The sequence below is a fragment of the Aquarana catesbeiana genome, linkage group LG12 (assembly GCF_042186555.1).
Source record: "Aquarana catesbeiana isolate 2022-GZ linkage group LG12, ASM4218655v1, whole genome shotgun sequence".
NCBI classification, from domain to species: Eukaryota; Metazoa; Chordata; class Amphibia; order Anura; family Ranidae; genus Aquarana; species Aquarana catesbeiana.
In genome coordinates this window covers 54,008,187-54,152,365 of record NC_133335.1, presented here as the reverse complement: position 1 = coordinate 54,152,365, position 144,179 = coordinate 54,008,187, and the positions used below count along the sequence as shown (strand labels likewise).

General features: G+C 44.6%; 2 protein-coding genes across 2 annotated transcripts in view; both read right to left on the bottom strand.

The window, feature by feature from the left end:
* Positions 1–23,467: 23,467 nt before the first annotated feature.
* On the bottom strand, positions 23,468–118,982 carry ZNF652 (zinc finger protein 652). The gene is made up of 6 exons (XM_073607814.1): positions 118,758–118,982; positions 89,307–90,374; positions 52,796–52,943; positions 46,756–46,871; positions 44,969–45,113; positions 23,468–30,587 (listed from the first exon to the last, which is right to left on the bottom strand). The coding sequence occupies exons 2-6, from the start codon at positions 90,240–90,242 to the stop codon at positions 30,076–30,078; spliced, it is 1,857 nt and encodes a 618-aa protein (XP_073463915.1). The 5' UTR covers positions 90,243–90,374; positions 118,758–118,982; the 3' UTR covers positions 23,468–30,075.
* A 9,569-nt stretch (positions 118,983–128,551) lies between these two features.
* Positions 128,552–144,179, bottom strand: part of PHB1 (prohibitin 1) — a 22,056-nt gene continuing 6,428 nt past the window's right edge. Inside the window, exons 2-7 of the mRNA XM_073607812.1 lie at positions 144,070–144,172; positions 138,557–138,718; positions 138,324–138,466; positions 137,071–137,187; positions 134,854–134,949; positions 128,552–129,667 (exon numbers count right to left, since the gene is read on the bottom strand). Of these exons, the coding sequence (XP_073463913.1) occupies positions 129,455–129,667; positions 134,854–134,949; positions 137,071–137,187; positions 138,324–138,466; positions 138,557–138,718; positions 144,070–144,157 (819 nt within the window). The 5' untranslated portion in view covers positions 144,158–144,172 and the 3' untranslated portion in view covers positions 128,552–129,454. The remainder of the gene's footprint in view (positions 129,668–134,853; positions 134,950–137,070; positions 137,188–138,323; positions 138,467–138,556; positions 138,719–144,069; positions 144,173–144,179) is intronic.

Here is a 144,179-nt window from a genome sequence, read left to right as displayed (position 1 = left end):
TATATAAAGAAAACCGCTGCCAAATGGATCATATGGTGCTTGTTTGAGGAAGGGGGATAAAAATAGTGCACCATGTGCTTTCCACATAGATTTTTTTTGTTAGAAGTCCAGATGGGGGACTAGGAGAGAACGCCCTATGCAATATTTGAGCTTTTCAAGTCTATTCTGGTTCAGTTTAAAAAAAGAAATTTAATGGCACTGATTTAGCAAAACGGGAATGAATTTTCCACCTTATATGAATAAGTTCATTGTGGCACTGAGTTTCAAATACTGAAATGCAAAAAAGCAGCTGCCCATATTATGCAACAGAGGTTCCCTTGCTCTTTTAACCCCACCTTATTGGCGTGCTATGAATTTACAAGTAATTAAGAGTGAGCCCAGAGTTGTTCAAAGTCCCCAGAACTTGGTCGGCGGACATCAGGTTACAAGGCCAAGTGCTGAGGTTGAATAGGGGCCTCCCCCGTTGTCCAGCACTAGCCCAGTAACTTTGTGGGCTCTGCATTGGAGAAATGAGTATCGCCAGGCTGCAGCCTCCTTTTTTCTGGGGTTTACTGCAGATCACTTAGGCCCCTTTTACATGGGCTTTCCAATCAGGAACGCCTGTCAGTTTTTCAGAAGGACCTGATCGGAACCTCCATTCACTTCTATGGAGTGGCAGATGTCATCAGTGACATGTCCGCTGACACCCGCTGCTATCTGATCCTGTCCATGAAATGCAGATGGATGGTGACCCTATTTTCCATTCGTCTGGTGGATCTGATCGGATGGTACAGGCGGTCCTTTTTCATCCGATCTTCCCATAGAGAAGAGCGGGGCTCTGACAGGTCTAGCTCAGCACAGTGAGCGGAGACAGACCTGTCATCCGCCTGTGCTGCGGGGATAAGCGGATCGATCCCCCCGCTGAGCAAGCAGACAAGCCCCTGTGAAAGGACCCTTAGGCCTGATTCACACCTATGCATTTTTAGTGCGTATTGCATTTTGCAGATTTGCACTACAGAACGTGTTCCATAGGAAACCATGCTAAATGGACTGTAGTGCTAATCTGCAAAATGCTCTAAAAATGCATAGGTGTGAATCAGGCCTAAATCTAGTACAGTGGGGTAGATTTACTAAAACTGGAGAGTGCAGCATCTGGTGCAGCTGTGCATGGTAGCTTCTAACTTCAGCTCCTTAAATTAGGCTCGGTTCACACTGGAACCGGCTGTGGATCGCACAGAAACGATGTGTGTCCCCATTCTCCAGTTCAGGAATTAATCAGGGCCGAATCTGTGCCTGAATTCGGCCCTGAAACTGAGTCAAAGACGCACGTGCAGTGTGCTTCTCAGCCGCGACGGAGATATGTGAACTGGCTCCATAGAGAGCCGGTCACATTTTCCTGCTATGCGAATTGGATGCGTGGGGGAAACCCGCATCCGATTCGCATAGGTGTGAACCCATCCTCAAGGTCTGACAAAAAACCCCAGAAGATGGTTGGTTTCTATGCAGAGTTGCACCAGATTTTGCACTCTCCAGTTTTAGTAAATCAACCCCAGTGGCTCCCAGCTACCATAAGTGCCCCAAGACCCCCTACGAGCCCTCAGACTACACAGTGCCCACCCTGCCTGCAGCAGAACCTCCAGGCCTCCATATTACCTTCCAACAGTGTCCTAAAGTGCCGTCCAGAAACGTCATGCCCTTTACTAGGGTTGCCACCTCATTCCTTTAAACCCGAACACACATGAATTACACAGGTTCTGAGGGTAATTTAATGCAGATAAGGCACTAAGGAAGTTTAATTACCACCTTAATCAGCAATAGAACTTTAATACGTGTTTGGGTTTAAAGGGATGGGATGGCAACCCAACCTGTACCAAATCTGTTGAAGTCCCCGAACCCACTTCACAACCCCTACCCCAATGACACTCAGCCCCCAGAGTCTTCGAACATTTCAATACAAGTTTTGCATTCCCATACTGTTGACCTCCAGAAGATTTACCTCCCTTCATGACCAGGCCATTTTTTGCTTTTTGGCACTGCGTTACTTTGACAATTGCACGGCCATTCAATGCTGTAGACAAAAGAAATGTATGTCATTTTTTCCCACAACTAGAGCTTTCTTTTGTTGGGATTTGATCATCTATTTTTTGCACTATAAAGGAAAAGAGACCAAAGATTTTGAAAAAAAAAAATGACCACTTACACTTACCGGAAACAGTGTTTCTGGGAAGTCTTCCAGGACGGCACCCTGAGAGATGACTGGTCCACCTGACAGGAAACACAATCAAAAAGGTTAAAACCCCCACCCCACCCTGTGCTCCTCAGTTGTGAAAAGTATTGACCCACACCAGTGCGCGAGAGTAAAAACAAACACCACCAAACTCTATACATTATGAATAAACCTAAAAAGAGCAGGTGGGAAGTAGGCCTGCTGTCCTGGACACTTCCTAGAAACACCATTGCCGGTAAGTTTAACTGGTCATTTTCTCAAGTCGTCTTCCAGGACGGCACCCTGAGAGAGAAGCAAGTAGCTCAGACCTACCTTAGGGCGGGACAACAGCTTGTAGGACCTTCTTACCAAACGCCAGATCCTGAGGAGACAGCAACTCCACTCTATAATGCCTCAGGAAGGTGTTCTGGCTTGTCCATGTAGCGGCTTTACATATTTGCTCCACTGATGCTCGGCCCTTTCTGCCCAAGAGGTCACCAGAGATTGGGTGGAATGTGCCTTAAGGTCCCTCGGGACTGCCGTACCAGAGTGCTCATAGGCTAAGGAAATAGTATGTTTAATCCACCTTGCTATGGATGCTCTAGATGCTTGGTCGCCCTTCTTCTGGCCAAAAAAAAAAAAAACTAATAAATGGCTGGACCTTCTAAACTCTTTAACTTTTTCTAAATAAATTAACAGACAACGTCTGACATCTAGACAATGAAAAGAAATTTCCCTCTCATTCTGGGGATTGTTGCAAAAGGAAGGAAGCACAATCTCTTGAGTTCTATGGAACTTCGAGGATACCTTCAGGAGGTACAGGGGATCTGCCTAAGCACAACCCAGTCCTCAAGTAAACGAAAAAATGGTTCTTTTATTGAAAAGGCCTGAATGTCGCTTATCCTCCTGGCTGATGTAATCGCCAGTAGGAAGGCCAACTTAAAAGTGAGGAATTTGAGGGGAATCTGATCTAACGGCTCAAATGGAGCTTTGGTTAGCCCCTCTAAAACCAAAGTAAGGTCCCATGGCGGAAAGCTAGACATATGAACTGGGGACAACCTGTCTCTGACTGACAAGAACCTCTTGATCAGGGGGTCTAGAGCCAATCTCTTGTCCAAAAAACAGGACAAGGCTGCAACCTGTACTCTAAGTGTCTTGGTTGCCAATCCCTGATCTGCGCCATCCTGGGGAAAATGCAGGATGGCAGGGATCTCTTGTTGAGAAGTCCCTCTCGCCTGACATCAGCGTGAAAACACCCCCCAGGTCTTAGCGTAAATACGCCTTGTAACTGGCTTCCTACTTAGTAGAAGAGTATCAATTACTCTGTCAGAAAGGCCCTTCTCCCGCAGGTTCTGCCTTTCAAGAGCCAGGCCGTCATCCTGAAGAAGCTGGGATCTGGGTGGCAGATTAGACCCTGAAGGAGAAGGTCCTGCCGAACAGGAAGATGCTGAGGCGGGGCTATAGACCAACTCCACAGGGTTGGAAACCAAGCTCTCTGCCACCATGGAGATCAGACAGAGATACAACTTCTGTAGTACTCTCGGGATTAGAGTCAAGGGGGAAAGGCATAGGCCAATCGGAAGTTCCAAACTTGGACCAATGCATCTATCCCCTCCGAACACCCTTTGTGGGAGAGAGAGAAGAATCTCTTTACCCCTCTGTTCTTCCTGCGAGTGAAGAGAACGATCTCTGGTTCGCCTAAATGTCGGCACACCAGGGAGAACACTTCATGATTCAACTCCCATTCCCCCTGGAGAATCGGCTGTTGAGTGAGATAGTCTGCTTCGATGTTTAATGTTCCCCTATTATATGCACTGCAGATATAGAGAGGATCTGATGCTCTGCCCATCCAAGGATCTCTAGTGCCAAGGTCAGAAGAGTGTAAGATCTGGTGCCTCCCTGATGATTTAGGAATGCCACAGTTGTAGCATTGTCTGAAAGAATCTGGACCTCTCGGCCCCTGATCCTTCCCTTGAAAGCCCTTAGAGCCTCCCCGACGGCCAAGAGTTTTTGAAAATTGGAGTAGGCGCTTCTCTGACTCGGGCCCCAAGAACCCTGGGCACGCAGTTCCTCTAGGTGGGCCCCCCAACCCCAGGAACTCGCATCTGTCATTATCCTGAGAGGCTGAAGTTGGCCCCAAAGGAGATCCCCCTGAAGCCTGAGGACAAAGCCACCACCGTAGAGATTTCCTTACCACGCCTGGAATGGGAACTTTGTTGTCCAGCGTTCCTCTCTCCCCGTCCCAGGAGGATAGGAGGAAGTGCTGGAGAGTCCTGGAATGTAGCTGAGCCTACGGTACTGCTGGGATACAGGATGTCATTAGACCCAGAACCCTCATGATCCCTCTGTGAGAGATCCTTTCTGCCTCTAGCAGGGATGAAACTGCTGCAATGAGGCCCTCTACCTTGTCCTGGGGTAGGACTAGTTTCTGTTCTGAGAAATCCACCAGGAATCCCAGATAGACCATTGTCTGGGAAGGTGTCAGCGAGGATTTTTCCTTGCTGATAATCCACCCCAGAAATTTCAAGGTACTCTCTACTCTGACTAGGTCTGAAAGCAGGTGATCTCGACTCTGATTGTAAATCAGAATGTCATCAAGGTAAGGGATCACTGCCACTCCCTGGAAATGCAGGAAGGCAACCACCTCAACCAGAACCTTCGTAAACACCCTTGGGCTGGATGCCAGCCCGAAAGGCAGGGCCGCAAACTGCCAGTGCTGTATTTCTTGCGCTGAGGTAATTGCGAACCTCAGGAAAACCTGATGTTCTGGAAAGATCGGGATGTGGACATAGGCATCTTTCAAATCTATTGTTATCATAAACATGTCCTTCAGAAGGTGTTTTCTGAGAGCATATATGCTCTCCATGAGGAACTTCTTGTACCTCAGAAAACATTCAGACTCCTCAGATTTATAATGAGGCGATACTTCCCTGAGGGCTTTGGAACAACGAAGATGTAAGAGTAGAAACCCTGTCCCCGCTGACCCTCTGGGACTGGCACTATGACGCCCTGTTCTGCTAGTTCTTTGACATTCTGCAGAATACCTGTTGTTATGAGGAGGTCTCTGGGCAAGTGAGTTAAGTGAAACTTGGGGGGAGAAGGTGAGAGAAACTCCAGCCTGTAGCCCTCTCTTATAATCTGGAGAATATGGGGGCTCTGCGTAATCCCTTCCCACTGAGAAAGTGGGAAAGCCTTCCCCCTACTCTTATGTCACTTAGGGAATTTGTCGGCCGACTTTTGGCTGGAAAAGAGAATATTCACCTTCTGTTTTTCTCTACCATCCCCCCAACGTCTATTAATGTAGCCCTTCTTATCTGGGAAATGGTTTTTCGCCTGGGGGCCTTGAAAAAAATTTCCTTTTGTCCTTCTTAGGCTTAGTAGGAAACGTTTTCCCTTTTTCGGTAGATCTAGCAAGAGCCTGATCTAAGCTAGTACCGAAAAGGAGGAAATCCTCAAATGGGAAACCACACAAATGGGCTTTAGATGAATTATCTCTATCCCAAGTCTTGACCCACAGGGCTCTCCTTGCTGAGTTTAATAGAGCACCAGATTTGGCGGTTGTACGCACTGTCTCAACCGCTGCATCTGCTAAGTAGGCAACCACACTACCTATCACTTCTAACAAATCCAGGACCTCCTTAGATTTGGAGGTCCGGGATACGTGATCCATTAACTTGGAGATCCACATATCTATGTTTCTCACTACTCAAGCTGAAGCTAATGCGGGGCTCATAGCCGCAGCATTAGCTTCCCAAGCACTGCGCAAAATAGTCTCAGCTCACTGATCCATCTGATCTTTGATGTTGCCAGCATCTTCAAAAGAAAGATCGGACTGCTTGGATACTTGTGCCAAGGAAGCGTCTTTAAAAAAAAAAAAAAAAAAAAAAAAAAACACTTTTCCTCATCTTCCTCTTTAAAAGGGCACCTACGGTTCCAAGTCTTGTATTTTAAGAGCTTCCTTTCAGGTTCCTTCTATTCCCTTAGGGTAATATCTTTAAGGGCAGAATGCACTGGAAGAACTCTGGACTGGGGCTTAACTAAGCCTCTATACATCTTGTCTTGAGCAGATACTTGAGACGTAGGCTCCTGTATCTCTTCCAACACGTAAATAGCTCTAAGAAGGCCCTCCATGTCGTCGGCTGAAAAAAATATGTCTGCCAGACCTGCAGTCCTCTCCTTTCTCATCTTGGCTGTCTACTAGACCCTCATCAGAAAAACCCTGATCAGGGACCTCGGATTCTTCCTCCTCCTCAGAATCCTGGGAAAGGAGAGATCTTGGAGGTTCTGGCCGCCTCTTAGACCCCCTGGATGAGGCAGACCCTCCTGGGAGGAGGAACCTTCCTTACTAGACTGAGGTTCTGGGTCCCTAGACTTGAGAGAGGTCTGAAAAGCCTTGAGTGTAGACAGCATCTCAGTTTGGACCGTAAGAAAGTCTCTCATAACCTGAGATGTTCCTTTCCCTGTTAGCTTCTGAATACATTTAAAGCAAAAGGGTTTTGAATGGTCCAGGGGTAATTTATCATTGCAATTCCCGCATCTTCTAGAACGAGTAGAAGATTTAACAGGACAGCTGGTAACCCCTAGGGCAGTGGCATCCTCCCCTGAAATAAAAGGATACACAGGCACAAGATGAAAACAGCACTGTGTCACACAAAGGAAAGAGTCGGGGTAACCTCCCCCATCGAATCCTCTGGCGGCCGGTCTGACTCACCCCCTGTAGTCTCCTCCATGGCCGTGGACCCTGTGGGCCACTCCTCGTGCTCCATGCTGCTGATGTCAGTATACAGCTTTCTCCTCAGTAGATAGCCTCTGACAGTTACACATGTGCACAAGGGAAGTGGGCGTCTGCTGCTCCTCCTGGTCTGTGCCTTTTATTTGTATGAAGACCGTGTCCTCCTCGTCCTCCACAAATGCCACTGCCATTTTGGTGGAGACCGGAAACGGGAATGACGCGGGGCGCGCTGAGATCACTTCCGGCGCTGGGGAGGAAACAATGTCATTCCTCCCCCAGATGCCAGGAAGATGGCGCAGAGTGCCCTCAGTTTGCACAAACAGTGCCATCCTAAGCCGACAGCCCGCGCGAGACTGAAGATAGAGGGGAAGCACCAATACTTCTCTGAGGGCTTAGCACACTGCTCATTAGCCCTGATAAGGACACAAGCTGCACAGAAAAAATTAAACACCAGGTCTCCTTTTTTGCACGGCACCCGCACAGGTAAGGAGGGGAGACAGGAAAAATGGCCCCTGAAGTTCTGGGTACACCACTGTACCCAGGGTCCTTCAGTCCTTAGGGGGGCTCTTTCCAATGCTGCCCCCCCCCCCCCAAGGAATTTTAGATGGGGAAAGCCCCCCGGCTTCCAGGGGGAGACCACCAGCCCCAGGTTTCAGGTCCTATAGAAAAAAATGGATTTTTAAAACAGCTTACCTGTAAAATCCTTTTCTTGGAGTACATCACGGGACACAGAGCACCATAATAATGACTATGTGGGTTATACGCTTACCTTTAGGTGACTGAACACTGGCAACCAATAGTAAGAGGGTTCCTCCCATATAACCCCTCCTATACAGAAAGTGCCTCAGTTTTGTAGCAAGCAATGACGATCCCAGAAAAAGAGGGGAGGGACCTCTGTGTCCCGTGATGTACTCCAAGAAAAGGATTTTACAGGTAAGCTCTTTTAAAAATCCATTTTTCTTTATCGTACATCACGGGACACAGAGCACCATAATAATGACTATGTGGGATGTCCTAAAGCAATGCCTCTGGGGGGGGGGGGGACACACACACGATCCCTAGACCCAATGGATCTGAGATTATAAAGCAGCCTGCAACACGCTGTGGCCAAAACCAGTCTCTTTTTGAGACCTCACATCCACCTGGTAAAACCTGGTGAACGTATGAACTGAAGACCAAATGGCTGCTTTGTAAACCTGAGCCATAGACACCTGCTGGCGTAATCCCCATGATGCACTAACTCCTCTAGTGGAATGTGCTCTTAAATCGCGGGGTGGAACCCTACGCTTTAATCCAAACGCCTGGACATTAGTCTGCCGAATCCACCTGGATATAGAAGAACTTGTTGCCGGCTGTCCCTTCCTAGGACCCTCAGGCAAGACAAAAAAGCAGTCAGTCTTCCTAAAAGGAGCTGACATTTCCAAGTAAACTTTTATTGCTCTCCCCACATCCAGTGAGTGAAGCGACCTTTCCTCCCTAGTTTTAGGGTTTGGAAAAAAGGAAGAAATGATATCCTGATTCAAATGAAATTTGGAAACCACTTTTGGTAGAAAATCCGGACGAGGTCGCATGACCACTTTGAAGAGCCATAAAAGGTTCTTTGAACGAAAGGGCGGCCAATTCTGACACCCTTCTAGCCGATGTTATAGCCATTAGGAAAACTAATTTCCTGGTCAATAGGACCAAAGGGATATACCTAATAGGTTCAAAGGGCTGACTCTGTAAGGCTGACAGTACCAAATTTAGGTCCCAAGGACACAAAGGTGGTTTAAGAGGTGGCCTCAGGTGTGTTACTCCCTTGACAAAGGTTCGCACCAAAGAATGGGATGCAATTGGTCTTTGGAAAAAAAACGTTAAGGCCGAAATCTGTCCCTTGATTGTCCCTAAAGCAAGCTACATGTCTACTCCTGTTTGGAGAAAGGCGAGCACCCTTCCAATCGTATACCTACGAGGGTTCCATTTGCTTTTCTCACACCAAGAAATGTATGACTTCCAGACTCTATAATAGATAGCTCTAGAAACTGACTTTCTAGCGTTTATCAAAGTAGACAAGACTGAACCCATAATACCACGGTCTTTCAGTAGTCTGGTCTCAATAGCCAGGCCATCAAATTCAGCAACCGTAAAGAAGGATGGAACATGGGCCCTTGAGACAACAGGTCTGGGCGGCAAGGAAGAACCAACGGATCTCCTACTGCCAACTTCACAATCTCCGAGTACCATGAACTCCTGGGCCACGCTGGGGCCACTAAGATCACCTGCTTCCGTTCCTCCCGTATTCTGCGTAGTAAGTGCGGCAGAATTTGGATCGGAGGGAAGGCATATATCAGAGAATACTGATCCCAAGGAATTACTAGCACGTCTATCCCGACAGCAAGTGGATCCTTGGTCCTGGACACAAACCTGTCCAGTTTGGCATTGAATCTGGATGCCAGCAGATCCACATCTGGGATCCCCCAGTATTGGCAGATCTGTAGAAAAACCTTGGGATGCAGGGACCATTCCCCTGGTAACAATTTCTGGCGACTCAGGAAATCCGCCTGCAGATTGTCCACCCCCGGGATAAACACTGCCGACAGAAACGGCACATGATCTTCTGCCCAGGTTAGTATATGATTTACTTCTCTTTGGGCTGCCCGACTCCTGGTACCCCCCTCGTGGTTGATATACGCCACTACTGTGGAGTTGTCGGACTGAACTCTGACCGGAAAACCCCGCAATCTGGATGTCCAGAATTGCAGGGCCAGACGAGCTGCCCGAATTTCCAGTAGATTGATGGGCAGAGTCTTTTCTGTCTGGGACCATATTCCCTGGACAGACGCTTCCTCTAGGACTGCTCCCCAGCCAAGAAGACTGGCGTCCGTGGTCACCACTTTCCAGACTACTGGTGGGAAAGATTTCCCTCTTTGTAAGTTGCTGGTTCTTAACCACCAAGAGAGGTTCCATAGAACCTGTGGAGATAGAACCATTGGTTGATCCAAGGTTCGAACAGACTTGCCCCAGGCTTTCAGGATACTGTTCTGGAACACTCTGGAGTGGAACTGCGCATATGGCACTGCACTGAAAGATGACACCATCTTGCCCAATAACCTCATGCACAGCCGGACAGAAGGTGTTGGTTCTTTTTTCACCTTCTGTACAAGTTCCACTATGGAGGCGACCTTTAAGGGCGGAAGAAACACCTTTTCTTGGGTGGTGTCCAAGACCAGACCCAGATACACCAAGGTTTGGGTTGGACAAAGAGCTGACTTGTCCAGATTTAGTACCCAACCTAGGCGTTGTAAGACACTGTACTTGACATGTTTAGCACTAGTGTAGGGCGAGAGCAATCCCTTAGAAGTAGATCGTCCAGGTATCCTATTATGGAGATTCCTTGAGATCTTAGGGAAGCCAGTACTGGGGCCAGAACCTTTGTGAAGACCCTGGGGGCCGTGGCTAGACCGAAAGGCAGTGCCACAAACTGGAAATGACTGCCCTCTACAGCGAAACGTAAGAAATTTTGATGTGGACCGAAAATCGGCACATGAAGGTAAGCATCCTTGATGTCTATGGATGCCAAAAAGTCTCCCTTTCTCAGGGACCTTACTACTGAGCGAACCGACTCCATGCGGAAAGATCGGACGTCTACAAAGAAGTTGAGAGCCTTGAGGTCCAAAATGTGCCTTACTTCGACATTTGGTTTCGGCACGATAAACAGGTTTGAGTAAAACCCCTTGAATCTTTCTTTGTGCGGGACCTTTACAATTACCCCCTGCATCAGCAGATGGTGTAAAGCTAGGAGTAGGCAACTTCTTTTCTCCGGATCCGCCAGGACCCTTGAGTGTAGAAAGCGGTTCAGGGGAACCTCCCGAAACTCTATTCTGTAACCGTTCTTTACAGTGGAAATGACCCATCTGTCTTGAACCAGTTCCTCCCAGGCCTCCCCAAACAGCCGAAGCCTGCCCCCCACCCGTGAGAGCGGGGGCGCCCCTTCACAAGGTAGACTTGGAGTTAGGCTTGGGTGGCTTTTGGGTCCAGGGTTTTTTCTGACCCTGTGGTCTTTTAAACCCAGACGGCTGAGGCCGTCGTACCGTTTAGGGGAAGAGGCACCAGGCCCTGGGGGATTAGGAATTTTATAAGAGGGCTGCTTCCCCTTCTTTTTAATAGGAAGCAGAGCGCTCTTACCTCCAGAGATCTTTTGGATATACTTATCCAGATCATCACCAAACAGATGTTCTCCATGAAATGGAAAGGCAGCAAGTAGCCTTTTACATGGTGTCTCAGCGGACCAGTTCTTTAGCCACAATACTCGGCGCATATGAACTGATAACGCAAAACGAGACATCTGTTGAATTGAGTCCTTTAAAGCGTCTACCGCAAAACACAAGGCATGAGGGATCTCTGATAGATCTTCAGCAGATTCCCCTTGGCAAGGAATGCTCTTTACTATCCTCTTAAAGCGATCCTTTAGGGATTGACAAATCCCAATAGCTGCAATAGCAGGCTGAACTGCTGCACTGGCAACCGAGAAGGAGGCCTTCAATAAGGACTCTAGCTTTTTATCAGCCGGATCCTTGAACACCTGGGCATTATCCACTGGACAGGTTAAGTTTTTATTCATGGAAGATATGGATACGTCTACCAAAGGTGTGCTCCATTTCTTCCTAAACTTCTCCTCCATAGGGTACAAAACAGAAAACCTTTTGTGAGGTAAGTACATCCTGTCAGGATGCTCCCAGTCCGCATAAATCACCTGCTCCAGTAACGGATGCAAGGCAAAGGCTTGGGAAATTTGCTTATGTCGCAAAGATCCCAGAGTGGAACAAGCGAGTGCAGACTCCTGAACCGGGGGTAACTTAAACCCAATGTGTACCATCTCCATTAGAGATTGGATAAACAATTGCTGGCAATGGGAGGCTGAAATTGGCTCCTCAGAGTCAGAATTCTCTGCCGAGGAATCTTCAGCTTCTCCTACCTCCTGGTCTTTCATGACCACCTCCTCTGGAACCTCTGCCCATTCTGGTTCCAGGTTACCTGGACCCATATGGCTATAAGAATCCTGGGGCTCTAGTGACTCACCACTTGGCCCGGGCCCGGGGGAGGGAGATCTATTACGCTTCCTTCCCCCCTGTGTTACAGAGGCAATCATGCCAGCTATCTTGCCTTCAAGACCTGCTAAGGCAGATGCCAAATCATCCTTTGTAACATAAGCCGAGGCAGGTATATTGGTAGTGGCTACTCTGCCTGACAAGTGCAATGGCTCAGCCAGGTCAGAAGCCGCAGGTCCTTCAGAAGAAACTGAGGCTGCATCAGCATAGGGTTGGTCTCCTGTTATTTGTGCAGGGACTCTTACCCCTGTGCTTGCCTTGTTCCCTGCTCCTCGTTTTTTGGAACACATTGCTTACACACGAGGAAACTAAACAGGAGTACTCCCCACAAACTATAACTAGTTAAAACCTGTCACCACTGTGTCCAAGACCACCAGGCTCACATGCCCAGCATTCGCTCTGCTTCCTTCATGCGCACGCCAGAGCTCCCTGCTTTAAAAACACTAGAATGAGAGCGAGTGCGCTCATCAGTGATTGGCGACGCGCCTACTGCATGTGCCGTCCTGACGTCGCACCTGTGATGTGAATAGCGGTGGCGCACTCGTACTCCGGTGGCGCGCACACGGTGTGCACGTGGCGTGCATGCGCACTCGCACGCAAAAAATTTTAAAAATTCGCGCCAAAAGGCCTCTGTAATCCTAGCACAGGCTCAAGGTTACTCTAGCAGTTTTACAAGGGGAAATACATATATTCACATGTATATACAAAAAAGCCCCAAAGGGAGTACTCACCATCCCAAGCAGCAGGGCCTGCCTTGCCAGGCCCAATCTTCCCCCATCACGGCGGATATCGTCTCTAGGGACCTTCAGGGACCGGGTCCCCCATATTCGTGTCCACACCCCTGGACCTGTAAAGCACCCTTTATGGTTCCCTTGGGCAAGATTGACCAGGAATACCAATTTTAACAAGGGTTCAGCGCCTAAAAAGGACACATTACAAGCAACACCTCGTTCTTGAGCCGAGGTTCGGGTACCATCCACTTAGCTTAGTAAGCCATCCGAATGGATCCGATTATAACATCCTCAATGGGACATTACTTTGAAGAAACTGAAGAGCTTCAACGCCATGACCATCACCTTCAAGACACTGGCGAAACAACTGAGGCACTTCCTGTATAGGAGGGGAGGAAACGTCTTACTATTGGTTGCCAGTGTCCAATCACCTAAAGGTAAGCGTATAAACCACATAGTCATTATTATGGTGCTCTGTGTCCCGTGACGTACGATAAAGAAAAACGGTTTTCGCTGTGGGGAAACACAATCAAAAACTGAGGAGCACAGGGAGGGGCGAGGGTTTTAACCTCTTTGATTGTGTTTCCTGTCAAGTGGACCAGTCATCTCTCAGGGTGCCATCCTGGAAGAAGACTTGAGAAAAACTTATTTTTTTACTTTCTGCTGTAAAACATATATATATATATATATATACACACACACACATACACACATATACATATATATATAATAAAAACAATAATCAATTTCTTCATAAATTTAGGCCAATATGCATTCTGCTACATATTTTTGGTACAAAAAATACCAATAAGTGTATATTGATTGGTCTACGGGAGCCTTAGTGTCTACAAACGATGGTATATATTACAATGGGGACAGAAAGTATTCAGACCCCCTTAAATTTTTCACTCTTTATTATATTGCAGCCATTTGCTAAAATCATTTCAGTTCATTTTGTTTCCTCATTAATGTACACACAGCACCCCATATTGACAGAAAAACACAGAATTGTTGACATTTTTGCAGATTTATTAAAAAAAAAAAAAAAACTGAAATATCACATGGTCCTAAGTATTCAGACCCTTTGCTGTGACACTCATATATTTAACTCAGGTGCTGTCCATTTCTTCTGATCATCCTTGAGATGGTTCTACACCTTCATTTGAGTCCAGCTGTGTTTGATTATACTGATTGGACTTGATTAGGAAAGATACACACCTGTCTATATAAGACCTTACAGCTTACAGTGCATGTCAGAGCAAATGAGAGTCATGAGGTCAAAGGAACTGCCTGAAGAGCTCAGAGACAGAATTGTGGCAAGGCACAGATCTGGCCAAGATCGGGCAGTCTGACAGTGACCGACACTAATACAGTCATCAGTGCAAAAAATATGCACTGACACAAGCTGGGAAGGGGGTTAACATCTAGAGCGGTCAAAGGATTAAATGTATGCCTAAAGCTGGCCATACATTATACAATTTTCTTTAGATTTACCTTCAACTATGTAGTGCAAGGGCCTGCCTGATTCAATTTGCATGCAAAGTGTTTAGGTTTGACCTCATATTATATGGTTTTGGTAAATCTAAAGGAAAATTGTGCAAGAAAATTGTATAATGTATGGCCAGCCTAACAGTGCTTTGTGTGTTTACTATGAGGTGTGTTTACTAAGTGTTGTGCTGGTATTTTGAAAACCAGGACATCCCTGCTGACAGGAGAGAGCTCTGTATTGTTTTTCATACACAAAGCTGTCAGGTCTACCTCTTCACCGATCAGCAGGCGCTGGCAGTCATGCATTGGCTGGCACCCACTGATTGGCTTGTGCTTTGTCTAATCACAGCACAGCAGGCGCATCCCCTACCTGGAAGTGCTTGGATCACATACTAGGCACATGATGTAGCACAGGAGAGCCACTCTGACACCCTACTCATATGAGAGATGGTCGGCAAATGGTTATGCTCTGAATACAAACTATTTTTTACTTTTGGGGTATGGAAGGTTTTGGAAAATTTTACCAAGACCCTGGTCTCAAAATGTGGAGAACCATTGCTTGAAAGGGGTGTTGCTAGAATCCCAAAAGGACACATTTCAACAAGCAGCATCTTAAAAAAGTAGAGGCCGACCTTAACCACTTCCCGCCTGGCCTATAGCAAAATGACGGCCGGGCGGTGGTTCAGTTATCCTGACTGGGCGTCATATGACGTCCTTCAGGATAACAGCCGCAGCGCGCCCGTGGGGGTGCGCATTGCGGTGATCGGTGGAGCAGTGTGTCAGTCTGACACACCGCTACACTGATCTCGGTAAAGAGACTCCGGCGGAGGCTCTTTACCACGTGATCAACCATGTCCAATCACGGCTGATCACGATGTAAATAGGAAGAGCCGTTGATCGGCTTTTCCTCACTCGTGTCTGACAGACGAGAGTAGAGGAGAGCTGATCGGCGGCTCTCCTGACGAGGGGGGGGTCAGCGCTGATTGTTTATCAGCACAGACCCCCCTCAGATGAGCACACTGGACCACCAGGGACACCACTAGGACCACCAGGGAAGGGGGCAACATGTGGATAGCCAGTTATGTACCCCATGGCCATCCACATGTTCAAATGAATGCCCAATCTGTGCCAATCAGTGCCCAAAAATGGGCACAAGTATGTACAAACACATCAGTGATGCCCAGCAATGCCACCCATCAGTATCATCAGTGCCACCCATCAGTGACATCAGTGCAACCCATCAGTGCCACCTGTCAGTGCCCATCAGTGCCCACCTATCAGTGCCACCTATAAGTACCCATCAGTGCCACCCATAAGTGCCCATCAGTGCCGCCTATGAGTGCCCATCAGTGAGTGCCCATCAGTGCCGCATACCAGTGCCACCTATTAGTGCCCATCAGAGCCACCTATCAGTGCCACCTCACCGGTGCCCACCAGTGCTGCCTTATCAGTGCCCGTCAGTGCAGCCATATCAGTGCCCATCATTGAAGAAGAAAACGTACTTATTTACAAACATTTTTAACAGAAACAAAGAAAAACTTGTTTTTTTCCAAAATTTTCGGTCTTTTTTTATTTGTTGTGCAAAAAATAAAAATCCCAGAGGTGATCAAATACCACCAAAAGAAAGCTCTATTTGTGGGAACAAAATGATAAAAAATTTGTTTGGGTACAGTGTAGCATGACCGCACAATTGTCATTCAAATTGCGACAGCGCTGAAAGGTGAAAATTGGCCTGGGCAGGAAGGTGTCTAAGTGCCTGGTATTGAAGTGGTTAAAAAAAGACACATTCACTGAGCCGAGCCTTGTGCATCCATTGACACACACTGTGCAGCTCAGCCCCACCCCTCGCTCTTTGCTCACTGGATTTTACCGACAGTGGCAGGATCAATGGCTCCTGCTGCTCTCAGCCAAGTCTGAGAGGAGAGAAGGGCTGCAGACGAGCACAGCGATGCATCAATACAGGACTCAGACAAGTATTTATGTATGGGTCATGGGGGACAGAAACAGCGACTGAACTTTTTTTTTTTTTTTTTTTTACATTAATGCATTATGGTAAAAAAACGATTTGACTTTAGAACCACTTTAACCACTCCCCGCCTGCCATATAGCAGAATGACAGCCGGCAAGTGGTTTAGTTATCCTGATTGGATGTCATATGTCATCCTACAGGATAAGCCACGGGGGGCATGCAGCGCAGCGATCACTGGTGTGATGTGTCAGTCTGACACACTGCATTTGCGATCGCGGTAAAGAGCCTCTGACATAGGCTCTTTACCATGTGATCAGCTGTGTCCAATCACAGCTGATCACAGTGTAAACAGGAAGAGCAGTTTATCTACTTTTCCTCCACTCGCACTGACAGACACGAGTAGAGGGGAGAGCCAATCGGCTGCTCTCCTGACAGGGGGGTCTGCGCAGATTATCAGTGCAGACCCACCGAGGATGTCCACCTGTGCCCACCCATGACCACCAGGGATGCCAATCAGTGCCCCTTATAGAGGCCAGTGCCGCCTATGAGTGCCACCCATCAGTGCTGCATATTAGTGCCTCATCATCAGTAGTGCCTTATCAGTGCCCATCAGTGAAGGAGAAAAAGTATTTATTTGCAAAATTTTTATAATAGAAAAACTTTTTGTTTTCAAAGTTTTCTGTCTTTTTTTCTATCTGTTTAGCAAAAAATAAATACCCCAGTGGTAATCAAATACCACCAAAAGAAAGCGCTATTTGTTGGAACAAAATGATAAAAATTTTGTTTGGGTACAGTGTTGCATGACTGCTCAATTGTCATTTAAAATGTGACAGCGCTGAAAGCTGGCCTGGGCAGGTGGGGGGGGGGGGTGCCCTGTATTGAAGTGGTTAAAGTAGCACATTTACCTTGCCCCATGGAGGGCAATATGACAGCGTTTGCACAAAGGACTCCTTTATACTAATCTACCATGCCTCTCCTTCCTCTGTCACAGCTGGAAGCGCTATCCAGGTATAGAGAAGCACGCAAGCTTCTCTAGTGTGATATTTCTTGGGCCTAGCAGCCAAAGGCTAGGCCCAAGCAGTCTCACACGACAATAAAAGTAACATGCCTTGCGAGCAGCTGATTTCAGCACCTGCGCCAATGCAGCGCAGGCAAGGGGAGTATAAAAAGCCTGAGGGGAGGGCCTTTGAGCAGCCACTGTTGCATTGCCCAACATGAGCAGGGCGTGGCAATATGAGACAACCATGCTATAAGTAAAGCTGGGTACACACACAACCAGTAGGTTGAATGAGAAAAAAAAAACACAGATTCCTGAATCCACACAAGCGATGTGGAGGCAGGGATCTCCCCCGCTGCACTATTGTATTCTGAGAGCGGGGGCTCTACTCAGTCAAAATTCACTGAACCGCGCTTGCAACTTTTGGCTGCAAGTGCTGATCGAATGCTGGTTTTACAGCACGACTGTTTGACAGAAGCTAGTCAGATTGGCTTCTGCTGAACAGACAGCATCACATTAGAAATTCAGCCAGTACCTGCTGAACCGGTCGATTTTTGGTGTGTGTATACCTAGCTTAATCCCCTATACATACGTGCAGAATGTCAGTAAACATTTGCCAGTTAAAAAAAAAAACGCCAACATTCTGCCCGTGTATGTCGGCCTGTCTGACAGAAGCATGCTGGAAAACCAGCAACCGACTGACTCCCGATCAGCGATCTCAGCCAATGACAGAGAGCACTGATCAACGCGTTCTGCCAAGGGGGTGTCTCCCTATCATAACACAACAGCTCAGCGGGGCCCACATGGTTAGTACAGCGGCTCAAACCAGAGCTGACAGTTTTTTTTGTTCAAACCACGTGGTTAAACAAAAGTGTGTACTCGACTTGGGGCCCCTTTCACGTGACTGATCGGTTCCGCCTGAAAAATGGACAGGCGGACCCGATCAGGCCACCCATTGTCCTCTATGGGGAGGTGCATGTCAGCAGACATCTGATCTGACAAAATCTGCTGAAAACAGACGTGTGGCGATAGTCGACATCCGTCGATCGGATCAGATAGAAATGGGCACGATCCCCCCGTAAAGGAGAGCGGGACTCTGACAGGTCCATCCCAGCACAGTGAGCGAAGACAGACCTGTCATCCACTTGCTCAGCGGGAATCAGTGGAGCGATCCCCACTGAGCAAGTGCAGCCCGTCAAATCGGATCTGTCCCGTTTGAAAGGGGCCTGCAGATTTTTGTCTTCAGATTTATCAAAACCATATAATATGAAGTCAAACCTTAAGAGTTTCAATTTGTATGCAATCAGGCAAGCCCTTGCACTACTTGGTTTTGGTAAATCTGAAGACAAAAATCTGCAGAAAATCGAATAGCGTGTACGGGGTCTAAAGCCTTGTACATACGATCGGATTATTGGACGACCGAGCATCAGACTTTTGTCCGAAGAGCGTGTGCCTCGATTTGTTTTGCATACTAACGGCACACAAACGAAAGCCAACAAACACGAACGTAGTGACGTATTTACGAGCCGATAAAGAGGAAGTTCAATCGTCAGGCGCCAAACTTTGGTACCTTCTGCTAATTTCGTGTTAGTAGAAGTTTGGTGAGTGCTGATTCGCGCTTTTCATTTTGCGATTTTCAGTTCGTTTTTGAGCGGCCGTTCTTCAACCAGCCATGTTGCGGAATCGGAGGAGAGAACGTGCTATTATTGGCCTTGGAGTTATTGTTTGACCCAAGTCCAGTCCAAGAACAGGAGGAGGAGGAGGAGGATTTCTTGGACCAAAAATTGGTTGCTTAATCATGACCAATTATGTCATATGCCTTTGCGGCGGGAGCTCCAGGAGAATAATCCGGATGATTTTTAGAATTATCTCCGGATGACGGACCCCTGCTTTCACCAACTCTTGGCATTGTTGACCCCCTATATTAAGAAGCAGGACACATGCATGTGTTATATTTTCTATATTTTTGGATGCATAGAATGCACTTTTTGGTTAAGTTCTATCGGCAGATAGCATGTCTAATTTTTTTTTTTTTTAATGCACAATAAAAAATAAAAAAATGTGTAGAATAAGACTTGGCTGTGTGTTTTACTTCAAATGACAGTTTGGGAGTAGGCCAGTACATTTTCAAAAATACAATGTAAAATTAACAAGGGACACCAACATAGTTGTATCTTTGAGATTAAAAGCTACAGGATAATAGTGCTGTGTTAACGTGGCCAAAAAAACAAACAAAACACAAGCATAATAATATTATTCTTGATATCACTAGAAAACAAAATCATTTTCAAATACATTTGCCATAACTCCATCAGTATCACCAGCAAAGCAGCTTCATTATTATCTCATTAAAGAAGAATAGAATGTGCGCTGCATTTCGCCAATTCATAATTTGCTGCGTCACGAATGTTAAACCTCCATTACGAACGCTAGTTTACAAGGCCGACCGCTTCTGGCTCGTCCTTGCTTCCGAGCATGCGTGTTTGTACTTTGGACTTTTGTGTGATGGACTTGTGTACAGACGATACGAAAATATGACAACAGACAGTTGTCCGCCAAAAATTTACTAGCCTGCTATCCAACATTTGTTGGCCGAAAGTTGGACAATAATGGTCTGATGGAGCATACTAACGGTCGGATTTTAGGCAGTCTGTCATCACACAATTCTCTGTCAAACATCTGATCGTGAGATCTTGGGACTATGCAAGCTGTGAAGATCTGTAGCAATGACCCAGAAAAAAAGGGGAATTATCTGTTCTTTCAGACTAGATGTTGTGTGGACAAGGGGCTGAACATCAGATTGGGAGTTAGCTTGACAAATGGGCTAATTAACAGATATGGAGGGAATAAAATGTACAAATTCTCTGTAATGCACAAATAAATTGGCACCTTGTTTAAGGGAGTGGAAAAACAACAGACATACTAGCATAATCAACTGCTGTGTAATTTGTCATTTTTGATTTTGCCCATTGTTACAATTTAACTTGTCGCTTTGCTTCAGTCTTGCTGGGATAGATGAATAAAAAGTAATAGAAGAGCTGCATTTACAGCTAAATGACAAATCTCTCTATTTTACTCGGGTGGCATTTGGAAAGAAAATGAATGGATTCGTGGCTTTGCTTCACACGGCTCCAGAAAAGCCTAGGGAAACATGTATTTAGCTTATTTTTCTTCTTTAAATTGCTGGTTACATGGGGTAAAAATACCAAGTGCAATAAGCGTGCTCTGTACTTTTCCATGTAAATTCAAAGTGAACTCCAGCTCCGACCACCTGCTGCAGCTCTTAAACAAGTTTTGCTCCCTTATAGATTTTTTTTCATTAGGGAATGGTATCTTGGGGTTTCAATCTTATTGATGGAAACTCTTAAAGATTTTAGGAGCTCAACACCAGGCCCAGAATATAAATATATATATATATACATACACACACACACACACACACCCTTGCAGTGGGGTCCTCCCAGACTGCAATGTTTTTCGAGTTTAGGGCAGTGGTCTTAACTGGGGTACACTGGCTGAACGCAGATCTATGCTTGCCCTTATCTGGCCCTCGGGGCACCATTCCCCCCACTGACAACAACGATGGGGCACTATTTTCCCCAGACACCAACGATGAGGCATTATTCCTCCCAACAAAGGGGGCACTATTTCCCCCCACTGACACCAACGACGGGGCACTATTCCTCCCAATCACACCAACGACGAAGCATTATTCCTTCCAATAACACAAAGGACGGGGCACTATTCCTACCAATAACTCCAAGGACGGGGCACTATTCCTACCAATTACACCAATGATAGGGCACTATTCCTCCCGAATACACCAACGACAGGGCACTATTCCTCCCAATTACACAGACGAGGCACTATTCCTCCCAATAACACAGACGGGGCACTATTCCTCCCGAATACGACAGGATATTATTCCTCCTAATCACACCAACGACGGAGTATTATTCCTCCCAATTACACAGACGATGGGGTATTATTCCTCCCAATCACACCAACGGCGGGGTATTATGCCTCCCAATCACACAAACGACGGGGTATTATTCCTCCCAATTACACAGGCGACGGGGTATTATTCCTCCCAATCACACCAATGACGGGGTATTATTCCCCCCAATCACAAGGCACTATTCCTCTAAATCACACCAACAATGGGGCACTATTCCTCCCAGTGACACCTACGACGGGGTATTATTCCTCCCAATGATGAGGCATTACTCATCCAATACCAATGACGGCACTATTCTCACTCCTATTTACCAGAGGTGCTCTGTCATTTTTTATTTACTCCCACTGACCCCCAAGTCAGAGACATTGTTTACTCTCACTGATGCTGGGACATTTTCTACTCCTGGGAGACCATGGCAGTTAAGTGGTAGCTCAGGTGCAAAGGTCCCGCAGAGTTCGGCTCCCCTAACGTGGGAGAACAATAAAACTGGAAAATTGTTTAGAAAGTTTGTTGACCCCCTGCTCTAGGGGATGAGGAATAAGGTGTAATACCTTACTAAAGAAGGCCTTACACTGTTAGGCCCCTTTCACACGGAGGGATCAAGTCCGCCTGTCTGTTTTTCAGGCGGATCTGATCGTTCTTTCACCCCCAAGGACCAGCGGGTATAAACGGCCTACCTCCAGTCCACTAAAAAACAAAACAAAAAAAAAAAATGGAAGGCTATCTGTCCTCCTCAGTCTAGGCAGATCAGAGGGCAGTCTGGTGTAAATGAACAACGGAGTCCACTTACTCTCAACCACCAACAGAGCAGAGCAGGCTCTGTCAATGTCCCCTCAGTTTTTGGCTCATCTGCCCATTCTGCTCCGATTAGCAGGTGGTCAGCAAACAGATCCCCTGCTGATCGCAACAGGTTCTATCCCGTAAAGGGGCCTAGACGGAGCAAATTTCTTTCTTGCAATCACAGGTGCAGGAAAGAAACTCGCTCGATTCCCCCATCAACAGTGTGTTGACAGGGTAATCCTTCCCACAGAGCCATTGAGTTCAGAAAAAAGCGATTATTGCTAGCAGCTATAACAGCCACTAGCAATAATTGCATGTAAAATCTGTCAGACTGGTTATATCCAGGTTGATCGATCAGCTTGGGTATATTCAGCCTGCTCATACATGTTCTGAATCTCAGCAGGTTCCTGCTGAACCGGCAGAGATTTGAACCGATTTTGTCTGATTTCACTTATTTTTTTTTCATTTAGCTAGCAAGTGTGATGGAGGATCTTCCCCTCCTGCAAGGTCATTGCATTCTGACAGCCGCACCTGTAGCTGTCAGAATAAACTCATCAGCGGCTGCAGCCACCGATTGGAAAAAAAAAAAAAAAAAAAAAGTTTTCCAGCTTTACATAGTCAAGCAAAACGATTGATTTCTGTCAAGTGGGATAGCCCACACACTGAATTCAACTGGTTCCTGCTGAACTGGCCAAATTTTGATCAGTGTATGGGCAGCTTAAAGGGTAAGTTCACCTTTACAGAAAAATCTGTAAGGTGAACTTACACAGGTCCCCCTCCTCGCCCCCCTCCGGTCCCATTGACCTGGACTGTGGCAATCACATGGGTGGCGCCGACCAAATCAGCAGCTGCATAGCCCGTCCTATCAGCTATGCAGAAGTCGCGTGGATGCAGAGGATTTCTAAGCCCCGCACTCCTGGGGTGGATATACCGGGGCTTAGAACCAGAGATTGCTGAGGTCCAGGTCAGCAGGATCGGGGGGGGGGGAGGGGGGCTGACCTGTGTAAGTTCACCTTGCAGATTTTTCTGTCAAGGTGAACTTGCACTTTAAAGCTGGGTTCACAATGTGTGCGGAGTGGCTCACAGCAGGGGTCCAGTGCATCCCGGTTCTCCATTTCAGGGACGAAACAGGCCAGAATTTTGACCTGAAACGGAGCCAGAGACGCACAGGACCCCTGTGCAATCCGCTCCGCGGCGGCCCCGGAGATGTATGAACCGGCTCTATTGAGAGCTGGTCACAGTCTCCTGTCATGCAAATTGAATTTGCATCAGTGTGAACCTAGCCTCAGACATCAGGTGCAACAAGACCTGGTAGATCAGTAATGGGGAAATCAGCTGCAGAGAGCCCACAGGCATTACTGGTGACAAGATGACCCTCTGCTTACCTTTTTTTGGCACAACTTCCACATTACTGCATTTAAAAGCCAGAGGTTGTTATCACCAATACAGCCTTGTAAGATCAACAGCCTTGTCTATTTCAACACAAAAAAAGTAAATTTTTTTTTTTTTTAGAACAAAACGATTAAAACAAAGCTTAAGCTCCAGCTCTAGTAAGCCCTTTATTACCAATGTTGCAGGTTTGCGGGATAACCAATATATTATAATATAAATTCACATAGTCCAGTCTAAAACACCTCAATTACATCCAGGGTTCCCCATCCTGTGCCCTCTCTCTGCCCCAAAGTGATATTTCAGTTTTGGCAAGATGTTGAGGGGAAATTCACCCACTGAGCTTCTTATAATGAAATCTCCCTTCCAAAGCCCCCAGCAATTGGATAGTCTGTGCTCTTTGGACCACAGCAGTTGAGCAGAACAGGAGCTCAGGGGCTGAGGTCCCTCAGAGTCCTTCTAGGAAATCAGAAGAGGGCAATTTGACCTTCTCATGTCTATTCAAAACTGAAATAGCAATTCTGGTTGAAGTGATCCTTTCATTGCTACAAAGAATTTTAGTGTCAGATTGTGCGATTACATTTCTAAACTACACATCTGGTGGTAGCAAAAAAAAAAAAAAAAAAAGAAAAAAGGCCAGTCCCTAAAATGTCAGTTTACTGCAAATACATGTCATCGGAGCACATCCTTGTATGTCACACCATGGGGACAACCTGGTATTCTTTAAAGTGCTTGGTACTTTAGAGTTTTATTTCATTCTTTTTTTTCCCGGTTATTTAAAAAAACGCAGTTTCAGTGGTCATTGAGACAGGTGGAAAGAAAGGATTTTTTTTTTTTATTAGAAAACTGTTGATTTCAACATTGACTAAAAGGGAATAGACTTTAAAGGTGCAGTTTCAACTCTGCTAGTGTGGCAGCAATATTTCATCATCAGAGGCTATACTGACAGAAATGCTACAATTAGAAAAAAAGAAAAACCAAAGGGAACGTGTAAAGAAGTTTTAGGCATAACCTATTTTCCACCTGCTCCCTAGTACGGAAAGGGATCCCAACTCCAGTATGTGAAAGGCAATAAAATAGGTGGTAATGGACAACAATGGCTGGCTGCTCCTTGCAGAAAAGGTATGGCGTGCCCCTCTTCACAATATATGTGGACTGACAGATTTCATACTACTGAGAAGTAAAGCAAACTCGTCACTAAACGAAAAATGGGGTCCGACACTGTGGTCCTCCCTTTCAGAAAATGTTACTCACCTAGCTGTCATGTTGAACCGACTGCTTCAGCACTTTCATTAACCTGGAGCAAGTAGGTAGATAAGGCACTCCGACAAATCTCCAAATGATGTGTATTCATACTCCGGATGAGTGTCTTCATGCACCAAAACCAATAAATAAGCATAACAGCCAAGTAGCTAGTATTTTCAGAAAGAGGCGACCAGGGGCAGCTCTAGAATATTTCCACTGACGAGTTTACTTTAAGGCCAGGTTCACATATGTGTGAATTGGATGCAGGTTTCTTCGCATTACATGCGAGTGTGACCGGCTCTCCATGGAGCCAGTTCACACAGGTCCAAGGCGGCCGTGGTCTGCATTCCAAAAGGGTCCTGTGCATGTTTGGGAATTCAGGAAAAAATTCGGACCGGATTCACACCTGTACTAGTGAACAGGAACGCACCGGACCCCATGCTGGGAACCACGGCTCCACATATGGGAACCTGGCCTCAAAAGACCAATTTGCTTTCCGTGAAATTGCCCTTTAAAGAATACCTAAACTCAAGGACAAAAATGTAATCTATTGCAACTGTCCTTAGATGTGGTAGATGCATTAGGCTACATTCACACTGGCGATTAAGGCTGGTGCCAAACTGTAGCAGCAGTTCCTGCTCTCAGCGAGTAGGTGCGGCCACCGGCCCCTGTTCACTATGATGACAGGTTGCCAGCGGCTGCAGCTGTTCATTGCTCTCTGCATAGCCAATTATTACCTGTGGTGATTGCTGCTCGATGTAAACAAAGTGCATCCAGCAGCAATCACCTCAGCTATTTGCTGCCTCTGCAGCCAACTACAAATAGCTGCAGCAAAACGAATCGCCGGTGTGAATGTAGCCTTATTCTTCAGTTTCAGGCCAAGTACTTTTTCAACAAGTACAGGAAATATCTGCTGATCTTGCAAATCTTCCTTCCAGCTTTTCTACTTTAAAGTGGAACTTCACTCTCCCAATCAACATTGATTGTTTTTAATCCTCATGCTGCTAGCATTAGTAAATAGATAGGAAAGTATATCATATGTACTTGTTTTAAACTTTTTTTTTTTCTTCAGTTACTTCCTGTCTTACATTCCAGGAGTCTTCAGGAGGGGAGAGAGGTGTGGGGGTTTTCTCATCTAAAGCACACTCTCCTGCATGCATGCTTGAACTAAGGGGAGGTGGATTCCAGAAAGTAAATGCTACATGAATCATTTGCCCTTACTCAAGGCAGCCAGAAATGCTACGGGGTTGTTTTTCAAAGTGATTTCTCAGCAGTGTAAAGCATGGATAGATGGATGGATGGTTGAGTTTGCTCTGAATATTAAAAATAAAATTTGTGTTGTTGGTTTTTGGTGCTCAGATGCAGTATAGATCCACTTTAAATTGATAATCTCTTCCGTGTAATGGATAAGACACGTTTGTAGTCCAAAACTAGGATAGCAGCCCCCAGCGCGGCAACTATGACTCCTCCATAGGTACAGTGAAGTGTGTGAGAGTAGTCACAGTAGGACAGGAAATGTGGTATTCTCAGGATTACCTGCTAAAAATAAAAGGGAACAGGCCTGAAAAAAGAAAACTAACGCAACTACCACATCAAGGGAATGATTAGCTGCAATATATGGTATTTGTTTTCGGGTTTAGGTATGCTTTAGATAGAGACTCCAGAGGCAATCTTCTCTGTAGGGTCTGGCCAAGGGGCACAGTCTCTCTCTCTCTCTCTCTCTATATATATATATAAACCTCTTTTCCTGCTAACAACTTTTTCTTAATCGTATACTGACTGACACATCGACACGGGAGCTAACACCTCCACATAGTCAACGAATGAAGATTACTTCATATCCAGAAGGTGGCCGGAAGTTAGCAGCAGCAGCAGGGAGGGGGGGAATGCAGACGTTGCATTGCTGAAGAAGAGCACACTAAGAGAGACGTGTGCCATAATGGGCAAGTATGCTTTGCTGTCATCTCCATTCCCTCCTTTCAAGTCAATGACCTGGAACAAGAATGTGCACATCAGCTGTCAAGACAATTCATAATGCAAATTCTTGTTGTCCCTGGCTCACCAAGTACTTAAGGAAGGATAAGAGCCTGTATCAATAGCTTGCTTTAAACATACATTTGAGATGTCTCTGAGATCATTCGAAACTCACTGACAGGTGACCTCTTTCTAACTTTTGTTTTCCCTGCTCCAAGCTGCCTTTTGCATTCACATAGGCTTGTAGGGAGAGAGTGCCAGCCCTGACGCTAACAAAAGCCCATTGACAGAGATTCTGACAGGCTGACAATCTCAGGAACTGCACCTTCAAAAACAAGACAAATGGCAGCTCCCATATGTCTAACCCGAAAAGCTCATTTAGGCCTGGATGTACTTTCGTTTACCAAGCAAATGTAAGCAATGAAAGGAAAAAGGTGCAAAGCCAATCATGGACATCTGCAGGATGCTGGGATCCCTTGTACCTGCTACACAGATGTAAACTGGTTATGCCAGGAAACCCCCACTTAGTAAAACATTTGCAGTGATTACAGCCCTCGCCTCATAAAACACCTGCACACCTAAATGTTAAGAGTCTTCGAGCACCAATTATTTATATCTGAATACCCTGTGTCATCCTAAACTGAAAACAAATTCTTAGGCATGGGGGGGGGGTCTATGTGTGAGGGAAGTGGTCAGGTGAAGGGCTTGACTTTAGAATAAATGTACTTTTTCTGCCATGGAAGTCTGGAAGGGATGTGTTGGCTATACCAACACTCACTGGATGCGTCATCTGGATTCCTACTAAACTGTGTGACTAAACTACTTTCTGAGAGCTGAACACTGTGTGCAGCCTGAGCCCTTACCAGAAAGTCAACTGTACTGAGCAGAGCTGTTAATGACTGCACCACAAACAGGAAAATAATGATCATACAAGCACCTCCTGTAAAAACAAGTCACACTCAGCACTGCTGATTTCAGAGAAAAGATCAGGCTTCAAGCAGTTATCCTACATATAGGACACAAAGCTATTTTGGTCCGACTTCTCCCGTAGGCCACAGGAGTGCACTTCCTTCTGCACTCCTGTCAACGAGCTAAAATCCACTGAAAGCCGGCTGATGTCCTTGAGCCGGTCAAGGCTCTCGAGAGATCGACTTTAATGTCGGGATTCACCCATATTCCTGGACCGGCAGCTGGGTCAGTCTCTGTGTGTCGCTGGGAACCTGAGCCAGCCGCTCTCTAGTGAGCAATGGAGTAGCAGAGCAGTAACTGACAGTCACTGGCTCTCTGCTCACTGAAGACCGAGAACTGAGCGATCAGTGGACTTTGACTGCTCAGTTCTCAATCTCAGAGGCTGTGGAGGACAGATGCAGCATCAGATTGATGCTGCATCCACCTAGGGGAGTATTAATGTTTGTTTTATCCAATCTCCTGAACTTCTCTTTTGAAGCTGAACTCCACACAGAAAAAGATACAAATTAATGCAGCTCTGTAATCAATACATTAACTGAGTTTTTTTTTTATTGCACCCAGTGCAAGTACCTGAATTTGACTACCAGCCTCTTTCAATCCCCTTCACAGCAGACTTCATATTGGAAAAGGGAGGGGCAGGATGGGGAACCAATTAGGTGTGATGCATGCAAATGAACCGTGCCAATAGGAAGGGAGAGCAGATTGGGCTGAGAGAACCTAATCAGTCTTCTGCTACTCTCTCACAGTCCAAACAGCTGGCTAAAGTGGAGTAAGGACACCACAGTATTCCCTAAGGCCAGCCATAGACAGAATAAATTTCTTACCTGCAACCATGGGCTGACAGTGTTGACAGGGGAAATGCCTCCCACTGAGCCATTGTGTTCTCCCAGCGGGAGTCCCTGCCAGGATAAAACAGCGATAATTGCTAGTGGCTATTCAGCCTTCCCATATGTGGTCCGAATCTCAGCCGGTTGCTGCTGAACCAGCAGGGATTTGAACAGTCTATGGCCGTCTTATATGATGTCACCCAGCCGCTCTTCTCAAGACCCCCTACCGTCAAGCTCCCTCGTCTCCTCCTCCCATGCTCGTCTCCAGGATTTCTCCAGAGCCTCTCCCATCCTCTGGAACTCGCTACCTCCACCGGTCCGGCTATCCCCTACTCTTGCTACCTTCAGGCGATCCCTGAAAACTCATCTCTTCAGGGAAGCCTATCATGTCTCCAACTAATCTCCTACCACTTCCATCAGCTCATTCCCCATAGTTACAACCTTTTGTACCACCTTATTAGACTATAAGCTCTTCTAAACAGGGCCCTCCTAATCCTCTTGTATTTTATTTCATTGTAACTGTATTGTCTCCTTTTATATTGTAAAGCGCTGCGTAAACTGTTAGCACTATATAAATCCTGTATAATAATAATAATAATAATAATAATAATATTAAATCTCAGGACAGGATAAGCAGAAATACAAATCCTTTAGCAGGCAAAAGAGCTTTCATATTTTTCATCTTTATATTTAGTTGTATGCCTGAAGTTCATTAATAAGGAACCAAGGGCTGTAAGTCACTGAACATTTCCATCTGTAGGCAGAAAGTTAAATTCCTAAAGATAATTTGAGAGTTTAATTCCTAAAGCACCTCTGAAATGCATAGCAGCTGTTAAGTGTGCTGTGGATATGTGACCAGAACAGAAACCCTATAGAACCAGCAACAGAAACTGCACTTTTAAAGTTGAAAAAATAGTCCTAAATGCACACCACTTTTACAAATTGGGAGCAAAAAGTATTACCAAAGGCCAAAAAAAAAAAAGGAAGCTTGTGATTTAAGTTTTTTTTTCCAGATGGTTATAAAAAACAGGGAGGGACAGCTACACAAAATAAAATAAAAATTACACATCTTTGTTGAAATACATCAGACTAGATTCAGCCTATACAAAAAAATCCTCTAAAATAATTTTGGTAGTAAAATAATACATTATAGGGGTCCGTCCAATCGTTCTCAGATTTGACGGCACACCTTCTGGGGATGTAACATGAAGTGTGAAAGGGGGGGAAAAAAATATTTAATGCTTTAAAGGAAATTGTCAGTCTCGGACATTAGCATACAGTAGGGAGAAAAAACGACCCTATTGGTTCCTTCTTTTGCCTTCCCAGCGTAGCTTGAAATTTGTCCATCTTGGGAGCTCACCGTTCTTGGCGTTGCGTTACTCGTTAACTCGTTTTAAGCCTGGGTAATCGCAGACAAAAGGGTTAGTGCCTGTATTTCCCCCTGCCACTCTGCGGTGCTACCTGTAGGGGGCAGACCGATAACACGGCCGCGATAATTTATAGGTTATAATAATGCATTGTGATCACGAGTCAGCCAACCCCACTGGGGTGGCGCGGCTCTACGCTACTGTCGTTTCCCGAAACATTGTCTGAATGCGCTCCATTTTCATGACTCCTTAATACACCCTGCACATAACAGCATGTCACGTAGTTGTAGCCTGGCCAGTACGATGTTCGCTCAGACCCGCGCTTGGGGCACCAATCCTATAAGGTTGGCACTGCTACTTGGAGCCTGCCACCAGCATTAATGGTGTTGTCCTGCGCTGGTCTTCTCTGCCAGGTGCCGTAGGAAACTGTCGTCTGGCTGTCCGCGGTGGTTCAGTGCCTCGCTCTTGAACAGAGCTGGTGGTGGAGGCAGGTGTGGGACTGGCGGTACTGCCAGGTGGTGAGTATGGGAGTGCGGATGCAGATGCAAATGGGAAAACGGATGAGGGATTGGCCGTGGAGGCAAGGAACTCAGGGCGTTGAGGTTCAGAGGTGGCGTGGGACTGCTTGGCGGGAGGTGGGCTGTTTGGAGGTTGGTGATGCCTTGCGAAGGGTTAAGAGCAATTTGTAAGGCTGGTGGAACACCCACTGGACTGGTGACCCGGAAGCACTTCTCCTTGTGAGCCTTCAGCATATTAGAGAAGCGAAAGCGCATGCCGCACACGTCACAGGGGTAAGGCTTTTCTCCTGTATGGGTCCTACGGTGACGTTTCATGTTTGGGCGGCTGGTGAAGCTCTTGCCACAGATTTCACAGATAAAAGGTTTCTCTCCTGCAAAAGAAAATATACACAAGTTAAACCCAAACCCTCCAGCTTGTTGAGGTGTATGCTACTTCAGACATTAACAGGGTAGTGGTAAGCACTAACAGGGCTGTTCCAAAGTCCAAATAGTTATGCACTTTTACCAAACAATCCTATGTTAGTACAGTGATCTCCCCTGCTGTTCTATTGTGGTTTGATAGGGGGACGTAAGGGTTTACCTTTTCAAATTGCTTTAAGCTTGCTGATGATAAAAAAAAAAATAATGTTCAACTGAATATGTACTGTTGTCTTACATATCTCCACACAGCTACTGCATCACCAGCCTGCGGGTTTTTGGTGTACCTCTATGTAAAAATACGCTAAAAGGACGATGCAACATTTCTGTATCTTGAGCCCTCTAGTAGATTCCCCTTAAAGTGGGGTTCCACCCAAAAAACAAAAATACCTGTAAAAATTCTAAAAAAAAAAAAACAAAAAAACATTTGGATATTTTTTTTTTTTTTCACTTACCTCTAAATGCCTGTTGCTAGGTGGTCCCTCGTAGTCTGCCTGTTCCTTTGCCTGGGCTGGTGACATCACTTCCCCCCAGGCACAGGAAGGGCTCAGCTCTGCTCCCTCCCTCCTGTCAATCATCTGGGACCCATTACAGGTCCCAGGCGATTGAGCGGCCAATCACGGCACGCGGCGCCGCTCGCGCATGCGCAGTGGGTGCCAGGCTGTGAAGCCACAGCCCGGCGCCCACAGTTGAAATGCCGGCGCCGACGAGCGGAGGGGGACGACGAGCGGGGCTTCGATCCCCCGCATCGCTGGACCCAGGGACAGGCAAGTGTCCAATTAAAAGTCAGCAGCTGCAGTATTTGTAGCTGCTGACTTTTAATTTTTTTTTTTTTTTTTTTTGACGGCCCCCCTGGGTGGAACTCCTCTTTAAGCTTCAAAATCAGGCATGTTATTGACATCAGATTACTTCTTAAAATCATTTAAAGTGGTTGTAAACCTCAGACATGAAATATGAACAAAGCATATCCCTCTATAGCAGTGATGGTGAACCTTGGCAGTTGGCACCCCAGATGTTTTGGAACTACATTTACCATGATACTTATACACTCTGCAGTGTAGTTGAGCATCATGGGCAATGCATTTCCAAAACATCTGAGGTGCCAAGGTTTGTCATCACTGCTCTATAGCGTGTACTTGTCTCAATCCAGATCACTGTCATTTCTATCTGCTGTCCTGTTCCTCTGCTATTAAAAATTGTCCTGCTTCTTTAACCACTTCAATACCGCACATAGTCAAATGACGTGCTTGACTTTGTGTGGGGATATCTGAATGATGCCTGCAGCTACAGAGGCATCATTCAGATATCATTCTTTCCAGCCGGCGTCTCCCGTGCCATCGGGGGCCCCGGGAAAGAATCGGCCAGGGCCGGATGACGATAGAGATTTCCAGTGACCAGATGGTCACCAGTCATCTCTATGACCGCCGGAGGCCCGGGCGCGATGTTATGACATCCCACCCGGAAGTAAACAAAGCCGCGATCGTGGCTGTCAGCATGAGATCGGTGAATTTTTTTTCACGATCGCATGCTTTCCAGCCTGGAGGAGAGATGTGGGGTCTTACTGACCCCGCATCTCTCCATAAAGTGGACCTGTCAAATAGATTCCTATTACATGGGATGACAGTCTGACTGACAGAGCTCCATGAGCAGAGAGCTGGTGACTGAGAACTGATCAATTGGTGGTGTTTGATCGCTTGATTCTCGAGTCTTGGGAGCTGGTGGGGGACAGATGCAGCCTCGGACCGATGTTGCATCCACCTATGCAAGTATGATTCTTTTAAAAAAAAAATCCTCAACTTTTTTAAGCCTGTTACACATAGGCAGTTTATTTTGTTCAACCCAGCGGGCTGACAGCTTAGGTCGGAGCCAATGTCCTAACAATCCGATGTTAGTACAGTGATCTCCCCTGCTGTTCTATTGTGGTTTGATAGGGGGAGGCAAGGGGTTAGCTTTTCAAATCGCTTTAAGCTTCCCGGTGATAAAAAAAAATAATGTTCAACTGAATATGTACTGTTGTCACAGGTTTAAAGTGATAAATAACAAACATGTCATACTTACCTCCAACTGTGCAGCTCGTTTTGCACAGAGTGGCCCTGAACATCCTCTTCTGAGGTCTCCCTCAGCGGCTCTCAAGTCTCCTCCCCACATTAGATAACCCTCCAGGAGAAGTGCTCCCCCGGGGTTTGTGGCGGGCATTTGCGTCCATAGACACGAATTGCGGCCCTGCCCCCCGCGTCATTGGATTTGATTGACCACTGCGGGAGCCAATGGCTGCTCTGCCATCAATTCATCCAATCAGGACCCGAGACACCAGCTTTTGCTGGTGTGCTTGTCCCCGGGACGACATAGTGGGGGTACAGGTAAGTAAAACGGGGGCTCAGGGGGGCTGCAGCATTACAGGAGGTTTTTCACCTCAATGCATAGAATGCATTGAGGTGAAAAACCTTGAAGGTTTACAACCCCTTTAAGCAGAAAAAAGCTTCACTAATGCAGAAAATGAAAGGAGCTGGCCTCTGGCTTTGAACGACCATATTTATTGGCCTCTAGTACAGTGCCAGCCTGCATAGGGTGGTGTAGCTTTCTTGATACAGAATAGAACAACAAAAATTTACATATATGGGATTTCTTCATAGATGAGGCTGAACGCCCCACCAATTAGGGGTACCCGCTGTCACAACCAAAGGGGAGTACAGAGGATCAACCAGATGCTCTAGTCTAGGATGGGGAATGTCAACTCCAGAAGAGAATGACTCCATAGAACACTAAACCTGAGGGAATACTGAACCTCCAGCAGAAAGGCAAACAGAACCCAACACACAGGTTAAACTATAACTAACTATAATTAATTAAGGAGGATGAAAGGACCAAAAATTTGATCAACAGAAAAAACTCTCAGAAGGAACAAGTACAAAACAAAAAAAACATGTCCAGGCAAAAAAGACCAGCCTATGTGGGAAGGCCCGAGGCCCCCATCCCTAAACCCTTTAAGGTTAGGTTTAAGGGGGACAGAACACCATGACTAAAGGAGGTTTACAAACCATACAATGAATCTTGCTAAGGCTTGTCATACATTATACAATTTTCTTGTACAATTTTTCTGTGGTATAGATTTACCAAAACCATATAACATGAGGTCAAACCTCAAACACTTTTAATTTGTATGCAATCAGGCAGGCAAGGTAAATCTAAAAGGAAATTGAAGAAGAAAATGGTATAAATGTATGGCCAGCCTAAGTAATGACACTAGAGAATGCAGAATATTAGCAGAACCCAGGTAGGCAGAAATGGAAATTAGACCTTAGCTCCAGACTGGTGGGATAGGACTACCAAAAGACATTGAGGATGGAACTAATACACCCTGTCACCTAAAGGGGACACTGTTTCTGCAGAAGAAAATGGCACAGTACAATCAGCTGTGGAGTGAGGGAGCGAAATCTTAACCAGAAAGAGCATTTCCCTGTCTGTCTAAGGGCCAGACAAGTGAAGACCTTCCCCAGGATGCTGCTGATCAGCCAAAGGAGGACCAATTACCAGATGAAGGGGTCCCCTCAGACATACTCTGTCCATAGCAGAGGGTATCGGCGAAGCAGGTGCTCTGACTGCTGGCAATCTGGGGGGGAGGGCACACAGAGACCTCCAGCAATGATCTCTACCCACCGCACAGGATCTGAAGTGGACTCAGATGAGCAAACCTCTCCTACTGGTGCAGAAGCTACTAGCGGAGCACAGCTAGTTTCAAAGATCATGTCCATATAAGGACAGTTTGAGCAAGGCTAATACTCTCAGCATCCTCCCAGCGCAGAGGCCAGACAACTTTCCCTGTTGCAGGGGGGGGGGGGCTCCCACTCCAAATGGAGACAAAGGCATTGCAACACTCAGATGGTGTCCAAAAGTCTGAAGAAGGAAATTTGGTCAAGGTAGGATCCTTCCGATGTGGAACGAACGGTTTGTTTAGAAGAACCAGACAGTGGTCTCAGCAAACCAAAGGAGGTACTCCAGCGAGTGGAGTGGCCCAGATACAAGGAAAATAAAACTGCTCCAGTTACCTAAACAGGCTGAAGGGTTGGGGCAGAGACTACCCGATCTGCATATACAAGGCATATGCAAGAGTTGGGCTCTTCAGGAAGGTGAGGATTACAAGGATCCAAAAAGCTGACTTTCTCTACAGGTCATCATCTGGGCATTGGAGATGCCCGGAGAGGAAACAAGGCTGAACACAAGGGCTAATTCTCTCAAGGGTGGCAGGTTTTTTCTAGTGACACTGAGGATCCAGGTCCTTATCCATGTAGGGGACACCTAGAGCTGGTTCTGGGTGACCATGTAGGACAAAATCTCTTCGGAGAGGAGGGTCCCTGAGAGGTATGTACCATGAAGCGCTGTTCATGTTTCAAAGACATGGGGGTCTTCCTGAGCACGAGAGTGTAGGCCCCGGGGGAACAGCTATAGAACCTGACTTAACATATGGAATGGAGCAAGAGGTTGAAGGGTGGGAGGAAACCATGAAGAGTAGGGAAAGTGCAGTGTCCCATGCAGTAGCACAGTGGACATAAGATGGAGCAAATTAAGAACTTCACGGACCTAAATGCTTTAGAGGCAAAATACCCAAGGAATTGCAGGGATGCACAATCAGCCCCCCACTTGTAGTGGGGCATCTTCATGAAGAAAGCTGTTCAGAGGAGTCAGCTGACCTCAGAGTTTGATTCCAACGAGGAGCGGGAGTCAGATTTAGAGGGGCCTGGGGGAACCAACCAAGAGCCTCTGCAGTCAATGGGTACTACAACTTGAACACAATTGACCAGAAGGTCCTTAACCACTTCCAGACCGCCCACTGTAACACACGTCGCTACTTTGACATAGCTGCCATAAACCCGGTATATTTATCCACAGCAAGCGATCCGCTTTCACATAAAAGGGGTCCCAGCGGCGGATTTGCCACAGGATCACTTTTATGGGTGGCGGGAGAGGTGCCCCAAACCCACACGCCTCTTTCCAATCATTTACCGGAGAGATCAGCAGCGGCAGACACGATCGGGTCCGGTGGTCTGATGGGCAGGAAGTCGAGTGAGGGAAAGATGGCCTCCAGTATGTCCTTGGAGGACCGGAGTGACGTCAAACGTCACTTCCGCCCTCTGGCTTTAAAGGGCCCTTTATTTTTGCTTTTAAGTGTAAATGTGAGATCTGAGGTCTTTTTGACCCCAGATCTCACATTAAATAGGCCCTGTCCTGCTTATTAATATTACAAGGGATGTGTACATGCCTTGTAATAGGAATACAAGTGGTCAAAACAAATTGTTTTTAAAAGGGACAATGTAAAAATAAAAAGTAAAGCGCGCAGAAGCAACTGCATACGTAAGTCACGCCCTAATATGTAAACGGTGTTCACATCACACATGTGAGGTATCGCCGCGATCATTAGCGTGAGAGCAATAATTACAGCCCAAGACCTTCTCTGTAACTCTAAACTGGTAACCTGTCGCCTATGGAGGTTTTTAAGTACAAAGTTTGTTGCCATTCCACAAGCGTGCAGAAATTTAAAGCAGGACATGTTAGGTATCAAGTTACGCAGCATAACATTATCTTTCACATTACAGAAAAAAATTGGGCTAACTTTCGGATTTTCTAATTTTTTTTTAATTATAAAAATTGTATTTTTTCCAAAAAAATTGCGTTTGTAAGAGCACTGCGCAACTACGGTGTGACAAAGTATTGCAACAATCTCCATTTTATTCTCTAGGGCAAGGATACGCAATTAGCGGACCTCCAGCTGTTGCAGAACTACAAGTCCCATGAGGCATAGCAAGACACTGACAGCCACAAGCATGACACCCAGAGGCAGAGGCATAATGGGACTTGTAGTTTTGCAACAGCTGGAGGTCCGCTAATTGCATATCCCTGCTCTAGGGTCTCTGATGAAAAAATATATAATGTTTGGGGGTTCTAAGAACTTTTTTAGCAAAAAATACTGATTTTAACATGTAACAACAAATATCAAAAACAGGCTTGGTCCTGAAGTGGTTAATGGGTAGGGAGTTCCCTGGGACTTGACCCCACCTGACTGAGCTGAGGAAAGGGGAAAAGAGAGCAGAGCATGTGCCACTCCACCCAGCTAATCATTTCAAACAAATAAAATGCAAAAAAACACCTTTCATAACATGAGATGAATCATTCTCTAAGTATTAAACGCTTGATTTATTCTTTGTCTCTTGAAGAAACATCAGGGCCAAACAGCAATCTGCATAAGGACAATTACTCAGGCTAAAAAAGCCCCGATGCCTACTCATGTACGCATGTGCTTGGCGTGAAAAGGGAAATGTTTGTTCTACTCTAATTGACTAAAGGCAAAGAATACCAAATGTGTATGTGTGATTTAAGGTAAGCAAAATTATTTTAAACATAACTAAAGCAAAATTCATCACCCGAACCCAGTTGATTCACCTGCAATTTACACGTTTAAACTTTGACAAAAATTGAAGCACAAATGCAGCCCTAAAGCAAATACATTTTGCCAATTCACACTAAAATAAGGCAACCCACACATTAGATGTGGAGGAGGGAATCCTCCCGCTGTGCCTTTATATTCTGACAGTTGGGAGATTTTTCTGCTGTCAGAATACACTGATCCACGCTGTTGGCTTTAGCCAGCAGTGCTGATTGAGCAGAAATTTTCCAAAAGGGTGGTTGTACAGAAGTTGATCAGCAGCAACTTACTGCTTGCACCATTTGCAAAGTACTAAGGGATGCTTAGCACTATTATGACTACAATACAACTTTATAATTTGAAATTAAAATACCCCTTGGCGTAAGAAAGTTAATCAGCCTTGCACCCATTAAGCATTAAGGTGAAAAACCTTCCGTGCTGCAGCTGCCCCCCAGACTCCACCCCACTTTTTCTTACCTGAACCCGATCGTTCCAGCGATGAGTATGAGCTCAGCAGCTCCAGCTGCTGTCTCGGGTCCTCATTCGATAGATTGATAGCAGCTAGAGACATTGGCTCCCACTGCTGTCAATCAAATCCAAAGACATGGGAGCCAGGGGCGGGGCCGAATCCTGCTGTCTGTGTCAATGGGAGCTAGGGGCGGGACTCGTGAGCATGCCTGCATGGGTGCCCCCATGGAAAGCAACTCTCCGTGGGGGCACCTACTGAAGAGGAGGAACCAGAAGCGCCGCCGGGGCACCACAGAAGAGGAGGATCGGGGCTGCTCTGTGCAAACAAGTTTGTTATTTAAAAAAAAAAAAAAAAAAAATAACCTTTACAATCACGTTAAGCCCAAGAAGGTGCATGACATTTCCTGGGCTTATTGCTATTATTTACAACTGACAGTTTTATTGCACTCCTTGAAGACCGCTATCACTGTATTTCTGGGAGCCCAACCATGATGCTTCAGGTCTAAAGCCTAGTACACACGGGCCGAATGTTCCATAAAAACCAGCCGAAATTTGTTCCCAATGTGTACTGCAGCCGGTGAGCACTGACTGGAGTGTTCTGGTGAGGAGAGGAGCATCCTCCTGTCACAACACAGCAGGGGAGGGAGAAAGTTTTACTAACATGGCATAGATAGTACAGCTGCTCCCACTGAGCTGTCAGTTTTTTTTCGTTCAGCCCTGCAGAGTTGAAAGAAAAAAAACTAGTAGCGTGTACCAGGCTTAAGCACCTTCAACATTAGCGTTGCTGCAGCTGCTATGTCTGCCTCTCCCCTCCTCCTGCCTAGTCACAGAAGCCTTTGTATTATGTGAATTTACATAATATAAAGACCTTCAGAGGGGAGGGGTGAGCATAACTGCTCTGTGTACCTCTCTCACCACCCCAATTGTCAGTGTGTGCTCTGGCAGAGTCATAACCGTCAGATACAAATAATAGAGATAAATTCAGGAGATGCTATGCAACTCCTTGGACTTAAACCATAGCGTTTCCTGGAATTCAGCTTTAAAGTGGAACTTTACAAAAATATTAGAAAGTTTTGCAAAGTAAAGCTCTTTGCAGCACATACTAATCAATGTTCTTCAGGCTCCCCATTTTCCCAAATTGTTTGTATGGAAATTTCCACTGCACGTGAAGTCTGAGCAGCATTTTTGGCACGCGAGACAGGTGTGGCGAAAATGCAGCTCCCTCTGCTGGAGAGACGTTGATCTCCCGGGATAACAGAAGTAGTTGTTATCGTGATAACAGAGTCTTTCCTGTCTAATGATCTTGTGTGACTGTGTCTGTCTAGTAACTTAGGTATATCTTTTCTCTGTTGTAATGCAGGTCAGTGACCAGACATGAACCTAGTAGCCCTCCTCCACCTTGTGTCTTTATGCCCCATGTTGGCATGGTGTCCATCGTAGCATTTTCAGTGGCAAAGCCGTGTAGGACTGGCCATAAGAGGGATTGCTTTGATGCAGTTGGCCAGCTTAAACATGTACCGTATTTTTCGCTCCATAAGTCGCGCCCCCCCCCCCCCCCCCCCCCCACAAATGGGGGAAAATGTCTCTGCGTCTTATGGAGCGAATACTGTGCACCCCCCACCTCGTGCCGCAGCGGTCATGTTACAATACCGGGCCATCTCCCGTGAGCACTGGGCAATCTCCCGCTGAGCCTGTCACTCAGCCATAGACCGAAGACAGAGCGGCTGAATGGAGTACGGCCGTGGCGGTCGCTCCGGCTGCTCTGTCTTCTATCTGAGTGACAAGCGGATGCATACAGGAATGTCAGGTAGCACAGGTCAGGCTGCATTTCATGCGCACAGGTAAATATTTTAGTGCACCATTTGGTTCAGAATTTTTTTTCTTGTTTTCCTCCTCTAAAACCTAGGTGCGTCTTATGGTCAGGTGCGTCTTATGGAGTGAAAAATACGGTATTGCAATATGAGTGAACTAAAAATCCCTATTTTTCATTGCATAGTTTGCTGGAAAGGGTGTATAGCAGTGTGTAGAGGGTGCATCCAGAATTTGTAGTGTCTAGTTACTCCAGCCCTATCATCTCAGTGAGAAGTGAATAAAGTGAGCTTCCATTTCTCTCTGTGTGATTCTTTCTGCTGTGTCAGTAAGTTGTCTCCATTGGGCATAATGTAATGATTTGTCAAATCCTGCATTCTGCCTTCTACAGCCCTCATTTGAGTCTCTGTGTCAAAGGTCCCCTCCTTGATACGTTCCTCCCTAAGGAAGGATGAAAGTGTTTTCTATTTGCAGAGAGAGAGCGTAGAGAAAGTGCACGATGCAACTCAGGCATGGAACTGACAAGGTCGTGAGATGGGGATTGTGACAGGTGATGTGTTGGGGTGGGTGAACTGTGAGTACATTACAGCGGGTTGGAGGGAGAGGGGAAAGGTTTACAAAGTGACCCCAGAATTTGTGCAAGGTACCCTCAGCTCCCTACTTTATCACCATGCCAGACAGAGAAAGTCTGCTACTAACCACTTTCTTTAAAGTGCCTTATATGAGATCATGCCTCTGACAGATAGATCAGAGCACATGGCAGGGTGAAAGCAGATGACAGCCAATGAGTAACTCTCATAACTAGGGCTGAAACAACTAATCGATTATGAAATTAATCGATTACTATTTTCATAATCGATTAATCGGCCAGTAACATAATGGGGTTAAAAAAACTAAAATGAGTCCTTTATAGTACAAAAAGAGCAAATAATCACTACTGTAAATATTACTTACACAGTTCTACATTAAAAAAAAATGAACCCCTTACAGTAGTGATTATCTGCTCTTTTTGTAGTTTTTTTAACCCCATTATGTTACTAAACGTCTTTGACCTGGTTCACATCTATGTTTTTTGGTCCTTTTTGCAGAAACGCACTACAATTCATTTACATGGTTTCCTATGGGACATGTTCACATCTATGCTTTTTTCAGCCGCTGCGTATTTGGAAAGGGTCAGGGGACTTTAACGCAAAATGATGTTTTTTTTGATTCAATATACTTCAATAGAGAAGCTACAGAAAAACATGTAATGCACTTATGCAGCAATTTGTGTTTTTTAATCTGCCCAACAAGAAATTGGCCAAAAAAATTTGCAAAGACGCAAATTACAGCAAAATCACGTGCGCAAAAATCTAAACGCACAGCAAAAAGCACTGCAGAAACAGATCAAAAGCAAACTGCATAGGTGTGTACCGAGCCTTATGCTGGCCACACGGATCAATTTTCAGATGAAAAATCTTTGTACATCGCTGAATGGAAGAATGTTGTTTGAAATTTTCACTTGTTTTTAGCATTCTGTTTTTAAAATGAATGTAATTTCTGAATGAAAACCACATACACTGTCTGAAAATTCCGTTGACCAAGAAGTTTTCCCGTCACTGTGGTTGGAAATGAACGTCGAGTTGACCCCACTAACGATTAGAAAATCGAAGGAACGTTCTTAAAATTACAATTTTTTTTTGACGGAAGACATTGTTTTTTGAAAAGAAACATTTGATCTCTGATATTTACCAGATTCACCCTAAGTAATAGTATATACAGTATATATCCTCCAATAGTGTATATACAGTATAGCTCTCTAATAATTTATACAGTATATCTCCTCTAATAGTATATATCCTCCAATAGTGTATATACAGTATAGCTCTCTAATAATTTATACAGTATATCTCCTCTAATAGTATACACAGTATATCTCCTCTAATAGTGTATAGAGTATATCTCTTCTGTCTGTTATTCTCAGAGTGGATTAGATATTTTGCTCCCTAACCATATAGTTGGTTGTTTATATTTACCACTGCATAGAGATATTTAAGAATAAATTGCTTTTTTTTTTTAAACTTTACATATTAACTAAATTATACACCACACTTTTTTTTAAGGTAATTAACCGATTAACAAAACAATAATGGGCCAACTAATAGATTATGAAAATAATCGTTGGTTGCAGCCCTACTAATAACTGCGGGTGCCGCTCTGATGGTCTACAAAGGGCTGCTCAGGCAATAAGTAGAGGAGTCGGCTTCCATTCGCTGCTGTAAGTCATTCTAATAAAGCAATGAAGGAGAGAACAAAAACAAAAGGGGGAGTGATCTACTTGCACAGATCACTTTTATAATCCTTTCTCTATGCTTTATAGACGATGTTCAGTTAGTGTAAAGCAGAGCCAAACACAGAGTGAAACTACAGAACGGGGGAAGAATTTATTTATCTTGGCTGCCAAACCTGCAGCTCAATGTTACAGTGCGCATGTGCAGGATTGCGAGATGACCAACTGTGGGCAAATGAAGCTAACAGGAAGAGGAACAACGAATAGTACAAATAGTGTCACTAAATCAAAAAGGGGTAGCAAAAAGCATTGTTTTCATTTTGGACTACAAGATGAGTTCATATATACTTATATTTATTTTTTTTTTTTTATATCTACTTACACCTTTTGCACATTAACCACTTGCCGTCCTACAGCAGATGTATTGCTTTAGGGTGGCTGTGCTCTGTGCAGAATCACATATATATATATATATATATATATATATATATATATATATATATATATATATACACACACATACACACATATATATATATATATATGACTCTGCACTTCTGACTTGGGGGGGAGCTGCTTCTGCTGTGATTAGTAAAGTTAGTTAGGCCAATAGAAGTCCGCCGGCACTTGATGATCGTCGAGGAGAGAGGCTGGATGGAGCTCTGCATATGTAAGCAATGCAGAACTCCGATTGGAGTTCACTGTGCTAATGAAACTGGCCGTGAAAGGGTTTAAAATCTAGGACAATCAAAGGGTTAAATCTTGTCCTAACCAGTGTTTTGTACACAGTGTGGCAGTTTCACTAAGGGATGTGATTGATTTTATTCCCTATTCCGAGTGCCGGCGGACATCTATTGGCCTAACTTTACTAATCACAGCAGAAGCAGCGCCGCCTCCCCAAAGTCAGAGCTCTGCATTGCTTACATATGTAAGCAATGCAGAGCTCCATCCGGACAAGGGGTGAAGTGATGGATTTTCTTTCCTTGCAGGGTGTTTTGTACACAAATACTGGTTAGAACAAGATTTAACCCTCTTATTGTCCTAGATTTTTAACCCTTTCACGGCACAGTGACAGTGCAGATTTTTAGCACTGATCACTGTATCAGTGTTCCCGCAAAGTGTCAAAAGTGTCAGTGTCCAATTGTCTGCTGCAATATAGTGGTCCCCCTATAAGTCACTGATCTCTGCCATTACTGGTTTAGAAAATAAATAAAAATTCCAGTATATATACACCATAGTATGTAGACGCTATAACTTTTGCGCAAATCATCAATATACGTTTATTGGGAGAATATGCAGCAGAATACACATGGCCTAAATCTACGAAGACATTTTTTTTTTTTTTTTTTTATTGGATATGTTTTATAGCAAAGTAAAAAATAGTGTTATTTTTTTTCAAAATTGTCGGTCTTTCTGGTTTATAGCGCAAAAAAATAAAAAAGACGCAGAGGTGATCAATTACCACCAAGAGAAAGCTCTATTTGTGGGAAAAAAATATGACAAAATTAATTTGGGTACATCGTCGCACGACCGCGCAATTGTCAGTTGAAGTAGCACAGTGCCGTATCGCAAAAACGCCCTGGTCACTAAGGAGGGTAAACCTTCCAGAGGTCAAGTGGTTAATATCATGTTCGTTTAATAGACTGTCTTAAGATTTTTTTTCAGTTACTGCTCCAGTTTAACGAATAACAAAGCTGCTAAACTTGATCTTCATGCCTAGGGCCTCTTAAGCATTCAACACTTCTGGGAGTGGTGTCAGATACCTACGTCGCCCACTGTACACCATTCATTACTTCCTCTGACTCTTAAATAACTGCTGAGAGCTGTGGCGATGTGATACGGAGAAAAAAACAACTGCATACATACACATGTAAGGTTAAGTTTACATCAGAGCGCTATTTAAACACAAAAAAACCCCCCAAAAAACCACCACATGCCCTACATCTCTAACTACTTGCCTACTCATCTAACTACTCATCTAACTACCCGCCCAGGCCAATTTTGGTCTTTCAGCATTGTTACATTTTGAATGACAATTACACCATCATGCTACACTGTACCCATATGAAATTAAATTTTTTTTTTTACACAAATAGTGCTTTCTTTTGGTGATATTTAATCACCACTGGGTTATTTATTTTTTGCTAAACAAACGAAAAAAGACCAAAAAAAAAACGTTTTTCATAGTTTGTTAAATTTTGCAAATAGGTATTTTTTTCTCCTTTACTGATGTGCGCTGCAATGATGGGCACTGATGTGGCCGCAGTGATGAGGTGGCACTGATGAGCAGGCACTGATTGGCAGCACCGGTGGGCACTGTTGAGACTGCACTGATAATCAGTGCCCTGATTATAAGTGTAGATGTCCCTTTCACACGCGACAGTTATCATCTCTACTTACGCGGTCAGCGTGAGGAAAGGAACACCGATAACCAGCTTGTGTTTACATCATGATCAGCTGTCATTGGACACAGCTGATCTCGTGGTAAAGGGCTGCTGTGATTGGCCCCTTACCCTGATCAATGATCAGCTGTTTCCTAGGGACGCAGCAAACAGAGCACACTGCCCTTGAGCAATCTTGGGAGGACGTCCATGGACACCCTCCCGGCAATGTAAGCCCACGCTGTATCTGTCTTTTGGCAATAGTGTGGACGGAAATACATGCACATTTGCCATGTTTTATCCTTGAAGACTCTGTACAAACAGAAAACCACCTGTATGATCTGCCAAAGTCCTGTTTTGGGTTGACGACAACACAGCAATTTTGTGGACTGTGTGGTGTCAACCCTGCCCAGCTGTCTTTGCCAAAATACTCAAAACCCCCCCCCCTTCCTATTCTTCACAATAAATACAAATTGTTCTATAGTCCCAAAATAAGGACTAATTAGATTCTGTGAAATACCAGAGGAAAGCTCTGCATTTCTGACCAGGTCAATGGATTTTTTTTGGCACTTATACAGTGGTGGCGGCACAGTGGTGTAGTAGCACTCTCGCCTAGCAGTAAGAAGGGTCACTGGTTCGAATCCCAACCATGACACTACCTGCCTGGAGTTTGCATGTTCTCCCTGTGCCTGCGTGGGTTTCCTCCGGGTACTCCGGTTTCCTCCCACACTCCAAAGACATGCTGGTAGGTTAATTGGATCCTGTCTAAATTGTCCCTAGTATGTATGAATGTGAGTTAGGGACCTTAGATTGTAAGCTCCTTGAGGGTAGGGACTGATGTGAATGTACAATGTATATGTAAAACGCTGTGTAAATTGACAGCGCTATATAAGTACCTGAAATAAATAAAAAAAATAAATAACAACAAGCTTTTAATGGTGTGCATCTACATCTATCCATCGATCATAGGCGGGGAGAAGAAAATCTCACCAGTGTGTGTTTTCATGTGTTCATCGAAGTACTGCTTCATGTTGAAGTCCTTTCCGCACCACTGACACATGAACTGCTTGTGACCGATATGAATGCTCATGTGTGAACGCAGCTGATACTTGTACTGGAAACGCTCATCACAGTTCTGGGGACAGAAATATACAGAGAATATTAGGTCATTCATCACATTTTGTTAAGGTTTCTTTTTTTTCTGTAACACTGAGAAGAAGCAGAATTTTTTTGAAAGGCAAGTCAAGCTATCACTTTCAGTTACAGGGGGAGCCTGGTTAGATGCCACCTGGTGGTATCCCATCCTGAGGATTTCAGCAGTTTGATTCCCCCCCGCCCGCCACACCTCAAGTGTCCCCTTTGGAGACTTTCCCTGGTACAAAATGGATGTCCCTGTTGCTGTCTGAATATAACATAAAAAATATCCAACCAGGAAAAATTAGTGACATCATGATAGGTACATTAAATATACTGTGTCTGTGAACATGCTCTCCAGGGGGCTCTTGATGTTCATAACCACTGAATGTTCTGTTGGCAGAGCACAGCTACCATCTCCACAGCTACCATCCCTTGAAAGTACAAGGTCTAGGCCCATCATCCTTATCCTTGCTTCATTGAAAAGAACTGTTAACCTGGAAAACATATCAAGGTCTACTTAGAGCTGCGCGTTTTTTTTTTTAACAAAAACTTGATTCACGATTCGAATCGAGTTTTTTCTTTTTTGGACACCGCGCCGGTCCTGAGGAGCTGCGGGCAGGAGTTTTTAGGCGAGGCCACGGCTTCGGCCTAGTCCACGGCGTTTGGCCTTGCGAACTAGGCAGAAGCCGCGGCCTCGCCTAAAAACTCTTGTCCGCAGTTCCTCAGGACCGGCACGGTGTCAGCACCGGTCCTGGTGAATAAAAAAAAAAAAAAAAAAGAAAATCGATTTGCTGAAATTTTGAATCGATTTGACCTCTCAACTCGATTCAAAACGATTTTTTCCCCAGCCCTAGGTCTACTGACATACTCGCAAAATCACCTGGCTTTGCAGGCTATACCTTACAGCGTACTGTGTAGATACAACTATCACAAATATATCTGATAGTTATACCTGCGCAGTACACAGCAAGACAAAAGTTCACAGTAAATAAATTCTTGCTATGACATGCCTGAGACACGTCCAACAAATTATAATCCTTCCCGATATTTAATGTTGCACAAATTTGATATTGGATAAAGATTCCCCAAGTGAATTAAGTCACTCTCTCTCCTCAAGCTCACACAGGGCTATGGGTTCCCTATTACAGAGCTCATTGGCTCAATGTTGTCACCTGATCTGTGACTCCCAGAGGTGTGGTGCTGGGTATTTCCATTGGCTTCCAGGGGTCAGAGTAGCATGTGAATGATGCAGGGGATACTGTACAAAGATCGTATGGTCTGACTAATGTGTACGGCAAGCTTACATATAACATACAGAGACAACACTGACATTACAGTTCAAGGACACGGATAACTGCTCTCTGGCTGCAGCTTTGTGTACATCTGTAATAAGTGAGCAACTCAGTAACCCCTTGCGTGCTTATGATTGTGATCAAAGGGTACATTATGCCTTTTATTACATATACTGTATACCAGTCACCGGATGAGTGTGGTGTTTTTCCATCCATGGTCATCAACAATGCATCCATGGTAAAAGAATCCTGTTCAGAGTTCATTTTCAAGCAATGGTTGTGAATGACTCTGTCCCTTTAATGGTCACACATCCACTACTAACAGAAAGGTGTCAGCTGACAGCTCACCTCACATCTGAATGGCTTCTCCCCCGAGTGCTGCAGAGAGTGCACCTTCAGTGACATACTCCTCTTGAATGACTTCCCGCAGGTCTCACAAGTAAAAGGCATGTCCTTCGTATGAGCTGTAGAACAAGCAATCACAGAAAAACAAAGTTACAGACCTGCTGCATAAGCAATTCATTCAGGAAGACTTTGCAAGTTATAAAAACAGTAACCAAGGCCAAATATATAACTAAAGCTGGCCATACATGGATATGGATTACATGGATGTGGATGGGGGAGTTCTCCCCACTGTGCTAATATATTCTGACACCAAGGACTCCTCTGCTGTCATAATACACTGATCAGCGCTGTTCTATTAAAAATTTCACAACAAGCATGTGTATGAGAAGTCAACCAAAAGAACAGGAACGGCCATAGATGGATCAAAATTCATCCATGCTGAACCATCCGAATTTCAATCCATCTATGGCCAGCTCGTTTGGCTGTACTTCTCCTGTGGGTCACAGGAGTGTACAGTGGTACCTCAGTTTGCGAGTAACGCAGTTAAAGAGCGTTTAGCAAAACGAGCACTGTATTTCTAATAATCCTAACTCCGTTTGCGAGTGTTGTCTCACAAAATGAGCAGGATTCAGTGTGCAGTACCGCTTTTGGCCTGAGGTGGGAGGCGTGGGAGCCGAACAGTGCCGATCTTCGGCGTTCGGAAATGCAGGGAAAGGTCCGAGGACAGTTCGGCTGACCTCAGCAAACCTCGGAAAGGCTCGTGAACGGAGTCTTTCCGAGGTTTGCCAAGGTCAGCCGAAGTGTGCTCGGGCCTTTACGGCCGTTTCCGAGGCTCTCCAGCGCCCCCCGCCTCTGGCCGCATGCGGTATAGCATCCCATTGAAGTCAATGCGGAACAAATTATTTTCGTTTCCATTGACTTCAACTTCGCTTTAAATATGCGAGTACTTTGGATTACGAGCATACTCCTGGAACGGATTATGCTCGTAATCCGAGGTTCCACTGTACTTTGTTCTGCACTCCTGTGACCTGTTTTCAGCAGACAGCGGGCTAAAACCTGCTGTAGGCTGACGTCACAGAGCCAGCCCAGGCTTGGGAAAGATGGTAACCATATGGTAGGGATCCTCCCACATGCCTGGACCAGGACCCGGCTCAGCCTCTCGGCGAGGTGCTGAGAGCCTTAGCCAGCCGCTCTGGCCCCATCCACAGTTCAGCACTCCAGTGCATGGGGGGGCGCAGAGCAGGGAGCCGGAGACTGACAGTCACCAGCTCTCCGCTCAAAGAGCCGTAAGAACTGAGCAATTGGCGGTGTTCAATCGCTCGGTTCTCAGTAGATCCGGCGGGGGACCAATGCTGCATCCAGCTACATAAGTATGTTTAAAAAAAAAACAGAAAACATACCAAATCCCATACTTCTCTTTTAAGACCTGCAACTCTATTTCAATATGCATTTAGAAGATAAAAAGCCCAAAAAATGGTTTACCTTACTTTATGGAATAATAAATCACATATTACATGCTGAGGGAAAAACACATTTATGTTTAATTAAAGCCGAGAGCTGCAATCTGCAGAATCAACTCACACTTTTCCAACAATCTGATCTTGTAAGGAATATGAAAAAGGGCCACACAACACTTGATCCTTGAGGTGATGAATACTATTGCAGTTCACTGTAGTGGTCTGCCTGGTGCAACCCTGTGATTGCTAAGAAGAGCTTAGAGAAATTCTAGGCATTGTATTTTATACATAGTTGGCTTGGACCAGTGTAGCTATGCATATACCAATGCCCCTGTAAGCTGAAAATCACTGAAGTAAACAACACGGGTGCCATTCACAAAATGTTGTGCACTCCCTGAGTCAAAGCACTCCCTTATTGAACGAGGTGGAGAGGCAGGAGAGCGATATCACTACTTCAAAGTAGTGCATGTAATCGTTTCACTGCACCGGATTGCACACTACTGCGGTACCATGCCATCCGGTGCAGGCAAACGCATTGCGTTTGTGATCTGAGTTTGGGTGAATGCAACGACACCCACAGATCGCACACCCAGGGCGTTTTGAATGTTTCCCACACCGCATTCTGGTGATTGAGCCCTTAACATTTATATGTGGTCTACTTAAAGGGAAAACAGGCTCTGTGTAGAAGTACTAACCAATCAACAGCTTTAAAAAGCAGGCATCAGATGGTACATGCCTTTATTTCATAGACCCTGTGAATGTGCCCTGGGAGCCACCCATAGCTAACCTCTCCCTGATTTGATAAAGAGGACATAGCCTCAAAACTCCACAGGAAGGGGAATGAGTCTTATGGAGCAGAAGACAATTACCAGAGGGACTGATGCTTTTATTTTGTGTGTGATTGTACATCATTTTGAACGACATTTTAAGACAATGTGATTATCTTATTCTGGATTTTCTGGGAAATGCTACATGTTGGGTGTTGGAATTCTTTTAGAATACATAGAACTCTATAAATACTACCATCTGTGATATATCTCCATCTAGTGGCTGAAAAGAAAAATACAAGTACTGTATTTTTTCCTAAAGAGCATGTAAATTACAAAAACGAACTTTGGTTCCTTTTGGTCTGTTAAATATGCAATTGAAAGCTTTTTATTCTGTTTGAGAAGTTGAAAAACACACACATTGATTTTGCTGGAAATCTTGTTGGCCAATAACCTCCTGCCTGTGCTCTGCTCTTATCAATTACGTTATTACCAGAGAACTAAAGAGGGCAGCACAGTGGTGTAGTGGTTAGCACTTTCGAACCAGCGACCCTTTTGCTGCTAGGTGAATCCCTGCCTGGAGTTTGCATGGTCTCCCTGTGCCTGCATGGGTTTCATGCCGGTTTCCTCCCAAACCCCAAAGACATGCTGGTAGGTTAATTGGCTCCTGTCTAAATTGTCCCTAGTATGTGTATGTATGAATGTGAGTTAGGGACCTTGGATTGTAAGCTCGAGGGCAGGGACTGATGTGAATATACAATGTATGTGTAAAGTGATGCGTAAATTGATGATATACAAGTACCTGAAAAAAATAATAAAGTTCCAATGAATTATGGACAACAGGAGAAGGTCGGGGTTGCGTAGCCCTTCCTGTTTTCTGTTGTCCTGATACAGAAGGGCAAGCAAGTATAATAATCCAAGGACTTTGCAAGACCTTATATTGTCATCTAATGTCCATAATCCAGCTGCCTGAAGGTAAAAATTCCATGTATGGGATTGTATAAAACACCCCCACTATCAGCTTAAAAGAAGCCTCAGTTGAAAGTATACATGAATGTATATTCAAATCAGCTGCATGACTACAATTCCTCATTTTCATTCACCTGCTACTTGTCCTTGGGGTTTATGGCCAGGGCATAGTAGACTGAAGGCCTAAGGAGAGTCATATTTACAAAGCAGGTCTACAAATTGTATGTGTCACATGGACTCTGCTCAGCCCACACATCTGTGGTGGAAGACCACAGGTCGAACATGGCCTGCGGGTCAATTTCCTTTTCTCAGACTGCATTTGATTAGATCAAATGATAAAAATGTTTTGGGTGACTTGGGGCAGTCTGCTCAGCGGCTTCACCAAAAATGCTTGAATATGTGAAAGAGGTTTGCTGTTCCCATATTTACCTTTGCACTCCAGCAAAAAAAAAAAAAAATAATAATTTCTCTAAATACTCTACTTACTTATCCAACCTTTTTATTTTTGCCAGCAACCTCTCTGTGCACAAGTCAATAAGCACTTTGTTTCCTGGAAAATCGATAGTAATGGTACTATAGGACAAAACACTGTAAAGGTTTTGCATCTTTAGCCCCCTCCTCCCCAATTCTTACAGCTGATTTTTTTTTTTTAGACAGGAGCTTTCTATTTAATTACCACTGAGTTTTTTTGGTTTACTAAACAAATGAAAAAAACAATGATAATTTTAAAGAAATTTAAAATTTTACAAAATTTTGTAAATAAGTAATTTTTCTCCTTCACTGATGTGCACTAATAGGCACTATTGAGGATGCACTAATTTGCAGCACCGATAGGCGGCACGAATATACAGCACTGATGGGCAGTACAGGTGGGCACTGGCAGGCATCGCTGATGGGGCTGCATTGATAATAAGCACAGAGCCCCCCCCCCCCCCCCCATCGCCTCTCCTCTCCTCACTCCCTGTGAGAGCGAGTAGCGGAATGCCGATAACGGGCACTTCCTAGTTACACTGTGATCAGCTTTGATTGGACACAGCTGATAATGTGGTAAAAAGCCTATGTCGTAAGCTCTTTACCATGATCGGAGATTCAGTGCCTCCGGGCGACACACCGCACCACCGATCAGCGCGCACAGTGGCTTGTTTCTGATGACATCATATGATGTCCAGTCAGGACAATGGAGTCCCCGCCCAGCCTACAGTAGAATGACGGAAGTCGTTAATGAGCAGCATACTGATAAGGAGGTCATTCCCATCCTCTCCCTTCCTGCAAACATGTTCAGACCATGTTCACACTTGTCCAATGCAGCAACGCACACTAAAATATACAACGCCACAACGCATGGCAGAACCCTTGCTCTATTTGCAGTGCCATTTATCGTTAATGACACCCCAGCACACTGTACAGTTAGAGTGCAATGCACCACAACTTACATACCGAGCTATTGAAGGAGTAATGCATTGCTGTTCTGGCCTTCAAGGGAATGACACTGTAGAAACACGAGTGGGGCAGTTTATTACCCTTTTTAACGATCCCGTCATCAGTGAATGCTTGCTAGTGTAGCATAGGCCAATGACTGACAGGACTGTGCAAAGCTAAACAAATTCTGATTGGCTCAAAATACTTTCCTGGCCAAGATCTGCAGCACAGAAAGTACAATTGATAGTTCTATGATAAATTAGATTAACACCCGGTCACACCGATCGAGACATTGAAATTGCACTACTTCGCTTAATTTCAAAGTAGCATTTCAGTGATAATTCAGGTGCAACTTTATAAGACATCTGTGCTACTTCTCATCACAGATGTCTATGGAAGCCACACTTGAACTTGCAAAAAATAGTGCAGAAACAACTTTCAAAACCAGTGCGACTCCGACAAACGAATTTGACCGCTTCCAATGGGGACAAAAGTATGCGACTTGTCATGCAATTTGAAACAGTCAAATCACATGACAAGTTGCACCGATGCGACTGGGGGCTTACTGCTGTTTTATAAATACTAAACTGGATAAAAATATTAGACAGGGGATTAGCTTTAAAGGGTGGGGAGTGAATTAAATCTTTTGGCTCAAAATACTTTCCTAAGCGCCGTACAAGCGATCAGAAAATCATACGGGAAAAAAAAAAAAAAAACGCTTTCCAAGCGATCGTACGATAATCGGATCGTTCCTACAGAGCTTTCAAGAGCTGATCAGGACAGTTCATCCGATATTATTCTTTTGAACATGCACAAAATTTTTTTTCGTACGATGCCAGATCATACAATTTTCATTCAATCAGTACCGCTATCGTTTGAAAATGCAATACAAATGCATTACAACACATGGCATCACTTCCAAATTTGTATTCTGTCAATTTTCGTGACTTTAGTAAACTCATCAGATTCGACGTGAGATTGGCATGCAAAAAAATAAAAATAAACGGACGATCATTCGTTCAATAATCGCATTGTACCGCAGTGTACCGGGCACTAGCCAAGAGCTGCTGCACAGAAAGTCGGAATCACACCAATTTGACCGCTTCCAATGGGGAGAATAGGTTGTGACTTGTCCTTCAAATCGCATGACACATTGCACTAGTGTGACCTGGGGCTTATGGCTTTAATTCTGAATACTAAACTGGATAAAATGTTTAAAAACATCGGACATGAGATTAGCTTTGATATTTTTTATATATTTTATACATAAATTTAATAACTCTGATTATTTAAAGAAGATAAGAATTAGAGATCTCCTGGCACCGCTGCCATCTGCTGACAAGGTTTTACCCATTTCAATCACTTTCTGGAGCTCAAAGTGAGCAGACAGCATCACTTGTCATACATGACAGGGAAGGCCAGACAACTTACCGACCAGATGTTTTCGGACATGGGCCATCGTGTAGAATTTCTTCTCACAGATCTCACAAGAAAACTTCTTTTCGGCATAGCCATGGACGATCTTTATATGCTCGTGGAGGGACCAGAGCTTCTTAAAGGTCTTGTTGCATGTGATACACTGTAGATAAAAGCAGAGGAATCAGCATTTCCATGTTCTAAGTCAGGAAACATGCAGAAAATACAACAAGCACAAGGCAATAAAAATCATTTAAAAACAAAACGGCACTTTGTTCGCGGCTGCAAGGATTCTTGCAGTTGTGGTTGCAGACGTTAAGAACTTCATTAATACCTTATTAATCATTTCATAAAATAGAAGTTCTCTCACCAAACAAGTATAATCATTTAGACTTTGTATTCTCATGTGTTCACACTAATCCTATATGATCTCATGTGGACAAGTCACTAAACTGGAACATTAACAAATTTTTCTGACAAAACTAAAGAGTTTAAATTTTAGTGTCGGTGAGAAAAGTCTCCACTTATTTTCCATGTGGTCACAGAAACAGGAAGTGAGGAGATTCTCACAAAAGGGTACACAGACAATAAAAGACTTTACAGACTTTCAGAATCAAAAGAACATGTTTTTGATGGAAATTCAATTTCAATTAAAGTACAACTAAAGGCAAAACTTTTTTCTTTAGTTTTGGATAGAGGGGAGAGGGATTGGACCCCTTGCCAATTTTTATTGCCGTCTGTGCCCTGTTGGGGAGATTCACCCTCTCTATTTGTCCTGTTTACCATAATCATTAAAAGTAAAAGAAAATCCCAAATTTTGGGTTGCCCTCAGAAAAGTAATAGAGGGGATATCTTCCAATAGGGGCCCTCAAGGAATTCCCTTAATTTGCAGGGATTTCCTCCCACTTCCTGTTTGGCTATGGAAGTGAAGGGAAATATCCGAAATGAGACACAGAAAGCAAAAAAAATTTTAAAAAATCTGACGGGTTAAAACACTCCCTTGCTCTATCCAGATTGAAAAAAAACATGCCTATAGTTCTACTTTAATTCAAATTAAATAATTGTTGGGGAATTTGGTAATATAAAATATTCTGTAAGAAGTTGAGGAAAGGCGGCATGAATTTGTACCGTACAGATTGCTGCTTCTTAGTCTGTATTGTTTTAGAAACAAAGCTGTATAAAACACAACTTCTTTAGAACATTTTCGATCAGTAACAGTTCTACGTTCATCCACGTGTCTTAAGTTACTTTTATCTTTCCAGTCCATACTTATTTTTCACCACAAGATGTCCTCAGTCTTCCAGGTTGAATAATGTCAACTGTCACTCAACCTGGAATACTGGGGGGGGGATCCTGTGAGTACGGCCCCCCTGGTGGGGCATCACCATAGTGCCCTGCAATCACAGGATAAAATGTAGAGAATGGTGTCAATGTAATCACATCAGGCACACTTTCTAGATTACCTAGGACTACCCTAGTAGTACCTCGTGTGTCACGTAATCGGCCTAAAGCCATGGGAATAATGTATGTATTAATATAAATAATAAAAATATATTACATATAATAAAATTGTGTGTCCTCTTTGGGGGGGGGGGGGGGGGGGGGGGGGGGGGGTTTAAACCTGAATTCAGGCTTTCATCTTCTTTGTCAATGTTTCCTAAGTAGTAAATTTTGGTGGTTAACTTGGACTACTGTTACTAAACACACAACAGTAAAATCAGTCTGTATATGCAGTAAAGAATGCTTCTTATACTCACTTTGGAACCTATGGGATTAATCCTCTGCATTGTGTAAAAAGGCTGTTTGATCCTGTCTTCTCTGACCCTCCCCTTCCTCCACTGTCCCCAATCCATATCCTGATACAGTGTTCAGAGCCTTGGAGGCAGTCTGCACATGCTCAGTCTGGGTGTGTATCGCTAGAGTTCATTTTTCTTGAGAGAGTGCATGTGATTAGCACAGGGCCAATCAGCACTGTCCAGACAGAGGGTTAGGGGCCCTGCAATCTCACGATGGTCAGAGGAGAATGAAAACGCCTCCTACAAGCTTTAACCAAACACTGATAGAAGTCATAAGACTGCTATATACTGATGACGAGAAAAGGTATTTAGCAGTTTATATTCACTAAATTTATTACATTTCCATGTTCTGTGTACTGTGGGGAACCAAATATAGTGAATGCAGGGTCCTGGGTTTAGTAACACTTTAAAGACGGGTCTTCAAAATTCTATAAACAGATTTTGTAAGATAAACAAAATTGACCTATTGTCATATTTAAAATTATCACCATCCCATTTCAGTAACTGAAACAAATTATATTTAAAGTAATGTAGGTCTGTATGGACAGGCCATAAAACTGGAGTATTGGCTAAGAATCAAGTTTTGTTTTGTAAAGTAAACCAATCAGGGACTACAAACTGTCCCGAATTAAGGAAACTTGCCACAACTGGCTTCATTTGGAAATGTTGGCTCATGGTTTTCTATACTTGGGAGTTTTAATGTGTCACCTCTTCTTCCCTGGACTTTCATGGACAGGTGTACTTTAATAACATTGCTAAAGTACAGCACTTGGTAGTGCCTGCAAATACTTTTCTTAAGTCTTTTAGAGACACCGGATCCTGAACCTCTAAGTGCCGGTTCACACTACAGCAACCTGAAAGCCAGCACGACTTTGCGAGGCAACTTCAGGGAATTCCTGGGTAATCTTCCTGTAATGTCGGATCCAAATCACATCAATTAAGATAAGGATCCGACGTGGAGGTGACTTCCATTGAAATCTATGGGTACAAGTCGGCTAGAAGTCGCCTTGAAGTAGTACAGGAACCTTTTCTGGAGTCAGAGCGACTTCAGTAGTGTACATTAAGACGGCTCTCATTCACTTCAATGAACTTTCTTATGTCCAGCGACATGGGGCAACTTGAGGTCTGACAAGTCGGATCCCAAGTTGCTGTAGTGTTAACTGGCACTAAAGGTTCATATAGGGTCTTGACTTCTACACAAGTTAGCACTAAGCCCTGTTCCCTGCCGCTCAACAGTTCAATGCCAGATCCTAAATGACCCATACAAGTCACAGCACTGGACTGATTAAACTCAAGTGGCTCGGCATAGTACCAGTAGAAGGCGCCTTTTCCTGGAAGTCAAGGCCCGATGTACGCCTGGCCTTACAATCCAGGGACTCTGCAAAGACAGATATTGATTTAAAGATTAAAGCAGCCACTGCACTTCAGCAGTACTGGTAGCGAAGATACAGATATTGATCTGAAGACTTAAAACAGGTTCATTACAACCCCTAATGACCACATGATAATATAACTATGCTGCCTTTTTTAACATCTTTAATTACACCTTTGCACGCATGAAGCATCATACAATTGTAATGACACTTTCTGAGACCAGACTGTTACTCACGGCCACAGGAACAAGGTGCTGGAAGATGAACGTTTGTTCAAAGCTGGTGAATTTAGTGTACAGTGTGCATGTATGGGGAACTTTCTCTCTGCTGTCCTGGATACACAACAAAGATGAAATCCTCTTAAAGTGAGGGACAGCTTTTAGACAGCTGTCATGTGAACAGGTGGCATTTAGGTTCTTACACTGGACCTGACTGTTTAAAGGGATATTAATGCTTTGTTTTTCTTTAAAAAAAAACAAAAAACACACAAACATGTTATACTTACATGCTCTGTGTAATGGTTTTGCACAGAGCAGCCCCAATCCTCTTCTGCTTGGGTTTTCTGCTGGTACTCCTGGCTCCTTCCACTTGACCAGTGTCCTCATAGCAAGCCGCTTGCAATAAGGGCACTGGTGGGTGCTCGCTCCTGAGCCCCGCTCTATGCGTCCATAAGACACAGAGCTGCGGCTCAGCCCCGCCCCCACTTTCTCCTCATTGGCTCACTGGCTTTGATTGACAACAGGCTGCTCCAGTGTCTCAGCCAATGAAGAGAGAGAAACCCAGAAAAGCTGAGGCTCCAGTGCACATTGCTGGATCAAGATGGGGCTCAGGTGAGTATGGGGGGGGTGCGCTGTGGAGGAAGCAGCAACAGTGAGAACCAATGGGTCCTGCTCCTGTGTCTCAGCCAATGAAGAGAGAGAGACCTGGAACAGCTGAGGCTCCTGTGCACATCTTTGGATCAAGATGGGGTTCAGGTGAGTATTGGGGGGCTGTGGGGGGAGCAGCACACAGAAGGGGTTTATACATAGATTGCTTGAAGGTTAAAAAAAACCTTCAGCCTTTACAACCACGTTAATGGTATTTGGTAAATCCACCTTTACCTACTGAAAATTTTAGATTTCTCAACACTTTCTGCCCTGGTGACAATGGTGACCAGGTAAAATGAGTTGGAGAATTCCCTCAGCAGGGTCCCAGTCTGACTGACAGTGGTTCTAACCATTCCATACTGCACCCAAAATGTAAAAAAAAAAAAAAAAAGTTTAGTGTAATGTCTATGCTTGTAAACATGCAACATTCAAACAGTTAAAGCGGTGTTCCGCCTGCAAAAAAAGAAAAAAAAAAAAGTCAGGAGATACAAATACTGCAGCTGCTGACTTTTAAAATAAGGACACTTACCTGTCCAGGGCGGCCGCAATGTCCTCACCCAAAGCCGAACCGTCCCTCGGCTCTGGGTGGAGACGCCAGCATCTTAAGTTAGGGAATCAGGAAGTGAAGCTGCTTCACAGCCCGTTTCCCTACTGCGCATGCGTGAGTCACGCTGCGCATTCTGACTGGTCCCTGCTGTCTTTGGGGACCTGTGTGTCACCGAGAAAACAGTGCGGGGGGGGGCGCATTTTTGTTTCGGACATGGTATCGATCGCCTCGGATACTGCAGTGATCTTTCACCGAAAGTGGGAGCAAATACCTGTATTAGACAGGTATCTGCTTCCTCCTCCCCCCTGAAAGGTGCCAAATGTGACACCGGAGGGGGGGAGGAACCGGATAAGTGGAAGTTCCATTTCTGGTAGAACTCCACTTTAAAAGTCTGAAATCAGTGAAAAAAACAAAAAGAAAAGGAGATGTCCCGAATCCAAATAAATCTGCTAGTTGCCAAGGCACACAGCACATGTACTCAGTTGCACTTTATCTGCTATAGACAGAATGACCTTGTGGATGACTCCAGCTGTCAGATAAAATCATTTCAATTGATGTCTACTTTGCTACCAGCATATTACAATACTGTTTGCTGATAAGGCAAACCAGAGGAAAGGCTCTCAAACCTTCTGCAATTTGATATTACCATAGATTTATGTTCTTTGCAAACCAATACAAATATAATCAGCCTTCCTTATTAGTCCATCTGGAAAGTTGTTCAACTGCTGAGTTTTGTTTTCCACCAAAGGAAAACCTTTTCTAATCCCCACGTAAAATGTCAAACGGGCTGTAATTTGTGTGTCTGAACAATAAACACAATACTATCACAGCAAATATAGACCTTTGTGTGCATGGAAGGACAGATGCTTGTAGAACTAAAGCTCTGACCTAAGAGGCAGGTGGAACAAGAGACTAGGGATCGATCATCGGGATGGAAGATTATTGCAGGCCGATATCAGCATTTTCCAAAAAATGTGTATTGGTCACAAACTAGACCGATACTGATCTCCGCGGGTCGCTGCCAACTTTTTGGGGCCCTGCAGATCCAGTACGCAGGGGCGCACGGCACACAACGTCATTAAGCCTCAACATTCTGAATCTGACAGGCCTCCCTCACCTCCACACTGACGGATACGTCAGCCAGCAGGCACCCACCCACAGCAAGGTGCCAGCCAGCTGCCACACACCCATCCACCCACAGCAAGGTGCTAGGCCAGCCAATCAGCCACAGCAAGGTGCCAGGCCAGCCAGCCACAGCAAGGTGCCAGGTCAGCCAGCAGCCACCCACCCATAGCAAGGTGCCAGGCCAGCCACCCACAGCAAGGTGCCAGTGAAGAACGAGCCCTTAACCACTTGCCGAATGCCGCATGTACATATACGTCCTAACTTTGGCGGCAGATATCATTGTTATGGCAGCAGCTAGCTGCCATAACCCCGGTATCCCCGTTTTCAGCCGGCGGTCAGCTACAAGATAAAAGTGGTCTCTGCGGCGGATTCGCAGCGAGATCACTTTTATCGGTGGCGGGAGAGGGCCCCCCCGGAGGTGAACGCGTCCTTTCCCTAGCTGTGCATGGAGACGAGTGAGGGGAAGATGGCGCCCACCCGTCTCCATGACACTGCAGGGCGGAAGTGACGTCAAAATGTCACTTCCGCCCATACGTCTTAAAGGCTCATTTTTTTCAATGTCATTTTTTTAAATGACTTTTTTTCTTTTATTGGATTTTAATGTAAATATGAGATCTGAGGTCTTTTTGACCCAAGATCTCATATTTAAGAGGTCCTGTCATGCTTCTTTCTATTACAAGGGATGTTTACATTCCTTGTAATAGGAATAAAAGTGAAATTTTTTTTTTTAAAAACAGTGTAAAAATAAATAAAATCATGTAAAATAAATAAGAAAAAAACACCCCCTCCCGACGAGCTCGCGCAGAAGCATACGTGAGTAGCGCCCACATATGAAACCGGTGGTCAAACCACACATGTGAGGTATCGCTGCGATCGTTAGAGCGAGAGCAATAATTCTAGCTCTAGACCTCCTCTGTAACGCAAAACATGCAACCTGTAGAATTTAAACGTCGCCTATGGAGATTTTTGAGGGTAAAAGTTTGAAGCCATTCCACGAGCGGGCGCAATTTTGAAGCGTGACATGTTGGGTATCAATTTACTCGGCATAACATTATCTTTCACAATATAAAAAAAATTGGGCTAACTTTACTGTTGTCTTGATTTTTTTTTTTAAAGCGGAGTTCCACACAAAAATGGAACTTCCGCTTTTCGGAACCCTCCCCCCCTCCGGTGTCACATTTGGCACCTTTCAGGGGGGAGGGGGGTGCAGATACCTGTCTAAGACAGGTATTTGCACCCACTTCCGGCATAGACTTCCATGGGAGTCTATGCCTCTTCCCGTCCCCACCGCGCTGTCTCCTGGGAACACACAGCTCCCAGGAGAGAGCGAGGACCACTTGGGACGCGCAGCGCGACTCGCGCATGCGCAGTAGGGAACCGGGAAGTGAAGCCGCAACGCTTCACTTCCTGATTCCCTCACCTAGGATGGCGACGGCAGCTGCCGAGAACCGAGCGGGTTCTCGGCGTCGCCTGCCGACCACGCTGGACCCTGGGACAGGTAAGTGGCCATGTATTAAAAGTCAGCAGCTGCAGTATTTGTAGCTGCTGGCTTTTAATTTTTTTTTTTTTGGCGGTGTGGGTGGACCCCCGCTTTGAAAAAGTGAATTTTTTCAAAAAAAAAGTGCACTTGTAAGACCGTTGCGCAAATACCGTGTGAAAAAAAGTATTGCATTGACCGCCATTTTAGTCTCTAGGGTGTTAGAAAAAAAAACAATATATAATGTTTGGGGACTCTAAGTAATTTTCTAGCAAAAAAAAACTTTTAAACATGTAAACACTTAAATTCCAAAACTGGTCCTTAAGTGGTAATATTTAATTTTAATAAACATTAACATATTCAGTTTATACCAGATTTGTGCATAAAATAGTTATTTTTGAAAAGTTTAAATGTACAAAATATCAACTATGCGCAGGAGAAGTGGCCGAAATATCGGTATCGTATCGGCCCCGAAAAAACGATATTGGTCGATCCCTACAAGAGATAGCTCATCTCCCTTCTCAGACACAACAAAGTAATAGGAGAGATCTAAACTGATGGGGAACCCGGCCTTTGACCATCACAATTATTCCTTATAGGAGATTGTCTCTCTACTGTTCTTCCACCGACAGCTGTAAAATAGAGGAGTTAAGGCGGCTACACAGAACCTGAGTTTTGTCTGATTACTGATGAATTGGCAAAAAAAAAAAAAAAAAAAAAAAAAAAAAAACACACCACGAGCTGTTTCTTATAAATATTCTATTTTACATTTACTTGGGGTTTTTTTTGTGTATATGTATATTAGGGTTGTCCCGATACCGATACTAGTATTGGTATCGGCACCGATACCGAGCATTTGCCCAAGTACTTGTACTCAGGCAAATGCTCCCGATGCCTGGACTGTCATCGGTGATCGGCACGTGGGGGAGTTACAAGCTTCTCCCACCGCGGCTTTCTGCTGCTTAGTGACATACAGCGGTGATCGGTGCTTGTAACTCCCCCACACGCGATCACCGCTGACTGTCACTGCATCCTCCTCCATGCCCCCTCCGTTCCTCTGTCCCCCTCCGTTCCCCTCTCCTTCTCTGTCCCCTCCGTTCTGCTGTGCCTCTCCGCTGTCCCCTCCATTCAGCCGTTCAACTGTCCCCCTCTCCTCCTCTGTCTCCTCCGTTCTGCTGTCCTCCTCCTCCTTCCTTTGTGAATGGACAGAGTCAGCTGACTCTGTCCATTCACATAACTGAAACATTGTAACGTCCTATGATTACGATGTGTCACTTTATGAATAGAGAGAAGCCGCTGTCTTCTCTTAATTCATTTTCAGTGCAGCTGAGGCTGCAGAGAAAAGGACTGGGGAATCTCTATCCTCTGTCTCTTTCTCTGTCTCAAGGGGGAGATATCAGAGTTCTGTTAAGACCCCTGATCTCTCACCAAAGCCCCCCAACAGGGCTGATTAAAAAACAAAAAAAAAAAACACATATTGCAATAAAGAATTAAAAAAAATATTATTGTAAAAAATAAAATTAAAAAAAAAAAAAAAAACACACAGACACCGTTCACACTCCCCCCCCCCCCCCCCCCTGAAAAATAAGGAAAGCATTGTTAAAAAAAAAAAAAAAAAAAACACTGTCACGTGACATTAAAAAAAAAAAAAAGTATCGGTATCGGCGAGTACTTGAAAAAAAGTATCGGTACTTGTTCCTAAAAAAGTGGTATCGGGACAACCCTTATATATATATATATATATATATATATATATATATATATACACACACACACACAATCATTTTTTAAAGGAAATTTGCTGTTTTTGTGCATAATTTATATATCCTGCTAATTAGACACTTGTTTGCAAGACTAATGTACTGTTTAAAAATTAAACCACTATTGTAGGTAGACAGGAGACTTGCCATGGCCATAGGAGGTCTGTAAATCATTTTATATATCATTTTATATAATCTATCTATCTATCTATATATATATATATATATATATATATATATATATATATATAAATTATGCACAAAAACTGCAAATTTCCTTTAAAAAATGATTTACAGACCTCCTATGGCCATGGCAAGTCTCCTGTCTACCTACAATAGTGGTTTAATTTTTAAACAGTACATTAGTCTTGCAAACAAGTGTCTAATTAGCAGGATCCCTCTGGAAAAGGTTAACAGGCCAAGTCTGCCATGCAACTTTCTCAGGGATTATGAAGTTACATAAATATATATCCTCCACAGATCTTAAAACAATGCTAGCACGCCCCAAGTACAAGTTGAGGAAAACTGTATTGTTGATTGCTTGTTAGACCTTACAATGTAGAAGGGTGGGTTAAGTGATACAAAATGTAATAACTGTGGGGGACGAACTGATGGAGAAAATGAAAATACAATTGTTAGGTGAGGGTAGGGAAGGCTTCTCTGAAGAGGAGGGTTTTCAAGGATCGTCTAAGAGCCAATAGAGTAGGAGATAAATTGGATACATTGGGGTAAGGAGTTCCAAAGGCTGGAAGAGGCTCGGGTGCAGTCCTGAAGGCGAACATGGGAGGAGGTGAAGAGGGAGCTAGAGAGCAGGAGGTCTTGAGAGGAACGAAGAGGACGATTAGGTTATTATTTTGAAACTAGGCTAGTGATGTAGCTGGGGGCTAAATTGTGGATGGCTTTGTAAGTAGCTGTTCGTATTTTGAATTTAATTTGTTGGGTGAGCGGGAGCCAGTGGAGGGATTGACAGAGAGGGGTAGCAGACACTGAGCGGTTTGTAAGGTGGATGAGTCTGGCAGCAGCATTCATGATGGATTGAAGGGGGGACAGTCTATGTAGAGGTAAGCCAAGAGTTGCATATAATGTATTTAAAAGAGAAGTGTGGGCTCCAACACTGAGAACTGAGCGATCACCTCTACTAGGGTCCGCTTTGGGCACAGAGCAGTGACCATCAGTCTCCGGCTCTGTGCTCTTCTCCAGCACTCACTGAGTTCTGGGCTGTAGAGGGGCGGGAGCAGCCGGCTTAGGCTCTCAGTGGCACAGCTGAGAGGCTGAGCCAGCTGCCGGTCAGGCATCTAGGGGGATCACGGCATTATTGTAGGGATCCCTGAACAGCCTGTACCACCTCTGTCATGTCAGCCAACAGGGGGTTTTATCTTGCTGTTGGATGAATCTGGGTCACAAGAGTGCAGAACTAAGTGCACTCCAGTGACTCACAGGAGAAGTGTGGCCAAATTGGGCCATACTTCTCCTTCAAAAGCAGGTTCAATCTCTACAGCTGCTGTGACACTGTATGCCCCAGAATGCCCTTAAAGCCCAGTGAAATGTAAAACAGACTGCACCCCCCCACCCTTTTTTCCTTCCCTTATACACTGCCTCAGTGGTACTAGTTCCCTTCCTACTGTGGATGGAACCCTCCACCATTTGTCTCTGAAGTATAATGGTACATATTACTCTGACAGCTGAGCAGAATTTTCAAACTTTGTTTTTAACTGAAACATGGAATGTCTTTTTAGAACACAATTTGATTGACCAAGTCTTAGACATAACAGAAAATTTGTCTGAACCATACACTAAGGCTCGATTCACACAGCGGCAACACGACTTCAGCGCGACTTTGCACGGCGACTTCAGCACGACTTTGAACAATTTACAACGCGACTTCAAGTCGCCTCCAGGACAGGCGACTTTGGCTGTGGCCAATCACAAAATAATCAGCTCTCTGGGAGGGGTCTGCCTGGGCAAACTAATTTTTTTTAACTGTAAAGTTGCTTCCGTATAGATGGAGATCCGACTTGGAGGCGACTTCCATTGAATTGAATGGTACAAGTCGCCTAGAAGTCGGATCCAAGTAGTACAGGGAGTACGCTATGAAGTCGGAGCGACTTCAGTAGTGTCAATTAAGACGCTCTGATTCCCTGTAATGTTAATCTCTTCTTGGGGCGACTTGAGGGCTTACAAGTCGGATCTCAAGTCGTCCTAGTGTGAACCGACCCTTATGATAAATACTTGTTTTTGATCCATGTATTTGTATTTTAGACAAATGATTTTCCTCATACCACTGTTGGGGTGTATAAAAACGCATCAACTGGAGGAAGCTATATTGTATCTCCCAGTTGGTGTATTAATAGCTGTCCATACCATGTACACACCGTGTTTGTGTCTCTTTTATCTAGTGATGTTTTAATAAAATTTGTTTTTATGAACTTTATTCTCTACATATTGTTATTGAAGTGCCAGAAAAGTCCCATTATTAGGGGAATTTTAGCTTCTTCTAACAGACTGCCCATGGCTATATTACAAGCTCAGTGTCAATATACTATATATAAATATACATAAATGAGCACTGCCTGACCCCCAAAGGTTTACAACCATTGGCACGTTGTACCCCAAGAAGGAACCTCTGGCATCTTAGAGGGCACTTCTGCTTCTTAAAGTAAATTCCTCATTAAATGTGCAAATATCAGAATTTTGGTATCCACAATAAAATCATTTCACTGAGGGACACACGATGTCTTTAACCTTTGGGTTATACTGCTGCCTATAAAAAGATTGGACACTGGCAATAATAATAATTCTTAAAAAAAAAAAAAAAGAAGAAGGGAACTGTAGGTTAGCCAAGTATAATCCCTACGGAAACATGGAACTGCCTCAAAGGAATGGTCAAAGCGGTGCACTGGACAGTCTCAAGAACAGGGAACTAAACTAGCAGTGCAGGGGTCCTACAGAGCAATGTAGCAATCACTAATGAGCTGATAAAATGGGAACATAAGGCCCCTTTCACACGGACGGATAGAATGGTGCTTTTAGCTGCGGATTTTCTCATTTTCTACCGCAGCTAAAAGCACACAATGCTTTCCTATGGCCCCATTCACACACTGCATTTAGCTGCGAATTAGATACATGCGGTTCTGTGCGGATAGAAAAAATAGAATTGCCTGAGTCCAGGAGTGATTTAGCGCAGCTATCCGCAAATAACCGCAGGTAATCGCAGTGCACTGTATCAGCTGCGGATAACAGCGCTGAGCTGCTCATCGGGAAAGGAAAAATCATTTTTCCTTTCCCAATGAGCGACAAGCACGGGGATCTGACTCGGATCCCTGCCAATGCCCAGCACTGTTTGGTATGAATCTTGAGGGGGAACTCCACGCCAATCTTAAATAAAAAACCGGCATGGGTTCCCCCCAGGGGCATACCAGGCCCTTAGGTCTGGTACGGATTTTAAGAGGGACCCCTACACCGAAAAAAACGGCGTGGGGTCCCCCCCAAAATCCATACCAGACCCTTATCCGAGCACGCAGCCCGGTCGGTCAGGAAAGGGGGTGGGGACGGGCGAGCGCCCTCCCCCCCTCCTGAGCCGTACCAGGCCGCATGCCCTCAACATGGGGGGTGGGTGCTTTGGGGGAGGGGGCGCCCTGCGGCCCCCCACCCCAAAGCACCTTGTCCCCATGTTGAAGGGAACAAGGGCCTCTTCCCGACAACCCTGGCCGTTGGTTGTCGGGGTCTGCGGGCGGGGGGCTTATCGGAATCCGGGAGCCCCCTTTAATAAGGGGGCCCCCAGATCCCGGCCCCCCACCCTATGTGAATGAGTATGGGGTACATGGTACCCCTACCCATTCACCTAGGGAAAAAGTGTCAATAAAAAAAACACTACACGGATTTTTAATGTAATTTATTAGACAGCTCCGGGGGTCTTTCCGGTTCTTCTGTCGGGCTCCTCCGCTATCTTCTGCTCTTTTGCCACTCTTTTGCTATAGCGGAGGAGCCCGGTCTGCTGCCTTCTATGCTGTCACAGTCCCAGCATGCCCAGGGACTGTGACGGCATAAGGGGACGGGGTCACCGCCTACATAAGTCAGAGCAGAGCGCCCAGAGTGCATTCCAGCCGGAGAGAGCTTCATGTCAACATCAGAAGAGAAGAGGGAAGAAGGCAGCAGACCGGGCTCTTCCGCTATAGCAAAAGAGCGGCAAAAGAGCAGAAGATAGCGGAGGAGCCCGGCAGAAGACCCGGAGAGCGCAGAGAAGAACCAGAGAGACCCCCGAAGTCGGAAGAAGACCCCCGAAGCTGGAAGAAGACCCCCGGAGCTGTCTAATAAATTACTTTAAAAACCCGTGTAGTGTTTTTTTTTATTGACACTTTTTTCCTAGGTGAATGGGTAGGGGTACCATGTACCCCATACTCATTCACATAGGTTGGGGGGCCGGGATCTCCCGGATTCCAATAAGCCTCCCGCCCACAGACCCCGACAACCAACGGCCAGGGTTGTCGGGAAGAGGCCCTTGTCCCCATCAACATGGGGACAAGGTGCTTTGGCTCAGGAGGGGGGGGGGGGGGGGCGCTCGCCCGTCCCCACCCCCTTTCCTGACCGACCGGGCTGCGTGCTCGGATAAGGGTCTGGTATGGATTTTGGGGGGGACCCTACGCCATTTTTTCGTCGTAGGGGTTCCACTTAAAATCCGTACCAGACCTAAGGGCCTGGTAAGCCCCTGGGGGGGAACCCACGCCGGTTTTTTATTTAAAATTGGCGTGGAGTTCCCCCTCAAGATTCATACCAAACAGTGCGAGTCGGCACCCTGTCAGGTTGCCATGGAAATGGCAAACCGCAGCCAAACGCGACTGCGGCTAATCGCACTGTGCAAATGCAGCTGATCGCAGTGCCTGGAGTCTTGAACTCCACAGGGAAAAAATCATGCTTTTCACTGCGGCAGAATAGCCGTCCGTGTGAAAGGCGCCTAAAAGTAAGCACCCCTGATTTCCACAGAAGCCAGAAAGGGTCCCTGGTGAAGGAAGGGTAATGACAAAAAAGAGGCAGATAGTATCCATTGTGAGGAAGCTCCATCTGTATCTTTGGATACATAATACAGAGGTGCAAATATTTTGTCACTGGAAGTTGTTTTTTTTGGGTTTGGTTTTTAGATACTTTCCAAGTCAGGTCACCCAATGAGGACATGTCCATTTTGGTCAATTCTGGAAAGCAAAGGTTTAACAAAAATAAATAAAACACAACAACCACCATGTCATACTTACCACCTCTGTGCAAGTGTTTTACACAGAGTGGCCCTGATCCTCCTCTTCTGTGGTTCCCCAGCGGCGCCCCTCCTCTTCTCAAGTGCCCCCACGGAGAGCCGCATTCAATGGGGACACTCGTGTGGGTGCGCTCCCGAGTCCTGCTGCTGTGTCCATTGACACAGACTGGAGGACTCGGCTCTGCCCCCGGCTCCCATGTCACTGGATTTGATTGACAGCGGCTCCTGCTGCTATCAATCTATCCAATGAGGATCAGAGACAGCGGCTGGAGCTGCTGTGCTTGTCCCCGTCGATGGAACAATCGGGTTAAGGTAAGTAAAATGGGGGTGGGGTGGGGGTCTGCTGAACAACAGAAGGTTTTTCACCTTAATGCATTAAGGTGAAAAGGCTTGCGGGCTTTCAACCCCATTAAGCCAGCTAACAGTTTCCTGTGGAGATTGGTGGTGAGATATCTTCAGATCTCAGATCTATTCAACACTAGCATTGGATTTTTACCTGATGCTATCAGAGTTGGAACACCCAAAGACAGACGGGAAGAGAGCCAAGAACTTTGATGCGTTGACATTCATTCATTCTAAATAGCAGCCCAATGCACCTTGTCAACAACCGTGTTGCAGAGCATCCACTGCATGGTAACACACTGCTGTGTACTGTAGTGATCCAAGTTACAGAAAACAGTACATGGTGCCTTTCTGGTGTATTAGGCAGCTTATTTAAATAAATGGCTGCCTAAACACAATATAAAGTAATAGGGGTGCACCAAATGTTTTTTTTGGTGCCAAAACCGATACCGAAAATGAAAAATACACTAGGCCGAAAACAGAAACCAATGTCGAAAAAATGTCCGAAACCGAAAATGACTGTTTTTAAAACATATATTTTTGTAAAATTTTTTTTTATATTTAAAAAAAAAACGTATACATGATTATATAACATTGCTAATATTATTAGCAAAATTTCCATGCGGTGCACCTCTAGCAGATATGATACAGGAGATGGTCAGAGACTGCAGACGTGGTACAGCAGATGGTCAGAGACTGCACACGTGGTACAGGAGATGGTCAGAGACTGCACACGTGGTACAGGAGATGGTCAGAGACTGCACACGTGGTACAGGAGATGGTCAGAGACTGCACACGTGGTACAGGAGATGGTCAGAGACTGCACACGTGGTACAGGAGATGGTCAGAGACTGCACACGTGGTACAGGAGATGGTCAGAGACTGCACACGTGGTACAGGAGATGGTCAGAGACTGCACACGTGGTACAGGAGATGGTCAGAGACTGCACACGTGGTACAGGAGATGGTCAGAGACTGCACACGTGGTACAGGAGATGGTCAGAGACTGCACACGTGGTACAGGAGATGGTCAGAGACTGCACACGTGGTACAGGAGATGGTCAGAGACTGCACACGTGGTACAGGAGATCAATGCAGCCTCACCAGTGTCCATCAAATCCAGCCTGCCAGTGCCCAGCAGCCTACCACTGCCCATCATTTGCAGCCTGCCTTAGTATGTCAGACAGGATCAGGACAGGGCAGTGTTAGCAAGGCAAAGCCAAGAACAGTGCTCTATCTATGGAAGAAAGCGGTCAGCACACTGTGTTTAGGAGCGGCTTGTCGGTATGATCAGTGGGAGGAGCATTATCAGTGTGCAGCGCCACGGGGGTTAAGAGTGCAAGACTTGTTGTTTGACATGCTGTTAGAAACAGTGAGCTCACATTACCGTAAGCTTCACCGAGCGCGCTCACTGTTTCTAACAGCATGTCAAACAACAAGTCCTGCACTCTTAACCCCCACGGCACTGCACACTGATAATGCTCCTCCCGCTGATCATACCGACAAGCCGCTCCTTATAGCGGTATGCTGACAGCTTTCCTCCATAGAGCACCGTTTTGCTTTCTGCCTTTCAGCCGCCTCGTCGAGGAGGGAGGGAAGGGAGGAGAGAAAAGAGAGGAGAGGACTGGACGAGGGCGCTCCAGAACGACACCCCTGTACTGGGCGGCAGGGGCACCATTATCAGCAAGAATCCTCTTTTGGCAAATTGCCGAAAAGGCCATTTTCGGCCGATATGTTTCAGCGGCCGAAATATCGGTGCATCCCTATGAAGTAACGTGTGGCGTAACAAGCATGCGCAAAACCTGCACAATGGTGTAAATAGAGCTTTTAACATAAAGCAACCCAAGCCAAAGACTAATTAGTAAGTGTGGCCATTTATTAAGTGGTAAATAAGCAAAAAAAAAAAAAAAAAAAAAAAAAAAAGCAATCCAGTCTGCAAAAAAAAAGTTATAAGAAGCTATAAATCAACTTAAATTGTATAAATCTAAATTTCTTAAACTGTAGAGTTAAAAGGGGTAGTCATAACTCTGCTATTTGTTTTCTCAGTTAGCAAAAATGTCAGGCTGACAGGCGGTCTCATCTCCTGCCTTAGTTCAAGGCTTAATAGATACTACTATTATAATCTACTATGACGACAAATCTGTTGTCGGAATTACAACAAAGAAAGCTGAAGGATGTTACTTGACATTTTAACCTCCTTCCACAAAACAGTCTGCCTTCAGCACAGGGTTCAGGCTGGAGAGAAAACAACCTCCAAGGAAGCCTTCAACCCACCACCGAGTACAATGCTTTATAGTATTTTTTTTAAGTAAATTATGAAACTTAAAGCGCTTGCTTCACTAAGCAATAAAAAAAAAAAAAGAAACTACGCCTCTTCCCGCCCGACCACCCCCCCCCCCCCCCCGGCTGCTGGGAAACACAAGGGTCTCAGAGACAGCAGGGACCATCCGGATTGTGCAGCACAACTTGCGCATGCGCAGTAGGGAAACGGGAAGTGAAGCCGCAAAGCTTCACTTCCTGATTTCCTTACCGAAGATGGCGGCAGCACCCAAGCGACAGATCGGCTTCGGGTGCCAATATCGCGGGCGCCCTGGACAGGTAAGTGCCCATATTTTAAAAGTCAGCAGCTGCAGTATTTGTAGCTGCTGACTTTTTAAAAAAAAAAAATATTTTGGCGGACCTCCACTTTAAAGTATGAATAACAGCACAGTGCTTTTGCTGTGTCATTTGTCCCCCTGTATCGCCTGAAATAACTGGCTGATCCCGCCTGGTTCTGCCTCCTCCCCACCCCCCCTATAAACTGACCATGGTTTATCACGGCTGCTGAGCCCTGACACCGTGGTCAGTTTACGTGCCTCCGTCATCTGCTCTCTTCTCTGTCTGCTCCCCCCCGCCCCTCCCTGCCTGTCAGCTCATGACAGTGCCCACCCCTCCCCTCCTGCTGCTATCATAACTTTATCCTTTTCCGGCAATCCTTGTGTTAGATAATGCAATGTCTCCAGCGTTTGTGCTTTATTTAAAAAAGAAATGCCTGTGTATACCCGATTTTCCTCTCTCCTTGTCCCAACTGACATCAGCGGGGGTTTTTTTTGTCACTTCCCACTGTAGCTGTTAGATCGGAAGAGGAAACAGCAGGCGGTCACATGAGCGCCACTGTGAAATAAGGTATACAGGGGCATTTTTTTAAATAAAGCACATCCAGTGGAGACATAGCATTATCTAACAGGGGATTGCAGGAAAATGATAAAGTGGGTTTACAGCCACTTTAACCACTTGCCGATCATGACGTCCTGGGCTTTCAGTGGTGATACCTGAATGATGCCTGCAGCTACAGGCATCATTCAGACATCAATCTTTTCCACCAGTGATTCCCTTCGCTGTAATTACAATCATAGTGGCTCGCCCCCTCCCTCCCATTCTTCTCTTGGGTCACCCGTACAATGGGCAAACCGGAGAAGGAATCCACCGCCCTCGGAAGTTATCCATAGAGGATTTCCGAGGGACAGATGGTCCCCGGCAATCTCTATGACTCTGAGGCCCGGGCACAACGTTATGACGTGACGTCACATCCGGGCCGGCGGAAGTAAACAAAGCAGGGGGATTCGGCAGGAAAAGCTGGGATCGTGAATTTTTTTTTTTGGATCTCAGCCTTTCCTGCCTAGAGGAGAGATGTGGGGTCTTATAGACCCCACATCTCTCCATTAATCGGACCTGTCACGCACTATTCCTATTACAAAAGGATGTTTACATTCCTTGTAATAGGAACAAATAATTTTTTAAAAGGGGGAAAAAAAAAGTGTAATAATAAAAAAAATGTAAATAAATAATAAAAAAAAAACCTAAAGGGCCCCCGTTACCGCGAGCTCACAGGCAGAAGCAAAAGCATACGTAGGTCGCGTCCGCATATCTAAACAATGTTTAAACCATACGTGAGGTATCACCGCAAACGGTCGAGAGCAATAATTCTCTAACTCTAAACATGTAACCTGTAAAAAAAAAAAAAAAATTTAAAGCGTCGCCTATGGAGATTTTTAAGTACTGAAGTTTGGCGCCATACCACGAGCGTGCGTAATTTTAAAGCGTGACATGTGAGGTATCTATTTACTCGGCGTATCATCTGTCACATTATACAAAAAAATTGGGCTAACTTTACCGTTTTGTTTTTTTCTCCCCAAAAAATTCATGTTTGAAAAACTATTGCGCAAATACCATGTGACAAAAGAAGTAGCAATGACCACCATTTTATTCCCTAGGGTCTCTGCTAAAAAAAAAAAAATATATATATATATCAAATGTTTGGGGGTTAGGAGTGATTTTCTAGCAAAAATATTATGATTTTTACATGTAGGAGAGAAGTCCTGGAATTTGCCAGGTGGGCAAGCTACAGGAGGATATAAAATACACAAATTAATGCAATTCTGTATAATTACATCAAAAATTAATTTGCGTTTAATGGCAAGCTATAAGTACCTGGATTTGACTTGATATCAGTCTCCTGCATTCCCCAATCAGATCAGCAGGACTCAGAGGAGAAGCTGCAAAAGAAGCCAGTCAGTTGTCCTGCAGTGCTCATCTGCCAACTATAGACATGCTGATAGGTGGATAGAGCGGATTGACAGAGCAATGAGCTCAGCAGTCTCCTGCTTCTCCTTTCACTGTCCAATCACAGGCTGGAGGAAGTACAAGACGTGTTTTATTAAAGAAAAATCAGGTCTCTATCCTTGCCAGACAGGATTTGGCTGTCTGGCAGATCTGTCTAAATCTCAGGACTGAATGGGCAGATATCCAAATCTATTGGCAGGTAAATCAGCTTCCATGTATTGCATATGAGTGTTTAGCTGTTTGGTGTTCAACTTTAACAGGACACAGGAGTGGCTGACAGGTAAGGCAAGGTACATTATAGCAATGCAAAAGTGAAGAGACTGATTTGCCCATTCCTGACTGCTTCTCTTAAAAAAAAAAAAAAAAACAAAATAAAAAAAACTTGAAAATCATCAAAGTCTGATGGGTTACTTTACGATATACATCTGCTACAAAGTTAATAGAAAGAGCCGGCAACTCCAAAATTCTTCAGAAGAAATTATTCATGGCATAGGAGTGACATCAAAGCAAGCTGGGCTCTATTAAAGCTGGCCATACATTGAACAATTTTCTCTACAATTTTCCTTTAGATTAACCAAAACCATATAATAGGAGATCAAACATAAATACTTCGTATGCAATCAGGCAGGCCCTTGTACTACATAATTGAAGGATCTAAAGGAAACTGAACTGTAATTAGCCATCCCAGCTGTTGCAGCCAAGTACAAGACAGCAAGGAGGTGCTGTCAGTTAAAGTGGTTGTAAACCCTCCTATATACCCAGTGAAGTGACTGGCCTCAGGTGATATATGGTGATTAAACAAAACCTCCTACATAAGTTGTACCTGTTTATCTGCCTGTCTACTCTTCTGCCATTGAAAGTCCAGAATTTATACAGCTTGCATGACCTTTCAGAAAGCTGAGGGCGCAGATTTGAAGTTACATTCCGCAGAGCTCAGTGGGAGCTGATTGGAGGGAAGTGACACACCCCTCTTCACACAGCACACAGGAAGAGAGCTGTGGCCTTCAATTAGCTGGAGGTCCCTCCCGTCACCATTTTTCTCTTGATGGTCCCTCATCAGAAGTGACTCATGCTGATAGAGGAACAAGGCAGCAGACAGAAATGACACTGGGTGCTCTGGACTGACACAAGTACACACTACAGTGGGACATACTTTGTTCATATTTCATGTCCGAGGTTTACAACCACTTTAACCACTTGCCGACCGGGCCATAGCCGACAGGCGGCTACAGCGCGGTCGGCTAGTTCTGGGTGGACGTCCGTGGGACGTCATTCCAGAATGTTGCCCCCACGCGCACCCGGGAACATCCTTGACCGCCGGGTTCGGATGACAGGTCACAGTAAATAGCCGCTGATCGCGGTCGTTTACCACGTGATCGTTCCGTCAACTGACGGAGCGATCACTTGTAAACAAACCGGCGTTATGTCATAAAGCCGGTTCCTCCCTCCCCTCTGTGTACCGATCGGTACGGTGCGAGGGGAGAGGGGGAGAGATTGCAGCAGCGCTGTGGGCTGGATGTTTAGTGCCCACAGCGCTGCTCAATGTAAATAATTGCCAACACTCTGCCAATAAATTTTAACTGAAATAAAGAATTTTTTTTATTGAATTTTCAGTCTTTTTTGATTTATAGCGCAAAAAATAAAAAACCCAGCGGTGATTAAATACCACCAAAAGAAATCTCTATTTGTGTGAAAAAAAGGTCAAAAATTTAATTTGGGTACAATGTTGCATGCCTGAGTAATTGTCATTCAAAGTGTGAGAGCACCGAAAGCTGAAAATTGGTCTGGTTAGGAAGGGGGTTTAAGTGCCCAGTGGTCAAGTGGTTAAACTCTTCACGCCCCTGCTATAGCCAACAGACGGCTACAGAGCAGGCCTAAATTGCCGGGAGGACGTCCATGTATGCCCTCCCGAGCATGAGCTGCCAGCAGGCCCCCAGCGGGGTGAGCGTGGCTCGCTTTGTGATCAGCCAGTCAATGAGATTAGGCTGATCACAGACCTGATCCCGGCCCCTTACCACGTGATCAGCTGTCAGACAATGACAGCTGATCACGTGATGTAAACAGAGCCAGTAATTGGCTTTTTTTTCCTCATGCTGACAGCAGATTACCATCTGGAGTGAACGGGACATCAGTCCTGCAAACTCCAGACCCACTGCTGTTAAGCAGTGCCCACCAGTGCATATCAGTGAAGCCTCATGAGTGCACATCAATGAAGGAGAAAAATTACCTGTTTGCAAAATTTTATTTAAAAAGTTTCAAAATTTTCTGACTTTTTTTGTTTGTTTAGCAACAAATAAAAACTCCAGTAGTGATTAAGTAGCACCAAAAGAAAGCTCTATTTGTGTGAAAAGAAAGCTAAAAATGTAATATGGGTACAGTATTGCATGACCGCGCAACTGTCATTCAAAGATTGACAGCGCTGAAAGCTGAAAATTGGCCTGGGCAGGAAGGGGGGTTAAATGCCCAGTGGGCAAGTGGTTCAGGTAAAAATATAAATTTACTTTCTTATTCATTTTACTATACAAACTTGTTGTGCTGATTCTTATTATCTGCTGAGGTGCTGCAACCTACTTATTATGTATGCTTAGAGCAGCGGTTCTCAACCTGGGGGTCGCGACCCCCTGGGGGGTCGATTGCCCATTCTCCAGGGGGTCGCGAATGCTGGCCGAGACAGACCCGAAGTTACTGCCTGAGTCCGTCCGTCTCGGCCAGCGAGATGTCACTTCCTGGAGAGGAGGGACTACACGGAAGTGACGTTCCGTCGCCGCCATCTTGGTACTCTCGTCCGCAGTAAGGCTTAGACTTAGAAGTCGGCAAGCGGACATCTTTGTACACCCACCGAAATCCGCTTGCTGCGGACGAGTGTACCAAGAGGGAGGCAACGAAACTTGCTGAAGAAGAAGAACACCTGTGACTTCTGGTAAGTCAGACACACAGGAAAAGCTGACAAGACAACATTTTTTTTATTATGGAGATATATATATATATATATCTCCATAATAAAAAAAATGTTGTCTTGTCAGCTTTTCCTGTGTGTCTGACTTACCAGAAGTCACAGGTGTTCTTATATATATATATATACGTAGTATATATATATATATATATATATATATATACACGTCCCAGTTGGTTCCTCAAAAGTAGTTATTCCGTGCCAGTGCTAGATACATGTTTGGAAGCTATACACTTTGTGTATCTAGCACTGGCACGGAATAACCACTTTTGAGGAATCAACCGCAACGTTTATATATAAATCAGTGGTGGGGGCGCAAACAAACTGAAACAATCAGAAAAAAACCCCCATTAAAACGCTGCAACTGTGCCATCAAATGCAGCCACTGTGCCCATCAATTGTCGCCACTGTGCCAGCAAACGCCGCCACTGTGCCATCAAATGCAGCCATTGTGCCCATCAATTGTCGCCACTGTGCCAGCAAACGCCGCCACTGTGCCAGCAAATGCAGCCACTGTGCCCATCAATTGTCGCCACTGTGCCAGCAAACGCTTCCACTGTGCCATCAAACGCAGGAACTGTGCCCTTTAATTGTTGCCACTGTGCCAAACGCAGCCACTGTGCCCATTAATTGTCGCCACTGTGCCAGCAAACGTCGCCACTGTGCCCATCAATTGTCGCCACTGTGCCATCAAACACAGCCACTGTGCCCAACAATTGTCGCCACTGTGCCAGCAAATGCCGCCACTGTGCCATCAAACGCAGCCACTGTGCCCTTTAATTGTTGCCACTGTGCCAAGGGCAGCCACTGTGCCCATCAATTGTCGCCACTGTGCCAGCATACGTTGCCACTGTGCCAGCAAACGTTGCCACTGTGCCATCAAACGCAGCTACTGTGCCATCAAATGCAGCCACTGACCCCTTTAATTGTTGCCACTGTGCCAAACGCAGCCACTGTGCCCATAAATTGTCGCCATGGTGCCAGCAAACGTTGCCACCTGTGCCATCAAACGCAGCCACTGTGCCCTTTAATTGTTACCACTGTGCCAAACGCAGCCACTGTGCCAGCAAACGTCCCACTGTGCAGCCACTGTGCCCATCAATTGTTGCCACTGTGCCAGCAAACGCGACCAGCAAAAATAATTTTACTGTTAGGGGTCCCCACAACTTGGGAAATTTTATCAAGGGGTCACGGCACTAAGAAGGTTGAGAACCACTGGCTTAGAGTTATTAATTTCATGCATCTAAAGTAAACACTGAGATTAGCTGCAGTATTTTACTTCCCAGCCTTCTGGGCTGAAAAAATTAGGAAGATACAAAATGCATGTCAGAGACAAATTAAATTGGTTTGGTCAACAACAATAGAGTCATCAGGCCACTTCCACTCTTTGGGTTCAGACGACAAGAACCCTGCTTGGAGGAAGGACATTTTACACATGCTATCTTCATAATGACCACAATAAAATATATATATATAAAAAAAAAGGGGAGAGGCAGCTTTATTTTTTGAACTTCAAACAAAAACACCACAGCAAAGTGGGAAGAAATGGAGAGGTTTGTTGTTTCCTTGAACAAAGCAGCGGCTCTCTGCATTCATGCAGAACAGTTTCAGTGTGCTGTGCTTCCCCCATGTTATTTACTGATCCCTGTGGATAGTAGGTTTTTGTAGAAACCACAGCAAACAACTAAGCACAATTGTTTATGCACTACAGTAAAATGCAGATATGGGAACACAGACTCACAAAGCTTTGGGACGGATATGTACGCTATAAAATGTTTTCGGTTGCCCATGGCAAACAATTAGCTTACATCTGTCGTTTCTGCAGTTCAGATTTAAAAATAAAAATTCATATACAAATCAGGTTATACTGACACGTAGGAGGTTTGAAAATGGCAAAACAGAAAACTGTAAGCCAGCCCCCCCAATAAAAATTATCCTTTACCTGGCATGCCCCGATTTTGCGGAAAAGCAGTACCAAAGGTAAGAGCAAAGAACACCTGGGAGTGACCGGTGTCCCTTCACAGGATTCCAGGAAAAGGATTTTTGGAATAAAAAAAAAAAAAAAAAAAAAAATCCTATTTTCTGTCTCATCCATTGAGGGACTCAGGAATTCAGATACAGCTGGAACATCCAAAAGCAGTAAAAACTGAGGGGGTGGCAACAGGCTCACAAGTAGTGACCGTGGGACTGTCGGGGACTGACCGGGGACTGTCTGCAACTCAGAACCACCTGAAGAACCAAGTCCGAAACTGAACCAGATGAGGTGAAGTCCCCTGAAAGACAAAGGATGCTTCCTAAGAGGAGACCACAAAGGATCAACCTGATGCTCAAAGTTAGAATAGAGATCAGAGCCATAAAGCTCAACCCAAATACTGAGCTTGAACCAGAATGAGCCTGTGAAACCAAAAACCCACCAAAACTGGTGAAACAACATAATTTCCTGATAAGGAAGAACAGACCACAACACACATGTGGTCAACAGGCTAACAAAAACACTGGGGGAAGCCCCCAGGAGAACAGGTCACCTGAGGGAGCATCGGCAAAACCAAGTCCACAAGGAAAGACCAAACCTTGCATTAGTAAACCTCAGGAAAGAACACCATAAGATGGTTATTGCCCAGCCAAACAACCAATCTTGCTAGACAAGATATCCAGGGATTATAGATTCAAACAGTGCAAGAGCTCATAAGGGTTGTGAAGTGACCCATGAGATCAGCTGAGACCTCAGGGTGCCTTTCCATGAAGTAAGCTAGGAGGTAGAGTGCTTAAAAGGCATTCCTACAAGGGTAGGCAGGAATGGAAAAATATAACTCAATCCTGGACTTGTGAAAAAGGGGCCACCAGAAGGAAATGAAGATGTACAAAAAAATGCACTCTAGAACCCAAAAGTCTCTCTGGGGTCTGACAAAGGTACTCCACAGGACATGCCTAACCCTAACCACAAAACATGATTATAGGACCCTTTGACCCACCCCGGTCCAGCGAAGAGTCCAAGGCCATGTAGTGAGTACAGGAAACGTAGAAGGAGCATTACCTGATGAAGGGCTGAACAAGAAAATGCATCTGAAGAATTTTCCTCCAGGGGCTGTGGATTATCCACATGAGTACCTATACCCAAACAAGCAGATCCCACGAAGGCCTCCAGACATACTGTATCTTTAAGCAGGGGGTACCTTTGGCGTTTTCCACATGATGACAATGTGGGGAGAGGGGCACAAAGCATTTCAGCAAAGATTTCTGCCAACCACACAGGAGAGGAGGCACACCTAGGTGTGCAAACCTCTACCTTCAGTGCAGAGACTACTGGATAGAGACCTGGATGAGAATACAGTGTCTTTAGCGAAGACCATTCAGCCAAGAGAAAATACTCATTGCATCATCCAACATAGGGACCAGCCTATTAGTCCTATTGCAGGGAGGACTCCCACTCCCATTCCTATAGGTGTAGTCAGTGCAACACCTAGGAGATGTCCAGCTCAAGAAGAGGACTCACAGAGAGGGTGTCCTGATGAAGAGGGAACCATTTGTTGTGGGGGACTCAGGCTAAAACCCCGGCTATGGAAAACCCCCAGGTATTATGGGTAGTAAGTGGTGTTATACAGGGCTGGCGTACAAATTTTAATGTTTGTCCAAATCTCCTGTAAGCAGCAGTTTAAACCACTTCTATCTGAATTCCTACGTGCCTCAATAGATGAGAAGAAGAAAGTATTCCCACTGGTTGCCACGTATATCAGAAAAGTACCACCTGTTGGCAAAATTTTCCTATAATACCATTTAGGAGTAGTATTGTTAAGAGGAATGTGTAACTTTCGGCATGTATAGTATGTTCTGGACTAAGAAAGTTATTCCATTTTTTTAGTTCAGTAAATACGAAAACAAACATCAGAAGGGTACAGGAGTTGGTGAAGTGGAAAAGCAACTTTTCATTAAATAAACACACTTATATTTGAGAAGCTAAGGTCACACTTGGGTTACAGCGAGTGAAGGAAGGATCTGTGGAGGCAAAGATACTGTATGCCTGATCAGGCAGCTGCTGTGCTATGCGCTCACCATAGACCTGCCAAATGGACGGATGGCCGGTGGGATCTAAAACTGTATAATGTGCAACTACACTCAAATGGGCAGACTGCAACAAGTTTCAAGGGCTTGACAAAGTGTGCAGAGCCCCTGAAACACATGTAGTCCACCCATCCAAGTGATGTTCTTTGGTCCCTCTGTGTTGCACGGGATATGGCCGTAGACACCGCTGGCCATTCAGGCATTTAAAAAGTTTTAATAAACAAGCATTATTTTAACAGTATTAAGCTATGGAGATCTTTTTTCCTCCTAAAAATCCTTCCATCCATTCGGGAGAGAAACTGACAAGAGGACACGTCAAAGACAGCAGGTTTATAATCTGAGCAGCTACAATTTCTGGTGACTTTAGGAGTTACAGTGCCTTGCAAAAGTATTCACCCCCCTTTGCTTTTTACCTATTTTGTTACATTACAGCCTTTAGTTCAAGGTTTTTTTAATCTGAATTATATGTGACGGATCAGAACACAATAGTCTAAGTTGAAGTAAAATTTTAAAAAATACATAAGACTATTTTTCAGAAATAAAAAAAAACGGATAATTGGCATGTGCATATGTATTCACCCCTTTGTTATGAAGCCCAAAAAAAGCTCTGGTGCAACCAATTACCTTCAGAAGTCACATAATTAGTGAAATGATGTCCACCTGTGTGCAATCTAAGTGTCACATGATCTGTCATTACATATACACACCTTTTTCAAAGGCCCCAGAAGCTGCAACACCTAAGCAAGAGGCACCACTAACCAAACACTGCCATGAAGACCAAGGAACTCTCCAAACAAGTAAGGCACAATGTTGTTGAGAAGTACAAGTCAGGGTTAGGTTATAAAAAATATCCAAATCTTTGATGATCCCTAGGAGCACCATCAAATCTATCATAACCAAATGGAAAGAACAAGGCACAACAGCAAACCTGCCAGGAGACGGCCGTACACCAAAACTCAGGGACCGGGCAAGGAGGACATTAATCAGAGAGGCAGCACAGAGACCTAAGGTAACCCTGAAGGAGCTGCAGAGTTCCACAGCAGAGACTGGAGTATCTGTACATAGGACGACAATAAGCCGTACGCTCCATACAGTTGGGCTTTATGGCAGAGTGGCCAGAAGAAAGACATTACTTTTAGCAAAAAAAACAAATTGGCACGTTTTGAGTTTGCGAAAAGGCATGTGGGAGACTCCCAAAAAGTATGGAGGAAGGTGCTCTGGTCTGATGAGACTAAAATTGAACTTTTTGGCCATCGAAGAAAACACCATGTCTGGCGCAAACCCAACACATCACATAAAGAACACCATCCCAACAGTGAAACATGGTGGTGGCAGCATCATCCTGTGGGGATGTTTTTCAGCAGTCAGGACTGGGAAACTGGTCAGAGTTGAGGGAAAGATGGATGGTGCTAAACACAGGGATATTCTTGAGCAAAACCTGTACCACTCTGTGTGTGATTTGAGGCTAGGACGGAGGTTCACCTTCCAGCAGGACAATGGCCCCAAACACACTGCTAAAGCAACACTTGAGTGGTTTAAGGGGAAACATGTAAATGTGTTGGAATGGCCTAGTCAAAGCCCAGACCTCAATCCAATAGAAAATCTGTGGTCAGACTTAAAGACTGCTGTTCACAAGCTCAAACCATCCAACTTGAAGGAGCTGGAGTTTTGCAAGGAGGAATGGGCAAAAATCCCAGTAGTAAGATGTGGCAAACTCATAGAGACTTATCCAAAGCGACTTGGAGCTGTGAGAGCTGCAAACGGTGGCTCTACAAAGTATTGACGTTAAGGGGGGTGAATAGTTATGCACATTGATTTTTTCTGTTATTTTGTCCTATTTGTTGTTTGCTTCACAATAAAAAAAAAAAAAACACATCTTCAAAGTTGTGGGCATGTTCTGTAAATAAAATGATGCAAATCCTCAAACAATCCATGTTAATTCCAGGTTGTGAGGTAACATAACACGAAAAATGCCAATGGGGTGAATACTATTGCAAGGCACTGTATGGTGAAGGAGCACATCGGGTGTATAATTGCATGAAGTGTTGGATTACGATTTTGCCTTTAAATTCATTCTGGAATTAGAAATATGAACTTTTGGATCATATTTTTGATTGAAATTTGGAATATGAACTTTATTTATGAATTATATTTATTTGAGATTGAGAAACAATAAAATATTTTATATATATATATATATATATATATATATATATATATATATATATATATATATATATATATATATATATATATATATACACACACACACACACACATACATACATATACACACATACATACATTTTTTCTATATATAAGATTTTTTTTCTTAGCTGTAAGCGCCTGATTCATGTTTAAAATATTCGTTTGCACAAAAGTGTATGTTTTCACACAATATTGTGTTGACATGTCACTTGTTTATACAGAGGATATACACATTGTTACGTTAGGAGAATATTGCTAGCAATAGCATAATATTCACAGGGTTCATTGATTTGTTTCACATGTGTAATTGCAAGCCATTTATTATTGGTTGCAGGATTTTTAGATTTGCGCTGCTCATTTCCCTTTTATATACAGGATCCCTGACTGTACCGTGCATTTCATCACTCGCGGTGATCTAAGTTGGACCTTAGCTTCTCACATTTCAAATGCCTCTGAACATCCGTCCTAAACACATTTTTTTGCTTTCCAAAAAATTCTTCTAAACTCAACTGCCTAGAAAGGACTATAAAAATGACCCTGTGTACATGTACTGATAAGATAACAGAGGAGAGTTCAGGGGCAGCTGAAAAAAAAAAAAAAAAAAAACGCCCATTAACCAGCAGCAGTGTACATAAAGCCTTAGGCCTCAGGTACACGGCTGCTGGTAAACAGACGTTCAGAGGCAGTTGGCTGCTTTTTTCAGCTGCCCCTGAAGTCATCCAATGTTATCTTATGTGTACATGTACACAGGTTTGTTTAATGTTGTTTTTAGCCAGATGAGTTTAGTGGCCTTTTTTGGGAAAGCAAAAAAATGAGTTCAGACGCTGAGTTTAGAGGCATTTCAAGCGCCAAACGCTTCTAAACGCGGTAACTCGCATTTAGCTGCGTTTCGTTTACAGGCGTTTTTCATTTTGGCTATTTTGAAAAAAAAAAGCTTCTAAATGCAAATGCGGCTAAACGCAGCATGTAAACAAGGCAAAACGGACGTTTTAAACGTGGGTTACTATCTGGTCAAGTTAAATCATTCAGGAGAGGTTGTAAAAATGTCCCGTGTAGATTAAGCCTTAGTGTGTTTATTTAATAAAGTGTTAGTTATTCACTTCGCTAGCTCCTGCACCCTGTCTTGGAGCGCTGAGTATGATATGCACTATCACTGTGCATTATATTTTGGTCGTTGATGTTAAATATGAAAAATGTCCCAGGGGCTGTTTTAGAACAGCACAGAACAGAGGGCCATTTGTCCCAGTACGGTTTAAAATGTTTCCTATACAAGACCTCCGATGCAGAGTTTTGGTTAAAGCGGAGTTCCACCCTAAAGTGGAACCTCTGCTCATCGGATTCCTCCCCTTCTCTGGTGCCACAATTGGCACCTTTCAGGGGGGAGGGGGGTGCAGATACCTGTCTAATACAGGTATCTGCAGCCACTTCCGGGCTTAGAGAGCCGCAGAATATCCGCAGATGCGCTCCCCCCCCCCCCGTTGTGTTCTGGGAAACACACAGTTCCCAGCAGAAAACGGGGACCAGTGCAGAGGCGCAGCGCGACTTGCGCATGTGCAGTAGGGAACCGGGCAGTGAAGCAGCAGCGCTTCCCGATTCCCTGACTGAGGATGGCGAGAGCCGAGCGATTGATCGGCTTCGGCTGCCGACATCGCTGGACCCTGGGACAGGCAAGTGTCCATTTATTAAAAGTCAGCAGCTGCAGTATTTGTAGCTGCTGGCTTTTAATAATTTTTTTTAAGATGCAGCTCCTCTTTAAGCAGGTACACTCTGTGGAACAAAATGAACCTGTGTGCATAGGTCCACAGGATAAATAGTGCCGTTTTCAGATCTGTAACCTCTACTTAGGGATACCTGTGTGTAAAAACCCTTACAAGTGATCTGTTGCTGCAGAGTTACATAGGGGGTCTGAATCTAGTCAGCGAAGACCACAAACAAAGGGCCTATGAAGAAAAAGTGGTGTAAAAAAAAGCGGCTGCAAAGCTGGGATAAAGTGGCTGCAGTGCTAATTAGTGCCCTCTTCAACTCAATGTAATCTTATTTTATTGTCACGCTAACAATTTACACAAACCTTTTTTCCCCGGCGTGCCAAGCAACACAGCATGGAAAGGGGAATAAAGCTTTACTAAAAGTAAAAATGTACATGTTTAACAAAGTAGCACTAATACACTGTTGCAATTAGCAGACTTTGTTGATTATACTTTGAAGCAAATTACATAAACATTGCGTTAGCACAAATTACAGGAACACGTTTTTAATTTTTTACTGTTTATTCCCAAAAGCAACCTAGGAAAATACTACAGTATATGTATCAGAATCTGCTACCAAATGAAAGCCCCATCTTTCCTGAAAACAATGTGTAATTTGCTGGGAGTAGACTACAAATGGCAAAAGGTTTCAGTGCAAAAAAAACCCTCCATATACCCAGTGAAGTGAACAGCCTCAGATAATACACAGGGATGAAACAAATCTCCCTACATAAGTTTTACATGTAAATCTGCTGCCTTCATCTTTATATATCCTTTAGAAAGTGGAGATCATGTTAAATTGTTCTCTTCCTGGTTACCTCTGGGTGTGGATCATTAGCATACGGCCAAGACAGCTGATTGGAGGAAAGGCACACACCTCCTTTTCTCATAGGCAAAGGCAGAAAGTAATGTGCATAGCTCTGCTCTTAGATGCCAATTTCACTGCTAATCTATTTATAGCAACCTCCCCAGACACAAGTCTATCTCCTGTCTTGGAGAAAATGTGAGAACTTATCAGGCTGATAACAGAGCAACAAAGCAAGAGACAGCTACCAGACTAAGTGCTTTGAAGAGAGATGAGAAAACACTGCAGATCTGTGTACCCAGCTCAAACTTCACGAATCGGGTTTACATCCACTTTAAATCTTAAACGCTTGCTGACCGCTTCACGTAGGAGTACAGCGGCAGAGCTGCTCTCCTGAGCTGGATCACATATCTAGTAAGTGATCCAGCACTCCTGGGTTGGGGCCGCGCATGCGGCTGCCGTGCTGTGATTAGTCACAGCACAAGCCAATCAGCAGGTGCCGGCCAATGATTGACCGCCAGCACCCGCCGATCGGCAAAGAGAATGACAGGACAGAGCTCTGTGATTGTAAACAATACATCACATTTACTATACTATCACAGTACGGGTAGAAGTCGCAGCACTGCCTTAACCCTCTTGGGAGTGGAGTTCACCAGAGCTTCACAGGTTGCCACTGGAGTCCTCTACTCCTCCATGACGACATCACGGAGCTGGTGGATGTTAGAGACCTTGCGCTCCTCCACCTTCCAATTGAGGATGCCCCACAGATGCTCAATAGGGTTTAGGTTTGGAGACATGCTTGGCCAGTCCATCACCTTTACCCTCAGCTTCTTTAGCAAGGCAGTGGTCATCTTGGAGGTGTGTTTGGGGTCGTTATGTTGGAATACTGCCGTGTGGCCCAGACTCTGAGAAGGGATCATGCTCTGCTTCAGTATGTCACAGTACATGTTGGCATTCATGGTTTCCTCAATGAACTGTAGCTCCCCAGTGCTGGCAGCACTCATGCAGCCTCAGACCATGACACTCCCACCACCATGCTTGACACACTTGTCTTTGTACTCCTCACCTGGTTGCCACCACACACCCCTGACACAAAACGATTTGTGTGAAAAAAATTTGATAAATGTAATTTGGGTACAGCTTTGCAGCAATGTCAGTTAAAGTAACGAAGTGCCTGGTCATGACAGGGGGTAAATCTTCTGGATTGCAAGTGATTCATTCAAAACAAGTTTTTAGTTTTGGACAGAAGTAGGCAAGTTTAAACCCAAGCCATTTTTTTGTGTCCCATTGCAGAGGACTCTATAAAGAATAAGTGCATGCCTGTAATGAAAATAAAGTTATATGGTTCCTCATCTATAGGAAAGAAGAAGAGGAGAGAGTTTGTATTATTTTCTGGCATTTACATGAAAGGTGACATTTTCCCAGAGTTTCTTGCTAATCCTTGCTAGAAAATCATGAACTATGTATTACATAGATCTAGAAAATATGCTGGGGCCGCTTTTATTCAGTGTAATGTGATATACAGGAGAGCTGTACAAATGACTGGGATAATATAATCTGGCAGGGCCAGTGTTGATCTCAGGGCAGCTCTCCAAAGACAGAAGGAGAAAGGAAAAAGATTAGCTCACAAATGTGATTAATTTGCTTTATCATATTAAAGGATTCAAAATGTCCCCAAAGTGTGCTCATCACTTCATTTTGCAAAGAATATTTGTTTACTGTAGTCTGTAATAATCATCTGATTCGACTGACTAGGGTGGGCTTGTGCGCATTGGTCTGAGGAGCACCAAAGGGCTAAGAATGGAACAACCTTGTCTCAGGCTCTGTTCACATTAGACTGGGTTCGAATTCACTGCCAATTCGCACCACATCTAAATCGCAAACCTGTTCATGCAAACTGATTGCGGAGAGTATGTTAACACCACCCCCCACAATCAGCCTGCAAAAAGCAGCGTGAACATTCATCCGATCCGATTCTAGTGCGGACCAAAAAAAAAAAAAAAAAAAAGGGTCCTGCACGAGTTTGGTCTGAATGCGATGCAAATTCAGCCATACAGTTTGTATGGCTGAAATTCGCAACGCACAGACATCGCATGTGATGTGAACAGCAATGCGGTGCGAATCACATGCAATGTCTGGTATGGCACTGGTGTGAACCGATCCTCAGAGGACTCAAGAATGTATCCAACAGTTCTAAACCACCACAAAAAAAATATTCAGTCTAATGCTCGCCATAAAGCAGTCAAACGCTCGTTGAAACGGGTTTTCAAAAAACAAAAATACACTGTCGTGAGGGCAAACGATAGTTCCATCATGTAATTATCGATTTTTAAACAATAAATAATTTTTTCATTGTTGCACTATTTTGGTCTCTATTTTTCTTGATTTTATTATTTTTTAGGGAACATTCACAGAATAAAAAAACAAAACAAAAAACCGGGTAAATAAAAATTGCCTATCCTAATGGCTGTATGTTTCTTGTGTGTACTATGCTATGCTCCTTATTGTTGACATGTTTATCTTCCAGGTTCAAGTTCTTTTCACACATTTGCAATACGAAGAGTGTTTTCTTTTTAACTAAAAACACATTAAAGCAGTAGTAAACTGCATAAAAAAAAAAAAAACACATTAAAGCAGTAGTAAACTGCATAAAAAGAAAAAAAAAAGTCAGGCCCGGGCAGTTTAATGCATAATGTGCTAGTATGCACCGCATACTAGCACATTATGACAGACTTGCCTGAAAACAAAGCCCTTCAGCCGCGTGCTGTCACCACTTCCCTCTCCACATGGTCTTCCTTGCTGGGTTTGTGGGCTTCGACTATCCGATTGGCCAAGCCGGCACTGACGTCACTCCCATGCACGCACGCGGGAGTTGCTGTTTACGACTTGTCTCTGAAGGAACGGCATGGGTATGCTGTTCCTTCAGAGCCCACGCGCCAGTGATGTCACCAGCTGCATCTACCGTAAATGTCTCCTAAACGGTGCACATTTAGGGAGATATTTACAGTACCTATAGGTAAAAATCATACATGGGAGTTTACTTCAACTTTAATCTTTCAATTTATTGTTTGTTTGGAAAAAGCTTTCCAAATTTTTCCTTCAATTTTTTTGGCTCAAAAAAAATCTTAACCGATTCGACTGGACAAATGAACTGTCCAAATGACAGATTTTTTTCGTTTAATGTATGGGCAGCATTAGTCAGGAATTCTTAACTTGGGGTCTATGGACCCCTAAGTGGTTCTTGGATGGATTTCAGGTGGTCCATGAAGGTCATATAAAAAAAAAAAACCTTTACATTCACTATGCAGCCCCGCCCCCCTTGTCCCAATCAATGGTTTCCCATTGGAGGAAATTAGAAAACGCACATCCCCCCCGCTTATAGCACCGCCCACTAAGCGTCACTTGACTCGTCTGTCGCCTATGTTTACCATTTAAATTTGTATCATTGTTCTCTGCACAACCGCTATTTAGTGCCACTCCAACAATAGCAAGTGCTAACTCTCATTTTTTAGTAGTAGATTTGATCAAATTCATAATTGTTGTGTTTAATTTGCACAAGATCATTATATTCCCTTTTTGTAATGAGCGGCCATTACCTTTTTGCATGAAAAGGAAGTTTTTTGTTAGGTTTGTTTACTTTATTCAAGCTTTGTGTATATCATTTCAGTATGAGGCAATCACATTTCCATAAAATAAAGTTCATATATTCACTGCATTTAAAGATTAGTTTAATGAAATATTTCTGGGGAGGTGATCTATAGCTTTCATCAGATTTTTAAAGGGGTCTGGGACTGCAAAAAGGCAAGAACCACTGGTATTATGTTAATCGCACAGATGAATGTGTCCACTATCCTCAGCTCAATTTAGATGTCGCAATCAAGCACTGAAATGTCAAGATTTTCCAGAATGTTCATATTACCCAAGTGAAGGTGGTCTGAAAATTGCTTTAGATAACTCTGTTATATTACAAAAAAAGTAAAAAAAAGTAATATAAAAGGAAGTCCTGCTGCTATTCTTCACTTAGCTATGGTGGTTAAAAAACCTTCTGCATCTGGTACTTCCTGGTGTGCCAGATGAATGATTCCCAGCTACTCGCTGTGGTAACATCTGCTGGCCACTGTTCTTTGTGTGTCCTGTAATGAAGAATGGGCCAGTGGATGGTTCCATAGCATGCAGAGTAGTACCAGGCATATGACATGTCTGGAAGTGTCGGATGCTGAAAATTCTTCAGCAAGCTTAGCTCTGTGACAAAGCAACGATCAGCAATGGGGATGGCAGAAAAAAGAAAAACCTTTGATCCTTTTCTTCACATGCTGGGCATTTTTAAACATTTTTTCTATTGAGAGAGACTGGCCGCCCTAAACCCAGAATGGGTCAGATGGTCCAATTATTGAGTGTATGGGTTATCTTAAAGCAGAGGTGATCAATCTTTTTAAGAGAGTGGGCCACTTAAGTGATTTGTTAACCGGTCGCGGGCCACAATAAAATGAGATGATTCAGAATTTCGAATATTTTTTTTTTGAATAGCATACAGAACATTTTCCTTCTGCAGCCACTGAATGCCGGCGGGAAGGAGAGGAGGAGAAGCTGGCTTTCAGCGGTTGCAGGAGGAAAATGGAGGGGATTAGGTCCTGTATATGCCGCCCCCCCTGTCCTAGTATAAAACAGAATGTGACAGGGAGGTCGCATGGGTCCCCTGGAGCTTGGGACAGGGTCACCACTGCGACCCCTGACGCTACAGAAGTGGTTGTGGGTGGTGTGGTAAAAACACATCTCAACTATGGGGTTTTACCGCCCCAAAACCACTAATGTAAATAAGCCCTTACTGCTTTCACACTGATGCGCTACGATTTACCTGCACCGTAAGTGCAGCACAGTGCATTTGCAGCTTTCCTGCAGTTTAGCTGCACTTTGACATAGACTTCTATTATAACTTGCAGTTGTGGTGCGCTTTCTGAAAGAGCATCAAACCCAAAGGATATAATAGACGTGTATAGCTCAGTGCAGCTAACACACAGGAAAGCCGCAGGTGCACTTAGCTGCACCTACGGATCAGTGTGAAAGCAGCCTAATAACCTTTTTTATAAATGCTAATATGTTTACTAAACTGACCTATTTGTCTTTTGGCATCTGCTGCCATCGCTAGGCTATTAGAAAGCTTTCTGTCCCAGCACGATACCGGATGCACTTCGCCTGGGACAGGAGCCAACGCTATAGAGGAAGCATTGGCTTATGCGACTCCTACTCCCTCCACTCTGATGCTCTAGGATGGTGGGCCAGCAAACTGCGATCTGGACTTGCTGACCCGCCATGCCAAAGCATAAAGGCACGGGCCAGATCAGAGGGCCACCGTTGAGCACCCTTGTCTTAAAGCATACTGGGGAAAAAAAAAAAATGAAGACCGAAATCTGATTGGCTAAAATGAGCAAACAGTTCCACTTCTACTATGGCTAGTTTTGATAACCCCTACTACAGAGCTTCCGTGTGTATACTGAACGTTTTAGGTAAACCTACTTACAGAATAGAAAACACAGATCTATTAGGTGTGAAGGAAACTATAAAATGTAGGAAAGGCAGTGTCACATTCTTATGAACGATAAAACTATGAGAAAGTTATACACACCTGAATGTTTTTCTCACAATCTGTTTGAAGATGGAGGGACAACTCGCTCTCCAGGACAAACTTCTTGCCGCATTTGTCACAAATTTGCATTCTTCTATGTGTAACGTTCATGTGCTTTTCCAGATACCACCTTGTGTTGAAAACCCGTGGACATTTGTCACATGAAAGGGTCTCCTTCTCCTCAACTTTACCCTTGTCAGGGGATTTAGGTTCTTTGGGAGTCTTCTTCTTACGCTTAGGTGCATCTCCACTTTTCACTTGTTCATTCTGAGGGTTAGTAAGTGAAGAGCCATCACTAACCATCATCTCAGTGTTCTCAGTTTTTTGGTCCTGGTTCACATGCTCCATACCGCACTGGTTATCTGCTGTATGAGAGTCGTTTTCTTCATCCTCCTGGCTGTCCTGGTCATCATCCCCGGAGTCACCCTCCTCATCGCTGCTGGTCTTCATGTGAGAAGGATCCTTGCCCACCCCTGTGTCTCCTTTGGAAACATTTAAGGTTTGGTTGTTAAGGTTCACCTCCACAATAATCTGTTCTCTCTTGTAATTCACATCATCCTCATCTTCTTCGTCATCATCATCGTCGTCATCCTCGGATTCCCCAGAATTCTGCCGCTCACCCTTGACCGGCAGCACCTCGGTGGGTGGCTTACTGTCCCTAAAAAACGTCTGATGTTCTGGTTCCAGAAGATGAGGTTTGACTACTTTAGTGTCCATCATAACCGAAAAAGGTCCACCTGACTCTCTTTTAAACTGCTTATTTGACAGATCAAGTTCTTGATTTGTACTATGGTAAAACGGAGGTGGGACAGCAACTCGCAAAGGGTCATCAAGGCCCATACCGGAAACATCTTGAGGGTGAATATCTAGCATTTTTTGGCAGGAGTTGGCTGCCTGAGCCATTGGGTCAGGCTGAAGATTTGAGGGACGCAACATTATTGAATGTTCACAAAATGAATGGAACGCTTATGGAAAGGCGTTGATTAGACACTTTTCCTAGAGTGCTTTCATTGAGGGCTTCCAGGGAGCAAGACCAATCTATACCTTGTAGTCAAAGGAGATCCTTGCCTGGAAAAAATAAAAATAAAACAAATTACATGACAAAGTGGTAATATCTAGATTTTAAATAAAGCATGCACACCCTGGCAGGTTAGGGACAGTCACACTGTGTACCAACTGAACAATTATTCTACAACAGTGACTACACAACATACATACATAAACATATACATATCTTCAGCCTTCAATAAGGAAAGGAGCAATACTTAGCCCCTTCCCGCCGACCGTACGCAGATGTGTGTACTCGGCTTTCCGGGGTTATACCAGGATCATGCCCGCAGCTGCAGGCATCATCCCGGTACCGTTGTTTAGAGCCGGCGATTGGCTATCCGAATATAACAACCGATGCGGCTAAAAGCCGCTCGGCTGTTATACCGGAGGAGTGGGAGGGGACATCCCCCCCCCTCTTGCCGCTCTTACCGGGCCTCCCGTGCGATCGGGAGGCCGGTGTCCAATCGGCTGCCTTCGGCGGCTGGGGGCGGGCTGGAACGAAGCTGTGGGCGGCTTCGTTCCAGCCTTCTCATTGTAAACCAGGAAGCGACGTCATGACGTCACTTCCCATTTACTCGGCTGCCAATGGCGCCGGTTTTAAAAAAATACACAGTATTCAGAATCGCCGTTTTCAGCGATCTGAATACTTTGAAGTGCAAAGGAGGGATGGGGGGTCTTTTAGACCCCCGATCCCTCCATAAAGAGTACCTGTCACCACCTATTACTGTCACAAGGGATGTTTACATTCCTTGTGACAGCAATAAAAATCAAAAAAATATTTTTTTTTTAAACACAATTTATAAGTATAAAAATAAATAAAACAAATAAAATAAATAAAAAAATTTTTTTTTAAAGCGCCCCCGTCCCCGCAAGCTCGCGCAGCGAAGAAAACACATATGGAAGTAGCGCCCGCATATGTAAACGGTGTTCAAATCACACATGTGAGGTATCGCCACGATCGTCAGAGCGAGAGCAATAAGTCTAGCCCTAGACCTCCTCTGTAACTCAAACCTGGTAAAAAATTTAAAGCGTCGCCTATGGAAATTCATAGGTACCGTAGTTTGTCGCCATTCCACAAGTGCGTGCAATTATAAAGCGTGGCATGTTTGGTATCTATTTACTCGGCGTAACATCATCTTTCACATTATATAAAAAAATTGGGGTAACTTTACTGTTTGGATTTTTTAAAATTCATGAAAGTGTCCCTTTTCCAAAATAAATATTGCAACAATCTCCATTTTAATCTCTAGATTCTCTGCTATATATATATATATATATATATATATATATATATATATATATATATATAATGTTTGGGTGTTCTAAGTAATTTTCTAGCAAAAAAAAAAATGGATTTTAACTTGTAAACACCAAATTTCAAAAATAGGCTTAGTCATGAAAGGGTTAAACAACAAGAACCCACCATAACTAATGTAAACACATTTGTTTCTGATCTGCCTTTAAATTGAAAATGATTGATTATTCCTGCTGCATTTTGCTTTACTAAACGTTTAATTCACAGCTGCCTGATGGACTAACCTGTACACACGGCCAGAATATCGGACGGAAAATACTGCTTTTGAAGCGATCGTACAATAAATCGGATAAATAGTACAGACAGTTCGATATTATTCAAATCGGAAAAGCACTTTTCACGTTTAATCAGTACAGTTGTCGTCTGAATATACAACACATCACTTCCAAATTTTTATTCAGTTGTACGAGAATTTTCATAACTTTATTAACCTCTCCATTTTCGATATGCGACTAGATTTGCAGAAAAAAAAAAAAAGCACGATCTGTCGTCCGATTTTCAGATCTTGTGTACGGGGCCTAAGGCAACTGTGACTTAACCACTTCAATACCAGACACTTCTACCCTTCTACTTCCTGCACAGGCCAATATTAAAATTTCAGCGCTCTCACACTTTGAATGACAATTACTCAGCCATGCAACACTGTACCCAAATAAAATTGTTATAATTTTTATAAGACCGGTAGAGGTTTCTTTTCTTTTGGTGGTATTTATTTACCACTGGGGTTTTTTAATTTTTGCTCAATAAAAATGGGGAAAAAAAATATTCTTTTCATTTTCTTCATTTTGGTTATAACATTTTGCAACTAAGCAATTTATCTTCCTCACTGTTGTGCACTGATGAGGCAGAGCTGATCATCGGGGGCACTGATGAGGCAGAGCTGATCATCGGGGGCACTGACGAGGCAGAGCTGATCATCGGGGGCACTGACGAGGCAGAGCTGATCATCGGGGGCACTGACGAGGCAGAGCTGATCATCGGGGCACTGACGAGGCAGAGCTGATCATCGGGGCACTGACGAGGCAGAGCTGATCATCGGGGCACTGACGAGGCAGAGCTGATCATCGGGGCACTGACGAGGCAGAGCTGATCATCGGGGCACAGACGAGGCAGACCTGCCTCATCTGTGCCCCGATGATCAGCGCTGCTTCATCAATGCACATCAGTGAGGAACAAAAATTGCTTATCGCATCCTGGTCAACGCCAAGGGAGCTGACATTTTCCCCTCAGCGCTTCTTCTGGCGCTGTGAGTGGCCGGAGCTGCGATGATGTCACTCTCGCGCTTGTGCGCGGGAGTCCTCCGTTCCGGCACGATACGTCGGACCTCCACTGCGAATGCGCCGCTGACGTCAGCAGCTGCATGCAGGGTGAATATCTCCTAAACCATGTAGATTTAGGAGATGTTAATTTTACCTACAGGTAAGCCTTATTATAGAAAATCCCCATAGGTGTGAACCAGGCCTTACCCTGATCTGTGATGCACTGTGTCCAAGGCACACAGCGGTTACAGAGAGTTCTCAATGTATGCCCCAAAGGGCGCCTGGGAGGGGGACACCCTCCGAGAAGCAGAGAGCAGCTCTCAGATCGTATAATCACATATATGCCAGGCAGCAAGTGATTTAAAGTCCGGCGGCTGCACTCACAAAGCTGTGTGAATGTAGCCTAACAAACTTGCCATTCAATTCCCCAGCACTCATATTCATGTTACATATGTTTATTGTTGGTTTTGTATAGGCTGGAATTTTTCTACAGACCATAACACCACAGCATAAAGATCTGCAGCCCAATTGCAAGAAAAAAATAGCACAACCTGGATTTTAACAGACAAAGAGATAATACACACAACTGTCTTGTTTACAAATGAAATGTAACTAGGGTAACTTTGCTATATCAGAAACAAGCCCATGAATAAAGCCTCCAAGTATATCAGCTATGTATTTCCAACGCCTATCACCACTGGAGCGAGACAACATGGGTTTAACAGGATGATGACAAAACAGACAATGTTCTTTACAGAAATTCAATATCGGCCTTCATGAACATGACACAGGAGGCCAACAGGCCAATCAAAGCAAGGCCAAGCATCTCGAGATGCAGATTCTAAAGGCAGCTCTATGGACACCACAAGCTTACGTTGTATACGCAGCCCCACCTGCGCAGCTAACAACAGGGACGTGTTCCTCAGCATAAAGGAACACTGTCAGCTAAGCACAAAGGAATAGATTGACAGCGCTACGGCAATCAGAAGCAACAAAGAAGGTCACTTCATATAAAGAAGGCAGAATTTACATTCAATTAAAAAGCACGTAGACATCAGCCTTTTCCAATGAAGCCCTGAAATAATCAGAACAATCTCTATTGTCTGTTTTCCCAAAGTGTGGGATGAGCACCGCTGCTGATGCTCAATGAGACTTCGATTTTATGTACAGAAAAGCAACTCTCGTTTTTTTTTTTTTCCCCCTGTCTGTTTTCATGGACTTCAATTAACATTTTTGAAAGCCAACTTCCTGTTTTGAGGCTTGCCTCCAAAGGACACCAAATTCTAAGCAATGCTCACATCAAAAACTACTCTCTTGCTCAGAAAAGGCCAGCAATTCTTCCCATCGGCTCCACATCCGGGTTTTCTCAGGACAAAGAACAATAATGATATAGATCTTATGCAGCACCATCTGCTGGTGAAATCTGGTCTTGGGATGTGACCCGATAAGTTTAGTCTTCCCTTTGATCACTGTACCTTTGTGGTCAAGGACATCACAGCAGCAGAATGGAGGCCCTACTGTTTCGGAAGATGTGCATCTCTACATTACTACACTGAATACCCCCAACAAAAAAAGGGTTTCCAATATATATACACACACACACACACACACACTTGAGCTGCACGATTCTGGCTAAAATGAGAATCACGATTTTTTTTTTTTTTGCTTAGAAGATAGATCACGATTCTCGCGGCGTAACATCATCTTTCACATTAAAACAAAAAATTGGGCTAACTTTACTGTTTCGTTTTTTTTTTTTATTCATTGAAGTGTATTTTTTCCCAAAAAATTGCATTTGAAAGACCGCCGGGCAAATACAGTGTGACATAAAATATTGCAGCAATTGCCATTTTATTCCCTAGGGTCTCTGCTAAAATATATAGAACGTTTGGGGGTTCCAAGTAATTTTCTAGCAAATAATATTGATTTGAACTTAAGAAAGAAGTGTCAGAAAAAGATTGAAACTTTAAGTAAACTTCCTGCATTTACATGTTGTTGAAAACTTGTCAGACTGCCAAGATTATTTACTTACACAAAAGTTCTAGCCGTTTGATTTAAGAAGGAAGCTTAGTTACAATGTTTCAAGTTAAAGACTTGGCAGGCTGTCCGGATGCTTTCTTTTGGCAGCTGAGTGAGCAGATAAAGTCTCCCCACTTGTTTATATGAAAGAATCAGCAAAATCTGCAGGAGATCGTCAGGGGGTTGAATCGAGATCCCAATTTTTTAACGATTAATTGTGCAGCTCTAATAAATACACACACACACACATACATATATATACACACACACACACACACACGTGATCCCGCGTAGCCGCCCTGTGGCAGTAAGCCTAGGTTCACGCTGAGCTGCGGGAATGAAGCCGTGCGAGTTCAGCTGAACTTTTTCACTCCCGCATGTCAGTCCCGATTTCGGCTGCGATTTCACAGACATCTGAGCGGGTTTCTGCACAGATGTCAATGGAAATCACATTGCCAAATTGCAAAAAGTAGTACAGAAACTACTTTTTGAAATTGGTGCAGCGTCGCTGCGATTAGGGCGGTGCCATTGCCGGCAATTGTAGACGATTTGACATGTCAAATCGCACCAATATGAACAAGGCTAAATGTGCTATAGGGTGGTCGGCAAGTGGTTAAAGTGGCCACGCTGTGCGCAAATTCTAGTGCAGTCTACTGGGGGATGTGATGTAAGGCAAACTATAGACGATTTGATTATCTTTCCTGCAACCATGGGTTGGGGTGCCTTCCCGGACAGCAGAATACAAAGACTAGCATTGCACTTCTTATTTATATATTGTTTTGTGCCTGGTATCTGGGTTATAGTGCACAGCTGCTGTTTTGTTTTAGTTTCTAAGAGCAGATACAATTTTTGCTCTAGAATACAAAGATTACTGCTAGCAACTATAGCCATAGTAATTGCATACCAAAAATCTGACAGGCTGGTTGTACTGAAGTCAATCGGAGGATCAACTTCAGTACAACCAGCCTGTCCATACAAGGATCGAATCTCGGCCAGTCTCTGCTGAACCAGCTGAGATTCCACTAACGCATGGCCGGCTTAAAAGTTAAGCTCACCCAAAAGGGGGCGCCATGCTTGTTTGCACCCTCTACTGCCACATTGAGCACTTTTTGGGAAGGAGGGAGGAGCGGGTCCCTGGTTGACAGGTACCCGCTCCCACTTCCGGCTCAGATCGCAGCGGCAAGTCCAGCCCTCTCCTCCTGTGACACATCACAGGACCCTTTACAAGGCTTCACTTCCTGTTTACCTCAGTAGGGATGAAGATGTCTGTACCCGGAGCCAATTGAAGAATTGGCTGGGGTGCGGACATCGCTGGATCCATGGACAGGTAAGTGTCCTTATATTAAAAGTCAGCAGCTACAGTATTTGTAGCTACTGACTTTAAATTTTTTGAGGGGGGAGTCTGGAGCTCCTCTAAGTATCCCAGAAGACTGCAGGACCAGGTAAACTTCTTTCTGGCAAAGGCCAGAATGGCGGAGGAGCTAAAATGTAGGAGAATATATTAAAGAAAAACAGGAAATAAAAAAAAAAATGTATATATCTAGAAATTCTGCTTGTAGAGGGGGAAGTGTTTAACTGGAACCAATTTCCCTTTGTGAGTTTAGTTCCACTTTAACGTCAATTCACATCAGCCATCTCTGGCGCTCATAACCCTCACCCGCCTACGACTCAGACTATACATGCCAGCTCTTTAATTCTGCCTTTCTTCACACCCCTAAAAGCAGTATATCCCCAAAGCCACCATTCAAACAGAGTGATATAGCAGCGATAGAGAAAAGTAGTGCATGTCCTACATTGTGAACCCAGGAGGATACAAAGACTCACATTTTTTTTTTTTAAACACAGCAAAAATGCCATTTGTTGTTTTCTACTACTGCTAGATGTTAGCCATCAACAAGGAACAAGATGATAGCCGGTTTTGCAGCAAGTACCTATTACAAGGACAAAGAAAAAAAAAAAAAAACATTTCTAATAGCATTCGGTCATTGTCGAGTTTACACAGATTGTTTGCAAAGCTGCTTTCTCCACTCCTAGCAGAACAAAAGAGAGCACATGTACTCGCCCCTAGACAGGATACAGGTCAGATGAACGCCTAGCATTTCAGATGGTGTATGCAGATCAGGTACATTACACATCAACATTGCTCCAGGTGCTGCACTGCCCATGTCAGACACATTACTGATAGACAATTATGAAATTGATTTTATATATATATATATATATATATATATATATATATATATATATATATATATATATATATATATATATACACATACATACACACACGCACACATTGAATGGGCTACCTTAATGTGGTTGTAAATGCATAAGGTTTTTTACCGTAATACACTCTTTGCGTTAAGGTTTAAAACTTCCACAATCAGCCCCCCAATCACACAAATATATCATCTGACTTCTTAAATCAGCAGTGTGCCCAAGTACACAATCGTTTCTCTTCTCACAGGACACAGGAGGTAGCAGCGGGAACCATTGGCTCCTGCTGCTGGCAATTCAATTCTGGGAGGTGGGGCAATGCCAAGCAGCACGAGTCTATGGACTCACACAGCCTGGTTGAGGAGCGAGCCCACACATACTGGCCCCATAGCAAGTGGCTTGCTAGGATGGTGCACACAGAAGAGGAGCTCAGAGTGCCAGCAGGGGACCCCAGAAGAGGAGGTTCAGGGGCCACAGAACAGGTAAGTATAACATGTTTATTACGTTAATGGGAAAAAAAAAAAACGCAATGGACTACACTAATAAAAGGGGCCAGAGAGAGCTTTCCACACATTACAACATGAAAGCATTTTTTAATTTTTTAGGCTCGCCATACACATTACAATCGGACCATAAAACCTTTGTACAATCAACTTTAGATCTAGACTGAAATGAGATTGCACAATCAGACTGTAACCTGTGTGATGATCTTTAGATTTGCAGTCAGCTATGTAACAGAGGACAGTTTTTTGTTTTTTTTTAATGTATGATCTGCACTACAAAGCTGTAGGTAACTCCAAAGAAACATAGACAGACTGTAATGTGTATGATTTAAAGTTGGCCTTATTCAGATCAAAGTTCAGCAGGAACCAGCCAAGTTTAGATCCATCTATAGCCAGGCTGGTTGTACCCAATATGATCCATCGATCGACTTCAGTACAACCAGCCTGCTTTGTTTTTTGTTTTTTTTGGCCCCATTACTGCCGGCAGCTATAGCTGTCAGCAATGATCATTGTATTCTGCCGGTATTGCATCTGCTCCTGTACTTGTCTGGAGGGATGCCCATCAGTGCCGCTTGGTAGGCCATGCTCATAAAATTTGAGGTGTTGTCATTTTCTAGCCCCCCTTCCTTATAGGGAAGGTTCGTCCCACGCCCCACAAGCAGAACACAATACCACTGCAGGAGGGACTCCCCCATCAACACTGACTCTGTTGATAGGGGAATCCAGCCATTTATTTACCTTCAACCTGTGGTTGAAGAATAAAAAAAAATTGTATGATCTATGGCCTGCCTTACTCTTTTGCTATCAAATCCAAGATTAAAATACAGCAGTTATAAAGAGCTGTCTAAACCTGATCTTACCCCCATGACGATTGTCGCAGCTGGGACATTCTCCCTCCTATATCACAGCTGATAATGTAATGCTGGTACTGTCTGAAGCGCATGCAGAAATAGACATTACAGTAATATCAGTACATTATTAGCACACTATTAGACAATGGTGCAGAATTTCACGTAGATAGATAATTGTGAAGATTCGGTGCTCCTTCAGTAAATCAGCCCAATTACCTGCTTCACGAAGACTGGGCTAGGATGACCTGGTGTTCCTTCAGCTGCCATTACCTGTATTCTAGTCAATTTTCAGACTTGACAATTCTTCTAATTTCCGAGGGTTGCAAAGACAAATCCAGACACTTTTATTTTCTTTGTCTTAAACAAACCTCTGTCATTAGATGTAATTAGGCCCAGAAGACAAGCAAGTACTTGTGACAAAGGGAGGGAGGTGGGCATGCATCTCCTGGGTATGGACGAAATACACCCTTACTACACATGACGAGAACTGCTTTTAGAACTCTAAATTACAGTAATCAGAGCAAATACGATGAGGGTCTATTCACACTTAGCTAATCGTGTGCACTATGTTAACGCATGTTGTGTCACATCTTAGTTTGCACTGGGTTAGGGGAGCCCACTTTGAATTGGCTGCCAATGCACAACAGACACACAGCGTTTTATTCCAACACACGTTTGTGCGTTGTGGAGAACTGCAGCGCATGTTCCTCTAAGCTGTGCTGCCTTAGTGCACTGGAGTGGCATTCAGAATGAATGGCACTGCAACGCGCCAGCCCAAGTGACATACAATGCATTGGTGCTCCTGTACTTGTCTAGAGGGATGCTCATACAATTTGAGGTGTTGTCGATTTCTAGACCCCCCTTCATGTGAAATTGGTTGGGCAATAACAGAGAAGGGTTACCATCCTAAGCAGAAAGGTGTTACTGCTTTTACCCTCCTTAGGGCTCTTTCACACGGGGCGGATCAGTGATGATCCGCCCCGTGAACACCCGCTTTTCGGATCGCTCCGCCAATCCCCGCTGAGCAGGAAAATGACAGGTCCGTCGCTGCACAGACCTGTCAGAGCACCGCTCTCCCCTATAGGGGAATCGGATGATGATGGACCGTAGAGTCCGTCGTCACCCGATCCGAAAACGGTTGGAAAAGTAGGTTTTTCCTCCGTTACACTTTTCGGATCGGAGCGGGTCGGATGTCAGCGGACATGTCACCGCTGATATCCGACGCTCCATAGGGATACAAATATGTCTGTTTTTCAACCTGAAAAACGGACATATGGATCCTCCGTGTGAAAGAGCTCTTAAAGTGGTTGTTAACCCTTACAGACCACTTTCACGTACAGGTAAGCCTAGATTAAGGCTTACCTGTAGGTGCTTGAAATATCTGCTAAAACCTACACAGTTTAGGAGACTATTTACTATTTCCCTGCACGATGAGTTCTTCTGCGCATTCGCCGATGTATTCGGCGCATGCGCACTCTTGAAAGGGCACGCTGTGCCGTTTTAAGCTGGGGTCATGCTGTGACTGGCAGCTCCTGCGGTGACATCACACGACTTCGGCCAGTCACAGAGCCGGAGTTCGCGGCCCCGGAAGGAAGAGGGGTGAAGAATGGACGCTCGCTGCCAGTGAGGAATTCGGGGACATTGCAGGCTCCTGTGTCAGGTAAGTGAAACATAATGGGCTACTATGAGATGCATAGTAGCCCATTATGCTTTACCAGTGCAGGGAAACAAAGATGGGTTTTACTTCCTCTTTAAAGTGATTGTAAAGGAAACATACGAAAAATTCGATCATACCATACTTACCTTCTCTGTGTAGTGGTTTTGCACAGAGCAGCCTTGATCTTCCTCTTCTCGGGTCCCCCGCATGCTCTCTGGGTCCCTCCCCCTTACCAAGCGCCCCATTGCAAGCCGCTTGCTGTGGAGGGAAGGGGGGGCACTCATGCGTGCTTGCTCCCAAGCTGGCTCTCTGCATCCATAGGACACAGAGAACGCAACTCAGCCTGCCCCCCACCTCACTGGCTATGACTGACAGCAGCGGGAGCCAATGGCTTCTGCATCTCAGCCAATCAGGAGGGAGAAACCTGGGAAAGCCTTGGGTCTCGTGCGCATCGCTGGATTAAGATCAGGCTTAGGTACGTTTTAGGGGGAGCTGCACTCTGAAGGTAAAAGAAACCTTCAGCCTTTATAACCACTTTAAGGGAGTGCCACTAAGGTCCTCTGTAGGCTTTCTGCTGGCCCTCATTTTTATAAATGTAATAAATTGGTGAAATTTTAGGCGTAGTGTACATGTAGTACATCACCTGGGCACCTATAAAGTCCCAGGTTTTGGAAAGTTTTTTTGTCATTTGTTGGAATCTGGAGGAATAGTGGTGCCTTCCTAAGAAGCCCTGGCAATATTTATGTTTAAAGGTTCCACACTTGTCTCTATCCTTTTCTGCCTATTGCACATTCCTATTGGCCAGTGAAGCTGCTCATCATGGGATTGAGTGGGGGGGGGGGGAGCATAGCTACAAGCTTTGACACTATTTAGAAGTAGAATGACCTGTCATTCAGTGAAGTTTATGAAGCTATTGTAGGGTCCTGCCCGTCATACTGGCAGCATTTTGCCTCCCCTGTCACATGATATCTTTAAATATATTTTATTCTTAGTGGATTCTATATTCAAACCCGCTTGCTCGCATCACACACTAGACAAACTATATTTGAGGATTTTAGCCTAAAACTCCTGTATTTGCTCAGCAGGGAATTGATTCGCTAATCTCCGCTGTGCTTCGATGGACCTGTCAGAGTCCCGCTCTTGTCTATGGTGAGATCGGATGAAAACGGCCAGGCGGATGGAAAATAGGGCCATCATCCGTCGATGAAAGAGATGAAACAAATCTCCCTACATAAGTTGTATATGTATATCTGCTGTCTTCAGCTTTATATACGGTTTAGAAAGTGCACGTCCTGTTAGAATTTTCTCTTCCTGATTCACCTGTGGGTGAGGATTCTTTCCATACACTACGAGATAGCTGATTGGAGGAAAGGCACACACCCCCTCTCCACAGAGACTTGCTGTGCTGTGAATAGACCAGCTCTCTGCTAATCTATTTATAGCACCCACCCCGACACAAAATTCAGGCTGGTTTTATCTCTTGTGTCAGATAACTTGTCAAAAGTCATCATGCTGATAACAGAAGAACGGAGCAGAAGAAAGACACGGGACTTAGGGCTTTGAAGAGAGAAACGAAAACACTACAGATATATGTGCCCAGCTCAAATTTCATGAATAAGGTCTAGATCCGCTTTAAGAAACTGGAGCTCTGCTTTAAGTAAGCTCAGGTGGATAAGTACGAAAGTAAAAACAAAGGCCTAAAAAACAGAAGTTACAAAAAGCTTTTAGGCTACTTCCTTCAAGTTCAAGTGTAAAATACCTCTGTGCCCTGGCACTGAGCCGCAGCTCCACTGATAAGGTGCGAGGAATCCTCACACTTCTTTTAAGTCACAGCATCACTCTCAAGGTGCTCAAGAAAACCACTCGGGTGTGAATGAAGCCTCACATACACTAGAATTCTTCAAATGTGTACATATACTTACCTGTAATATGATATAAATCATGTGAAGACTCATGTACATTCCTGTGTTGTAGGCAACAAGGCAAACCATGTAAATGCACTTTTGCCTTTAATATTAGATTGTAAGCTCTTCTGAACAGGGCCCTCTTGTATTTTATTGTAAAGTGCTGCATAAACTGTTGGCACTATATAAATCCTGTATAACAATGAAAATGCCAGTTGAAAAAAAAAAACTTGTACAGTTATCTGCTTGTCCTTGTAGGACTGGAATGAAGCACGATCCTTACCCAAAGACAAGGCCAGCGCATGCCTGCAGGCCGCAACTTCTGCCGGCTACCTATCCTTCCACAGAGTAGTGAAGGAGAGGTAGTACTGCATGTGACCCTGGGAGATTTTCCAGCAAGTTGGGATAGCAGTCTATGAAATAATGAATGCCTTTGATTGCCTGAGGAGCTCATTATTGCCTCTATTCAGTATAGATATTCCACCTTACTCAAACAAGGCCTAAAATTAGGAACATTACTTGCTGTTGTGCTGTCTTTGCTCAATGTAACAACTGCATCACTGATTAAACATGTCAACAAGAAAAGAGTGAAAGTATTACATGAAAGGCAGGGATATAATCGCTACTATTTGGCAGAAAAAGCTGCAAAACCTAGAAGCCATGGGACATATTTAACCACTTAAAGACTAGTTTTGGATTTTAGGTGTTTACATGTTTAAAACAGGTTTTTTTGCTAGAAAATTACTTAGAACCCCCAAACATTATATATTGTTTTTTTTCTAACACCCTAGAGAATACAATGGCGGTCATTTCAATACTTTTTTTTGCACCGTATTTGCGCAGCGGTCTTATAAGCGCACTTTTTTTGGAAAAAAATCACTTTTTTGAATAAAAAAATAAGACAACAGTAAAGTTAGCCCAATTTTTTTTTATATTGTGAAAGATAATGTTATGCCAAGTAAATTGATACCCAACATGTCACGCTTCAAAATTGCGCCCGCTCGTGGAATAGCGTCAAACTTTTACCCTTAAAAATCTCCATAGGCGACGTTTAAAAAAATTCTACAGGTTGCATGTTTGGAGTTACAGAGGAGGTCTAGGGCTAGAATTATTGCTCTCGCAATACCCGTCGCGGCGATACCTCACATGTGTGGTTTGACCACCGTTTTCATATGCGGGCGCTACTCACGTATGCGTTCGCTTCTGTGCGCGAGCTCGTCGGGACAGGGCGCTTTAAATTTTTTTTTTTTTTTTTTATTATTTATTTTACTTTATTTTATTTATTTTTTCACTGTTTTAAAAAAAAAAAAAAATTTGGATCACTTTTATTCCTATTACAAGGAATGTAAACATCCCTTGTAATAGAAAAAAGCATGACAGGTCCTTTTAAATATGAGATCTGGGGTCAAAAAGTCCTCAGATCTCATATTTAGACTAAAATGCAAAAAAAAAAAAAAAAAAAAGTCGTTTAAAAAAAATGACACAAAAAGAATTGTGCCTTTAAGAGAAGTGGGCGGAGCCGTCGTAATGACGTCGCTCCGGCCGTCACATGGTATAGAGACGGGTGGGGGCCATCTTGGCCTCACTCGTCTCAGTACCTCAGCGGTGACAGGTCCCGATCTCCCGGTGACAGGTCCCGGAGCCGTCGGTAGCGGCGGAGGGTGCGGGAGAGCGGCGGGTGGCACCTCTCCCGCTGCCGATAACGGTGATCTCGCGGCGAACCCGCCGCTGAGACCACCATTATCGTGTACAGAACCGCTCGCTGTAAAGATGGATATCTCGGTTGTGGCAGCAGCTGCTGCCGTTACCGAGATATCCATCTTTAAAAAAATGACGTATATATACAGTGAGCGGTCGTGAAGTGGTTAAAGGGGTTGTAAACCCCCGTGTTTTTTACCTTAATGCATCCTATGCATTAAGGTGAAAAAACATCTGACAATACCGGCCCCCCCAGCCCCCCATTTTACTTACCTGATCCCTTCATACCCTTGGCGGAGACGTGCTCCCCCCCTCTCTGCACATGGTCTGGAGACCAACAGGGAGGGCGCTGACAGGGAGGAAAGAGGGGGTGAGGGGGGAGAGCAGGCAGCCTATCACGGGGGAAGGCACTTTGACCACAGTGATTAGGGCAGAGCCGCCTTGGTTATCGTGGTCTGTTTAAAGAGGGCATACAGGAAGTGGTAGGTTTAGGTTTTTTTTTTTACAGTTTAGAAGGGGGCAGATTACATAGCACAAGCGCTGTGCTGTGTAATCTGCTTTAAGCGACCGGGATCTATTATTTTTTTGGGGTTAACAAACGCTTTAGGGTAAAAAAACCTACTGTGGTGCTGCAGCCCGTCCCCCCCCCGTTTTACTTACCTGATCCCGATCTTTCTCCGGCATGGAACGAGCACACCAGCTCCAGCCGGTGTCTTGTGTCCTGACTGGATAGATTGATAGCAGCGCAGCCATTGGCTCCCGCTGCTGTAAATCAAATCCCATGGCGCGGGCGCCGGGGCCAAGTCCTGCATTCTGTGTAAATGGACACAGAAGCAGGACTTGGGAGCATGCCTGCACAGGTGTTCACCTTAGGAGAGTCTTCTCCAACATGGGCACTTGATGCGGGGAGGAGCTACCAGCGCCGCCGGGGGACCACAGAAGAGGATGTTCAGGGTCACTCTGTGCAAAACGAACTGCACAGTGGAGGTAAGTATGACATGGCTGTTATTTAAAAAAAAAAAAACATGAGGGTTTACAACCCCTTTAAAGTCTCATATACACTTAGCCCCGATACATGAGATTCAGGTGTTTAGTTGCAGGTGGAAGGCACAGGGCACCCCATCCAGCCCTGCTACCAGCAACCTGAAAAACTATGAGAGGTTGAACACTGTTGTGGCTGGACCACTAAGCGGTCCCAATATTCAGGGCGGTATGTACTCTGTATGTATGCATTAGTCCCTGGGGATATATTGCCCTAAACTTTAGTACCAATCGATGCATCACCCCGCCACAGAAGCGGTCATCCTCTTGTAGAGTTTTGCAGGCTGATGGCATCAGGGTTGGATGGTGTGCCTTCCACCCCCACCTAAGTGCCCAGTGTGTACGAGGTCTAAGAAGCAAGCAAACATTTCTAAAGCTGACCATACAATGATCGAAAATTCAGCCGATTTTAAAGAGGTTATAAAATATTTAAACTTCTCCTAAAATGTATTTTGCGTTATCAGATTTTTTTATTTGAGCGCGCCCCCCCCACACACACACACACAACATTTGTAGGTGTCAGTCTTGAACTTCTAGTTTGAGGGCTTCAGACTACACATCCAAAGATTAATTGCACCCAGCAGACTGACAATCTGTACATGTCCTGGTTGGCTTACTAGTTGGAGGAGATCCTAGAATGTAAACTCTAACAAGCAGGGCCCTCAGATTCCTCCTGTATTGAATTATATTGTAACTGTACTGTCTGCCCTCATGTTTTACAGCACTGCGCAAACTGTTGGCTCTTAGGGATGAGCTCAGGTGTGTTCGCAAGTCCATATGCCCGCCAGGAAGCTGACACTCCCCAGTGCTAATTACAGGTAGTAAGACATTTCCGATCTGTGCAGCCGCGGATCGGGAAATGTCTCACTGCCTGTGATTAGCGCTGTGGAGTGTCAGCTTCCTGGTGGACTTGCGAACACACCTGAGCTCATCCTTATTGGCTCTATATAAATCCTGTATAATAATAATAATTGTATGTGCTGGCACTGGCTGCACTGGTGTGTATTATAGTAGCCCGCAAAAAAGGTGGCTTGACCTACAGTAAAACCATATAGGGTGGGTGCAGCCACCCTAAAAAGGAAGTGGTCTGTTTTTTTTTTTTACACACAGAAGCAACCCTAGATAATCAGACAGGTTTATACGTGTGCAAAAGAATAACATAGGACCTCAAACATTAGCTTCTGGGGGGTAAAAAGGCTTCTGTTATCTTAAAAAACATTAACCATTGATGGGAAAACTTCCTTTCCTGGATCTAGGCCTCATTCTGACAGGCGCTGACACCCATACTGCATGCATGAGGCCTCTGCATCCTCCCCAAGCCAACAGACGTGCTGGTGAGCATCCCTGAACAGACGTTTCCTGTCAAATCTTAACATACAGCTGTATCTATGTAACCGCTGCATCTGCATCCACTTCCATAGGCCATCTGGGCAAAGTTAACGCATGTACGGTACTTTAGAACAGCTCAAATCGACATACAGTAATCAGCGTCTTCTTTTGGCGACTTACCCTCTGTGCACTAAAAAGAGCGTCACTCGCTTCCACCACTCAGAAAGAGACTTGCATTCATTTTTTTTTCATTGAATACAAGGCATTCTCCGATTATCTGAAAAGGGGATTGTGGTGTATACTGCCTTCCTCACCACCTGTGCCAATCAAAAAATGCCTTGTATTTACTGGGAAAAAAAACATAAGGCTTTACCTGGGCGGCAGAAGTGCGAGAGCGAGCAACGCTCTATGTTTAGCACACAAAGAAGAAGTCACTCAGGCATCTCCCCGAACAGGATGCCACTTCCTTTATGTAGCACAGGCTACAACACAGAATTACTTGCTATTGGGCCACATGAAGGTGGCATCTGGATAATCTGTTTGAGCCAAGCTGACCCAAAGTAAGTGTTTAAACTAATCTCATTGTTGGAGTTGTTCTTTAAAGGAAAGGTGTACTTTTATAGCACAACTCCTGTATAGCTTCCCCTCGCCCTCTTAGATAAACTCAGAAGCAGCATGGTGGCACTGCTCAATCCGCCCCCTGGCATCCATGCACTGGATCCTGCAGTCACATCAGAAGAGTGAAGGGTCACTATCTGCTAGGCACCGATGACTTCAACAACAGGATGGTGGTGCCCAGCAGCTATCTGAAAGCTTTTACTGCACTTAATGGATTTCTTTGGAAGGAAGGGCTGTATTGCTACAAAGATCCCACAGTCATCTTTGTAATTAAAATGTACTATGCAGTATTAGACAAAAACAAACAAAACCCTTCAGTGGAGACAAACTGATCTTACGTCAAATGATAATCCTGTAGGCCAAATGTAGCTTCCTGGAAGCCTGGCCAGAAAACTTGTATTCAGTGCCATCTGCTGCACCCGGCACACAATCTAGGATGAGAGGTCTGTTCGGCTGGCCACACATTATACAATTTTCTTGTTTAGACTTAACAAAACCATATGAGGTCAAACCTAAACACTTTCAATTTGTATGCAATCAGGCAGGCCCTTCCACTGCATAATTCAAGGTAAATTTAAAGGAAATTGAAGAAAACTGTATAATGTATGTCCAGCTTTAGGCACACCCCAAACATCTAAGGAACGTGCACTCTCCCTCTCCCACAACTGTGCATGCGCAGTGTGCTCCCCCTTGTCAACAGCAGCTGGGCTGTAGTGACAGAGCGAGAGAGAGCAGTCCGCACTGGGCAGACAAGGTTGTGAGACACAGGGAGAATGCTCATCCTTTACATTCTTGGGTTGCAATGATCCTTTAAGGCAGTGGTTGTCAACTCCTGTCCTCAGGACCTACTAACAGGCCAGGTTTGCAAGATAACTGAAATACATCACAGCTGATATCATTTGCTGGTAATACTAAAAATCTGGCCTGTTAGCGGGTCCTGAGGACAGGAGATGAGAACCAGTGCTTTAAGGTAAGCCGAGTCACTAACTTTGAACAACACCTTAAAAAGTCAGAATTCCTGGTAAAAATATTGTCTCAGGTCAGTGCCACAAAGTACAAAAGCAATTAGAACCGTATGACAGCCACAAAGCCAGCTTTTAAAGGAGAAAAGTACCAACAAATCCCCCTTTTGTTCTGTGTAAAGCTGGCCGTGTACAATACAATCTCAGCATACAATTTGGAAAGCGCGGGTTGAACAGTACAAATTCTATGATTTTCTCAGGGTTACATAAAACCAAATTCTGTCATAAATCACATTTTAGTGTTCAGGTTGGTGTCCATTTTGCTGGGTGGTGTGATGTGCTGTTTCAGCACATTGCATATTGACATTTTCTTTCTGTAACTTTATTGAGAATGAACACAGTAAAGCTGACCATACAGACGGATCAACCGGCTGAATTCTCATCAGCGTGTGGATTGTTACATTGGAGGAGGGGGGAGGAGGGGTGGGGGACTCTCCTACATCCAACTCTTTTTGTGGATAGAGGAATCTGTTTTATTAAATAGGTTGTAAAGGCAAAATGTAAAGGCATTCTATGCATTAAGGCAAAACACCTTCTCTGTGCAGCAGCACCCAATACTTACCTGAAGCCCATCGCGATCTAGCAAAATGCACGAGTACCTCGGCTCCCCAGGGACTCTGCCTCCTCATTGGCTAAAAGAGCCATTGGCTTCCTCTGCGGGCAATCACAGCCACTGAGCAAATCAGGAGAGCGAGGGAGCAGGGACGAGCCATGGCTGTGTGTGTGAATAGACGCGCAGAGCCGCAGCTAGGAAGCGAGTCTGCTCGGATACCCCAATTGCAAGCTGCTTGCTCTGCGGGCACTCGGCAGGGGGTCAGGAGCGCCGACGGGGGACCTGAGAAGAGGAGGATCGGGACTGCTCTGTTCAAAACCATTACACAGAGCAGGCAAGTATAATTTTTTTTTTTTTTTAAAGTAACAAAGATACTTTAAAACAGATCTTCGCCCTCCCGACGACGATTCCGTCTCTCCACCCCTCCTCCTTTCCTCTGCTGGAATAGGGCATCATATTTTTTTTATTTTTTATGTCAAGTCCATCCTGCCTCCCCTTGCACGTCACTCAGCTTAGGCGAATGATATGCACGCTGCCCACTGTGCCTCCTGGGCTATGTATGGCACATATAGTAAGGGGCAAAGGCTTTCATTGACGAACAAGGGGAGGGGCGGGCCTATCGGCGCATCATTGAGAGGCTCACCGAACCTAGAAGAGCTGTCGAGCCTCTCGATAACATTCAGAGAAAACATGGCTGCAAGGGACAGAGCTGTGGCCGGGCATGAGATTATCTCAGCAGGTCAACGCTGGATTCACTGGATGGGCAAGTATCTGGAATGTCCAGATACCACCATCAGGTAAGCAGGGCAAAAAAATAGGGGAGGTTGGTTGCATTTCAGCCCTGTCTATGGCCAGCTTAACACTCCACTTAAGTCTCTGTAGTACACTTTGTTGGGGTGACCGGCAGTGCAGCAGAAAAATGCAGCATGTCTGCATTTTTCCACTGCACACATCACTCCGCAGTTATGAGAATGATGTTACAGAAAAACTAATTGTTTTGCCCCTGTGGAACTGGCATTGATCAGTTGCAGAAAATCATCAGTGACTGCACAGTGTGACCAGGTCTTTAAAGCGGAGTTCTACTTGTTTTTACAAAAAGTGTAGCTGCTGACTTAAACACACACTCACCTGTCCCACGGTCCAGCGATGTGGCCGCCTGAAGGCTCGCTCCTCTCCCTCTTCTCTCCATGGCATTGAAAGTGTGGGCACCTAGCTCTGACAGCTTCCGGCTTTACAGCCGGGTGTGCACTGCGCATGCGCGATTCGCGCTGTGCCTTCTCAGTGGCCGGGCAATCTTCTGGGACCTATGACGGGTCCCAGAAGTTTGCAGGGAGGGAGGCGGAGAGGAGGAGTCGCCTAGGCAGTGAAGTGGGAGGCTGGGTACCTGTCAAAACTAGGTACCACCCCCCCCCCACCCGAAAAAAAAAAAAAAAAGACGTGCCTAATGTGGCATGTAAGGGGGAGAGGAGTGCTTAAAGCGGAAGTTCCACTTTTGGGAGGAACTCCGCTTTACCGTACTATAAACCTCGAGTCGTGAAACACACCATAAACCCCCAAACCAGCTTTTTATGAACTGCTTTTCCCCCCTTACCTAGAACCCTTGTTTAGGAAAGTCCCATGCCCATGACTCTCTGTGAGAATGTGTGCCTGTGCACAATAGCTATGAGACACAACCTCCATCCAGGACTACTGACAGTCACATGATGCACTGCCTTACCCAGCAGAACACAGGCAAGCCTTCATGTCTATTTCTGCTGTTCACTCCCTAGCAGCAAGAGGGTGCATCTTCAGGTACAGTACTGCCGCTGCATACATGGCAGCATTGTCATCCTGGTCAGGAGACAAGCCCTACAGACTTTCATGAGGCTCTACTGTGCAGACTTGTAACGCTGTATGAAGGCTGTGGATCTTGGCAAGTATGCATTTGCAGAGGGGGAACGTGGGATTGTTTTTTTTCAATGGAAGGGCAAGAAAAGAAAAAATAAATGCCCTTCTGTCAAGTTTTTTACTGGTGTGTGTTCCCAATGGGGAAATTTACTACTCTATTTGTACTGGTGACCACTGATAGGCTCCATTCACATGGGGGGGTAACAAGTGCACATGTACCCGCACCCATGCGGATGTCAGATTGAAACAAGCATCGGCAGTGTTCATGGAGCTGCTGCATCTCAATTGGCATCAATAGGACTGCCTGGAACTCCTGTGCCTCCCCATGCAGGTAAACACGCCCTACAAGGGTGTATGATATAGTACGCCTGTGTGAATGAGGCCTTAGCAGGAAACAGAGGTGTCCCCAAACAAGAGGTAAGTAAACCTTTCACAAAGGACACCTGTTCCAGGTACAACTATCTAAGGGCTTCTTCACACTGTAAGCTGTGACCTGCATTGTTCTGCATAAGAATACCACAGATCACTGCTAGGAAACATAGAAAACTGTTTTCTTTGTGCTCCATTCATACCACAATGTGCAGTGAATGCAAGTGTTCCGTCAGATATGGTGACCCATCAGAATTGGTAACCGAAGTGCCGTTCCATCGCTGCCATCTTGCTACACCCCACATTCCTCCACAATAAGGGTACACCGAGAAGGGGGAAAGCAGACATCTTGTTACACCCACCGGAGTTTTACATTTCACAGTTATTTTGAACATTAAAAAGAGCCTATAACATGAAATAAAGTATTTGGAAATCCATCGGACTGTTTACATATTGAATTATAAAAGCAGATGTGATTACCAAACCTGTGAGAGCAGCGTGTTTTTAAAATTCAACATCTAAACAGTTTCTAAATACTGTATTTGACCTTATAAGCTGCGCTTACTGTTAAAAATAACTGTGAAATGCAAAACTCCGGTGGGTGTAACAAGATGTCCGCTTGCCCCCTTCTCACTGTATCCTTACTGTGGACGAGTGCAGGGTGTAGCAAGATGGTGGCCACTTAACGTCACTTCTGTTACCAATTCTAATGGGTCACCTAATCTGACGGAAAACAGGCATGCTACTATTCCGGAGTTTGTCAATGCAGCTTTGGTGCATAAACTTAAATTAAGTGTCATTTTGTGTTTAGAGGTGAAAAAAAAAAAAAAAAAAAAAAGGAAGCCAAAACCCCCCTAACCTTCTGAAACATATGCCAGGTTCCAGAAGGCTGCGGGACCATTCACAATGCACAGGGCGGCTCGTGCATGCACAGTGGGCAGTCAGCTGTGAGGCCACAAGGAATCACAACTGGCTGCCCACAGTTATTATGCCGGTACCCAAAGATTGGAGAAGAAATGGTTCAGATGAGCCTTATTCGTAGCTGCTTCCTTTTTTTTAAAAAAAAGGCAGAAGAACCGCTTGGAGGACCTCTGGAAAAAATAAGCATTTAAAAATTGCTGGCAAATAGGGAGTTAAGTGCAAGGAGGTGTATGCTACCTCCCGGATTCCCTCTATTTTGCTCACTGAGGGCTGACAGATTAGCTTCCACTATACTCCAGGGGCTCCAAGAGAAGGGATACGGATCTCCTACACAGCAGTCACTCTGCCTGCCCCCTCCTCCTCTCCCCTGACCATTCACAGAAAGATTTGGATTTTATGAATGAGTTGATAGAAATCAAAGGGTTCTGTGAATGGGCAAGGGAAGAGACGGAGGAGGGGCGGGGAGAGTGGCTGCAGAAGATCCCCGCTAGCTATTCGATCGGGGAATTGGGGGTGTGCATATGGGTGTAATATGTTCCGAAAGATGAACTTATCCTTTAAAAATGAATGACACACCCACACGCCTGCTAAGGTGCAGTCATGAGTTTGATTTAGCATGCATTCCTCACCCACAGGTATATGAACCTAGCCTTAAAATATATTCAAATCCAAAAGAAAAAATGTAATATACTGCAGCTTACCAGCCCTTAGATGTGGTGGCTGCATCAGTTAGCTCCCCTGTATTTTCACCTGGTGATCCCGCCAATAACACACTTCCTGTCTTAGGGTGCCACCTCCTTTATCTACCTTTAGTGCCGTCAGGACACCTTCATTTTTATAAAGCCTTAAAGTGGTTGTAAAGGCAGAAGGTTTTTAATTTTAATGCATTCTATTCATCAAGATAAAAAAAGCCTTCTGTGTGTCCAGCGATGACCAAGAGTGTGTCAGCCGACCGAGAGTCTCCTTGCTGATTGGCTGAGACACTGTAGCGGCGCCACTGGCATCCGCTGCTGTCAAAGTCAGCTGGCCAATCAGTGGAAAGGGGGGCGGGGCCAGTGGTTCTGTCTGAATGGACACAGGGAGCTGTGACTAAGCTTGGGTGCCCCCATAACAAGCCGCTTGCTGTGGGGGCACTGAACAGGAGAGAGGGGCCAGGAGCACCGAAGAGGGACCCAAGAAGAGGAGCTGTTCCCTGCAAATCCACTGCAACAGAGCAGATAAGTATAACATGTTTGTTACTTATATTGGGGAAAAAAAAAACGAGACTTTACAATCACTTTAACACCAGTCCCTTAGTGCACTCAATCATGATTTTATTAACACTGACTGTTCAAACACCAAAGAACGGGGGAGACTTTTCCCCCAAAAAACATGTTGGAAGAATTTCATGCTCTGCCTCTGAACCATTAAATGTTCCAAAAAGGCCTTCAAGTGAGATAAACGTTTGTACCAGGCGCTCCTCAGGACACATCCAATCATTTACTGCCTGGAGGCTGCACTGTCCACTGTTAAAGCAGTATTACACTCAAAAACAGAAACATAATACATTGCAGATTACCAATCAGATGTGTAGGCTGCATTCGTTTTAATTTATTTTATTTTTTTTTGTCTTTTTCCTCTGCTGATCCAGCCAGTAACTCACTATGGAGTCACCCTTACATGAAGGGACTAGAATTGCTTCTCCTACATTGTGTGCATCAATAGAAACATCAGTCTCTAGCCTAAGGTGACAAGGCACTCCTCTGCTCCTCCCTTCTCCAAACTGCACTGTCCACTGCTAACTTTCTCCTGTGAAGACCAGACATTCAGGGAAGCAGCACTAAGAGAGCAGAAGCCAGCAGCATTGAAAACGTGTAAACTGCAAGTGCGAAGGTAAAAATTGTACCAAATAGTTAAAGCCGTAATCAACCTAAAACCAAAAATGTAATATATTGCAGCTTACCAATACTGAGACATGGTGACTGCATTCGTTTTCTTTTTTTAGGCTTTTTTCCCCTTCTGTTTTCACCTTGTGATCTGCTGCCTGTCAATCGCTACATGTCGGGTGAACTGCTAAAAGCGAAGCATCGAGGCTGCGGCATGTAAACATCCCTGTCTGTTGGCTATTGCAGCTTAAAGCGGGGTTCCACCCAAATTTTGAACATTATCTCTATGCATTCTCTTCCTTGCCTAGATGCTGACATGCTGTGTAAAAAAATTTAAATCGCCGTAATTACCTTTTTTTTCTAATCTTCTTAGCACTTCCTGGTTTTCCTCCCATGGGAGTAGGTGTGTTTCTAGCCTCTCCCAGACCTCCCACAGTCCCCTGGGAGCTAGTCTCAGGCTTCCCAGCATGCATTGTGCAACAGCATCATCACAACATCTCTGTGAATGCTGGGAGCACAGCATTCACCGCATCCAGGAAATACATGCTTGTGGGCTTCAAATGCCCACAATGAAGATGGAAACCGCCTTCAGTGAATTTTATAAGTTATTCTTTACAACGAAATCGGACACAGGCGGGCTTATTACACAGAACATGTGAGTAGATAATCATGAGAAGAAAAGTTTGTGAATGAACTCCAAAAAAAAAAAAAGAATAGATAGGTGGACCCCGGCTTTAAGTAGGGGGGAGGGTGGTTGGTGGGCAGCAAAAGTGTGGCTCAACTGTGCATTTTTGCCACCCCCACCAACTGCAAATCTAAATGAAGCCTTTCATATTGAAACCAAACTCCCGCTCACGCTGCAGTTACAGCAACAGTTTTTTTCCTATTGGAATGAAGGTTTTACATAAATGAAAACTGATCCTTGTAAAAGCTCAGCTTACCCGTGTGTGCTGGAATAGCAGCCACCTGTGCATGCGCAGGAGTGACGTCAATCCACACCAGCCATTGAAGGCGGCTGAAAACTGGTATGCACAAGATGCTATGCCGGCAAGGGACAGGCACCATTAGAGCAAAGCTGAGTATTTGCTGCCTTCAGTTCCTTAAATAACGCTTCACCTAACTGCATGCTGCTTGCTGTGGCACGATACAGTTTGGAATGTGCGAAAATGCAATGCAGTGATACATGGGGCTGTCACTAATACCATTAAAGTGGTTGTGTACCTTTTTTTTTTTAACTTTTACCTACAGGTAAGCCTATAATAAGGCTTACCTGTAGGTAAAAAAAATATCTCCTAAACCTGTATGTTTTAGGAGATATTCCCCTCGCAATGACCTGCTGACTGCATCGGCGCATGCGCACAGGGGATTCTCGCCTGACAGCCCGGCAAACTCCGGAGCTTACCGGACAGAAGTCGACATCGCGGCTCCGGCCACTCATAGCGCCGGAGCCGCGATACCCGGAAAATGTCAGCTCCCTCGGCGTGGACCGGGTGAGATGCCGGTGCCTCGTTCTAAGGTAAGTATCTCATAATGAGCTAGTATGCGGTGCATACTAGCTCATTATGCCTTTTCCCTTGCAGGTGTAGGAAAAAAAAAAAGCCAGCGGGTTTACTACCGCTTTAAGAATTCCTCACTGGGGAAGACACACTCAGATGTCTGTGTGGAGAGTTGCAAGAACTTTAAAGCGGAGCTCCACCCAAAAGGGGAAGCTCTGCTTATTTTCCGCCTCCTCTCCCCCTCCGCTGTCACATTTGACACCTTTTGAGGGGGGCCATGGTACCTGATTTTGATGGGTACATGCTCCCACTTCCGGGTTGACTTCACTGCGGCAAAGCCATCCGGACGTTCGCCGCCCTCCTCCTACCTCTTCCGCCAGGCCATTCACAAAGCGCAGTAAGGCTTCACTACCAGTTTCCCTCACCCCTAATGGCAGCGGCAGCACCCGAGAGCTGATTGAAAAAATCATCTCGGGTGAAGACACCACAGATCTGTGAACAGGTAAGTGTCCGTATATTAAAAGTCAGCAGCTACAGTATTTGTAGCTGCTGACTTATTTTTTTTCTGACAAAGCCTGGAGCTCCTCTTTAAGTAGAGAGCCTGAGAAGCTGACCATTGCAGAGGGGAGGCTTCATTCTGGTAGGACAGCATTACCTATATGTCGTGACACTCTCCTGTCACCCGGACAAGTTCTTCTTGGATCAGCGCCTGCACACTGCTAACCCCGGGAGCCCGACATCTGCTCTTCACTCCAGGTCAGGATCTGCAGAAATCCCCGCTGTACTGATCTCAGGATCTCTCCTTCCAGTCACAGCGCTTTTCAGAGGGCATTTGACAGGCAGCGAGGAGGTGTAATATCGCCTCCTCACTGCCTGATTTAAAGGATCAGTTCACCTTTAAAAATAAAAAATTTAAATTTGCAAGGATTATTTTTTTTCTAAGGAACCTGTAAAGCATTGCAAATGTGATAAGCAGATCACAGGTGCAATGTCCGGCTCCTGCAGACTATCAGTATAGCTGTCTGTCTGTACCTCCGATACTAGGAGAGAGCTCATCAGATCCCTAGCAGTTCATTATGAGCTACAAGCCATCCGCTACAATGGCTGACAGTAGTATTAGTTCATTCAAAGAACTCTGAATAAATGATGTGGCTGTATGGGTGGAGTCCTGCATGGCCTGCTCTGTTTTCAAATTGTGACAATGGATGTGGGGAAAAGATCCCCAGCCTGCTGGAGGGGGATCCTGGAGTGAGGTGGTGGATGCTGACCATGTTGCACTCTAAATATGAGTGTAACAGGTAACATGTTCAGAAAGGTGAACTTATCCTTTAAAAGTGGTTCTAAAGGCTCAAGGTTATCTATTCTATGCATGAAGGTAAAAAACCTTGTCTGTGCTGCAGTCCCCCCCCCCCCCCCGTCCAATGACTTAGCTGACCCCCATCACAATCCAGCGGTGTGTACGACAATCTTAGCTCTCTCGGGACTTTCCCTCCACATTGGCTGAGACAGCATCAGGAGGAGCCATTGGCTCCCACTGCTGTCAATCACAACCAATAAGAAGAGAGGGGGCAGGGCCAAGCATGTGTGTGTGAATAGACACACAGAGCAGCGGACTGGGAGTGCGCCTGTTTGGATGCCCTCATTGCAAGCAGCTTGCTCTGGGGGCACTTGACAGAAGGAAAGGGACAGGAGAGCCGACGGGGGGGGGCCCGAGAAAAAGGGGTTTGTGATGCTCTGTGCAAAACCATTGCACAGAGCAGGTAAGTACAACGTGTTTGTTAAAAATAAAAATAATTGTCTTTAAAATGTTACTAAACCCAGGACACTGCATTCACTATATTTGGTCTCCCACAGTACACAGAACAGGGAAATGTGATTATTTTAGTAAATATAAACTTCTCTTGTCTCATCAGCAGTACATAGTAGTCTTGTGACTTCTATCAGTGTCTGGTTAAAGCTTGTAGGAGGAGTTTTCATTCTCCTCTGACTGTCCTATAAGGCTGCAGCACCCCTGACCCTCTGTCTGGACAGTGCTGATTGGCCCTGTGCTGATCACATGCACCCAACCCAGGAAAAAAAAAAAAAAAAACTTTAGCAATACACACCAAACTGAGCATGTGCAGAATGCACCCAAGGTTCTGTTACATCAGGAGATGGATTGGGGACAGTAGAAGGGGAGGATCAGAGAAGACAGGATCAAACAGCCTTTTTACACAATGCGGAGGATTAACCCCTTAGGTTCCACAGTGAGTATAACAAGCATGCTTTACTGCATATACAGACCGATTTTACTGTTGTGGGTTTAGTAACACTTCAATGGCGCACTACAATTGTGTGTGTTGCACGCAGTGGCAGCCCGGCCCCATTGAACTCAATGGGCAAGTCTGACAAACAGAGCCGATTGGCAAAATCTGCACCCCGAGTTAAAAATACCGTGACCACCAAGCATCGCAGCCTCGGCATTCGTACAGCCCCATCTGACTGTTCTTTTACAACTTATTTGGACAGCTGGGGAAAAATGTGGTGGTGGGGGAAGGGGGGGCGGACGATAAAACCGCGGCCCGTTTTTACCACCCATATGAGACCGACCTATTTCATACCTAGATATAATGCGTGTCATCACAGGACACTGAAAACAAAGGGGGATACCAAATAAATGATTGCATAACAACACCCTATCAGAACTAGGTGGAAAGGACCCCAAAAGAGAATGTCAATGTATATGGAATGCGCTGTGTACATCGGCAGCAATATATAAGTGGGGGAAGGGATCACCGCTCCAGGTGGAAATGAGGATATAGAACTCTCCTCGGAACTGGAACACCAGGGGCCGGCTAAGCATATAGCAACATGGGGCAAAAAGGAAGTTCTGGACAGCCGCACTCCGGAATATAGCCTTTATTAGTAAAAAGTCCAAGAGGTATAAGCCACAGTAAAAAAAAATGGGGCTGACGCGTTTCACACTTAGTGCTTAGTTGTAGCTTGACTAAGCACTGTTAAGTGTGAAATGCGTCAGCCCCATTTTTTTTTACTGTGGCTTATACCTCTTGGACTTTTTACTAATAAAGGCTATATTCCGGAGTGCGGCTGTCCAGAACTTCCTTTTTGCCTCATGCAGCGATATAGAAGTACGTGAAATAAAATAAGAGAAAGTGGGTACTACATGCGATCACAACACTATACTATGTCGTCCCAATGAAGTATTTTTACATAGAATATAATCTTGGGGTCACATTTAGTAATTTCTCTTTTGAGGTCCTTCCCCCTACTCCTTTTTTTTTTTTTCTTGCCATTTCGTACTTTTTATTCCCAGCGCCGTTTTCTGTAAATTTCCGCACTTCCCGGGTCCAACATTAATAGTGATCAGAAATACGTTCATCGCTTCACATCAGTCCGAGCATCTCATGTGCCCCCCCCCCTCCCCTTAGACAGGGATTCCCCCGACTTTGGGGGCTTTCCTCCAACTTCCTGTTGTGTCTCTGGGACAGGAAGTGAAGGGAAATGTCCTCCAGGAAGTTCTAATCACCTGGCCGGGAGGGGTGTAACCCTTCTCTGCTCCATGCACAGCTGAATAAAGTTGTGTCTGTGGGTGCAGTTGAATGTATTCCAATGGGTGGATGAGACAATCAGAAGATGTGGAGGACAGCCCCAGTCTATAGAATGTATTGCCCCTCCCTAGGCCCCAATGAGGAGCCTTCCCCGGTCAGGGCCCGGCCGGCCTCCAGTGGAGGGGAGTCCATGTATATCAGTCAGTATGGATCTCCTTAGTGCGGCCTAGTCAGCCCCAGAGGCCTGGCTCCCAGTGCAGGCTTCCCCTCCCTCCACAGGCCTCAGCCTGCTCCCTCCACACACCAGGCCCGCGCTTCCCTTCTCTTACCCTCCCTCCCGGGGTGTCTCGGTCCATGGCTCCCGGTAAGCTTCCTTCCTGTCCTCGGCCTCCTCCTCCTCCGCCGCTCACGTCACTAGACCGAGCGCCCCCCTCCGTGCGCGCTCCCGGCGCCGCGCAGCTACGTGGCCGCTGCCCGCTCCGTGCTATGGGGGGGCGCGCGCCTGCCTTGGCTCGGCACTCGACGAGCGTTTGCACGCATGCGCGTTTCGGCGGGCAGGGGGAAAGGGAGCTAAGGACTGACAGAGCGCATGCGCGCGGCGAGTTAGCGCGTGCCCGCGTTTGACTTGGCACATGCGCAGTGGGCATTCGAGCTCTTCACCCTACCACGCGTGCGCGAACCGCTACAACCTAGCGTGTCATAGCCGCCAGGCTCCCCTGGGAAAATGTGTTTTGAAAAAATAGTAATTCATTGTCGGTACTCTATCTTTTACTCTTCCATTTGTCTTGCGTGTTTTGTTTCTGTATGTTTTTTATTATTTTGTGAGTTATATTGGCCCGCGTTATTTGTAGGGCTTCAACAAAATGGCGGCCGGATAACCAAAAGATAGAAGGGCTGACATTTGTAGGCGGGGCTTCGCCGGTGACACAGCAGTACCCTTGTAACCTTTATTGTGCAGACCTCTGATTTAAAGGGGCGATGTCTGATTGGCTGGGGATCTGACCAGGGATGGCTATTTAATTTTTTTCTTTATACTCCAGGCAAATGTGGATAAACAAAAATAACATTTATTCCAGATATGTATTCAACACACTTCAATAAACGATCAACTGCTTTTCCAATCGATCTCCTCCAATATGAACAATTGATCTTTAGTCGATAACCCATTAAATTGATACGACACACAGGGAAGAGGATTGTGATTGTAATTTATTGTCGTACATTATGGATCGCATCTCTGTTTCCTCATGTAATCTCATAATCTGATCGATTGAAATACGACCCTTTTCATGAACAAACTATCTTGGTGCTGCTGAATGATTAATAATATTCCATCCTGGCCGATCGACTCAAATCTGATCTAAATCAAGTCTAATGGTGGCCATACACACTTTGATAAATGATTTATCTCTTTTCCGTTTGATCTTCCCCAATTAGAATAACTGATCGATGATTGACTCAAGGAAGCGGATTCTGATTAATTGTTAGAAGATATGATTGTATAGTAGAACCGGAAAACAATCAAATAGGCATAGCTTCCCTTCGATTTGCACTTGGTTTGGATCAGATTTGATCAAACTGATTGTCATAATTATTTATATTCATATTTGGATCATCTTTGATCGATTGGATTATGAGGTTGCCTGGTGGGAAGAGAGAAGTGATCAATCACATACGATCGTATCTTTCAACTATTGATCAACTCTACTTCCTTTTGTGGCATATTGATCAATCGATTGAATAACTGACTACTGATCAATTATTCTTATCGGGGAAGATCCATTGGAAAATAAATCAGCAGTACGCTGAGAGGAGGAGAAAGAATTGAACTCATTCTTGTGCTGCTTCTTCTTTCACTGTCCAATCACAGTCTGTGCTCAGAGGAAGTAGGTTGAATGACCCTGTCCATCAGACCGAAGGCTTCTTGTTGTGAGAAAAAAGAGCACTGCAGGGGGAGAGCAATAAAAGCTGCTTTTTTATTATATCTTTTATTGGGCTATTATTTTTTTTATCTTATTTTTGTCTGGAGTTCTACTTTAAGAGATAATCCCTGGAATTCCTTAGAAATGTTGTGTCTCCAGCATGCAGCAAAGGGCACAACTTGCAGCAGATTCATATAGGTGTCAGGAAGGTATATCAGGCATCACTAAATGGCGGACCACAGTCCCCATCCACACTAAGTCACTGTCCCATCCGGACCCTCCCCCCAGTTGCGCCATTTAGGAGCCGTCGGTTATTCCCCTTTCCCGTCGCTAGCGCTGTCATCGGGAGGCAACACAGTGCTGGATGGAGGGTGGGAGCTGCCCCAGTTAACTGATTGGTTGCTAGGATGCAGGGTGGTTCTAGCAACCAATAACAAGCTAGTTAACAGAAAAAGCTGTGCAACTTCACCCCTCCATCCAGAACTGTCTTGCTTCTCGCTGTCAGCTCTAGACCTGCTGTGCCTCCCGCCCTCCACCCTGTGTAAGGTAGGGCAGGTAAGAGGGCTCTGTCCCTTTTATGAAGGACGGGGTGGGGAACTGGGGGTGGTATGAAGGGGGGCCAGTGCAATGTGAAGGGGGTGCTATAAAGGGGGTGAGGACAGGACTATGAAGTGGGTGTTATATGAAGGGGGACTAGGGACTGCAATGTATAGGGGAGGGGGTGATATGTGGGGAGCACAGGAATGTGAAGTGGGGGGGCGAAATATGAAGGGGGTCATGGACAGGAATGCAAAGTGGGGTTGAGGATTGTAATGTGAAGGGGGGGGCTGAGGGTTTTAATGTGAAAGGGAGGGGCTGAGAATTGTAATATGATATAGGGGGGGCTGAGGATTGTAATGTGAAAGGGGGGGTTGAGGATTGTAATGTGAAAGGAGGGGGGCTTAGGGTTGTAATGGGAAAGGGGGGGCCTGAGGATTGTAATGTGAAAGGGGCGGGGGCTGAGGATTGTAATGTGAAAGGGGCGGAGGCTGAGGATTGTAATGTGAAAGGGGCGGGGGCTGAGGATTGTAATGTGAAGGGGGGGCTGAGGATTTTAATGTGAAAGGGGGGTGCCTGAGGATTGTAATGTGAAAGGGGCGGGGGCTGAGGATTGTAATGTGAAAGGGGAGGAGGATGAGGATTGTAATGTGAAAGGGGCGGGGGCTGAGGATTATAATGTGAAAGGGGCAGGGGCTGAGGATTGTAATGTGAAAGGGGCGGGGGCTGAGGATTGTAATGTGAAAGGGGCGGGGGCTGAGGATTGTAATGTGAAAGGGGCGGGGGCTGAGGATTGTAATGTGAAAGGGGGGGGCCTGAGGATTGTAATGTGAAAGGGGCGGGGGCTGAGGATTGTAATGTGAAAGGGGCGGGGGCTGAGGATTGTAATGTGAAAGGGGCGGGGGCTGAGGATTGTAATGTGAAAGGGGCGGGGGCTGAGGATTGTAATGTGAAAGGGGCGGGGGCTGAGGATTGTATTGTGAAAGGGGCGGGGGCTGAGGATTGTAATGTGAAAGGGGCGGGGGCTGAGGATTGTAATGTGAAAGGGGCGGGGGCTGAGGATTGTAATGTGAAAGGGGCGGGGGCTGAGGATTGTATTGTGAAAGGGGCGGAGGCTGAGGATTGTAATGTGAAAGGGGCGGGGGCTGAGGATTGTAATGTGAAAGGGGGGGCTGAGGATTGTAATGGGAAAGGGGGGGTGATGCGAAGGAGGGTTGATGACACTGCTGTGAAGGGGGACTAATGTGAAGTTAGGGACTGGGATGTGAAGGGGGGCTATGAGATAAAGGAAGAGAGGTTGTGAAAGATGCAAGGCCAGGTTCACATCATTGCATACTGCGTTCTGTGTGTAGGCAGCCCATTCCCCCTCGTTGATAGCAGTGGGCTGCCTTATATTCAGAAATGCAGAGAAAGAAGTCTCTGACCATTATTTTAATTTGCATCATACTGAGCCACATGGTGCTGCGGCACCTTGTGGTTTGGCGCTTGCAAAAACGCATCGCGTTTGCCAATGCACAGAGGTGCCATTAATTATCAAGCATGCGATTCAGACCTCTGCTGGAAGAAAATTTTACTGAGTGGACCTCTGTGAATTTTAATTCAATGCTCCTGATGTATATGAATATAGGAATCTGTTGCAGAATTGCTTCTCCAACACAACGGACGCCAGCATGGAAGAGGTTATAGTTATATCCACTCTTCTCCCCACTGACATGGCGGATTTTCTTTATGCATTTGTCGCAGAAGAATGCAAGAGCACTGCACATAAGAACTAGCAAGAAAATCAAGGCAAGGCTTTTTTGAAATTGATGCAAACGTAGGGCCAGCCAGAAAACTGTCAAATACTTTATTGAATCGCCCCCCCCCCCCCCACTGTGAATAAAGTCCTTTCCTTACCCGTTACCTTCTGCTCTATGACTATAGCCAACCATAGACCGTTCTAATCTTAGCCAGGGACCGGCTGAGATTGGAACCATATATGGGTACGCTGAATGTACCCAAGTCGATTGATCAACTTGGGTACAGCCAGCCTTTTGGCTTTTTCATGCGATTATTGCCATGGTTGTAGGAAAGAAAATCGCACAGTCTATGGCTGGCTTTAGACCTAGTGCACACCTGTGCAGTTTGCTTTTAATGTTACTGCGCGCTTTTTGCAATGAGTTTTTGCACACGCAATTTCTGGATGCATTTTGCATTTATTTTTTTTGACAATTTGTTGTTGGGTAGAGAATAAAAAAAAAAAAAACACATCAAAAATGCACTACATGCTTATCAGCAACGTCTCCATTAAAGTAAATTAAACCAAAAACGCACCGTTTTACGTTTAAAAAAAAAAAAAAAGTCCCTGACCCTTTCCGAAAAAGCAGCGGCTGAAAAAAAGCATAGATTTGTCCCATAAGAAACCATTTTAAATGGACTGTAGCGCGTTTCTGCAAAAAGCACCAAAAAACACATAGGTGTGAACCAGGCCTAAAGATCCCTTCACACTGAAATGGGCGTGTTAAGTGCACATATGCAATCAAAACCTGCAATGCATTTTAAAATGTGCTGCAATACTTCTTTTTTTCTTTTTTAAGTGCACCTTTTCAGAAGAAAATGAAAAAGTGAATGAACACCACCACCACCCCACCCCCCACACCACCACCACCACCTGCTGTACCTACCTCTGCGGGTGATAAGCTGTCAGTGCCTACACAGCCATCCGGGAATTTGAAATCCCCGCTCCTCTCCCCCTTCTTTCTACAAGTCACCCAGCATGGATCAGAGTGATTCTGACTGACCAGCACAGAAAATTGCTTTGATCCATCCCAGAAGCGCTGAAGAAACAAAAAAATAAATAAATAAATAAAAAAAAAAAAAAAGAGAGAAGAGCGGGGCTTTCAAATGCCAAGAGTGCTACATGGGCAGTGATAGCTCATCACCCACAGCGGCACAGGGGGAGGGTGTAAGTTTACATTTTCAATTTTTTTTTGAAAAGATGAACTAACCCTTTAAACTTCACTTAAAGGGGTTGTAAAGGTAAAAATTTTTTCACCTTAATGCATTCTATGCATTAAGGTGAAAAAACTTCTGACAGAACCGCCGCCCCCAGCCCCCCCGTTTTACTTACCTGACGCCTCGAAAGTCAGCTTCGCGTTCCCGACATCTGTTCCTCCGCTCACCCTGGCCGCTGATTGGCTGCAGTGGATGGATTGAAAGCAGCGCAGCCATTGGCTCGCGCTGCTGTCAATCACATCCGATGACGCGGCGCGCCGGGGGGCGGGGCCGAGTGATACAGCGAGCGGCTATAGCCGCCGGCTGTATCACGGGAGCGCGCCCGCAAGCACTCACCACCGTGCGAGGGAGCTCGCATTAAGGTGGTGAATGCTTGCGGGGAGGAGCTGAAACAGCCGCCGAGGGACCCCAGAAGACGAGGTTCGGGGCCACTCTGTGCAGAACGAGCTGCACAGTGAAGGTAAGTATAACATGTTTGTTATTTTAAAAAAAAAAAAAAAACACCTTTACAAACACTTTAACTTTATTTATTATGGGTACTTATATACATCAATTTTCTCAGTGCTTTACATATACAGTGGGTATAGAAAAGAATCACCTACCCCCCTTTTAAAAAAAAAAAACACATTTTGTTGCTTTCCAGCCTGAAATGAAGACTAGTGAAACTTATAACATTCAAGTGAAAGATATAACACCAACATGTCAGAAAAAAATAAAAATAAAATATGAATAATTCAAAAACAGAATCACCGAGTTGGAAAAAGGATCACCCCCTCCCCTTTTATCAGTATTTTGTTGAACCACCTTTTGCTTTAATTAGTCTTTAGTCTGTTGGGATATGTCTCTACTAAACGTTTTACATCTAGACTTTGCAATATGTGCCCATTCTTCTTTGCAAAACTGCTCAAGTTCAGTTAAATTTGATGGTGACCATTTGTGGACTGCAGTCTTCAAGTCATTCCACAGATTTTCAATGTGGTTCAAGTCTGGGGTCGGACTAGGCCATGAAAGGACATTCACCTTTTTCTCCTTCACCCACCACTGTGTGGTCATTATTGCTGTGTGCTTTGGGTCATTGTCATGTTGGAAGGTAAACCTTCTTCCCATTGACAACTTTCTAGCAGAGGGCAGCAGATTTTCCTCAAGAATTTTAAGGTATTTTGCCCCATCCATTTTTCCTTCTATCCTGACAAGTCCTCCAGTCCCTGCTGCAGAGAAACTCCCCCACAACAGGATATTACCCCCTCCATGCTTTACTGTAGGAATGGTGTTATTTGGATGGCGAGTTGTATTAGATTTCCGCCAGACATATCGTTTGGCGTTGAGGCCAAATAATTCAATTTTAGTCTCATCTGACCACAACACATTTTTCCATGTGGCCTCAGCTCCTTCAAGGTGCTTTTATAGTGGTCAGGTGAGACTAAAATTGAGTTATTTGGCCTCAACACCAAACAACATGTCTGGTGGAAATCCAATACAGCTCACCATCCAAATTACACCATTCCTACAGTAAAACATGGAGGGGGTAATATCCTGTTATGGGGGATTTTCTCTGCAGCAGGGACTGGAGCACTTGTCAGGATAGAAGGAAACTGGTTGGGGCAAAATACCTTAAAATTCTTGAGGAAAACCTGCTGCTCTCTGCCAAGAATGGTGGTGAATGGAAAGGTTTACCTTCCAAGGTGACAATGACCCAAAACACAAAGCAAAAAATGGCCACACAGTGGTGGTAGGAGAAAAGGATGAATGTCCTTGCATGGCCTAGTCAGAGCCCAGACTTAAACCCCATTGAAATTCTGTGGAATGACTTGAAGACTGCAGTCCACAAACGGTCACCATCAAATTTAACTGAACTTGAGCAGTTCTGCAAGGAAGAGTGGTAAAATATTGCGATGTGCGTAAATACAGCTGAACAACACAAAAACTGTGTCCATCTTCATTTCAGGATGCAAAGCAACAAAATGTGATTATTTTAAAAAGGGAGGGTAAGTCTTTTCTATACCCACTGTATATATTGTACATTCACATCAGTCCCTGCCCTCAAGGAGCTTACAATCTAAGGTCCCTAACTCATATTCATGCATACACATACTAGTGCCAATTTAGACAGGAGCTAATTAACCTACCAGCAGGTCTTTGGAATGTGGAAGGAAATCGGTGTACCCGGAGGAAACCCGTACAGGCACAGAGAGAACATGCAAACTCCAAGAAGGTAGTGCTGTAGTTGGGATTAGAACCAACAACTCTATTTGTAATGAAAACTTCAACTGACTATGTTGACTTTCATTTATGCACATTTCTTGCATGCGTTGTATCACATTGCGCTAAAAAAAAAAAAAAAAAAAAAGAGAGGACGTGCGCATTTTTTTTTTTCAGTACAGGGCAGCACACTGGTGTGAACTGGTCCTAATGAAATACATTGCTTTTACAACATATATGCGCTGCCATGCTTTGATCAACGCATACCAATACATCTAGTGCAGGGGTCTCAAACTGGCAACCCTCTAGCTTTTTCAAAACTACAAGTCCCATGAGGCATTGCAAGGCTGACAGTTACAAGCATGACTCCCTCAGGCAGAGTAGTTCCCCAACAGCTGGAGGGCCGCCAGTTTGAGACCCCTGATCTAGTGTGAACAACCCTTTCCAAGCAAGGCTTGTCGGAGGTGGGGACCCAGGTGGATGGTGAAGACCACATAAGCCGTGGGGAGAATCAGCTGGGAGATTTTCCTGTACTAAGCACTGTGTAATGAACAGTTGCTACATCAAGCTGATGACAGGCTCATTTTAAAGGAAACCTGTGCTGAAGACTGCTGACATCACATATACGGGAAATTAGGAAATTTACAGGAGATAGACCATCTTATCAGGTCAGCATTTTCTGAATGTAGAGCTTAAAATAGGAACGTAGTGCAGGAGGATGGATCACCTTCTTTACAAATGTGGTAGATGATTTATCTCATGGTGTCTGAATATTCCATTATCACACAAGTCCTGCTTTTACCATGTATTCAGAGAAAGGTATACATTCTGCTTTACATGAAAATGTTCCAAATAAATATAACCAAAGTGCTACCAAAAATGTATCAATTCCCTCAGAGTTACCTTTTCACATATTCTCTTTTGCCTCTCTTGTTCATGTGCAGGAATAGCTGTCCAGTGTTTTTTTTTTTCTTTTTATAAAATTCTTGCCACTCGCACCTCTGCCTTTGCATACGCTGTATGGAGTATTGTAACCCTTCTTTGTGCGCTCTATCACATGACAGCACACTGCACCACCCACTAAAGGCACACACTGGCACAGGAAATCTGGGCTCATGACAGATCACTATACCTCCTATTGCCACCAATGATGGGACACTAGTCCTCCTACCGATTCCAATGATGGGGCACTATTCCTCCTCCTAACACCACTGATATGGCACTATTCCTCCTCCCGATTCCAGTAATGGGACACTATTCCTCCTCCCGATTCCAGTGACGGGATACTATTCCTTCTCTCGATTCCAGTGATGGGGCACTATTCCTCCTCCCGATTTCAGTGACGGGGCACTATTCCTTCTCCCGATTCCAGTGACGGGGCACTATTCCTTCTCCCGATTCCAGTGACGGGGCACTATTCCTTCTCCCGATTCCAGTGACGGGATACTATTCCTTCTCCCGATTCCAGTGACGGGATACTATTCCTTCTCCCGATTCCAGTGACGGGATACTATTCCTTCTCCCGATTCCAGTGACGGGATACTATTCCTCTTCCCGATTCTAGTGATGGGGCACTATTCCTCCTCCCGATTCCAGTGATGGGGCACTATTCCTTCTCCCGATTCCAGTGACGGGGCACTATTCCTTCTCCCGATTCCAGTGACGGGATACTATTCCTTCTCCCGATTCCAGTGACGGGGCACTATTCCTTCTCCCGATTCCAGTGACGGGGCACTATTCCTCCTCCCGATTTCAGTGATGGGGCACTATTCCTCCTCCCGATTTCAGTGATGGGGCACTATTCCTCCTCCCGATTTCAGCGATGGGGCACTATTCCTCCTCCCGATTCCAGCGATGGGGCACTATTCCTCCTCCCGATTTCAGTGATGGGTCATTATTCCTCCTACCCACACCAGTAATGGGGCTCTATTCCTCCTACTGACACCAATGGTGGGACACTAGTCCTTCTATTGATGCCAGTGATGGCCAGGTTAAAAAGTTGTTCAATCTGCTGGCTACAAAATATTTCTTTTTTTTCGGCCTTATATTCTTTACATTCACCTGCTGAAAGTAACACTTTCTGTGGTATTGTGACAACGCTCTTGCACTGTATCCATTGAACAGCAGTGTTGTCACCCAAGAACAGGAATTTAGAACACCTCTGTCTCTCCATAACATAAGGTTGGGGTGTTCTTTAATCCACAGAGAGAGCTGGAAGGAATGCAACTGATGAGTCAGTACAGGCAGGAATACACAGGAAGTTATCAGCTCACAAGATTTCTGGCAGGATCAAGTACTATTTTGCATTAAATCAAATAGATAGAAACATTTTCAATGGTATATGTAATTGACCAAAAGCGAACAAATGAAAGGTTTAACACACACACACACACGTTAACCTTATGTGCAAAATAGTAAACATTCTTGTCTCATGAGAAAAGAAAAAAAAAATACAAGCTAGGACACCAATCATACAGATATATTTTTTAATGAAAAGACTGAATGCAAATCAAAAGTGTGAACACAGGCCCCCTCCAAAAAGCCCCAATTATTAGGAATGACATGGACTTGGTATGCAGTTAAGAATCTTGTATGGAGAGGCACAGATTGGCTATCCTTATGGAAGTGTTAAATATATGTGAAAAAAGAACTACCGCGGTCATAAGAGAAACATGGACACTGTTCTTGCTGAGCCCACTTTCTGAAAAACGCTGTCCGTTTCTGAGTGCATACCTGAGTAAATGACCTGGAACAAGCAACCAGAGTGAAGACAGAACTCATGATCTGTATACTTGTTCCAGATCAGAGACTCCGAAGGGACTGATGCCACTGGATCAGCATTACCAGCATTTTCACAAGGGGATCAGTCAAGGCAGCTTCCTTCCTCCTTTTCATGAGAAATTAACTTTAGGTTGTAACCAATGTAAGTCCATAAGATCTGAGCTATTATTTTAAGTGCTTACAGGCACTATTTTACAGTGCTGTTAAAAACTGAGAATGTAGATACAATGCAATGGATTGCACAATACATTCCACCATTTGGGGTTGTCTGTTGATCTAGGGAATTTGTAACAAGCCACAACTAGGTGACTTTACTTTTATGAAGGGCTCAAATCATTACCATGGAAGTGCACAGGTATGCAGTAACCAATTCATTTGATCCTTTCCATCACCTGTTCACAAATCTATTGAATGCTAGTTTCTGATTAAGACAGGTCACTACAGACTGCTGCACCGTATTCTGCTGGATTATGCAAGAAGCAAAAATCTTCATTGCTTCCTGATCTGGTAAAAGGGGACCTAGAAATATTTCGTTGTCAAAGCCCTTTGGAGGACACGGGGACAAACATTGGGGGGGGTTATGCCCTGCACGGTTACTGTGGCAGCTGCAGTAGTGTGGTCTGTCCTGGGGGCAGGTACGTGATGTTACGGGAGCGGGACATTTGGTATGCGATATCTTCGGCAGCTTCCAATTTGCGCAGTTCGATTAGACCGTCGCCAGCGTCAGTCAGAGCTGCCGCAATGAGTGCTGCAGCCTTAGAATCTCCTTCTGCAGATATGATGGCTGCCTTTTTCTGTTGCTCAGCCTAAAAGAGAAAAAAAAAAAAAAAAAAAGGACAATAGAATTTAGAAGGAGCAAGACTTTGGCAAAGATCACAGTAGAGTCTTACAACCTTGCCTTGAGACGGGAACGCATATTTCTAAGTGAACCAACCAAATGCACTCAAATACAGTTTCACTGGAATAATAAAAGGTCACTGTACTTACCATACAATGAGTAATAATAATAATAATGAATGAATTTAAAAGATTTTGAAGATGATCTAAAGGTATGTATTTAAAAAGGTGATGTAACCACTTGCCGCCAATCGACTTACCGGTACATCGCTTGACTTCAATTGGTTGTACCGGGATGATGCCTGCAGCTGCAGAAATCACCCTGGTACCGTTTTTTAAATTTTTTTGGGCCGGTGGTCAGCTCGCTTGTAAGAGCAATCAGTGCAGTTAAATGAACTGGCATCACTTCTGGTTTACCCGGATGTCATCGGCGCCATTTAACAAAAAAAAAAAAAAAAAAAAAAAAAAAAAAAAAAAAAAAAAAAAAACACACCACACACAGATCTTGGCGTTTTGATTGCAGATTGCTTTTAAGTGCAGATGATGCATTTGGGGTCTTTTTGACCACAGATCTCTCTCACAAGGAATGTTTAAATTCATTGTGACAGCAATAAAAGTGATAAAAAAATAAAATAGCTCCCGCACTAAGGCATACGCATGCGTTGGTCCCGCACAAACAGAGATCATCCCAGGTATCACAGTGAACGACAGATCATAGGCAGTAATCCTAGCACCAGATCTCCTCCGTAAATCTCAAGTGGTAACCTGTAAAGGCTTTTAAAAGAGTCTCCTATGGATAGTTAAATGTCATAGTTTGTCGCCGCTGCACAAGTGTGCACAATTTTAAAGCATGACACGTTTGGTATCTATTTACTTTGCGTAACATCTTTTATATTTTACAAAAGAGAAGGTTATGTGGTCAGCTTTTTTTGCATTAAAATAATAATAAAAAAAAAACTTCCCAAAAATTGCATTTGGAATAAACACTGCGCAAAATACCATGCAACTTAAAAAAAATATATAAATAAATTGCAAAACCCACCAATTTATTCTTTAGGTTAGACATTTTCTAGCAAAAAATGATGATTGTTATATGCTGAAGTGGGTAATGTGTAGCAACAAGTTTGCTTTAAGTGGTTCTATAAAGACTAAAAACTTTTTTTTTTTTTTTTTTTAACCTTAACGTGAAAGTCCATTCTAAAACTAAAATCCCTGCATGTATAGACACCTGCGATCTTACACTAAGAGCCCTTTCACACTGGGGCGGGGTCGGCGGTAAAACGCAGCTATTATTATTGGTGTTTTACCGTCGGTATGTGGCCGCTAGCGGGGCGGTTTTACCCTGTGCTAGCGGCCGAGAAAGGGTTAAATACCACCGCAAAGCGCCTCTGCAGAGGCGCTTTGCCGGCGGTATAGCCGCGCCGTCCCATTGATTTCAATGGGCAGGAGCGGTATACACACCGCTCCGAAGATGCTGCTGGCAGGACTTTTTTTACCGTCCTGCCAGCGCATCGCTCCAGTGTGAAAGCCCTCGGGGGAATGAAAGTAGCGGCACTTTCGGGTTGGTTTGCAGGCGCTATTATTAGCGCAATAGCGCCTGCAAACCGCCCCAGTGTGAAAGGGCTCTTACTTATCTAGCCCTGTAAAGCAAAATATGAGTATACATACCTTTTCTGAAGCCATTCCGACCCGAACTCCAACGGCGGAAGCTGTGCAGAGGACAAAGCCGACAACGGCTGTGAAATTAATGAGAAGGGACGCCCCCCATAGAGTTCCGTGTTCTCTGCACCCACCTCCACAGCAAAGCAGAGGCTTACAGCTCAGCGCAGGATCCGGTCAGATCAGCTTTAGAAAAAGGTATGTATACTAATTTTTTCTTTACGGGGCTAGATGGGTTAGTGTTAGATTGCGGGTGTCTATAGATGCAGGGATTTTAGTTTTAGCATGGACTTCCCACTTTAATGCAAGAGACTGTATTGAGGTAAAAAAAAAAAAAACTTAATAACTGACCACCTAAAACACCTGACTGATGCCTCTCTCACCTATCCAGTGCTGTCCCCAGCTGCTTCTCCACTGCCTGAACTCACAGCTCTCAGCCAAACTCCTGTGAGGAGGGAGCAGGGGGTGTGGCTTACAGACACTGTGTGCATCTATCACAGTACACAGCTTGCTAACAGGGCACTCAGAAGAAGGAGCAGACAGCACCGGCAGAGGACCACCAAAAAGGAACCCCCCCTTTCCCCCCAGTGCTTACTGCCCCATTAGGGTTGCTAGAGGGTATCACCGCCCCTCCTCTCCCTAAACAAAACACATACAGGGCTTCCACCCATTGATATTATAATAGATTATATATACCCTATCCATCAAATGTGTATGCAGTGCCTTGAAAAAATATTCATACCCCTTGAAATTTTCCACATTTTGTCATGATACAAACAAAAACGTAAATGTATTTTATTGGGATTTTATGTGATAGACCAACACAAAGTGGCACATAATTGTGAAGTGGAAGGAAAATGATAAATGGTTTTCAACATTTTTTACAAATAAATATCTGAAAAGTGTGGTGTGCATTTGTATTCAGCCCCCTTTACTCTGATACCCCTAACTAAAATCTAGTGGAACCAACTGTCTTCAGAAGTCACCTAATTAGTGAAGAGTTCACCTATGTGTAATTTAATCTCATGTAACAGCTGTTTTGTGAAGACTTCAGAATTCAGTTTATTAGAGAACTTTTGTGAACAAACAGCATGATGAAGGCCAAGGAACACACCAGACGGGTCAGGGATAAAGTTGTGAAGAAGTTTAAAGCAGGGTTAGGTTATAAAAATAAAATTTCCCAAGCTTTGAACATCTCACAGAGCACTGTTCAATCCATCATCCGAACGTGGAAAGAGTATGGCACAACTGCAAACCTACCAAGACATGGCCGTCCACCTAAACTGACAGGCTGGGCAAGGAGAGCATTCATCAGAGAAGCAGCCAAGAGGCCCATGGTAACTCTGGAGGAGCTGCAGAGATCCACAGCTCAGGTGGGAGAATCTGTCCACAGGACAACTATTAGTCGTGCACTCCACAAATCTGGCCTTTATGGAAGAGTGGCAAGAAGAAAGTCATCGTTTAAAGAAACCCATGAGAATTCCTGTTTGCAGTTTGCGAGAAGCCATGTGGAGGACACAGCAAACATGTGGAAGAAGGTGCTCTGCTCAGATGAGACCAAAATGAAACTTTTTGGCCTAAAAGCAAAACACTGTGTGATGGAAAACTAACACTGCACATCACACTGAACACACCATCCCCACCGTGAAACATGGTGGTGGCATCATCATGTTGTGGAGATGTTTATCTTCAGCAGGGACAGGGAAGAGTTGATGAGAAGGTGGATGGAGCCAAATACAGGGCAATCTTAGAGTCTGCAAACGACTCGAGACTGGGGCAGAGGTTCACCTTCCAGTAGGACAACGACCCTAAACATACAGTGTTAGCATGGCCCAGTCAAAGTCCAGACCTAAATCCAATTGAGAATCTGTGGCAAAAAATTTGCTGTTCACAGACACTCTCTATCCAATCTGACAGAGCTTAAGCTATTTTTCAAAGAAGAATGGGCAAAAATGTCAGTCTCTAGATGTGCAAAGCTGGTAGAGACATCCCCAAAAAGACTTGCAGCTGTAATTGCAGTGAAAGGCGGTTCTAAAAAGTATTGACTCAGGGGGGCTGAATACAAATGCCCCCCACACTTTTCAGATATTTGTAAAAAAAACTTTTGAAAACCATTTATCACTTTCCTTTCACTTCACAATTATGTGCCACTTTGTGTTGGTCTAGCACATAAAATCCCAATACAATACATTTACATTCTTGGTTGTAACATGACAAAATGTGGAAAATTTTAAGGGATATGAATACTTTTTCAAGGCACTGTACCTCTATCTATCCACCTATATATACACACAGATAGACAGATCTCTTTCAATTCCACACATGATACAAAACTACCCCTTACTAAATTACCCCCTACTACCTTAAGGTCTTATCCACATCCCCAGCCAAACATCCATCTCTGTAAGTACTTCTATCATTATATTCAGTATTGTTTTTATTGTGCTCCTTTCTTTTTTTTCTCATCAGTACTATATATAGTCCAGCTAGGGCACAGAATGCGAAACCCACACCCACCACCAGTAATGCCGGAACGCCGACCCGATTTCTCCGCCCACCGAGGACTCTCAGGCTGTCATCGTGGAAGCGCTGGTGCACTTCCCAGGACCCATCCAGCCTCACACACAGCAGGTTTACCATCCAGCCAGCCACAGCGGGGACTACCTACTTTATGAGCACAATCTTAATACCTACATGTGAGCTGTTATAACGTCTGTCCATTAAAGTGCCAATCTGCTATTCTTAGATGGCACAGTTTTCCCTCTTCCAAAGGGGAGGGTCTTAAACACCAGGAGTGCATTACGTGCAGAGTTTGGGGGTGCACTACAAAGAGTTCAGCCTTCTTCCTCAGCCGCTTACCTCTGCATCCTACTTTCACCCATCGTCAGCTCTAAACCTCTCTATGCAACCCCCCCTTCCTTAAAAGCTCCACCCTCGTCCACATATCTTACTTGTTGCTGTATTAAGCTAAAGCACCCAGCCGGCCCTAGTACCTCCACTGTAGGCGACAGTGGTAAACAGAGAGCCTGAGCCAGAGGTGGTGGAACTGAGTTCCACCAAGTTCCATCTGAAAAAAAAATATATACACACACACACACACATATATAGATATATATCTATATCTATATATATACACACACACATATACACACACATATACACACACACACTACTTTACGGCCCCAGCAGCTATGCTTTACTCCCCTCCCGCTTTACAATTTTCAATTATGGAGGCATGCGGCATGATTCACCCATGTGGCAGCGCTGGCCCAATCATCACAGGGGGATTCATAGCCTTCTGTAAGCTAGGACTCCTATGACTCAGTTTACACAGTACCATGCCCTCACTCCTGACAGCTTAACAGAATGGGACGGGAGTGAAATAAAAGTATATGTGTCCGTGGAGGTCTGCAAGGGCCAAGCGCAAATTCACCAGACCCTCTAAGGGTTCTACCCAAATCTATGCACCAAGCCCCTATGGATATGTTCATTTTACCTTCTCCACGATAAACCTGGCTCTTTCTGCTTCCTGCTGGGCTACTTGTTTAGCTTCAACAGCTGCTGTGAACTCCTTTCCGAACGTCAAGTGTGTCTATAGGAAAAAGCAAAAAAAAACCAAAAAACAACTTAACTGTTACCACACTGAAGTTCTCAATTACTAAACAGCAAATAAAATTACAAACAGAGAAAACCTTCATCCTGCCAAAGAGATATACATGGTGAAGCATCATTATGTGTACATAAAAAAGGTATAGACCAAGGTATGGTTTCTCTTCTAAGCAATAATAAAGCCAGTTCTCTTCTATGCAATTCTGTGCAATAATCAGGGCTTTTTTCCCCTCAGAATAGGTGCTGGAACAACCCCCCCCCCCCCCCCCCCCGAGTCACTTCTTTTCTCTGCCCCATACCCACCTCCGAGCATCATCCTTTGGATTACCCCCTACCCACCTCCCAGCACCACCTCATTTAGAGAATACAGAGCCAAGTATCATTATGTTGTGCTAAGTAATTTGTATGGAATTTGGTAATAACAAGAAAAAGCGGTAAAATAGATCCCCAGCAGCCAACATCAATAGACACTCCAGCAGCCAGGAACAACAGACCCCTCCCTCAACAGTAGATATCTTCGAGCAACAATTTACCCCAAGCAACATAATCTCCCCCACCGGCAACAATAGGCCTCCCCATCAACAATAGGCCACCACACAAAAATAGATCCCCTGCAGCAACAATCTTCCAGCATCAATAGACCCTCCAGCACACCCAGGAACCCCTTGCCATTACATACATTCAGTGCTGGAGATGGCGGAACTGTGTTCCCCTCTGAAAAAAGCCCTGGTAATGACTATTCAAAAGGCACAATACATACGCAAGTCTAAAAGTGTATATAAACCCCAACAATGAAACATCTTTTATTTGGTTATTTTTGGTCTGTTAAATATCCTTCTTTTCATGTTACACAGCAAGGGGATCAAACAAATAGGAATTTCCAGTTTTTAAGCAAGTCTGTATAAGAGAAAACCATTTGGGTTATAAAAACTCTGCACCTAGTGCCAAGCATGATATCGTAAAGCCCAGCTTCATGTCCCAGGACCAGGCAGCATGAGGTTGACTCCCTGTATCTGGCCATACATATTGCTTAGATGTTACAGCTCTCCAATCAGATAAAGTGGGAAATTAAGTTACTGACACAGAACAACCAGTTCAAAACACTACACACTTCTTCCAGGTCAGCTACTTACTAGGGAACAAAGCCAGGATGACAGAGTTACCTGGCAGTAGGGCTGGGGGAAAAAAAAAAAAAAAACGATTTAAATCTTGAATCGAGTTGAGAGGTCAAATCGATTCAAAATTTAAGCAAATCGATTTTTTTAGATTTTTTTTTTTTCACCGCGCTGGTCCTGAGGAGGCTGGATGCCGCGAACTAGGCCGAAGCCACGGTTTCGCCTAAAAAAACCTGCTGCCCGCAGCTCCTCACGACCGGCGCGGTGTCCAAAAAAAAAAAAAAAACCACACACACACCTCGATTCGAATCGTGAATTGAGTTTTAAGAAAATCCCAGATTTTTTTTTTTTTTTTTTTTAAGAATATCTCCCAGCCCTACCTGGCAGCACATTTAGATGCCAAACACCTGACTGGCTCCTAATCGCACCTATCCCTCACCCAGTCTACCAATCACTCCCTTTTCTCAATATAAAAAGAGGGTCAACCCTTCTACTGCATCTCCACATAGATTTAAAGATGATGAGTGCTCCCTCAGAAGTTATAGATATTTACCTGCAAATAAAAATATGATTACCTGTGCAATTTAATTTTTGTGGTCAAATAATCTACCATGTGTATCAAACAGTAGAATAAAGAACCCTTGCTAGGGGGTTGTGCTTACACCAGTTGGCCCAACAGTGCCTTGTAATTTCCAAGGAAGTGCTGTTGGACCTCCTTCAGGTTGGGTAAAAAAAATAAAATAAATAATAATAATAATAATAATAATAATAATAATAATAATAATAATAATAATAATAATAGTGATGGATAGTAATGTACAGATTCAATGTTGAACACTGTCACTTTGCTGATTCAAAGCAAAGTGGCAGCAGCCTGGGAAATTCTCAGTTTGCTACAACTTCTTCCAATCCTGACTTCTGTTCAGTACATATTTAGCTGTTGGATTGCTTTCCTCCACAATTCAGCACCAGTTCAAAAATGAACTTACCAGGGACACATCATCCAGGATAATCCCAAAGGTAGCTGCTCTCTCTGTGAGATCCTCACTGACCTGCCGAGAAACCAGCTCTCTCTGTGTGATCAACTCTCCAGCATCAAACCTGGCCTGTCAAAGATTCAGAAGATCAATACAAAACATATTAGGAACAGGAGGGAAAAAAAAAAAAAAAAAGAAGGAGGGAGTGGAGAATGTAGACAAAATGTAACTGGCTACAAATCTAATCAGCTTCTATCTTTAGCTTAATATAAAACGTATAAAACACCCGAACAAATTAATTAAATTAATAAGAGTGATTGAATAACTATGACTCAAATACCCAGCTGCTATTCCAAATGTGCCCCCCTAATAATGATGCTCTACAAACCATCTTGGGGTTATTCAGTCCAGATTTGTCCTAACTATGCTTAAACCTGCCCCCCCCCCCCCTCAAACTCCTATTCCAACACTACCCCGGCGCTCTGATCCAATACTATGATCGGCTCCCAGTGCCAGCTTCACAGGAGAGACAACTGACGCTCCATAGGCCAATAGGGCGCTCTGATCTGGTCATGTGATCTTCCCAGTGTCTGGCTTCGGGGGAGAAGAAAGATCGCCAACAACAGCTAAAATGCCTGAGCAGTAACATCACCAATAGGTTTACTGTGGGGCATCTGTTGTCAGCGGTCCCTCCTCTCCCCTGAAGCCGCCACTGGGAGCTGATCACGTGACCAGACTGGAGCGCCCTCAGAATAGGCAAATATGCACATCTTCCTTTCAAAGGATAGTAAGAATAGGAGTTAAAATGGGGGTAGGTGCAGGTTTCAAGTGGTTCTAAAGCCCTAAGATTTTTCACCTTAAAAGGGTAAGTTCACATTTTGACAAAAATTTTTTTTTTTTGCAGGTTAACAAAATGTGCATTATTTTTTTGTTTCTGGAGCCTATAAACCATTGCACCAGCAATCAGCAGATCACTGATGCCATGCATGTCCCCTGTAGATTTGTAACTGTATCGGCTTGCTCCGCTAGCTGTCATAGTGGGTAGCGGGAGGTGCATTCATAACATGTTACATCCCGAATATGGGTGCAACATGAAATGAAAGGTGAACTTATCCTTTAATGCATTCTATACATTAAGGTGAAAAAACTTGTGTGCTGCAGCTGCAATGCATGGCACGGACGATTGGAATATTGAAACTATCAGATCAGACAAAGTGAAACCGACTTCTCTATGGATCTAGTTGGAGGATGCTATTCAAACTCACCACCACCGATTTAAGAATCTCAGTAGTAATGGAAGGTAAAACTCTTTCATCGTAGTCCTCGCCAATGCTTGTGTAGATTCTCGGCAGCTGATTGGCAAACGGCCGGTAGAGAATACGCAGAGTGATGTTAACATTCTGCAGATCTGGGGAGAAATGGCAACAGTGGTTTGTATCTGGTAAAGCATAGGACTTCATTTTCTAGCATTATTACTTCTTTTACGCTCAATGCCTACCTTTGCTCCCTGTAATCACAGGGACGTTGCGGGGGCGGGACCGACAATCAAAGAGGATTGGTTTCTGCACCCAGGGGATGAGGAAATGTGTTCCTTCATCTACTACAGTTTCTTGAACCCCTCGGAATCGATCAAATATGACAGCGCGGTGGCCAGCATCCACTAGTGAATAGAAAAGACAAAATAATACACACCATGAAAACCAAACATGTGAAGCCGGATGAGAAACAGAGACTGGAATCACAGAATAGACTGGTGATAACACAAATATTGAAAGGAAAATTCAACCCGATTAGCTGAAGGATTAACTGTATGAATATAAGCTTATCCACTTGCTGACCAAGCTTTTTAGGACACTTTTTGTTTACAAGTTTAAATCAGTATTTGTTGCTAGAAAATTACTTCTAACCCTTAATTATAATACATTTTTTTTTTTTTTTTTAATTTAGCAGAGACCCTAGGTAATAAAATAAAGACTGTTGCAATGTTTTAGGTCACACCGTATTTGCGCAGCAGTTTTGCAAACATAATTAAAAAAAAAAAAAAAAAAAAAAAATACACTTTATTGAATAAAAAAAAAAAAAAATGCAATAGGGAAAATGTGAAAGTTGATGTTATGCTAAGTAAATAGATACCCAACATGCCACACTTTAAAATTGTGCACACACTCGTGGAATACGACCTTTAAAATCTCAATAGGCGACGCTTTAAACATCCTTACAGATTACCTGTTTGGAGTTACAGAGGAGGTCTAGTGCCCACTTTAACCTTCATGGCGATACCTCACGTGTGGTTTAAATACCGTTTACATATGCGTGAACGACTTATGTATGCGCTTGCTTCTGTGCAAGAGCATGGAGTGATGGGGCGCTTTAATTTTTTTTTTTATAGTTTACATTTTTTTTTACACTGTTCCTTTAATTGTTTTTAATCACTTTTATTCCTATTACAGTACAAGGAATGTAAACATCCGTTGTAATAGAAATAAGGGACGACAGGTCTTCTTTATGGAGAAATCTGGGGTCAAAAAAAGACCCCAAATCTCTTCTTTACAAGCAAAAGATCCAGAAAAAAATTATATATATATATATATTTTTTTTTTTCCTTCCAGCCTGGACCAGAAGTGATGTCATGACATTGCTCTGGTCCTCCCAAGGCCATAGATTCGATCAAACAGTGCCAACTCTGATCGCCTATGGGAGCAGGTGGCCATGCCCTCGGATCGTTTCTCAGGCGAACACGGCAAGCCTGAGAAACACCGGATCAGTTTCATGAGAAAGGCAGCCGCCTGCTGGGAAAAAAAAAACAATAACAGGGTTATGGCTGACATCTTCAACCACTTGCAGACCGCAACGTGTGTGTGTGTATATTGCGGTCGGCAAGTGCTTAAAGGGAAACAAAACCCTCCTATTTTTTACAAGGAAGCTGCCATCTTAGCCTCTGTTTGATCTGCAGTTGCCATGGTGCTGCCCATGTCATCAGTTATCACATCACAGTTCTGAAGCGAGCACGCACTGTGTGTCCATGTGGCAAGCTTGCTATGAAGGCACACAGTGAAGTGGAAAAGCCAAGATCGCCAGTGGGGGACCCCAGAAGAGAAGGTTGGGGGCCACTCTGCAAAATCATTGCACAGAGCAGGTGAGTATAACATGTTTATTATTTCAATTTAAAAAAAAATGCCTTTGGTAACACTTTAAATCCGCTGAATACATTCTAGGTGCATTAAAACAGTAGAAAGTCTATTTCCTGCAACCATGCTTCCCTATGGGGAAGCGGTGGTCTCTCTGCAAATGTACAGCCCCTGCAGAGTCAGACCTGGAGCTCTTCAATTAGCATTTTTTTCATGCAATCGTGGGTGAGCAAAAAGCCAGTTCTTTTTTATTATTTGTATTTATCTTGAACACGAACACATTCGCAAAGTGAAATTTTACTTTGTTTGGGGTAAAACAAAGGGCCAGTTTACTATCCTTAAGACTTTAGAGGGGCTGGACTCTGGTCAGTGAGAGTAGAAAATGTCCTGGCGTCGGTACCAATGCCCCCTCACTGGTGTCAGTGGGAGGAAGAGTGTTCCATCAATGGTGACAGTGGCAGGAATTATGCTTCATTGTTGTTGTGTCAGTGGCAGGAATAGTGCCAAGGGCCGGATAAAGGCAAGCAAAGGGCTGCAGTTTGGAGGCCACTGTTCTACCCCATTCACCAAGACGTGCAAGATTCACTTTGAAAATGAATATGCTCTACTCAAGTAAAACTCCTAAAAAAAAAATAAATAAAAAAGGAATCACTTGACTTTTGTTTCCACATTGCACTCATATCCCAATGCCAAGGTTACAAGCCACGAGATATTGTGTTTCGGGATGTTTAGATGTAATGTCTTGCTATAACATCTTGACTCAACCCAAGGTCTCAAGATGAGACCACAGCCAGAACTATTCTATTACTGCGTCTACACTGGGGAGACTTCCTCTCCCTTCCCGACTCGGCTCTCCCATTCATGGAGTGTATATACGTGTCTGTGCAGCACAAGAGCCAAACCTAGCCAAGCCGAGAACCGAAAGCAAACACTGCCTGGCACATTTGAGATCCATCATGCATCTGCGGGCTGATTTTTTTTGCCTACTACATAGCGGGTGGGGAAGAGAGGACATAGGGAGTTTTTATGCAATTGCAGCTACACTTTAAAACTGAACTCCAGGTTTCATTTAACTCCATGCCCAAGAGGGTTAAGGCAGTGCTGGAAAATAATGGTGGCCACACAAAATGGACACTTTGGGCCCAATTTGGACATTTTCACTTAGGGGTGTACTCACTTTTGTTGGCAGTGGTTTAGACATTAATGGCTGTGTGTTGAGTTATTTTGAGGGGACAGCAAATATACACTGTTATACAAGCTGTACACTCACTACTTTATATTGTAGCAAAGTGTCATTTCTTCAGTGTTGTCACATGAAAAGATAGAAGAAAATATTTACAAAAATGCGAGGGGTGTACTCACTTTTGTGAGATACTGTATTATGGATTATTCATTAATTATTTTTTATACTAGTAATGGCGGCGATCAGCAACTTATAGCGGGACTGTGATATTGCGGCGGACAATCGGACACTGCCACTTTGTGGGGACCAGTGAAACTAATACAGTGATCTGTGCTAAAAATATGCAATGTCGCTGTACTAATGACACTGGCTGGGAAGGGGTTAAACATCTAGGGTGATTAAAGGGTTAAAAGAGTTGTAAAAGGCAGAAGGTTTTTTAATCTTAATTAAGATAAAAAAAACCCTGTGTGCAGCAGCCTCCCCAGCAGACCCCCCCCCCATTACTTACCTGAGCCCCATCTCTCTCCAGTGATGTCCATGAGTGTCTTAGCCATCTGGGAATATCCTCTTGATTGGCTGAGACACAGCAGTGGCACCATTGGCTGTCAAGGTCAGTTAGCCAACCAGGGGAGAGAGGGGGCGGGGTCAGGTCTCCATGTCTGAATGGATACACAGAGCTGTGACTCGGCTCGGGTGCCCCCATAGCAATCTGCTGGCTACGGGGGGGCACTCGATAGGAGGGAGGGGGCCGGGAGCAGAGAAGAGGAGGATCTGGAGGGCTGCTCTGTGCAAAACCAACTGCACAGAGGTGGTTTATTTATTATTTTTAGACTTGACTTTACAATCATTTTAAATGTGTGCCTAGCCGGTGTTTGTGTTTACTTTTATTACAGGATCACAAAATTCATCCCCCCCTGTCAGAACGGAACTCTGCCTTGTTTACATAGGCAGAGCTCCATTCTGAATCTCTGCCCAATGATCGAGTGCCCAGCACCCGCAGATTGGCTTCAGCTGTGAGTAAGTGGGCGGTGTGCACACTCCCCCTGCAGGCAGAAGTGCAAGATCACATACATATATATAAGCGATGTGGCACACAGATGCCGCCCTGTAGCAGTACAACTGCTATAGAGATGGTCAGCAAGTGGTTAAAGGGATAACCGTGGGGAAATGTGCATCTATTGTGAAGTTGTACTGGATGGGATTGAACAAACCTACAGATAAAGTGGAAATCTCCTTTAACCTCCTCCTGCCCATCATATAGGTAAATGACGGCGGGTGGGATCCCTGTTGTTCTGGGGCGACGTCATATGACATGTCATTTTCTGCTCTCTCGCGCAGAGTGCAGCGATTGTGCCGTTTCCTAGGAAACCCAATCTTGGTAAAGAGCCGATTATGCACCATCCAATCACAGCTGATCACATGTAAATGCAGAAGTGCAGTTTATCAGCTCTCCTCACCTCAGACTGACAGTGTGTGTGGCAAGGAGAGCCGATCAGCAGCATCTCTTCGCAGGGGAGACTGTACAGGTAATCCGGGCCCTGATCATCAGTGCCCGGATTACATTGCAGCCCCAACAGTGCCCATTAGTGACACCTCATCAGTGAAGGAGAAAAATTACTTATTTACAAAATTTTCTGACAAACTAAGAAAAAAAACTTTTTTTTTTTTTGCTTCAACATTTTCTGTCTTTTTCAGCAAAAAAAAAAAAAAAAACCCAGTGGTAATTAAATACCACCAAAAGAAAGCTCTATTTGTGTGAAATAAATGTAATTTGGGTACAATGTTGCATGACCGCGCAATTGTCATTCAAAGTGTGACAGCGCTGAAAGCTGAAAATTGGCCTGGGCAGGAAGGGGGGGGGGGGGAGTGTCTGGTATTGAAGTGGTAAAGTGATTGTAATGGCAGACGGATGTTTACCATGATGCATTTTCTGCTTTAAGGTAAAAAACCTTCAGTATGCAGCTACCCGGGATCCCCTTACACATACTTGAGCCTGATCTGGAACCAGCTATGTGCACAAAAGCAGAGGCTCTCTCATATCCTCGTTGGCTCAGGCACAGCCATTGGCTCCTGCTGCTGTCAATCACAGCCACTGAGGCTGGGAGCAGTAAATCCCTAGGAGCAGTAGATCCCGGTCATGTTGCTAGGCAGAACAGGGAAATGCCTTGTTTTTCATAGGCATCTCCCCGTTCCGCAATCATGGCACGGAGAGGCAGGACACAGGCTGACATCGAGTCCGCGGGAGCGTGCACGCGCGCCCGCTAGCCACGCATGACGCAGCGGCGTACAGGTATGTCGTTTTGCGCACCCGTACCATTTTGCCAACGTATATCGGTGTGAGCCAGTCGGCAAGTGGTTAAAGGACTCAGTAAAAGCAGCGGGAGGGAACAGAGCCGGGGCCAAGCCACATTGCGTGCGTCAAACAGAAAAAAAAAAAAAAAAGAGACTAATATTTTAGACCCCTTTCACACTTGGGACTGCAAAGTCGCATGACAAGTTGTACCCCATAATTTCCAATGAGTACCGTTCATATGTGGGACTTTAAAGTAGTTTCTGCACTACTTTGATGCGACTTGAGGTCCACAGACCTGAAGATTACACAGGCATTGCTTCAAGTTGTGCGACTTTCAGATGGTAAAAGGGTGTGAAAGGGGTCTTAAGATAAAGAAGCTGTTTATAAGTGATATATGTTTCACTCACCATTAAATAGGGCTGATTTTACAACACCTCCAGCCAGTGCTAGCCCCAGTCCAACCTTTCCAATCGACTCAAATATTTTTCCTGCCATTGTTTACCACCGGTCCTGTATT

Excerpts from the sequence above, each read along its gene's own strand:
- ZNF652 (XM_073607814.1), bottom strand. The coding sequence starts at position 90,242 with ATGTTGCGTCCCTCAAATCTTCAGCCTGACCCAATGGCTCAGGCAGCC. Across the intron at positions 45,114-46,755 it reads AGAAGCCATTCAGATGTGAG|AACTGTGATGAGCGTTTCCA; the intron begins GTGAGCTGTCAG and ends TTCTGTCCCCAG. Across the intron at positions 30,588-44,968 it reads ACACATGAAAACACACACTG|GAGAGAAACCTTTTATCTGT; the intron begins GTGAGATTTTCT and ends TTTCTTTTGCAG.